Source organism: Schistocerca gregaria, chromosome 4 (genome assembly GCF_023897955.1).
Source record: "Schistocerca gregaria isolate iqSchGreg1 chromosome 4, iqSchGreg1.2, whole genome shotgun sequence".
In the NCBI taxonomy this organism is placed as follows: domain Eukaryota; kingdom Metazoa; phylum Arthropoda; class Insecta; order Orthoptera; family Acrididae; genus Schistocerca; species Schistocerca gregaria.
In genome coordinates, this window is record NC_064923.1 from 684,823,408 (window position 1) to 684,967,586 (window position 144,179).

Below are 144,179 nucleotides of genomic sequence, written 5' to 3' on the forward strand. Positions count from 1 at the left end.
AGGGCGACAGAGCTGTTTGTCCTAGTGCTGTAACAATGTATATTTGCCCTGCGTTTTACTTTAGGTAAGTTTTTTTTGTAGATTAAAACATAATAAATATATAGGTTTATTACTGTCATGACTTTTTGTTGAGTAAACAAAGGTTTACAATGAGTCTTGTATGGTGAGCCTGTAATTATCCTAATAGCTTTCTTTTGCAGCAATAGTATATCTTGCACACAAGTGGAGTTTCCCAATAAAATAATACCATAGGATATGATGCTTTGGAAAAATGAGTAGTAAGATACTCTAACTTAATTTTTAGGTACACAGTGCATTAATCGTCTTAACAAATAGATTACCCTAGACTATTTACCACTAATATACTTAATATGTGGAGTCCAGAAAAGTTTATCATCCAAATAAACCCCCAAAAATTTAACACAACTATGATCATCTGATGGAAACTTGTCTTTTAAACTAAATACCATATGCTGGGTTTTGCTTTCATTAAGCAAGAACCCATTTGCTTTAAACCAGAGTGAAACTTGCTCAGTTGTCTCTGTAACACATGTTTTAAGGATATTAAGATCATTACTGCTGTTCAGAAACGTTGTATCATCAGCATAGAGTACTGTTCTGGATTTAATAAATGATGGTAGGTCATTTATCTTTATTAGGAAAAGAAAAGGGCCCAGCACGGATCCCTGCGGAATGCCTACCTTAGCTTGTTCTATACAGGACATTTTTTTCACAACACAGATGGCTTGCTTACGGATCTGTAAATATGATCTTAATAGCTTAAGGCTGTTACCTTTAACACCATAAAAGTCCATTTTTTCGAATTGTAGTGTATATTATACACTGTCAAAGGCTTTGCTTAGGTCACAAAAAGTTACTTGAGCAAAGCATTTATCTTCAAATACTTGATGGATGTATTTAACCACATTGTCTATGGCATCAATGGTTGACAGGTTTTTCCTAAAGCCATAATGTGATCCACTTATTAATCCTATTTTATCAAAGTAAACAGGTTATTTTTGGTAAACTATGCATTCTAGAACTTTTGAAAAAACTGGGACTATGGACAGTAACTTGAGACAGAATTTTTATCTCCTTTTTTGTGTACTGGAACTACCCTAGACAGTTTAAGCTCATCAGGGAAAAAACCCTCCAGTATACACTTGTTTATACAATTTGTTAGGGGGTACACTATACAGTCTATTACTTTCTTCAGAATGTTACAAGACAGTTCATATATGTCTACACTTTCTGATGATTTTAACTGCTTCACTATTCTTAACAAAAAACCAGAAAAATTGAAGGTACTTGTGTTTGTTGATGACCTAGCAATATTTTTTCACAGTAACTGTGATGAGCTGATTTCAGGTGTAATTATAGCACTTCCTACTTCCTCAACTGATTTAATAAAAAAGTCATTAAATTCCTGGGGAGAGATATTAATTTTGTCACTTCTTTTATCTTTGGCGACACTATTTCACTATTTATTAGTGTCCATGCTGCTTTGCACTTATTTGTGGATTTCTCAATACTTCTGAAATTGTGTGCTTGCTTCGCTTCCACAACTGCTTTTTTGTACTCATTCCTAGATCTAACATAGGCTAATTGAGCATGGTTCGTTTTCAGATTTTTATAAATATTGTACAAGAACATAACTTGATTTTTCATAGTAGACAGCTCTTTTGTATACCATGTATTTTGTCTATTTGAAACTTTTGCTTTTAGGACTCTGTCAGTTACTTTGCATTTATTTACTGGTATGCAGTCATTAAAGTGTGCCAAAAATTCTTTGAGAAAACTATCAGATAGTACCTTTGCTGGCAGATAATTGCTTAGAGTATAATGTGTCTCATCATAACACAAGCCAAACCAATCTCTGTTAGAAAGGGACGTACGAAACCTGTCAATTTTCTCATCTGTGACTGGTCTAGTGACCACAAGTTCTGGGACAAGCTAATTTACATTACTCTTATCAAGAGGGAACCTACTTGTATAATTTAAAGATACTGAATCATGTTCAGAGTATGGAAATACTGTCACAAAGCATGATTCTTCTGTTGTTTTAAAATTTACAAAAAATATTGTCAAGACATGTATGTTCTCTTGTAGGCTTGTTATTGACTGAATGTAAGTTGCACTGTCTTAGTAGGTTTTGGAGTTCAGTGACAGTACGTTTTTGTGTTGTAACATCAAATTCAGCATTCACATCTCCACCTATCACAATATCATAATGTATCCATCTAGTATCTGTAAGTACATGTAACAGCAGGTCCAGTTTTTCTAAAAATACATTGGTTATACCATTAGGTGATCTATACAGGGAAATTACAACTAACTTAAAACTGTCTATTACTATACCAGCAGCTTCAAAGTTCTGTTCATCACACAGAAAATCTAGATCTAATCTATTGACTGTACCGCTAAGTGACTTGTTAACATATATTGCCACACCACCTCTTAAATGCAATGTTCTGCAGTAGCTACTGGCTAGATTATAATTTTCAAGTTCAATACATGTAAGTTCACTCTCACTAGCCCAGTGTTCACTTAAACAGAAGATATCAAACTTATTTTCTAATCCAAAGTCATTGACAATAAATTCTTTATCCCTTACTCCTTCAATGTTAAGATAACAGATCATAAAATCAAACCTGTCTTCCTTTACAGATGCACTATTTTGCTGAGAGGCTATTAAATCTCTGGCACTATTTATCTGATGGGCTTCTTCCCCTTGCTGCCTTCTACTAAAAATCATTTAGATGTAATGGAGGTACAGTTTTCCGTTTGCCCGCTACACTTGATACTGCTTCTACTCTTGGAGGTCTCTTCATTTCTTCTTGTTCATGGCATGATCTAAATGGCTGGGTCGCCACTGTAGGTAGTTCAAATGTTGCTGCATAGTGGACAGCTGGATCACCTGTTGGTACACTTGTTGCTGAATATGCTGTCACTTTTGCTGTTTCTGTTATCTTAGTTCCTGAATGAGGTATTCTACCTTTGTAACTGTAGTTAGAGCTTCTTCTCTTGCAAAGGTACATTTTTGTCCATGACGAAAATGATTTTCAGCCACTGTATGTGTAGTGATTGTTCTTGTGTTATATCTATTCCTGATAGAGAATAAAGTTCATGTAGAAGTTGACAAGGTGATCTATTGCCTAAACTGTTGTCTGCCATCAGCCCTGCAGCCTGAGTTCTGGAGAGGGGGCAAAGATTTTTTTTGAGACCCGTTTTGTTGTGGAAAAGCGAAACGTCTTTGGCGAGAATTATTTGCCATTTATTTAGGTGTGCCACAACACAATGAAACTGTATATCACTATCGATTTCGTGCTGGAAAAAATGCTTTCTGCTTGTAAGAACCAAAGCTCTGGTCTGGACGTCCAGAAAGCTTTTAATTTCATTTGTTACACTGTCCTACCTTGCGTTGTTGGCTGTAGTAGTTGTTGATGTTATTGTGTGTGTGTGTGAAGGGGGGGGGGGGGGCGGTGAGGTGGCGGCGGGGGGAGCAAGGTCAGCACTCATACTGGCGTTGAAGTCTCAGGATCATCTCTATAGGAATGCTTAGTGCAAAGGCGAGGTTGATCCACATATCCTGGATAACTCCAATAGAATCATAATTACAAGAGGTACAAGTATGAAAGATATACAACACTTCCCAGTTGCAGTCATTTGCTACATTAGATTGTTCGGTCCCCACACGCCGTTTCCGAAATTTGAGGTTACCCATCCAGACCGCAGCGAGCGCAAACTCAAGCGGCTCGCCAGAGAAAGTGACGCTAAACGTGTTCTTCTTTTGGTTTTCTCAAACCGAACAAGAGAACGATATAAAAATTGGACATGGGACAGTACTACAGAAGTGAGGGTTGAACGCGAGCCGTAGGCTGTGTAATGTCGTACGTTATAAGCTACGATAGGAGAACAACTGATACGTTGTATCTGACGCTGCGCACAACGCCCTGATTGGCTACCTTCAATGCTAATTAACTCGGAAAAGACGCAACATATCGAAAGTTTTTCTTAACATTTATTTCTCAGCACAACCTACCCTGCAGCACCTTTACAATATTTTCATACTCGTTCCGACTACTCTGTATAGACATTTTTCCAACGTCGCCATATTTCTTTCGATCGATGTGTGTGAGTATTGAGGCACAACTGGTTATGGAACAGTATGCCCTGAACTCCATGATATGAAATAAAATAATCAAGTATGATTAATCAGTTTAGTCAGACAATTTCTTGTTTAACTAACGCCGGATCTGCAATTTGCTTGTTAAATTTTCCAAGGCTGTCATTTTTTGGGAAGCTACAGGCTCAAATTGTTTTGGTCGCAAAGAAACAAGTTTTACAACGGTTCTCGATGCCCTCATAAATATACAATTCATATCTTACAAACACTATGATCTTTGAGGGTGTCGGAAATCGGAGGGAGTGATGAACGGCAAATGTTTACATTGAAGTTGATGTAATGTTTTGTACTACGATAACTCCCATTTCGGCTGGTTTGTTATGGTTCGGATTTTGTTGTTGAACAGTGATTGGGTGTTGTGTTCTACATAGTACAAGGAGCTGCTGAGATGGCCAATTCTACAAAAGCTTCCAAGGTAGTATGATGCAATGATTTTACTTATATTTCACTGTTGAAGCTACCTATGTTTTTAATAATATAATTTTGGTTAAGAACAGACTACATAAAACTATTAGAAAGCTGGTGCTGTGGAGTGCAGCCACGGTATTTAAACACTTTTGAAAGGTACACAGAAAAGGAAACAGAATTGCCTGTGCAGTTCGCTTTCCTGCAGTATTGTAAAAGCCCGAAATGTTGGAATGTAAAGTTAATTGAAACCAAGGAAATAAACACGTCTTTTATTAACACTGCTCACTCTTGGGTCAGTAATTTGCAGCACTTGTGGGACATAATATGATACAAAGTTATGGTGCTGCAATGTTGTAAATATTTTATACGCACACCATTGAATTAATATGTAGTGCAAAAGACTCTCAATGAGAGTTCAAAAGTGGTTTACTGATATATCATTCCTGTACGTAAATGAACAAGTAAATTTGATTTTATGTGTGAGAACTGGCAGTGCACATTGGTTTTAACATAAATGTTGTGTACTTAATTGAATGTGGTCAGATGTAGGCCAGTGTTAATGGTTTGATTGAAAAATGATGGAATACCAGTTTCACTTGTTATTTAGGTGTGTTTAATTTTTTTCCTGGGCGTTTTATGAGATTATGTAAGGATAAGCTACCTTTACCTGGAACATGTAAATACATAACTCAAAAAATTCAGATACAAATTTGATAATAACAATTCTTGTGATCAGTAATTACAGGTTATGCTAACGAAGTGCAAGATATGAACAGTACCTATGCTAGTTACATCATAATATACATAATCTTTATAGAGACAGATTCAGTGTATAGAGTTTTTAATAGTTGCACATGAAATGATATGGTCTATTGTGTGATAAGTAGTGTATTTTATTGGTAAGACATCAGTTGTTAACTCATCTAAATGCCTTAATCTCGTGTAAGTTGTGATTCATAGTAATATGGCTTCTTCTGCTGGGTGAGGAGTGGGTGTGTATTGGGAATGTGATTTTGTACAAACATATTTAAAAATCTGTATTATTATGCAGAGGATGTGCATTAGAACCAACAGTAATAAAATAACAGCATTAATAGTAGGCCTACATAAAACAGTTATACTCACAGTCAAAAATTGTAGTGAACAACACATGCTAAGCAGTTATTACGACAACCAAAGAACAACAATAGAATGTCTTCTATATGACTATGTTAGATTTAAATTCACAGATTATAGTACAAAAGCACAGACAAAAATGTTTTAAAAATGTTGAGGGTTGTTAAAATATTGTGTGGACAGAGGTGTTTTAATTTCAAATTTAAGTTAGAAATCAAATTTGAGGAAATTCTTTGGGATCTACTGCTAACAAGTATGGTATGTAATGAATATTTTGGTGACTTAGGAGGCTGAGATATAAATCCCCATCCTGTCACCCATGTATATCCATACATTTCAGGCTGAAGTATATTCATAGTTTCAACTGTCAACTAATTTTCTAAACAGTTTTTCATGAGGTATACGGAAATTTTTATTAAATTATTTGCCACACATGATTTTCAGCTTATCTGTTACTCTTTCATTTGTCAAAAAATACTGTGACCATTCCTGCCACCCTTGTTTGTGTTCAATTGTTTTGCCTTCTTTGTCTGACCTGAGCCTGATCCCACACATTGCTGCAATTTCCTGTAAGTGCTTAAAAACAGTGTATTTGGTAAACAAACTGCAGTTTGCCAGTATCCTATATAAACTACTGGCCATTAAAATTGCTACACCAAGAAGAAATTCAAATGATAAATGGGTATTCATTGGACAATTATATTATACTAGAACTGACATGTGATTACATTTTCATGCAATTTGTGTGCATAGATCCTGAGAAATCAGTACCCAGAACAACCACCTTTGGCCGTAATAACGGCCTTGATACGCCTGGGCATTGAGTCAAACAGAGCTTGGATGGTGTGTACGGGTACAGCTGCCCATGCAGCTTCAACATGATACCACAGTTCATCAAGAGTAGTGATTGGCGTATTGTGGTGAGCCAGATGCTCAGCCACCATTGACCAGACGTTTACAATTGGTGAGAGATCTGGAGAATGTGGTGGCCATGGCGGCAGTCGAACATTTTCTGTATCCAGAAAGGCCTGTACAGGACCTGCAACATGCGGTCGTGCATTATCCTGCTGAAATGTAGGGTTTCACAGGGATCGAATGAGGGGTAGAGCCACGGGTCATAAGACATCTGAAATGTAACGTCCACTGTTCAAAGTGCTGTTAATGCGAACAAGAGATGTCCGAGACGTGAACCAATGGCAACCCATACCATCACGCCGGATGATACGCCAGTATGGCGATGACGAATGCCCGCTTTCAATGTGCATTGACCGCTAGGTCGCCAGACACAGATGTGACCATTGTGATGCTGTAAACAGAACCTGTATTCATCCGAAAAAATGACGTCTTTGCCATTCGTGCACCCAGGTTCGTCGTTGAGTACACCATCGCAGGCACTCCTGTCTGTGATGCAGTGTCAAGGGAAACCACAGCCATGGTCTCCGAGCTGATAGTCCATGGTGCTGCAAATGTTGTCGAACTCTTTGTGCAGGTTGTTATTGTCTTGCAAACGTCCCCATCTGTTGACTCAGGGATTGAGATGTGGCTGCACGATCCATTACAGCCATGTGGATAAGATGCCTGTCATCTTGACTGCTAGTGATACGAGGCCGTTGGGATCCAGCACGGCATTCCATATTACCCTCCTGAACCCACCGATTCCATATTCTGCTAACAGTCATTGGATCTCGACCATCACGAGCAGCAATGTCGCTATATGATAAACCACAATCGCGATAGGCTACAATCCGACCTTTATCAAAGTTGGAAACGTGATGGTACGCATTTCTCCTCCTTACAAGAGGCATCACAACAACGTTTCACCAGGCAACGCCGGTCAACTGCTGTTTGTGTATGAGAAATCGGTTGGAAACTTTCCTCATGTCAGCATGTCGTAGGTGTCGCCATTGGTGCCAACCTTGTGTGAATGCTCTGAAAAGCTAATCATTTGCATATCACAGCATCATCTTCCTGTCGTTTAAATTTCGCATCTGTAGCATGTCATCTTCGTGGTGTAGCAGTTTTAATGACCAGTAGTGTATAAACAAAAACTGCTATTTCGGTTACCTACACGTGGGCTTATGTGAGGATTCCACTTCACTTATCTGTCCATTGTTACTTCAATTACAAGTCATTTTATAAATGAAACTCATTTCTTATACAGTTCAGTGATATTATGTTTCTACATCCTATAAGACGTACAGCACTGTGTTACAAAGTAGTTATGAGTCATTGCCTTTGTCTGACATTTTCTCAAGTTCTAATGGGGTAACACTATTTTTCTAAGGAGATAATATTTCCTCGTAGATAACTGTTTGATATACAAAAAACTGAGATGGCTCAAACTTCTTTCCAATGAATCATTCATATGTAATATGAACATCAATGGTCCTGTTGCATTTCTCTAACACTGCTTTCGCTTCTGCATTTATAGATGACACTCTATTGGGGATACAATGTTGAATTCTGAATGGTAAGAAATTTCCAGTCTAATTGTGATTCTGGCTAATCAGTCCATAAAAATGTCTCATATGTGATCGGTGTCATTGAATCCACCTAGTTACCCTCTGTCCATAAGCATCAAGACATTGCTCATGGGAAAACATGATTAAGGATTAACATGACAGGCATATCTGACATAAAAAATAAAAATGAAAAACACTCAGAAATATTCAGCATGTAAGCTGCTTAACAACATGTACAAATAAATTTGCAATGTGAAAGTAAAATGACTTGTTCCACATAACTACAATTTATTGTGGAAAATTATCAGTGGAACTAACTACATACTGGTGGACACAGATAACGTCATTTTGTTCCAGATAAATTGATCCCTGAAAACATTCTAGAATTCTAGTATAAAGGGAAATGAGTGACAGCATGTTTTTAGACGGGTGTGATCTGTGCTCTTTTCCAATTGGTGGTAAGTTTTCTTACTCAAGTTGTATTATGGTCAAGAGTGGATTTAATCAAATTTGTATATAACTTGACAGGCACACTGTTAGGCCCTGGGAGATTTAAACCTTTTTAACACTACTAGTGCTACTTACTATGTCACTTATACACACATTGATACAGCAGCTGAATGCTGGAAGCTATCCTTAATTTTTCTTTGATGGAACAAATAGTGAGATCCATTACATTTTTGGCATACTACCACATACATTCTGTTTTGTCTCCTTATATTTCTGCTGTATAACTTTCAACCAAAACATTAGGAGAATAAGTATAATTTAAGTGTCTGCATTCCTGAAATTTAAAGGAGCAGTCATCCCAAAATGCAATGATTGACGGATCAAGTCAGAATTCAATATTTTGGCCTTTTTTTCCGATGAACATTGGTCGCTGTCTGGTTGTGAAGTATCCACACAGAAATTTCTGTGCTCATAGGGCTTTCAGAGAAGCACCATGATAGTGTTGTATTCCAGTACTTATTGTAGTTTCACACATTGTCCTACTTGTCCTTTTGGTTAATGTTAGGCCTAATCTATATTTATATTTGTGTTAAACTTTGTAGCTGTAGTGCAGTTAACATCATTTCTTAAAGAAACTTCCTGGTATTGATTCTATGTCAAAGTGGGTCTGTATTCTGCCAGGTGTATATGTAAGTATGTGGAGTTTAACTGACTCTTCACTTGGGCCACAGTCCCACCAAATGTTCTTTGCCCAAAGTGAATGATTCTGGTAGCTGCCTGAGAAATGACGTAGCCTCTACCAAGTCCGTTTTAACGAACTTTATGACATTTTTGTTTATTTTTGTAGCCCTGTGTGCCTTGGTGCTCATTGTAGATACAGATTCGTCTTGATCAGTGAGCCAAGTCTCAATGTGAACATACTCAAAACAATATAGTATGAAACATACGTACAAATAGATATGACCAGTCACTTATTTGGTCACAGCTGTCTGTAGTTATATGTAATTTAATATACAGCCATAATGTTAAGTGATATCTATGATGGACAAGCTCAATTTGAAGTAAGCCCATAGATCACCTTGTTTGTTGCTTATGATGAACAGTGTTGTGAACGATCTGTTCTGTGCAGTTTTTTGGAAGCTTTTTTGTATTGTTAATGTGTACATTGGAGTGCTTCGATTATTCCATATATTTTAAGTATAGATTTGGCGTTTTAGCTTCTTCTGCTCCCAAAACTCTTTCAGCTTTCTGATGTGGCTGACCTTCTTTCATCAGCTATGTTACTTTGTTTTGGTTTAAGCCTTATATCTCTGTTCCAAAGAATTGTCTGTTTTGTTGCATTGTTATTTGTAACTCTTATAATCATCCTGGACTTCTTTAAACCAGTTATTCTTGGTTTTATTTTTTCAAAAGTAGTTGAATAATTTTTGGTAGTCTTGATATATGGCAGAACACTTTGTTAAGTTGATTACTGATCTGATGATTCTTTGCTCTACTTTCTCGAGTTTGTCTGTTGTTGATTTGGTGTTCAACTTAAATAGTGTTTCAGTCGCATATGTTGCTCCAGGTTTAACAATGCTGTGGTAGTACTTGATTTTGGTGTTCACTAAGAGAGGAACCAAAATGCAGAGGTCGTTCTGAGTAACGTGCCTGTCTTCATTTATGGTTTTATTGTCGATAACAAGTTGCCACTTGGAATCTCACAGCCATTAAAAATCTCCAAGTATTTAAACACAAAATGAAAGAATACCTCATTAGCCACTCCTCCTACAGTTTATCTGAATATTTGGATTCACGAATGTAAATTCTCCTGTCTAATACTTACATTGCATTGTTCCTGATTTTGCCATTATAAAGACTGCTAGTTGTGATCTGTGTAAAGTTAAAATGCTTTGTTTGAAATATTAGATAATAGTACCAGCTGAGTAGTATCAGAGGAGTAGTACTGGTTCTTTCTTTTTTTAAATTCTAACACACATGAACAATATAATCTGGGAGTAAATAATTTAATTATTAGTTTGGGTACATTAGCACTTGTCATAATTTGTTTCTAGTATACTTTACAGAAGTAGCCAGCAATGGTTGCTTCTGCCTGTATAACTTGACCCGTTACACATCCCATCATTAGAGGACTGATGGAAAATGGTGTATGAATGAATGAATGAATGCCACTTCGTGACTGTCTTGTCAGAAATTTATGATCACCCACTTCTTTGTTTCTCATAAATACAACCAGCTATAAACACTACGCCACTTGCAAACACTTTTGACATCCATACACAACTCTCTATCAATTGAAGCATAATTTTGGTTGTTTCTCAACACCTTTTGCATTCAAAACCTAAACAACTACACAAAAGTTGCACTTGGCAGGAGTGTCTATTGGGAGCTCTCTTCCCAATGGCTGCCAAGCCAACACTGAGTATACCAGCAAGGTGTGTATGTGCATGTGTTTGTTTGGAAATGTGGGAAGCACCATTTGCAACATCACATGGAAATAGCTGTGTAACAGTTTTTCTACGTCCACATAATTTTCGAAGACTTTTCATTTTGTATTACTCTTGTTATTAATTCTGCTACTTGTGTGACAGCGTCTGCCTTTGTAACTGAGCAACTAATGAGTCTGACCATCCTGTGGAGAACCTATGTCCAATTCCTGCTACTTCCAGGGATTTTTCCAAGGTGGAAGTATGGGAACAGGGTGCAGTCAGCCTCCTAATGCCAACTGAGAATTAGCAGCCCCAAGGTGTAGGTAGCTGACAATGACCAGGAGAATGGTTTGCTGACCCCATGTTCCACCACACTATATCCATATGACATCTCAAGGCAGAGGAAAGCATAGTGGCTGTTCGGTATTGAATGGTCCTCTGAACAACAAGGGACTGTACTTAACAAAAGTTACATTCCGTTGCTGGGTGTCTCAAACATTTTTTTATTTGCTTTTGATTAATAGCACACAGCAGTGACTGGCTTTCTTGGAAGCTTGTATGAATTTAGCCCATCATCATGAGTGAGGTTCTATGTTTGAAACCATGTAGCTTATGTGAAAGTAAATTTATCCAATTTCTCTCTTTCTGAGGGCGGTGTTTTTTTGTATCCAAAAAGACAATAGCTGGCTGCAATTTATTATATTTTGAGGTGTTCATTTAATGATTCTGATTGATTTTCAATGCAGTGAGAAGTCAGAGTATTGTACAAGTATGTGGTCTTATGGCAATGTAAATGAATAAAATCTTCTAGGGCGTCGGGCCATCTCGAATGATTGTATGTCCATAAGCATTTTTCCAAACTCTCCTTGGGAGTTTTGTCAGGTGATAATGTGTGCCATGTGCTTTTACTGATTTCATCCTTATACAGCTATGGTGTCGGCCGTGATACCACAAGTGTTCTGCCCATTGCTATATAAGGTAATGTTTCTGTCCCGTGTCAGCCATGCACACATTAACCTCTATGGCGGTGTTCCGTTCTATGAACAGCTTCAAATTGCCTTCTTTATTAATCACTATAGCTTCCTTTATCGTTCTTGCCCGGACACTATTAGGCCTACATTATTTTTACCTGCTGGTACTTCATAAAATTGCTTGTGATATTTGTTTGTTATTACAACCATTCTTCAGAAGACTTCTCATATGTGGTTCAGTTGTTTTGGCTAGTTTGCATCATTCAGACTGCTTCCGCTCTATGAACCTAGATTCTTAGAACCCTCCGCTTTTGGGCTGAATGGTGGTGCTAACTGAAGGAATGTAGGTACATGTTCTTATGAGTAGCCTTTCTTTATCCACTGTGGCTGAGACACTGATTGGGTTTTCAGTGAATCAAGGAGTCAAAGAAGGGTAAGGTACAATCTTTTTCAATCTCCATCCATGAAATGAAATGTTTCATCAACTGGTTAAACTACACATTAAGTTTTTAGTCTCTTCCAGTTCATGAAAATGCAACAGAAAATGAAAAAGGCAAGTGCGTAACAATCTTCATTACTAAATTTGTGAGGAGTTCTGACTAATCACTTTTTATTTGTTTGTTAAGGGGAGCCGGAACGATGAAAATGACAAAATTAATGTTTTTTTTTCATTATAAAATTATTTGGAGTTTTCTGAATAAAACAAATCAAGTTTCACCATTCTAAGTGAATGCTAAGTGTGCTTTTTTTCGCTGCAAAGTTGACGCACCGCATAAACGGTTGTAGCGACTTGGTGTGTCACCTCTGACGGCGGCGCTCGCTGGGCTGCAAGTAGGGTATCTATGCAAAATTAGACAGTGTTTTGTTTTCCAACGTTGTATGGCTTTATCTCTGTGACAACTGACTGTTCATATCGGTAAACATAAACGCTATACCATGTGTGTTGAGTTGTGGAGTTTGCTTTGTGTTGTTTAGCTGTTCAATTTTGTGTATTTGATGAATTTTGCTCGTACCTGTTTTACGTATTTGGTTTGTGGATGTCAATATGCCCTGTTTCAACAATCGAGTGTTTAAGAAAAGGCACAATGAGTGGAAGAAGAAATCTTTTGTTGTTTTGAAGGGAGATGCTGCTCAGACTGCTTCACTGACTACTCCAAATGAATGTGATAGAACTTATTCCAGCAAGAAGCTTTATCACAGCAAAGAAAAATTTGAAAACTATGAAAGTGACAGTAATGAAGTGAATGAAATAATTAACATTTCCTTGCTCTCTAATAATTTGAAACATAACATATTATGCCAAGTTTGCAAAGGAGGAGGACTGGAATTGAAAATAACTTCACACATTGGTTTGGCATGTAAAATGTTATTGAAGTGTAACAAATGTGCTGCAGAAGTTTTATTTTCTAGATCCAACAGTATTCTTCATAGTGATGTTAGTGGAAAGAAGGTGTATGATATAAATATTAGGCTAGTGTATGACTTGCATTGCTTTGGCAAGGGGAGTGCTGCAGGGACAATGTTATGTGGAATTGTGCTGAAGATATTCCTCAAGCAACAATGAAGAAAGCAGATGAAGAAGCTTGACAGATAATGGGAATTGTAGAGATTTAACTGTTGCTTTAGGTGGATAATGGCAATGTAGAGGTCATAAATCTCTAAACGGAATTGTGACAGCTACCAGTGGGGACAGTTGCAAAGTATTTGATGTTGCCATTCTCTCAAAACATTGTAGATGTAAGGGCAATACCAAGGACAAACATAGTGAAAGTTGTGAAGCAAATTTTCACGGCACAAGTGGAGCGATGGAAGTAGAGGGAGTGAAAGCATTTTTTTCCAGATCACAGGAGTGGTATAATGTACGATACACTAACTATCTAGGAGATGGTGATTCAAAGAGATAAAAAGCTGTAGAGGAACTCAAACCTTACGGCACTGAAATTCACATTAAAAAACAGGAGTGCATTGGACATGCATAGAAGCGCATGGGGGCTCGCTTGTGCAAACTAAAGCAGACATTAGGATCCCAGATGGTAAGACCCTTGGAGGAAGAGAAAGATTGACAGATGAAGCAATTGATAGATTGCAGAGGTATTATGGGTGTGCAATTAGGCGAAATACAAGAAGCATTGAGCATATGGGGAGAGCAGTATGGACATTATTTTTTCATACTGCATCAACAAATGAGCACCCACAACATGCGCTATGCCCCTCAGGTGATGACTCATGGTGTAAGTACCAATCAGGAAAGAAATATGACCAAATGATGTAATTGGTGTTATTAAGCCCATATTCAGTGAGTTGTCACAGCCAAGTTTATTGGAAAAGTGTTTACATGGGAATACACAAAATCCAAATAAAAGTGTAAATAATTTAATTTGGATTAGGATCCTCAAAAGAGTGTCTGTGCAGATAAAAACATTGCATTTTGGAGTGCATGATACAGTGGCAACATACAATGAAGGAAATTTTATCAAATGTGATGTGCTGAAAAAAAAAGGGAAGAAAAGACCAGTGAAAAGGAAACTAACACTGGAAAAAAAAGAGGATGCTGAATATCCATCATATGAGGCAGAAATGTATTAAAAAAGCCATTTCCCGGAACTTTAAAATTTTCATCTTTGAGGAACATTTTCTCAAAAACTGCTAACAGCATATCAATGAAATTTATACACAATCTTGTTTACTTCTTTTCCTTCATTTTTATAACAGATTGTAAAAAAAAATATTGTATAATTCAAGAGTTATGGAAGATGTGGTGTGCGTACTGTAAGACCTTCGGTACACACACCATCAGATTATTTGACTTGTCGCTCTAAGGAAGTAGGCGAGTGTCAGCAATATGTCTCGTGGTCTTATCGTGGCGTGTTTATTTTCTGCTGTTAGGTCAGACGATAGAAATGCCACTTGCACTCTTAGAGTAGCAGATTGACAGTGACCAAGTTTAAACAGAAGTTGATTAATTTTCACACACATTTATTAAAATAATAAAAAGTATAGACATTATGTAACTTGATTCTGGATGCTGTTTACAATTGACAATCTGAAGTTCCTTTGGTCTTGGTACGTTAATCTTATCATCACATATCTTTGATACTTGACAAAGTGTCTACTCATTTATCTTTATGGCTATGTACAGAAATATGGTAATCTTATTAGGCGCAGACTGAAACTTGACTATAGACTGGTACAGACAAATGCAGACTGGTGCAGACAAATGCAGACTAACTAATCGGAGGTCTGTACACTCGTTATGATACCTTATGCATTCAGGTATCACTGCGCGAGTGTGATCCGCGAGGAGAAAAGGTTCTATGTTAACAGCAGTCTCATTGGCTGCGTTACATATTTATACTCGGATCGGCGGAAGCAGAATTTGGTTCGTCTCTAAGGCAGCGCCATCTCGTAGGGCGGAGATGGACGAGCGCTGCGTCTACGCTGTTGTGCTTAACGGGGTGCGCTCTAGTGGGAAAGTTGTGTACGCGCTGACTACGCGGAACTATGTACACAACAGAAGAAAAAGTGCAAAATGTTAGAGAAAAAAATAAGCATTTGTTTAAAAAAATTGTAAAAAAAACAATAAATATTTCTTAACATGGCGTTACAACTTTGTAGAGAAATATTCACTGAACATAGTCCAAATTTCAGAGCAATATGTTTAATGGTTTTAGAAATTATGTTCCTTCTATTTGCTAAAATTAACATGGAGGAGATGGATCGTTCCGGCTCCCCTTAAGTACTGGTTTATGAATAATTTTGCTGTTAATCTTGTACTGCATAATACTTATCAGTTCGCTGAATTTCAAGAAAGTTTGTTTATTTTCAGGCTGATGATGATGCTAAAGAGCCCATTCCTAAGACAGTGGGAAGCTCTCCTTATAGTGATGCAGTGTATCATGAGCTGTCGAGGTTAAATGGCCAGGTTAATAGAATGAACAAGCAGACACTAATACAGAAAATGAGGGGCCTACGACTGAGCACAGAAGGATCAACAGATGTCCTAAAAAAGCGCCTGAAGAATTATTATAAGAAAAGGAAGCTGGCTACAATCAATGTGACTTCTTCTCATAAACTTTACCCATATTATGTGATTGTAGATTTTGAAGCTACGTGTGAAGAAGTAAATCCACCAGATTATCCGTAAGTTAACAAGTCATCTTCCTTGGCTGTACATTTCATTGTGAACCTTGGCCTCTTAAAACAGTTCTGTCAGTTACCATGATCCAACACTCTAGCTTTCCATCCCATGCATCCCATTTTTGCAGGCCTCCCATGACTTATCTATCTATCTGGTCTTCAATGGGGTTGATTGACCTCTGGATTTTCGTCTTAACATCCTCTTACTTTCTTCCATATCACTCATCAGTGCCAAGTACCTTGCCAATCACAATCTACATCTACATCTACATCTACATGACTACTCTGCAATTCACATTTAAGTGCTTGGCAGAGGGTTCATCGAACCACAATCATACTATTTCTCTACTATTCCACTCCCGAACAGCGAGCGGGAAAAACGAACACCTAAACCTTTCTGTTCGAGCTCTGATTTCTCTTATTTTATTTTGATGATCATTCTTACCTATGTAGGTTGGGCTCAACAAAATATTTTCGCATTCGGAAGAGAAAGTTGATGACTGAAATTTCGTAAAAAGGTCTCGCCGCGACGAAAAACGTCTATGCTGTAATGACTTCCATCCCAACTCGTGTATCATATCTGCCACACTCTCTCCCCTATAACGCGATAATATAAAACGAGCTGCCCTTTTTTGCACCCTTTCGATGTCCTCCGTCAATCCCACCTGGTAAGGATCCCACACCGCGCAGCAATATTCTAACAGAGGACGAACGAGTGTAGTGTAAGCTGTCTCTTTAGTGGACTTGTTGCATCTTCTAAGTGTCCTGCCAATGAAACGCAACCTTTGGCTCGCCTTCCCGACAATATTATCTATGTGGTCCTTCCAACTGAAGTTGTTCGTAATTTTAACACCCAAGTACCTAGTTGAATTGACAGCCTTGAGAATTGTACTATTTATCGAGTAATCGAATTCCAACGGATTTCTTTTGGAACTCATGTGGATCATCTCACACTTTTCGTTATTTAGCGTCAACTGCCACCTGACACACCATGCAGCAATCTTTTCTAAATCGCTTTGCAGCTGATACTGGTCTTCGGATGACCTTACTAGACGGTAAATTACAGCATCATCTGTGAACAGTCTAAGAGAACTGCTCAGATTGTCACCCAGGTCATTTATATAGATCAGGAACAGTAGAGGTCCCAGGACGCTTCCCTGGGGAACACCTGATATCACTTCAGTTTTACTCGATGATTTGCCGTCTATTACTACGAACTGCGACCTTCCTGACAGGAAATCACGAATCCAGTCGCACAACTGAGACGATACCCCATAGCTCCGCAGCTTGATTAGAAGTCGCTTGTGAGGAACGGTGTCAAAAGCTTTCCGGAAATCTAGAAATACGGAATCAACTTGAGATCCCCTGTCGATAGCGGCCATTACTTCGTGCGAATAAAGAGCTAGCTGCGTTGCACAAGAGCGATGTTTTCTGAAGCCATGCTGATTACGTGTCAATAGATCGTTCCCTTCGAGGTGATTCATAATGTTTGAATACAGTATATGCTCCAAAACCCTACTGCAAACCGACGTCAATGATATAGGTCTGTAGTTAAATGGATTACTCCTACTACCCTTCTTGAACACTGGTGCGACCTGCGCAATTTTCCAATCTGTAGGTACAGATATATCGGTGAGCGAGCGGTTGTATATGAGTGCTAAGTAGGGAGCTATAGTATCAGCGTAATCTGAAAGGAACCTAATCGGTATACAATCTGGACCTGAAGACTTGCCCGTATCAAGCGATTTGAGTTGCTTCGCAACCCCTAAGGTATCTACTTCTAAGAAACTCATGGTGGCAGATGTTCGTGTTTCAAATTCTGGAATATTCCATTCGTCTTCCCTGGTGAAGGAATTTCGGAAAACTGCGTTCAATAACTCCGCTTTAGCGGCACAGTCGTCGATAACAGTACCATCGGCACTGCGCAGCGAAGGTATTGACTGCGTCTTGCCGCTTGTGTACTTTACATACGACCAGAATTTCTTCGGATTTTCTACCAAATTTCGAGACAATGTTTCGTTGTGGAACCTATTAAAGGCATCTCGCATCGAAGTACGTGCCAAATTTCGCGCGTCTGTAAATTTTAGCCCATCTTCGGGATTTCGCGTTCTTCTGAACTTCGCATGCTTTTTCCGTTGCCTCTGCAACAGCGTTCGGACCTTTTTTGTGTACCACGGGGGATCCGTTCCATCTCTTACCAATTTATGAGGTATGAATATCTCAATTGCTGTTGCTACTATATCTTTGAATTTGAGCCACATGTCGTCTACATTCGCATAGTCAGTTCGGAAGGAATGGAAATTGTCTTTTAGGAAGGCTTCTAGTGGCACTTTATCCGCTTTTTTAAATAAAATTATTTTGCGTTTGTTTCTGATGGATTTGGAAGAAATGGTATTGAGCCTAGCTACAATGACCTTGTGATCACTAATCCCTGTATCAGTCATGATGCTCCCTATCAGCTTAATGATTACACTATTTGTGTGATATGTAGGTATCTAAAGTGTACAGTTCATGATTATACCCTCCTTCACAGCTTGGATCAACAATTTTTCTAAGTACTTCTCTCTCTCTCTCTCTCTCTCTCTCTCTCTCTCTCTCTCTCTCTCTCTCAAAGACATTTAGCAATCCAGTATTGTTCGATGTTAATGACCAAGTTCGAGGCATTATGTAAAATAATTTTTTTGGTACGTGGTTTTATTTGAGGTGGGTGAGTGTCAGTCCCAGATATTTAGCCCAGTGTTATTGAGGGTGGTTTGTTATTGTGGCAGCCATATATTTTGCTTCCTGTTAGTTGCTATGCAATCCCATATTCCTGCTGACTTGCTCAAGACAGAGTTCTTGTACCTATACTATGTCATCAGTATAAGTGAGTATCTACACTGATTTATAAAAGATCATTCCCCTGTTCAACAGGTTTGTGTTCCTCGTGACCTCCAAGGCACTGTGAAAAATGGAGACACGCCATCATATCTCCTTGCTTTATATCTAGTGGATGATACCCTATTTCTCCCATTTTTATTCTACTCTACACCTCAATCATTGTCATTCTCACAAGCATTAAAAATTTTCCAGGAGTTCTTAGTCCAGTCTAAGCACAGGACAATGGCAGTCTGACCAGGCTATCATATGCTGATGTGTAGTATATGAGGAATTGATGCATGTCAGCCCTGAATTCAATTGTCTTTTCTAAAATTTACCTTAGGATAAAGCTGTGGTCTGATATGATGATTTCCCTGGTAGAAATCCACATTGGAGAATGTCAAATCAAACACCTTTCAGCAGCCTGTTTTTCAAACTGTTATTGAGTTACCAGTTTCAGCGATATATTACACCATCTTCGGGCTCCTGTGTACAGACAACAGTATGAAACAGATAACAAAAGCGGGTGGTGCAAGTCTTATATACAATGGTAATGTGTAATAACATTACAATACCAAACTGTACAGGAAGTTACATCAAAGTTCCAGATAAATGATGGAGTAAAATAAGAGAACAGTTGCACACTGTATATCATAAACTAGGAGCAAAATATATATGTCACATAGTCGTAAAAGGAACCTACTAAGTGGAGGTCAATATTGCATATTATGCTTAGGTAATCACAGTGTAATGCTAATTCAATATGTGGGAAACGACTAGTGTAAAACGGTATAGTCGTATCTGATGAATCCACAATGTAGGTGAAACATTTGAGTCCATTTTGTCATATACTAATAAAACATAAACCACTTTCTGAGGTGAACCCCTCTAGCATCATGTTCCAAATACTATCAACTAATTAAACGAGAATATAAAGTTACATCAATATCATTTATCAATTACAGACTCATAAGATGCAACTTATTTAATGAAACATGTTTAATAAACCAAACTCTGAATATATAACAGCAAAAATAATTAAATATTGACAGTATAATGTAAATTGATAGAACAAATTTGTTCACTAAGTGGCAGCAGGAGAACAGACAAAAAAAGGTTTAACTTTTAGAAGCTTTCGGAGCCAATGGCTCCTTTTTCCTTCACGTTCAACTCTTCTGCCACTGCCAGAAGGAGCCACTGGTTCTGAAAGCTTGTAAAAGTGAAACTTGTGTGTGTGTGTGTGTGTGTGTGTGTGTGTGTGTGTCCTCCTGCCACCACTTGGTGAGTAGATTTTTTAATCTATCTATTTACTTTAAACTATGAATGTAATGTAATATACTGTAACAAATTCCCACTAAGCAGTAAGTTATTATGAAAGTGATAAGTCTGCTGGTAAGCAGACGTGTGGCTGGATGATATGCAAAACCATAAGCTATGAAGTAAGTCTAAGGAAAAGTGCTGCAATACATGTGCATTATAAAGAAAGACACTCATTTCAATCAGAACAACCAAAGACACGTACCTCTATATGTCGTGTAGCCTAGCGCTTAAGCTGGCGAAGACAAAGGATAGTATGCCCTTCGACAGAAAAGCCACCAGAACAGGATATACCATACAATGTATAATACGTCAGTTGGTAGCTTTATGACTAGATGGTTAATTGAGAATTTGGATGTCAAGGAATATAAACTGCGTGATCAAAAGTATCCGGACACATGGCTGTAAATGACTTACAAGTTCGTGGTGCCCTCCATCGGTAATTCTGGAATGCGGTATGGTATTGCCCCACCCTTAACGTTGTGACAGCTTCCATTCTTGCAGGCATATGTTCAGTCAGGTGCAAGAAGGTAGCTTGGGGAACGGCAGCCCATTCATCATGGAGTGCTGCACTGCGGAGAGGTATTGATGTTGGTCGGTGAGGCCTGGCATGAAGTTGGCATTCCAAAACATCTGACAGGTGTTTTATAGGATTCAGGCCAGGACTCTATGCATGCCCGTACATTACAGGGATGTTTTTGTTGTGTAACCACTCCGCCACAGACCATGCATTATGAACAGGTGCTCGATCGTGTCGAAAGATGCAGTCGCTATCCCCAAATTGCTCTTCAACATTGGGAAGCAAGAAGGTGCTTAAAACATCAATGTAGGCCTATGCTCTGATAGTGCCACACAAAACAACAAGGGGTGCAAGCCCCCTCCATGAAAAACACGACCACACCATAACACCACAGGTTCCAAATTTTGCTTTTGGCACTACATACGCTGGCAGATGACGTTCACCGGGCATTCACCATACCCACACCCTGCTAATCATATCGCCACATTGTGTATTGTGGTTTGTCACTCCACACAACATTTTTCCGCTTTTTGATCATCCAATGTTTACGCTCCTTTACCATGCAAGGTGTCGTTTGTCATTTACCGGTGTAATGTGTGGCTTATGAGCAGCCGCTTGACCATGAAATCCAAGTTTTCTCATCTCCCACCTAACTGTCATAGTACTTGCTGTGGAGCCTGATGCTGTTAGGAATTCCTGTGTGATGGTGTGGATTGTAAGGAGGTGAGGTACAAGTGGAATTAAAGCTGTGAGGGCGGGTCGTGAGTCATGCTTGGGTAGCTCAATTGGTAGAGCACTTGCCCACAAAAGAGTCCCGAGTTCAAATCTCACTTCGGCACACAGTTTTAATCTGCCACCAAGTTTCAAGTCTGGATAGATGTCTGCCTATTACACATTACGACCCTCTTCAACTGTTGGTGGTCTCTGTCAGTCAACAGAAGAGGTCAGTCTGTATACTTTTGTGGTGTATGTGTCCCTTCACGTTTCCACTTCACTATCACATCGGAAACAGTGGACCTAGGGATGTTAAGGAGTGCGGAAATCTCGCGTACAAACATATGGCACAAGTGACACCCAGTCACCTGACCATATTCGAAGTCCGTGAGTTTTGCGGAGCACCCGATTCTGCTCTCTCATGATGTCTAATGACTACTGAGGTCGCTGATATGGAGTATCTGGCAGTAGGTGGCAGCACAATGCCCTTAATATGAAAAACATACGTTTTTGGCGGTGTCCATATGCTATTGATCACATAGTGTACCAGAACACTGAATCTGAATAAACACCCATGTGAACTAATAAAAGTAGAAGTCACATGGAATAAAAACACTCATCATGTACCATAAAACAATGCAAAGAGGGAAGAAATCACAACACTAACACCATAATGCCAACAAATGGGGTGTAACAACCATCATGGTTACATGTCGAAAAATGAAAGTAAGAAATTAGGTCAAGGCAACATTAACTTATGTCTTACAGGGCTTGTGAAAAATCTAGGAAGGTACAATAAACTAACATCATCTGTAGTATTTCAAGAATATAACTGCATGATTGTAGAGCAGTCTAGAAAAATGATGTTACAGATTTTGTAAGGAATATATGTAAAGAGATATTCCTGTACACGTTGAAGACCAGTAAAACAATATCGTGTGTTGTTACATGTTTATTGTACGAAATTATTAGCAAGAAGTACAACAGTCAAACTACGGTTATGTATTCCTTGTTGAGCGGTGTCTCATATACAGTAAATATGAAACCATTGCACTATGTTAATGTATTCTAATATACAGGTAAACACAAATGTAAAGTAGAACCCCATTTTTATTATCAATGAACGAAATGATAAAAAATTTAAAACTTACAATCTTTTGTACATTAGTCTACAGCCATACTTGGGAAACCAAGCCTTTGTATTTCAAGTAGATCAATCCTGGAATGTACAAACAAGGCTGCTCGAAGGAAAAACACTGACTATTGAAAGTTGAGAAGCAAGGGCATACTCTCACCCAGAAACTAAAACTGCTAGGGACTCAACATGAACAGTTGTGTAAAAAGATAAGAAAATGAGCATATCAGTAAAACATAAGCACTCACAGTGCGCCTATCCAGATCAGCATATAAACAATTTTGTCAACAACTGGTAGGACAGCTGTGGCATAGAATAGCGGAATCTAGTCAAGAGTGTTAGATCCCACAACCCCCCCGCCCCCAGCACCACCACAACCTTAAGAGCCCGTAACAGTTGAGGACATGTCATTACTAATCACACTGGTGCATAAAGGATAGAGGGAAATATTATGTAATAACTCGTGACAGCAGTATGGTCAATACAATTCAAATATAAAAGGTTAATGGAAGTAGCACATACACCGTCCACATCAAACCCACCAACAAGCAACAGTACCTCCATTATGACAGCTGCCACCCATTCCATATCAAACGGTCCCTTCCCTACAGCCTAGGCCTTCGCGGCAAACGAATCTGCTCCAGTCCTGAATCCCTGGACCATTACACCAACAACCTGAAAACAGCTTTCGCATCCCGCAACTACCCTCCCGACCTGGTACAGAAGCAAATAACCAGAGCCACTTCCTCATCCCCTCAAACCCAGAACCTCTCACAGAAGAACCCTAAAAGTGCCCCACTTGTGACAGGATACTTCCCGGGACTGGATCAGACTCTGAATGTGGCTCTCCAGCAGGGATATGACTTCCTAAAATCCTACCCCGAAATGAGATCCATCCTTCATGAAATCCTCCCCACTCCACCAAGAGTGTCTTTCCGCCGTCCACCTAACCTTCGTAACCTCTTGGTTCATCCCTATGAAATCCCCAAACCACCTTCCCTACCCTCAGGCTCCTACCCTTGTAACTGCCCCCGGTATAAAACCTGTCCTATGCACCCTCCCACCACCACCTACTCCAGTCCTGTAACCCGGAAGGTGTACACGATCAAAGGAAGAGCCACGTGTGAAAGCACCCACGTGATTTACCAACTGACCTGCCTACACTGTGACGCTTTCTACGTGGGAATGACCAGCAACAAACTGTCCATTCACATGAGTGGACACAGGCAGACAGTGTTTGTTGGTAATGAGGATCACCCTGTGGCTAAACATGCCTTGGTGCACGGCCAGCACATCTTGGCACAGTGTTACACCGTCCGGGTTATCTGGATACTTCCCACCAACACCAACCTGTCCGAACTCCGGAGATGGGAACTCCCCCTTCAGTATATCCTCTCTTCTCGATATCCGCCCGGCCTCAACCTCCGCTAATTTCAAGTTGCCGCCGCTCATACCTCACCTGTCTTTCAACAACTTCTTTGCCTTTGTACTTCCGCCTCGACTGACATCTCTGCCCGAACTCTCTGCCTTTACAAATGTCTGCTTGTGTCCGTGTATGTGCGGATGGATATGTGTGACACCTGCCCTTTTTTCACCCTAAGGGAAGTCTTTCCGCTCCCGGGATTGGAATGACTTCTTACCCTCTCCCTTAAAACCCACATCCTTTCGTCTTTCCCTCTCCTTCCCTCTTTCCTGAAGAAGCAACCGTCGGTTGCGAAAGCTAGAACTTCTGTGTGTGTGTTTGTGTGTTTTATTTATTGTGCCTATCTACCGGCGCTATCCCGCTTGGTAAGTCTTGGAATCTTTGTTTTTAATATATTTTTCCCATGTAGAAGTTTCTTTCTATTTTAATGTTAATTAAATTACATATAGTTCAAATGAATTAGTGCTATGGCAGTGTATCAGTGGGAACACAAGAATAAGTGTGTAACTAAATGATAATTTGTATATGATAGAGGCAAATACCATGTAGTAGAAAAACCACAGAAAACGACTACACAGTGAGAGATCGCCACAAATAATTATTTATAGTCAGAACATTAAGTTATTCAAGTATGTCATGTGCATACATTGCTGCATCCCTAATTGCATGAAATGAGAATTCGAATGCAGTTACCTAAACATCTACCATCCTTACTCATACTGTACTCGTCATAATTCTACTGAAGAATGAGGAAGTAGAATCGGAAAAATCCAGACTATGAAAGTACATATTGTCAGTAAAACTGTACTCATTATACTTCTAATGAAGAAAGGAAAGAATAACAAAGAGGCATAATACAAAATCCCGGTACTTTGAAGGTGCATGTTGTCAACAAACTGAGTGATATGTGCTCAAAAGCACTGTAGTAGTTATGCACCAAAACCTTACATTAAAAACACGTGAAAAAGCAACATACAAATGAAAGCTTGCCCTGACCGACGTGTAGGAAAATGAGCGTATGGCATTGTTGGCTGTGAGGCCCCATCTGGGGAAGTTTGGCCGCCAAATGCAAATAGTATTTCAATTGACACCGCATTGGGCGACTTGCTCACTGGTGATGAAGATGAAATGATGATGAGGACAGCACAACACCCAGTCCCCGAGCGGAGAAAATCTTCAACCCGGTCGGGAATGGAACCCGGGCCCGCTTGCATGGGAGCAGAGAACGTTACCACCCAGCTAAGCAGGTGGCAGAGGTGTAGGAAGATTCCAACTGCGGTTCCAGTCAAAATAGGTGCCAGCAGACAAAGAGTAATATCTGTAGATTTCTGTCCAAAAACAAATGAGACATAGAAAGTAACAAATGAAAAGAGACATAACTCAAGTAACTACAAAAGATAGAAAATAACGCATGTACCTACAGTTTAGTATATTATCACTGTATATAAGACCTGCGCCACCCCCATTTGTTATATGTTTTGTACTGTTACCATATTTTTTTTTTTTTTGCACACTAGCCAGAAGATGACATAATATATCGCTCAAACTGGTAGCCCAATAAAATAACAGTTTGAAGATGAGATGGCTGAATGGTGTTTGATTTGACATTCTGACTGAATAGCCGAGGTTCCGCAAAAGATGGACATACAGAAATCCACATTGGTATGAGCCAGTTTCTCTTTGAGCAGTTAGGAGGAAACGATCAAGCTGGAGAATACTTATCCCAAGTTTATCAGTGTAATTCCTCATTAGTTGTCACACTTCTTCTTTCTTGTGTATAACTTCTCCTTCATTTCAGGGGCATTTCCTCCTCTTCCCATACTGAAATGGGCAGCTTTAAGAGAACCAAGGTAGCAAGTTACATGTTATTGTTGTGGTATTCTGTCCAGAGACTGGTTTGATGCAGCTCTCCATGCTACTCTATCCTGTGCAAGCCTCTTCATCTCCAAGTAACTGCTGCAACCTACATCCCTCTGAATCTGCTTACTGCATTCTTCTCTTGGTCTCCCTCTATGATTTTTAACCCCCCTCCCGCTCCCCACCTGTCACGCTTCCCTCCAGTGCTAACTAAATTGATGATTCCATGATGCCTCAGAATGTGTCCTACCAACCAATCCCTTCTTGTAGCCAAGTTATGTCACAAATTACTCTTCTCTCCAGTTCTGTTCAGTACCTTCTATTTAGTTACATGATCTATCCCTCTAATCTTCAGCATTCTTCTGTAGCACGACATTTCAAAAGCTGCGGTTCTCTTTTTGTCTGAACTGTTTATCGTTCATGTTTCACTTTCGTATATGGCCACACTCGATATGAATACTTTCTGAAAGGACTTCCTGATACTTAAATCTATACTAGACATTAACAAATTTCTCTTCATCAGAAATGCTTTTTTTTGCCATTGCACATTTTATATCCTCCCTACATTTTATATCCTCTCTACTTTGACCATCATCAGTTATTTTGCTTCCCAAATAGCAAAGCTAATTTACTCCTTCTAAGAGTCTCACTGTCTAATCCAATTCCTTCACCATCTCTTGATTTAATTCGACTACATTCCATTATCCTCGTTTTGCTTTTGCTGATGTTCGTCTTATATCCTCCTTTCAAGATACTGTCCATTCCATTCAGCTGCTCATCCAAGTCCTTTGTTGCCTCTGACGGAATTACAGTGTCATCAGCGAACTTCGTTTTTATTTCTTCTCCCTGGACTTTAATTCCTACTCCAAATTTTTATTTTCTTTATTGCTTGCTCAGTATACAGATTGAATAACGTTGGGGTAGGCTACAAACTGTCTCACACTCTTCTCAACCATTGCTTCCCTTCCCTGCCCCTAAACTCTTCTAACTGCCATCTGGTTTCTGTACAAATCGTAAATAGCCTTTCAATCCCTGTATTTTACCCCTACTACCTGTGGAATTTGAATGAGAGTATTCCAGTCAACATTGTCAAAAGTTTTCTGTAGGTCTACAAAAGTTATAAATTTAGATTTGCCTTTCCTTAACCTGTCTTGTATGAGAAGCCTTGCGTGTTCCTACATTTCTCCAGAATTCGAACTGATGTTCCCCAAAGTTGCTTCTACCAGTTTCCATTCTGCTGAAAAGGATTCATGTTAGTATTTAGGAACGATGACTTATTAAAGTGATAATTCAGTAATTTTCATACCTATCAGCACATGCTTTCTTTGAACTGGGATAGCTCCCTCCTCATCTTCCTCTATGTCCTCTTCCATTTCCATAATATTGCCCTCAAGTAGCTGTCCCTTGTGTATACCCTCTGTGTACTTCTTCCACCTTTGTGCTTTTCCTTCTTTGCTTAGGACTGGGTTTCCATCTGATCTCTTGGTATTCATACAGATGATTCTCTTTTCTCCGAAGGTCCCTTTGATTGTCCTGTAGGCAGTATGCATCTCACCCCTAGTGATATATGCTTTACATCCTTACATTTGTCTTCTAGCCATCCCTGCTTAGCCATTTTGCACTTCCTGTCGAGCTTATTTTTGAGACTTTTGTATTCCTTTTTGCCTGCTTCATTTACTGTATTTTTGTATTTTATCCTTTCATCAATTAAATTCAGTATCTCTTCTGTTATCCAAAGATTTCTACAAGCCCTCGTCTTTTTACGTACTTGATCCTCTGCTGCCTTCACTATTTCGTCTCTCATAGTTACCCATTCTTCTTCTTACGGTATTTATTTCCCCTATTCTTGTCAATCATCCCCAAATGCTCACACTGAAACCCTTTACTACCCCTGGTTCTTTCAGTTTATCCAGGTCCCATCTCCTTAAATTCCTGCTTTTTTTTGCAGTTTCCTAAGTTTTAATGTACAGTTCATAACCAATAAACTGTGGTCAGAGTCCACGTCTGCCCCTGGAAATGTCTTACAATTTAAAATCTTATTCCTAAATCTCTGTCTAACCATTATATAATCAACCTGAAACTGTCCTATGTCTCCATGTATTTTCCATGTATACACCCTTCTCTCATGATTCTTAAACCAAGTGTTACCTATGATAAAATTATGCTCTGTGCAAAATTCTGCTAGGCGGCTTCCTCTTTCATTCCTTTCCCCCAGTCCCTATTCACCCACTACTTTTCCTCCACTCCCTTTTCCTACATTTCCTCAGTCTCCTTCTCATCTGCAGTGCTAGTTCGCATATAAACTGGTACTACTGTGGTGGGTGTGGGCTTCATGTCTATCTTGGCTACAATAATGTGTTCATTATGCTGTTCATAGTGGCTTACGTTTCTATTCTTTTTACTCATTATTAAACCCACTCCTGCATTACCCCTATTTGATTTTGTATTTATAACCCCGTATTCACCTGACCTGTTCCTCCTGCCACCCAACTTCTCTAATTCGCTACATAATAAGTTTTAAAAGTTTTATTTCTCCCATGCTAAAATGTATTTTTATTTTATCTGACAAACTTCTGCAGTTCATCTCTTAATCTTTCCTGTTTTAGCACACTTTATAAAGCATCTGCTATAAATCCATCTCATAGAAGCAGAATAGTTTTATTTGTTTTAGTTGGTATTGAAATGTTAAATTGTTTGTGCCTAACTCGGCAACTTGCCCTGTGCCTGTCCAGGAACTGAAATGTTTGGCAGATGATTTATGTGCTATCTGTTATGAGTCCTACAGACATCAAGATACAGTAACTTTTTTGCATATGCACCATTCAGTCTTTTTTTTTTTGTCATGGAATTTGTATAGGGTGCATATAGGCTTCTTCATGATAGTCACTGCACACATGATAAAGTGATTATATAAGTTCTAACAGATTAAAGGAACCCTGGCTGATTAGTAGTTGTTAGTCAAAACAGTTCAACCACTTTTGCAGTGCTTTGTCTTGGCAGAGACAGAACCAGTTGAATTTCACATATGAATCAGGCAGCATTGGTGCTGTGGTGGGGTTCGGGGGGCTGAGGCGATGGTTTGAAGTAGATATTACGAGAAACAGTTGTTTCACAGAGCCAACACTGGTGCTCTCATGACATAACAAAGTGAGTAGTCTGTCTACAGCTCATTATTTGTAAAGGCAGCAAATTTCCATAATGAAGCTGACAGTGTCAATTTAAATTTTATTAAAGTACTGACAGCTAAAACATCTCTTGGAATATACAATGTTATTAAAAGATAGTTGCTGCTCACCATATAGCGGAGATGCTGTCACACACACACACACACACACACACACACACACACACACACACACACACACACACATGACTGCCGTCTAGATGGAGGCCAGGGGAGAGGTGATAGTGGGGGGGTTAGTGGAAAAGGAGAGAAGTAAAAAGGCTGGGTGCATTGGTAGAATAGAGGGCTGTGTAGTACTGGATGTTTGAGGACAATGACTAACAAAGGCTGAGGATACAGTGATTTGCGAATTGTGTTATATATATTCATAAATACTAGGGGGTATTGTCTGTTGCCAAAACCTCCTCTTTGAATCTAATAAACATTAGAAAATGCCTTTTCAATGGAAACTGTCGCACATGAAAAACGGGGTGCTTTGAAGATTATATTCATAGCACAGATATGTAAACTTATTTTTTGCATATCAGAGATTGCTTAAAAGTGATCTCTGCCTCCTGCCTGTCATGTCTATAACACTTTATTTCGTGGTGTCTGAAGCTGATATGAGGACTATCCAGGAAGGTACCTCTGTTTTCATGTTGGATGGGAAATAGAAGGGGAACAAAAGAGTCATTACACTGACTCACACCGTAAGTCAGTGTACTTACGAGAGTGATAGTGACAAAGCGATATTGCTTCTTGTTCGCCTATGATAGCCATTCTACTTGAGTGTTGCACTTGAAACTCCTCTTAAGTATGAGCTTTGTTATATGATACAGATTTTAGAATGCTGAAAATGAAGTGGTCTTGTAAGAAAAGAAATGAAGAGGTTCTCCACAGAACCACCGAGGAAAGGAAATTGTGAAAAACACTCACTAGTAGAAAATAAAGCAGGGGGAGTCAACCTTTTTTACTTGCTGCCCAGTTTTATATGTCTGTTACTAATAAAATTTCCTAACTGCCCACCAGTTCAACAATAATGGTGAATTACAAAGTAGGGAACTATCTTTACTTTATAAAATTTATGAAGCAGAGATACTGCAACTTAAAGCATATAATAATAATTACTTACAAAATACTTTATCTCCAAATTTTATGAAAACTTTATGAAAATGTTTTTATTGCTGCCTACTGTCCACAATGAAAGCATAAAAACACAACAGTGGGCAGCAGGGAGAAGGTTCACTACCACTGAGGTAATCGATGATAAGGCATGTTAATACATCTGGGTATAACTGCCGTGGTACTAGATGGGACTGTGAAGGGCAAAAACCAGAGGGGAAATCAGATGTTGGAATATATCCAACAAAAATAATTGACGGCGTTGGGTGTAAGTGCTACCCTGTGGTGAAGAGGCTGTTACAGGAAATGAAGTCATGTCAGGCCTCATCAAACCAGCCTGAATCTTAGTGACTAAATACAATAGCTGTTGATGTTTATCATTTGCATTGGGTACGGACCAGAGAATGAGAGTATTGTGCATCACTGATGTTTGTTTAAGAATGGAAGGGCAAATATGCATGGTGATGATGACAGTGGTTGCTTCTATGTAACCAGTAGAGACTGGAAAATATAACATCTATTTTGGTGAAATTTGCATATTTATTTTATTTTATTTTATTTTTTAATGATTGGATGAATGGATTTAAAAGGTTGTCACACTACATGAGTGAAGACAATGCAGTAGTGCTTTGAACTTGATAGTTAAAAAAAGTGCTGATTGGGGAGCTGTTTGACTGGAATGTTTGCTTCTGCAAGAACTTCGACAGTTTTTTCTTCAAAAATGGCCGTTGTTTTAGTCTTTTGACTGTGTTTTAAGTTTTCAAAAGAGATTGTTCTGTTGGGACAGTAACATCTCACCCATGAACTGAATGCAGCTCTTTTTCAGGTGTTCCTCGACATAATATTTCTTTTCCCATCCAGTTTGATGATTTCCCATCCAATTCGATCAACAGAATATAGCCGTGCTACCCATACTTGACAATGCTACTGGTAGGACAAGGAACTTAACATAGAAGTACGAGCAAAAATAACTCTGTTCGAATATTAGAGGAAGAATTTTGACGCAGCCGAAATATGTGACTGGTTTTGTTTTCCATTCACTATAGTGCAATGTGTGAACACTATGTACTGACAGACATATGGGAGCTTAAGCAAACTAGAATTTTGAGCACCAGAGGACCAGTGTGGGGAAACAAGCCCCACCTTCTTCTCACGGGGCAGCAGCCTACACTCATGTTTGAGAAAGCAGAACTGACTCAGGGATCACTGATCCCTCCTGGTGTTGTGAGGGCTGTAATTGAAATCTGTGATGGATTGAGAGTAGTCTTTTCCTTCATTTTGAAATAAGAAAAGAAAACAATGAGCAAAGCACAAAACAAGGTATTTGGGAACGGCTTCTGTGCATTGCTTGTTGAGATTGGCAGTGTGTTATTAACTAGGTAGTTCAGGACCAACCTGTAGCCATATTTGATGCAACCACTGTTCACAAAGCCCACCATGTAAGACTGTCTTGTTAAAAGTATCAGCATTGTACCATCTTTTTAACTTCTGCTAACAAACAAGTGAACGCGTGTCTTTGTTATAAGATGCTAAGTCCCATCACTGAGTGATACATTGCGTTGTGCAGTGTTTATTACAAACGATTCAACTGCCTACAACTTGCATGGCAGCAGAGCATCGACTGCACTGATATAATGTCGTATTCATGCACTTTTATTTTGCAAACACGTTCTTACACACTTTATAAGTGTCACAAAATTATGCATAATACCAGTAATCAAAAATATATTACAGTTTCAATATTTATATGCAGAAAGTAAACTTATTTCAAACTATTTCTGATAAAATAGTGCATCTAGATCAATTTTGGTATGGAGTAGCATCTGTTAGATAATTTTGTATTTTGAGACAGAATTTGTTTCTGTATTTGCATTTATAATAAAATAACAATTTTTCATGTCCCTAGTAATTAGCAATGTGCTGGTACAGAAAATTAGTGAAAACAATTTTGGTAACTAACATCTCTTGGTATCTCAACTGTTGTACAACTTTCTGTAGTTATGATATCATAACTAAATAAATAGGATACCACTAGTTCTGTGTACTTTGGATCCTGAACTCCTTTCTTAGAACTGGAAAACAATGGATCACTTCTTTTCTGGACTGTGTTTTTCATTACCATGCTTACTGAACAGAATTGTGACAGGTGACATGAGTATCCTAATAGAAGACAAAACAGCAGTTGGCTTACTGCTTTGCCCAGAAAACTGAGAAAAGTCACAAAGGTTATGACTACTGGTTGTTTGTTTTAATTTTGTAAAGGATGCTAAAGGAATCTTGTTTGTAGAATTTATTGAAAGTGGAATGACAATTAGATATGAAGCTTACTGTGAAACATTAAGAAAACGATAAAGCCATTTAGAAAAAAGCCACTTTGTCTCTTGGCAACATGTGTTTTAATAACAATTTGTCCATTTTATTTGGACTGTTGAGCTCCGTGGCCGTGGATAACGATATTTCACTGAAAAAATACAGCAACCAGCCACTTTTTAATGTTTTTTTTTTTTTTTTTTATTTACGCCAATATGCATTTCGGGTTTGCACCCATCTTCAGCTGGCAAATTACATGGATCTTCAGTTACTACAGTAGTACAATCTCGACAGCAGTTTGGATGTTGCAGCAGGCCTGTGCAAAAGCAACAACTCCAATCATTTACTTCAATTTCGTGAGTTTAAAGTCACACACTATCAGCTGTTCATTTTACTTACATTCTCCTCTCCTTGTTTTTTCCTGGCTTTTCTTCTTTTTTGCAACAACACAAACACTTTTTATCAAAATACGTGCTAAAAAGTGTTTGCGTTGTTGCAAAAAAGAAGAGAAGCCAGGAAAAAACAAGGAGAGGAAAATGTAAGTAAAATGAACAGCTGATAGTGTGTGACTTTAAACTCGTGAAATTGAAGTAAATGATTGGAGTTGTTGCTTTTGCACAGGCCTGCTGCAGCATCCAAACTGCTGTCGAGATTGTACTACTGTAGTAACTGAAGATCCATGTAATTTGCCAGCTGAAGATGGGTGCAAACCCGAAATGCATATTGGCGTAAATAAAAAAAAAACGCATTAAAAAGTGGCTGGTTGCCGTATTTTTTCAGTGAAATAACATGTGTTTTGTTTTTACATGTTGATGCTCTGCCCCTCTCTGTCCAGCAAACACGAATTTTTGCAGCAGTGCAAATCCAATGTTTTTAAAAATCTGCCCCACAGCTCAAACCTGTTTCTAATTGGTTTTGTCCCCTTCGTACACATGAAAAAGTAGCTCAACTGCCAGTGCTTTAACTTTGATGAAGAACTTAAAGATAGTATCACATGCTGGTTACAATCTCATCTGGCAGCATTTTATGCAAAAGGATTTGCAAACCTGTTACAAGACATGATAAATGTTTAGATCTGAATAGTGTTCATTTAGAGAAGTAATATGAAATTTTAGTTTCAAGATTTTTGTAATAAATTGGCTTTAATTATTCCAATATTTTATTTTTAGTCTAACAGAAGTTACTTACTGGATAGCCTTCATACTTGAATTTGCAAGTATGAAATAAGTGGGAATGAGTGGTCATCCAGTAGGAGCATGGCACTGGATGCATTCACGATGGTATAAGAGGAGGATATGTGGTAACGGATCAACACTTAATGCTGCGTCTGAAAAATGTGTTTTGGAACTTGAGCAGTCTGTGGAACACCACAGTGCATGAAGCAAATAACAGTTTCTTGCACCCCTTCGCATGTAAGAATTGATGGAACACCTCTAGTTCACATCATCATTGGACAAAGGGTTATTCATCAGTGTTGTGTGGTCTTTCTTCATTGATGCAGAATTATTGACATTTTTAGAAAAGATTAAAGCAGTGACAGTTATTTTATTGAGCTGAAAAATAGTACATGCACTACATTGTGTTGTTAGTGTTGCAAATGGATGAGTCATAGGATCATTGGGAAAGGGTCTCAGGGAAAAGGTTTGGAAAAGTTCTGAAAATTTGCTTTTTTTGTATTGATTACAAATTTCAACTTTGCCACCTTGAAAGTGATGAATTTTTTGGAGGAACATCATCAGTATTAAGTTAAGCTCGTCTAAATTCTGTATTGTTTTCTTCAAAATAATTTTCTTTGTACAGGATTTGGGAGCAGCTTTGCATTAAAATAATCAGTGATTGAATCCAAACATTTCTTTCACCATTACAGCAAAGTTTGTCATTGTATGATTGCAAAAGTATGGCTCCCAGAAGATGCTTCACATTTTGTAGTTTTGTACAATTTACAGTGAATATTTACATTTTTGGGTATTATCCATCACAAGTCTACTTCTGGAGGCTCACGAGCAACATTTTTCTCAATTTGTGTATAATAGTCCAGATTTTAACGCTTGGTTATTCGATGAGCAAAATGCTTTTCACGGGGTGGGAAGCATTATTTGTATCAACCCAAAAAGTGTAATTCTCTGAGATAAAAATATTCATTTGAGTAAAATATAACTTCAGTTCATTAACATGGCTGATCCACCATTCAATCTAATGTTCAATATGTTCTGGTTACCAAACAAAACTCAACTGCCACTTCCACAAAACTGAACCACCAGCTGTTTGTACCACACATCTGCTACATCAGGTTTCCATGCTAACTGCCTACTGGCCACAATTATCTGTGTGTCTCTGGCATCCTGATTTTCTTATATACCCGTCTGCCTGGCCTCTGGCATCACAAAACGGTACCAAAATGTGTCCCACAAGTACAACATACATTATTTATGTTGTATCCATGGACTCAACCAACTCGCACTTGCGCGCCCGACCATGACATCGCTGCTCACAGTTACTGTTGCTGCCGTCAGCGTGTCAGTGCGTTACCGCCGATGGAGAGGTCGCGCCATGGCTGAGCTCGGGTCCGCAGTGCCCTCTGCCTTTTGCATATAAGGAGGAGCGCTGGCCCCGAGACGGACAGTCTATTGTCGATTGTCTCTTGCTAGCCGTTCGTGGAGTTTATAGCGTAGCCATTGCAGTGGGATATTTGCTATTGTATATGACTAGGGTCAGTACATGGATTACTCTTGGATATTACTTGGACTTGTATTGCTGGTGCATGTTCTTCGGAAATAAAGATAAGTTATCTCTTCATTCTAGCTGGCGCAAATCTTGTCATTAATTATTTTTCGGCCAACAGACGTAGCAACATCCACGTCACTACCCACGCTTTATACAATTTGTGTTGGCTGCCCCAAAAGTACCGCTGAGGACCTTGTGTCAGGGAACTGTCACAAAAATTTAAATTATTCACAATCCATTAATATAATTTTGGGAGTGAATATACATTAATGAAACAAGAAAATTAAGCCTAAAGGGTTGATTCTGTGATGATTGTTACCTGAGATATGTGCTATTAAATATTGGATATATTTATAGTGCAAATGAAATTTGTGTAAATGACAAGATATTCATAAGTGTTAGATGCTGTTTCAAAAGAAAGTTGTCCCCTCTTTGTTATCACATATCTGCGTTTGTGTTATTCTTTATAATTTTTTTCCTAATATGCATTCTTAATTTATCATCATCAGTCATCTACTTATGTATGTAAATATAAGTCAATTGCATTTTCTGACCTTGAATTATACTGTTACTTTGATTTCTTAACGACATACCACTGTGTTGTGTCAATCTGTATCTTACCTCTATGTGCCTATAAACAAATTAATTCTACTATTCTGTTACCTTGTGTTATGGCACCTGTGTTGGATGGTTCACATAAATTCAATTCAGCTAAATTGCTTGCCCTTAATAAGAGCTGATAAGCAACATCTTGTTTGTCACAGTCAGATTAATATTAAAGGACGATATAAATTTTATAAATGCCAATGCACTTCATACAGCATAGCTTCTGAAGAAATTGTTCCAGAGTAAAAGCCTAGTCAGTAATTATATCCTATCACTCTCTTCATATTGGTTTTATTTGCCTATTATTTTTTGCTACATAGTCCTTCAGTGTGAATATTCTCCATCATCTGCCATTCTCCGGAGCTCAGAACAGAATTTACCATCTCTGTATGGAAACAGCTGACAGCAAAATCTGTCAACTTACAAATAAGTACTCTGCATTCATAACAACATTGAATGCAGTGGAAAGGACAGAATGAAGACTCCTAGTGGCCTGAAGGAACCATTCAGCACCATTTGTGCTGTTCACAGGACAGCAGAAGGTGTCGAGGAAGTAGACCCTGAGGTTTTCATATCTTCTAGAATAAGATCAGACAGACACTGTTTTGATTTACCTTGCTATTTGTACTCCTCCCTCAAATCAACCAACCAACCAACCATTTTGACTTATGATGTTCTCTTCTCTGGCAGATTGTAAACAATTTGGAAGTGAAAGTAACAACTTGACAAATAATGGAAATGTAAAGTTTTTGACATGCATTAAAAAAATAACTTCACTAGCTTTCAAAAAATCCTTTTTCAAGTGAAAGAAACGGGAGGGGGGTCATGTTTGGTGGCTAGAAAAGTTTGGTTTTTATTTGTGTATTGATTCCACTATTTGGGGAGTAGTTATCTTCACTCCAAAGGAGGATAACATTACAGGTGATAAATATATCATCTGTAATGTTATCCTCCTTCAAATATATGTAATTTATATCACGTTTTTCATTTTATCCCTACAGCTTCTGTGCGCGCCGTGTGTGGCATATTTGGCCAGGAGTTCCCTTTTGGGGAGTTTGGCCACCTGCTGCAAGTCTTTTTATTTGACGCCACTTTGATGACTTGCGTGTCAGTGGTGATGATGAAATGATAATGAGGATAACTTAACACTCAGTCCCTGAGTGGAGAAAATCTCCAGCCCGATCGAGAATCGAACTCAGGCCCCTCGTATGGCATTCACCCATGGTGACTACATGTCTGCAGAGACGGTCAGGTGGTCCAGCAAGAAGTGAATAAGTACTTTTTTTTTTTTTTTTTAATTGATTATGAATGAAAGAGGGGGTGCGCGCACGCAAGCGCACACACACACACACACACACACACACACACACACACACACACACACGTATGTGCGTGCGCGGCACTAGAGTAGTATTCTACAATATTTATTACGTATTTCACAAACCACATTTTGCCTTTTATGCTATCATCACGCACAAAGATTTTTTAAACACTAGAAGAAGTGATAAAAATTACAATGCATTGAACAGAGTCAAGCTACAAATCACAGTCTGTAATTTCTACAAGAACTTGCTGCAAAATGAAGCAGTGTTCAAAACATCATGAGTATCAAAATTGTAGAGCATTTGGTTTGTTTTATTTAAAATAACTAGCCAAAACAAAAGTAAATGAGCAAATTTTCAGAATGCCTCCAAAGTTTGCAGAAAAATATCACCATTTACTTGAAATGAAACAGTTGTGGAGCATACAGATATTTCTGGAAAGCTGAAAGTAAATAACACTCATATACAGAATACTGAACAAACATTGGAATAGGGAAGATATGATAAAAGACAAGTCACTGACTGGCCTTAGAACACTAACTACAAATGAAAAGTGGTTGATGATGTCAGGGACAGTGCGAATATAAACAGAAGGCAATAAAATTGTAAATGTAAGGAATAAATGAGTAAGAATGGCGGAAAATGTGGAGAAATAGGCGAGAGATGGGGAAAAGGGAAGAAAACAAAAGAATGTTTTCTGTGAAGATGTGGCAAACTGTTTTGCTGATAAAGATAATAAGAGAAAGAGCTAAATTACAGGTAGGAAGGAATTAACATAGTACTAAAGAGACTGGGGTTGGATAACCATGGAGGAGTGTGATGCGAATTGTAATTATGGACATTGAAGCTCATATTTTCTCTGTGTTTTTGATATATTTTGCATTAAGGATTCTGCAAGTTGCGCATTATTTTTCAGTGATAATTATTTTATTTTCTTTTTGTCACTCAGATATGTTTTAGCACCTGGGTTCCATTTTCTGGCAATCTCTGTATATTTCTTAATAAATATTGTCTTATGTATCCTATAATGTACAAATCATATCTATGTTACTTTGAGACAAGGGTTCAGATGAGGCATTATGTTAGCTATAGAGACAGTTTTTCATGCACTTCAATTCTCATTTGGTCTGAAGTAGGGAGCTGATGGGTTGGCTTTTCCTCATAAAGTGAAGACAGTCCTCCAACAGATTCTCAATACTGAATGTTGGGGTCAGAATCTGCTAGGCTCACTTACGAACTAGAAACTAATGGTGATGTATGGTATTTTCCCCATTATCATTAATAATTTAAGAAATCAAACCAGGAGACAGCACTTACCAGATAAGCACAGCAGTGGAAAGAAAATGACCAATGGGAATATCTGAATTGGAATTTGAAAAAAAAAAAAGAATAAATCAGTATTGAACTTCTTATCTAATTCACAGAAAGACTTCAACATTTAAACAATTTTATTAGTTACTTGGAACTCAAGAAAGTCATCTGACAGCCATACTGGGAGCAATATCATCTCTGGGGAGGAGGGGATGGGTGGGAGTAATTGAGAGTGCTACCTCCAGCAGTTAAAAGTTATTGATAATACAGATTAATAAAATTGCTTTTGTAATATAGAAAGAATGCAAGAATTCACAGTGTGTTTCCCACGTACAGATGTGTACTGCTGTTCAGATTTCTTCAGTTTCTTGTGGTTAGGTGTGAACACATGTGATTTGTCATTGGAGGACTTGAATTAAATAATGGACCTACTAGCTAGATGGAAATAGCATTCATGGAAATAGAGACTTGGCATGATAACTAAAGTGAAACTGCATTTGTTTACATGGAAACCATAAGTGTGATTTTCATGTAACTTTAATATGGTGTCACTTTGAACAGCAATACAGCTTGGAGAAACTTTTTGCAGAAGTGGCAAGGAACCAACTGGAAATGGTGCATTAAGATTGATACAGGCCATTTAACATTTGTGTAAGAGAGGTGTTTGTTTTTTTCATCCTTGTGGATCAAAATAAGTCTGTCAACACTTATTAAGATTTTTAAAAATGTGCTGATATATATTTTCTTGCTAATCAGTGGTATGTCCGCCCCCGGTAGCTGAGTGGTCACTGCGACAGACTGTCAATCCAAAGGGCCCGGGTTCGATTCCCGGCTGGGTCGGAGATTTTCTCCGTCCAGGGACTGGGTGTTGTGTTGTCCTAATCATCATCATTTCATCCCCTTCGACGCCCAAGGCGCCGAAGTGGTGTCAAATCGAAAGACTTGCACCAGGCGAACGGTCTACCCGACGGGAGGCCCTCGTCACACGACATTTCATTCCAGTGGTATAATATGTTGCATAAGATATTATTTAAAGACCTTTTTGACTTAGGTAATCATTTGTTTATTGTGTTATTGTGTATGGTTCAGTGGCAGTTTTAGCAATGACAGTTTTAGCACTTTTGAAACGATATTTAACTGATGAATGTTACTATGTTTTGAAGACAGTGAAAAAGATCAAATAGGCACCATTGCAGATCTTTTGTGTTCAAAACAGATTGGTGCCTACTGCTACAAAAGTTAAAAAAAGTACTGTTAGTACAGGAATCTTCAGTCTAAAAGTGTTCTGCGATTGATTTTATCAGGACAGATACAAGTTGCAATCAGAATGTTTTATTTTTACCGGTTGCACTCTATAATTTTACAAGAGCATCATCAGAAACTCTGGAATTTAAAACAACGAAATGTTACAAAATGGGAATCTTAAATTGAAAGCACCTGCTCTCTCTAAAAGTTCTGTGTGTGTTTGAGTAATTGTGCCACTTGTTCCTTGTGTAAAAATCCAGTCCTTAGCTGACTGTGTATGACATGCTATTGCTCAAACATGTCTGAATAACAAAAAATAAAATTAAAAAAAATTATTTTGTATCCTTCAGAAGGTAGATTTATGAGAACAAAAACATGCAAGTTATGGCAGATAAAAATGTGGAAGAGTTGTGTGTGTTGTAATATTGTTTTCCCACTAATTGAGTTATTGTGTGCCGTTACTGGTTCTATTTATGTGGTCTGAGTCTTCTGTGAAGTATCAGTAACATATCTGTTGTTCTATTACTACGTATTGTGCATTACAAATCACTATTTGATCCAGTTTAATTTGCTGACTGTTCACTGTGATAATGTTACTGTACATCAATAGCTGACATTTGATGATTTTCAAATTTAAAGGCCATATTAAGACATTTAAAACACAATGGGGATCCTGTGGATTTGTGATCTGTGAAGAATTTTTTGTGCTTTGTTATTTTGTCCTTTATTGGAGTATTTGGTAGATAATAGTAAGAAACCGTCATGAGATTATTCTGATGTTTTTGTTTTTCACAGTTTGTGATGTATTTCAAGGAGTAAATTAATTTGGGCGATATAGAACAGGAAGTTAACTCGTACTGGTCTTATATTGCTGAGTATATCTAAATGAAATATTCATCTATGGGAATAGGGTAAAATTAGTGCAAGTGTATCACTTTAAATTTATATCATTTATCAGCTTTTGATCCTGGACATTTGAATCATAATGCTTTTACCAGTTGAGCTATCTGCCACTACTTCTGCCTTGCAGTTCCTTAGTTATGTTAATGAAGTATGTGTTTTTTCCAATACAACTAAAATTTGAGGTTAGAGGTCAAAAAGTCAATGTTGACTTTAGCAATCAGTTAAGTATGTTAACTTCTGATTAAAAAGCAGTGTCTCATAGATGTACTTCAACCCTTTCTTTCCATGATTACAGTGGTTTGATTCCTTTTAAATTCACATGTTGGTGAAATTTCCAGGCATGAAATAATAGAGTTCCCAGCAGTGCTGGTAAATTCAGAAAAGCAAGAAATTGAGGATTGTTTTCAGTCATATTGTAGACCAACTGTAAAATCAACACTGTCTAAATTTTGCACTGAATTGACGGGAATCACTCAGGAGCAAGTTGACAAAGCTGAAACATTTCCAGAAGTTCTGTCACGTTTTGAAGCTTGGCTGGTAGAACATGGACTTGGAACAAAGTACAAGTATGCCATCGTGACAGATGGGCCTTGGGATATGGGGAGGTTTCTATATGGCCAATGCCAGGTGAGTAATTCCAACATTTGTGTAAATTAGTAGTCAGTATATGTGTATCTCGCAACACTGAGTTGTTTCTAATTGATTTCTGTTGCTATTTATTATTAGATTTTTTATTTCTTTTCTTGCTTGTTATGAGATCAATCAAGAGTTTTCCTGGCGTTTAATCTGAAATCCACCTATTTTTTGAATGTGATTTAAATGTTTTAACTTTTGGTATATAGTTTTCAACACTAATGAACCTATGTCAGATTATAATTAAAGGAAACTTATTACCCTAATAAATTGCAAAATGTTTAGTAATGCTTCAATAACATTATTTTATATTTTATGTGCTCAGGATGTCTTACTTTCTCTGGTTTTCTTTCGTGTCTGCTGATGGAAGAAAAACCTTAAATGAAAGCTAGCACTCTTATTGTTGTTATTGTTTATAGTATATGTTGTTTTGTGTGTTTACCAGAGCTGCTCCAATTTTTCTTATTTCGGCTGTATATGCTTCTCATCTTCTCAAAAAAATCTTCTACTATTGCTTTGAAATGAAAAATATCCTGTTTTGTTGAAAAGAATACTGGTGTTATTTGATGCACCAGTGTGATCATAAAGAAAAGAGGCTCTTAGTTCTGATAAATTTGTACACACTCTGAGATGTAATTAATGATGATTGTTGAGTGGAAATTACATGCTTGTAATTAATTAAAGAGCAGTTATAACATTGTGAAATGCAATGAAAGGATCCGCATGAATACCGATGTGGTATGTGAGAAAGTTTTAGGTAGTCTGGCAAGTTTTGCAGAGTGGGAGTAGTCAGGGAAGGACTGTGGAGAGGGTGGGAAGACAGAGAAAGGTGTTGAGATGCTCCAGGAACTACATTGTGAACATGAATTAATAATGAAATAAAGACAAATGGAAGAGAAACAGTGTGTATGAAGAAGTGAAGAAGGGAATAAGTGCCACATGTGACATGATCAATAAGAAAAGAAATCAAAATTATAAAAGTGGATCTAACTTGTTGTTATTTAGTAAGCTTTGAAAGTGAGATGATATGATTAATAAGGCACAGGAGAAGGATTAATAAGGCACAGGAGAAGGATTAAGGGCAAGGTTTAAAGTATCTTTGGTGACAGGATAACTGGGAACATAGAGAAAGATTGGATAGGGAAGGAAGTAGGTTGTGCACTTTTTGGAGGAACCATTCTGGCATTTGCCTTAAATAAGTTAAGTTCCTAAAACATTATGTGGTTAGATATTGCAATGCAATAATATTTGATGTCTTTAAAGAGACATCAGTAGATCTGGCTACATTCCCAATGTATACAAACTGTCGGATGAAATTAGCAGCTTGTAAATTATTTGTTATTATCCACCGATGGTGCTGTTGTCTAGAGGAAAACGAGGACGATATTTTTGTTTCTGTTTGTGTCTTCCATGATGTGGTGGCAGTGTGTAAGTGTCAGAATACAAACTCAAATGTTCAAGTGTCAGTACTTGATTGGTCCTAGAATTTTTGGCCACTTATCTACATCTAAGTCGATACTTTGCTAGCCACCGTATGATACCCTGTACCATTACCCCCTGTGGGCCAGGAGTTAGAATAGGCCCGAGGTATTCCTGCCTGACATAAGAGGCGAGTAAAAGGAGTCTCACACATTTCGGCTTTTATGTGATGGTCTCCTGTAGGGTTTGACCATTTTTCAAAAGTTTCCCAAAGAGCGAGCCAATTGAGGAAGGGCACCTTACGTGGTGCTTCATAAAGACCTATCCCATCCTTTGTTGACGTGGATCTGCACTTCTGCTCAATCTCCAACTGTTGGGCTAGGTCACCCTTCTTGGTGTGTGTTTTTCCATCAACTGTGCAGTATTGTTTTCTACACTGACGATGATAATGGACTTGTTAGCCTGGTTGCACCTGATATCCAGCACGGTAGCCAGTCCGTTGTGGTGGGGCCACCGTGTACCCTGTTGGTTGTAGCCCCTGACTACACAGGGATCGCTCTGCTGATGGCTGTGCCGTTAACTCCCTGCGTATGCCGAGGAGTAGATGCCCATCACCCTAGGGCATTGGGACGCCCAGCAGTGGCCATCCTGCCAGATGGCCTTTGCTATGGCTGGGTGGCACTCATGGGGAGGGGCCCCGGTCGGAGTGGGTGGCATCAGGGCGGATGAAACGCGACAAAGCATAGTGCACCATCTCTTGCTGGTGGTTAAACACCAGCAGTCTCTAAGCCCCGGCACCTTGTATGTTCGAGAGCTTATGGGGAATCTTTGATGACAATGAAGCCCCAGTTTTTTGTTGAGCATTTAGAGGACAAGTTTGGGGAGGTGGAGGGCTTGTCCAAAATGCGCTCTGGGTCAGTCTTGATCAAAACAGCATCTTCTGCCCAGTCACGGGCGTTATTCACTTGTGACAGGCTGGGGGATGTTCCTGTAAGCATCACGCCCCATAAGAGTTTAAATATGGTCCAGGGTATCATATTTCACAGGGACCATCTTTTGCAGTCTGATGATGAGCTGCACACCAATTTAGAGTGGCGAAGTGTACATTTTGTTCGGCGTGTCCACCGGGGTCCGAGACATAATCAGATTGCCACCAGTGCCTTCATATTGGTCTTCAAGGGTGATACATTTCCGGAGAAGGTCAAGGTATGGTCTACGGCTGTGATGTAAAGCCCTATATCCCTCCCCCAATGTGGTGCTTTAAATGCTGGAAGTTCGGCCATATGTCTTCCCGCTGTACTTCTAGCGTCACATGAGATTGAGGATGCCCATCACATGCCAATACTCCATGTGCCCCTCCTCCCATCTGTGTCAACTGCAGAGAGCGCCATTTGCCTTGCTCGCCTGACTGCAGGATGCTATGGAAAGAAAGGAAAATCATGGAGTACAAGACCCATGACCTACTGACCTACGCTGAGGCTAAGAGGAAATTTGAATGCCTACATCCTGTACGTATGACATCGTCTTACGCTGCCGCTGCAACAGTTCTAGACCCATCAGCTCTGCCAACCCCCGTCACATCTCAGAGCCGATGGTGAGGAGCAATTCCCTCCCTATTGCTCCTGCACTACCTACTTCGGGAGCAACATCCCCCTCCCCCAACAATTGGGGATATCAGTCCCCACTTGTGTGCCAGAGAAGCATAAAGGTTCTTCTGCTCCTCTCACTAAGAAAGGGTCCCTTGGGTCACTCCCTTCCCAGGTTTCTGCTAGAGGGAAAGATGACATCCACCAGTGACTGAAGAGCCCAGAAGCAGTGGTCGTAGGGCTTCATGCTCAACCTCAGTTCCGGAGACTGAATCAGTGAAGTCCTCCCAGCCAGGGAAACCCAAGGAGTAGTGAGAGAAATCCAAAAAGAAGATCCACAAGACCAAGGGAATTGTGATGGCACCCACACCACCACTACCCACAAGCTCTGCGTCTGCAGATGAGGTGGAGACTCTGGCGTCCATTGAGGACCTAGATCTTACCAGACCCTCAGACACAATGGATATAGATTGCTCAGGCAATAAGTCGGTGGCAGCAGGTGACCCCGAGGAGTAAACTGCCTCATTGAATGTTCCATGCCTTTCCAGTCCCACGAAGACGTCATCCTCCAGTGGAATTATGGCAGTTTTTTCCACCGCCTGGCTGAGCTACAGCAACTGTTAAGCTTTACACGTTCTTTCTGCATTGCCCTCCAGGAAATCTTCTTCCCGGCAATGCGGACCCCTGCACTCCATGTCTATAAGGGATATTACAGGAACTGTAGCGACTATAATGGAGTGTCGGGCGGAGTTTGCGTTTATGTCCTAAACTCAGTCTGTAGTGAAAGTGTGACCCTTCAAACCCCTCTTGAAGCTGTGGTCATCAGAATAAGGATGACACAGGAAATAAGTGTCTGCAACGTATATCTTCCTCCAGATGATGCAGTACCCCTGAATGCATTAGCTGCACTGATTGATCAACTCCTAAACCTTTCCTACTTTTGGGAGATTTTAACACCCATAACCCCTTTGCGGTGGCACCGTGCTTACTGGCTGAGGCAGAAATGTTGAAACTGTACTGTCTCAGTTCAAACTCTGCCTCTTAAATACTGGGGCCGCCACACATTTCAGTGTAGCTCATGGGCTTTAAACAAGGCGGACTGGGGAACTCTCACCTCTGCTGTCACTGTTGAATCTCCCCCACACAGGAACATCGATGTGATGGTTGAGCAGGTGACTACAACAATCCTTTCTGCAGCAGAAAACCCGATCCCCCATTCTCTAGCTAAAGGCAGTCCCTTGGTGGTTGCCGGAAGTCACTGAAAGAATTAAGGAGCATCGACAAGCTCTACAGCGGTATAAGTGGCGCCCTTCCCTGGAGCATCTCATAGCCTTTAAACGGCTCTGTGCCCGTGATCACCAACTTATCAAAAGGCCAGAAGCTGGAGTGTTGGGAGAGATACATCTCTGCCATTGGGTGCCATACGTCACCTTCCCAAGTCTGGGCAAGGATCAAATGTGTTTTTGGGTAGCAGACTCCAACAGGTGTTTCCAGTGTTAACATAAATGACGTGCTATCTACCGACGCAAACGTGATTGCTGAGCACTTTGCTGAGCACTATGCTCGAGCCTCTGCGTGGAAGAATTACCTCCAGCCTTTCGCACTCTCAAACGACAGCTAGAAGGGAACCTCCTCTCCTTCACTACACGCTACAGTGAATCTTATAATGCCCCATTTACAGAGTGGGAGCTCCTCAGTGCCCTTGCACATTGCCCTGACACTGCTCCTGGGCCAGATCGGATCCACAGTCAGACGATTAAACATCTCTCGTCTGACTACGAGCAACATCTCCTCGTCATCTTCAATCGGTTCTGGTGCAATGGTGTCTTTCTATTGCAATGGCAGGAGAGCACCATCATTCTGGTGCTCAAACCCAGTAAAAACCCTCTTGATGTGGATAACTATTAGCCCATCAGCCGCACCAATGTTCTTTGTAATCTGTTGGAACGTATGGTGTGTCGGCAGTTGGGATGGGTCCTGGAGTCACATGGCTTAGTGGCTCCATGTCAGGGCGGCTTCCACCAGGGTTGCTCTACCACTGACAATCTTGTGTCCCTCGAGTCTGCCATTTGAACAGATTTTTCCATACGCCAACACCTGGTTGCTGTCTTTTTTTTAATTTACAAAAAGTCTATGAGACGACCTGGCGACATCATATTCTTTCCACGTTATATGAGTGGGGTCTCCAAGGCTCGCTCCTGATTTTTATCCAAAATTTCCTGTCGCTTTGTACTTTCTGTGTCCAAGTTGGTGCCTCCCATAGTTCCCCCCCACATCCAGGAGAATGGGGTCCCGCAGGGCTCTGCATTGAGTGTAGCTCTATTTTTAGTGGCCATTAATGGCCAAGCAGCAACTGTAGGGCTATCCATATCACCTTCTCTGTATGCTGACGACTTCTGCACTTCGTACTGCTCCACCAGTACTGGTGTTGCTGAGCGGCATCTACAGGGAGCTATCCACAAGGCTGGCCCACGGTTTCCAGTTTTTAGCCACAATGTCGTGTGTTATACACTTTGTCGGTGTCATACCAATTATCTGGAACCAGACCTTTACTTTAATGATGATACACTCAGTGTAATGGAGACACATCGATTCTTAGGACTGGTTTTTGACGCCTGATTGACTTGGCTTCCTCACCTTCGTCAGATTAAGTGAAGTTCTGGCAAGCACCTCAGTGCCCTCCGCTGCCTGAGCAACACCAACTGGGGTGCAGATCGCTCTACGCTGCTGCAGCTCTACAGAGCCCTTGTTTAATCCTGCCTTGACTATGGGAGTCTGGTTTATGGTTCGGTGGTGCCCTCAGTGTTGTGTTTGCTCATCTCAGTGCATCACTGTGGCGTTTGCCTAGTGACAGGAGCTTTTTGGATGAGTCCGGTGACCAGCATCCTGATGGAGGCCGGAGTCCCTCCATTGCAGGTTAGGGGTGTGCAACTGCTGGCCAGTTATGTTGCACACATTTGTAGTTCTTCTGTGCATCCGAATAACTACCTCGTTTTCCCACCCACAACGGTTCATTTCCCGCATCAGCAGCCCAGGTCAGGGCTTCCAATTGCAGTTCATGCCCACTCCCTTCTTTCTGAACTGGAGTCCTTGCCTTATCAGCCGACCAGAAATGAATTTTAGCACAACGCAGGCCTAGTAAAACTAGGGCCTGCGTTCGCCGACAGCCTCGCCAGCAGCTAAGTCCCGTTCAAGGTCACTCGCCTAGCAAGCAACTAAGAGCGGCACAGCCACCAAAACAAAAAGTGAATAGATTTTTTTGAAAAAAAAGGAGGGAGATAAGGAATAGAGATAAGGACAGAACACACTTTATTATCTATAATAAATCATACAATCACCGTTGATCTTTATTTTACAATTGCCATTGCCGACTTTTGCCTATATAAACAGATACTCATCAGCATTTAACTTCTTCTTCCTTCTCGTAGTCAAAACAAATGGCATGCTTGGAACAAGAGTACCATAAGGCTGTTTAGCCAAGAGTCCTGTAGTCTCAGCAATACTCCATGTCCTCCAAGCCAAAATGTTTGCATCTGGAAATGCTTCAAGGCCACCATAGGTCCATTCACGTACACCTCCATGTTGTACACCTAGGCGGTGGCTTCGCCTGGACCTTTCACATGGCCCTAAGGAGTCAGTGAACCCTGGCAGCTCTCCGCTGTTACTTCCTTTTGATTCTTGACATGTACAGAGGCCATGAAGTGGTTTACACTGATGGCTTGATGGCTGATGATCATGTTGGCTTTTCGTATGTCCATGAAGGACATACTGAACAGCATTCCTTGCCCGATGGCTGCAATCCGTTCATGCTGTGGGGAGTTGTTTCTTCTGTGTGCTGACTCCTTGAGCAGCCTACAAGCTATTGACCAGTGTTACCCTCTTCATCCTTTGGTAGCGTCCAACCAGGGAATGGTCCAGTCATTCAATGGTGTTTGTCTGGAGCCCAGGTCATGTCGGAATCCCAGGCAATGAGCTTGCCGACACGCTTGCCAAACAGGCTCGCAGAAACCGCCTTTGGAGATCGGCTTCTCTGCAACTGACCTGCGTTCAGTACTACGCCACAAGGTTTTGCAGCTTTGGGAGATGTAATGGCAGAACCTCAGTTTGCACAACAAACTGCGTGCCATTAAGGAGACTACGAATGTGTGGAAGATCTCCATGCGGGCCTCTCGCAGGAACTGTAGTTACTCGACTTTTTGCCATTAATTTTAGCTGACAAAGCCTCATCGGCTAATTTAGTTTTACGTTTTATATGTGACTGTGTTGTTTGTTGTTGTCTTCAGTCCTGAGACTGGTTTGATGAAGCTCTCCATGCTACTCTATCCTGTGCAAGCTGCTTCATCTCCCAGTACCTACTGCAACCTACATCCTTCTGAATCTGCTTAGTGTACTCATCTCTCGGTCTCCCTCTACGATTTTTACCCTCCACGCTGCCCTCCAATGCTAAATTTGTGATCCCTTGATGCCTCAAAACATGTCCTACCAACCGATCCCTTCTTCTAGTCAAGTTGTGCCACAAACTTCTCTTCTCCCCAATCCTATTCAATACCTCCTCATTAGTTACGTGCTCTATCCACCTTATCTTCAGTATTCTTCTGTAGCACCACATTTTGAAAGCTTCTATTCTCTTCTTGTCCAAACTAGTTATCGTCCATGTTTCACTTCCATACATGGCTACACTCCAAACAAATACTTTCAGAAACGACTTCCTGATACATAAATCTATATTCGATGTTAACAAATTTCTCTTCTTCAGAAACGCTTTCCTTGCCATTGCCAGTCTACATTTTATATCCTCTCTACTTCGACCATCATCAGTTATTTTACTTCCTAAATAGCAAAACTCCTTTACTACTTTAAGTGTCTCATTTCCTAATCTAATTCCCTCAGCATCACCCGATTTAATTTGACTACATTCCATTATCCTCGTTTTGCTTTTGTTAATGTTCATCTTATATCCTCCTTTCAAGACACTGTCCATTCCGTTCAACTGCTCTTCCAAGTCCTTTGCCGTCTCTGACAGAATTACAATGTCATCGGCGAACCTCAAAGTTTTTACTTCCTCTCCATGAATTTTAATACCTACTCCAAATTTTTCTTTTGTTTCCTTTACTGCTTGCTCAATATACAGATTAAATAACATCGGGGAGAGGCTACAACCCTGTCTCACTCCTTTCCCAACCACTGCTTCCCTTTCATGCCCCTCGACTCTTATGACTGCCATCTGGTTTCTGTACAAATTATAAATAGCCTTTTGCTCCCTGTATTTTACCCCTGCCACCTTTAGAATTTGAAAAAGAGTATTCCAGTCAACATTGTCAAAAGCTTTCTCTAAGTCTACAAATGCTAGAAAAGTAGGTTTGCCTTTTCTTAATCTTTCTTCTAAGATAAGTCGTAAGATCAGTATTGCCTCACGTGTTCCAACATTTCGACGGAATCCAAACTGATCCTCCCCGAGGTCTGCATCTACCAGTTTTTCCATTCGTCTGTAAAGAATTCGCGTTAGTATTTTGCAGCCGTGGCTTATTAAACTGATAGTTCGGTAATTTTCACATCTGTCAGCACCTGCTTTCTTTGGGATTGGAATTATTATATTCTTCTTGAAGTCTGAGGGTATTTCGCCTGTCTCATACATCTTGCTCACCAGCTGGTAGAGTTTTGTCAGGACTGGTTGTCCCAAGGCCGTCAGTAGTTCTAATGGAATGTTGTCTACTCCGGGGGCCTTGTTTCGACTTAGGTCTTTCAGTGCTCTGTCAAACTCTTCACGCAGTATCGTATCTCCCATTTCATCTTCATCTACATCCTCTTCCATTTCCATAATATTGTCCTCAAGTACATCGCCCTTGTATAAACCTTCTATATACTCCTTCCACCTTTCTGCCTTCCCTTCTTTGCTTAGAACTGGGCTGCCATCTGAGCTCTTGATATTCATATACGTGGTTCTCTTCTCTCCAAAGGTCTCTTTAATTTTCCTGTAGGCAGTATCTATCTTACCCCTAGTGAGATAAGCTTCTACATCCTTACATTTGTCCTCTAGCCATCCCTGTTTAGCCATTTTGCACTTCCTGTCGATCTCATTTTTGAGACGTTTGTATTCCTTCTTGCCTGCTTCATTTACTGCATTTTTATATTTTCTCCTTTCATCAATTAAATTCAATATTTCTTCTGTTACCCAAGGATTTCTAGCAGCCCTCATCTTTGTACCTACTTTATCCTCTGCTGCCTTCACTACTACATCCCTCAGAGCTACCCATTCTTCTTCTACTGTATTTTTTTCCCCTATTCCTGTCAATTGTTCCCTTATGCTCTCCCTGAAACTCTGTACAACCTCTGGTTCTTTCAGTTTATCCAGGTCCCATCTCCTTAATTTCCCACATTTTTGCAGTTTCTTCAGTTTTAATCTACAGGTCATAACCAATAGATTGTGGTCAGAGTCCACATCTGCCCCTGGAAATGTCTTACAACTTAAAACCTGGTTCCTAAATCTCTCTCTTACCATTATGTAATCTATCTGATACCTTTTAGTATCTCCAGGGTTCTTCCACGTATACAACCTTCTTTCATGATTCTTAAACCAAGTGTTAGCTATGATTAAGTTGTGCTCTGTGCAAAATTCTACTAGGCGGCTTCCTCTTTCATTTCTTAGCCCCAATCCATATTCACCTACTATGTTTCCTTCTCTCCCTTTTCCTACACTCGAATTCCAGTCACCCATTACTATTAAATTTTCGTCTCCCTTCACTATCTGAATAATTTCTTTTATTTCATCGTACATTTCTTCAATTTCTTCATCATCTGCAGAGCTAGTTGGCGTATAAACTTGTACTACTGTAGTAGGTGTGGGCTTCGTATCTATCTTGGCCACAATAATGCGTTCACTATGCTGTTTGTAGTAGCTTACCCGCATTCCTATTTTCCTATTCATTATTAAACCTACTCCTGCATTACCCCTATTTGATTTTGTGTTTATAACCCTGTAGTCACCTGACCAGAAGTCTTGTTCCTCCTGCCACCGAACTTCACTAATTCCCACTATATCTAACTTTAACCTATCCATTTCCCTTTTTAAATTTTCTAACCTACCTGCCCGATTAAGGGATCTGACATTCCACGCTCCGATCCGTAGAACGCCAGTTTTCTTTCTCCTGATAACGACATCCTCCTGAGTAGTCCCCGCCCGGAGATCCGAATGGGGGACTATTTTACCTCCGGAATATTTCACCCAAGAGGATGCCATCATCATTTAATCATACAGTAAAGCTGCATGTCCTCGGGAAAAATTACGGCTGTAGTTTCCCCTTGCTTTCAGCCGTTCGCAGTACCAGCACAGCAAGGCCGTTTTGGTTAATGTTGCAAGGCCAGATCAGTCAATCATCCAGACTGTTGCCCCTGCAACTACTGAAAAGGCTGCTGCCCCTCTTCAGGAACCACACGTTTGTCTGGCCTCTCAACAGATACCCCTCCGTTGTGGTTGCACCTACGGTACGGCCATCTGTATCGCTGAGGCACGCAAGCCTCCCCACCAACGGCAAGGTCCATGGTCCATGGTTCATGGGGGGTATGTGACTGTAGGTTTTGTAATTCTATATAAGTTGTCCTTGGTCCCTTTGTGTTCTCCACTCTAATGCTTTTAGACTGGATGTTTTAATCTGTCGCAAAGTGGCTGGCTTTTCCTTTTTATTCTTGTGTTCGGCCAGCCACGGTCATAGGCTCTCTTGTTTTATCCCTTCTACCTGTTTCTTGCTTCTCTTTGTGGTTTTCTTTACCTGTTTTGCCCATAGTAGTGTTGGTTGTCTTTCTGTCGTTCTTCTTGTTCTTCTGTTCTCCTGTTATTATGCTGTAAGTCTCCTTTCTTTTCTTCCTTCCCTTGAGTAATTATTTTACTGGGAACAAGGGACCAATTACCTCACAGTTTGGTCCCTTCCCCCCTCCTTTAAACCAGCCAACCACCCTGTACCATTACTAGTAATTTCTAGATAGAGCGAGGGAAAAATGACTGACTGTATACCTCCATACGATCCCTAATTTTATTTTTGTGATCCTTATTCACTTTTTTACGTCGACAGCAGTGAAATCAGTTGGCAGTCAGCTTCAAATGCTAGTTCTCTAAATTTTCTCCTTAGTGTTACTCAAACAGAATGTCACCCTCCCCAAAGGGATTCCCATTTGAGTTCCCAAAGCATCTCTGTAACACTAAATTGTTGTTCAAACCTACTGGTAACAAATCTAGCAACCCACCTCTGAATTGCTTCGATGTCTTCCTTCAGTCTGACCTGGCATGGATCCCAAACACTTGAGTAGTACTCAAGAATAGGTCGCACCAATGTCTTATGTGGTCTCTTTACAGATGAACCACTGCTTCCTAAAATTCTCCCAGTAAACCGAGTCGACCAATCGCCTACCCTACCACAGTTCTAATATGCTCGTTCCACCTCATACCTCTTTGCAACGTTATGCCTGGATATTTAAACAACTTGCCTGCTTCAAGCAGGACACTAGTAATACTGTATCCAAACATCTCCCTACTCATCTGCATTAACGTACATTTTCCCATATGTAGAGCCAGCTGCCATTCATCACACCAACTAGAAATTTTGTCTAAGTCATCTTGTATCTTTCTGCAGTCACTCAACTTTGACACTTTACTGTACACCACAGTGTCATCAGCAAACAACTGCACATTGCTGCCCACTCCTTCTGCCAAATTATTTATGTATGTAGGGAACAACAGCGGTCCTATGACACTTCCCTGTGGCACTCCTGACAATAAACACTCACCATCGAGGACAACATATTGGGTTCTATTACTTAAGAAGTCTTCAAGCCACTCACATATCTGTGCCCCTATTCCATATGCTTGCATGTTTTTTAACAGCCTGCAATGGGGCTTCATGTCAAATGCTTCCAGGAAATATAGAAATATGGCATCTGTCTGTTGCCCTTCACCCATAGTTCTCAGTATCATCTGAGAAGAGGGCAAGCTGAGTTTTGCATGAGTGATACTTTCTAAAACCATGCTGATTCATTGATAGTAGCTTCTCAGTCTCAAGAAAGTTCGTTATATTGAATCGAGAATATGTTCAAGGATTCTGCAGCAAACTGTAATTAGGGATATTGGTCTGTAATTTTGTGGGTCCGTTCTTTTACTCTTTTTATATACAGGAGTCACCTGTGCTTTTTTCCAGTTATGTGGGACTTTGTGCTGGGCCAGAGATTCATGATAAATACAGGCTGGGTAAGGGACCAATGCCATAGAGTACTTTTTGTAAAACTGAATTGGATCTATCCAGACATGGTGACTTATTTGCTTTCAAATCCTTCAGTTGTTTCTCAATGCCAGGGATGCTTATTACTATGTCATCCATACAGGTGTCTGTCCAGTGGTCAAATGATGGTATGTTTGTACAATTCTCTTGTGTGGATGATTTCTTGATCACTTTGGCTTTTGTTTTGCTATCTTCAACTGCCACACCAGATTGGTCAACAAGTTACTGAATGGAAGCTTTAGATTCACTTAGCGATTTTACATAGGACCAGAATTTTCTTGGGTTCTCTTGATAAGGTATGATGGTAGTAGTTGCATGCTTCGTGCATCTTTTCACAGAAGCACAAATCTCTACTAACCTTTGCTTGTCGCCATTTGTGCATTCTCTTTTGAACCAAGAGTGCAGCAGCCTCTGTTTCCTCAGCATCCTCTGAATTTTGTTATTAAACCATGGTGGGTCTTTTCCATCATTTATCCACTTACTAAGCACATAACTCTCCAGACCACGATTTACAGTCTTACCCCCTGCAGTGAATCCATAAACAACCCAGTCTACACTTGGTAGGTTAAAGTCAAACTAGCATTGCATGATCTGGTTATTTATGTGCTACTGACATAGACTTTCTTTGAATGATTCCAGAACTGTCACAGCAGAATTGGGTGGCTGGAAAAAACATCCAACAATTAATTTGGCCTCTGATGTGTCTTTCCGATATACATTCCATCATTCGCTAAATATCTCAGAGCTTTCCACTTGACGATTCAGACAGCTCTCGGTCCCAAGAATAATTTGAGATAATTGTAGATTTCATGAGTGTCTGCCTGTGTTGTGTATCACTTGTTTTACCATTGGTAAATTAAAGTCGCATAATGATTCGGAGTCCACAATAAACTCTAGGCCTCACTGTAACTAGCCGATTTCGAGTGGAACTCCTTGTAAATGGTCAGACAGCATTCAGGATGTTAGATGGTGGCAGTTGCACTCACACTCACCACAACAACACTGCACACTGATGGCAGAGGTGTTGGTGTTACAATTCATGCGATCTGATATTTTGCTGGTATATTTCTAACTTGTAGATTTTTCAAGGTTGCAAGTTCTCCAGGTTATTCTGACAAGCATACTTGTTGCCATCTTCAGATGCTTTCTGATGATTGCTGCTGTGCTCAGTCAGCATCCTCTTTACATTAGCTGTTACCCATCCTCCCATTAAGTCACTCTGCACCTGTCATAGTCCGTGTAGCCCTCGTGGTGGGAATGGTGACAACTGACTGCAAACTGTGGCATCCAGTGTGTTGCGCCGTCTCTCTCGGATGCAGACTTCACTGTACAGGAATGCTTTCTTCTTTCTAGACTCATTGCAGGATTCAGCACCTGACTAAACTTGTAGGCCACTATTTTTCTTAATTAGCAATCATGGCCACTAATTTCAATAGCCTCTTTAATCACACAATCCCAGGACCTCTTTTTATGCTATGCTTGATCATGGCTGATTTAATGGTGTGGCACAATTCAGTGTGTCGTCATATGCTGATGGAAAGTATCTTCTGCTGTATGACAGTTTCTCCAATGTATGATGTGTTGCAATAGCAGGTGTTGTCTGGTAGACCCCAGAGATCTTGATCATCCTTCATTGAATAGACTTGGCAGTGTCAAGGTCTTAATGGTGGCTGAAATACACGTTTAACCTTGTCTCATCCCAAAATCACATCGTTTCTGTTTCTCAGGATGCCAAGAAATGAGAGGGCACCCTCCTTTTCCACCGCCATAGTAAACTGTATGTTTGAGTCAAACGAGTTGAGGTAATGGGGAAATGTACAGAAGCTGTTCCATCTATGTAGCCAAACAGCGAACATGTCATTAACAAAACAGTAGAAATAAGTTGATTTTAGTTGGGTGTGATATACTGTCTTCTCTTCAAAATCATCTATGAAAAAATTCTCCACCACCAGCAGCAGGTGACCCATGGTGATGCTTTCCGCCTGTTCATAATAATTTCTATCAAACAGGAAGTATGTTGCGATGAACACAAACTCGAAGTGTGTCATTAGATTGGTCTCGAGTTTTCATGCACTGTGGTGTTGTTAGATGATGTTTCCAGACATAGGTCCTTATCCTTAATTAATTCCTCAAGATACCCTCTTTAACCTCTTGAAGTTTGTTGATACCGTTCAGGTTGACCCTGTATAGTTGAGTAGTGACATGAATAATATGCTGCTTGATATATCTATATTTGAACTAACAAACTCCAATTCAAACTTTGAAAGTACCAATGAAAATCCATACAATGAAGAGGTAAAAAGAAGCTTACATACTGATTGGTGAGATGGTAACAGTTGGAACTGTAAACGAAAATATTAGGCAGTCGATCTGTAATTCAAGAAATGGGTTCCTATGTTGGAAGGTAAAGCCAACTGAGTAAGAGAAGTAAACACTTTTAAATGGCCTGAAAATGTTTTGAAAGGTACCTCATCAAAGAATACATAAATAGTAGGCTGTTGACAACATGTTTGTCAAAACCATGTAGTTCTTATAGAACAGAAGACAAAAGGGAGAAAGAAAAGTTGTAGCATTTATCTTAAAAATGAGACTAGATGAAAGAGACTCACGTACAGAATAAGATGGAGCGGAACCAGATTCTGTTCCATACCATCCGAGGCTGCAAGGGCTGAATTTCTTCTCCATTTGTTTACTATATTTTCTTCCTTCTGCTCCTTTTCTGTCCCACATAAAGTTATCCTTGAATCTCAAAGCTTAAGGCGATCAGTGTTTCTGTTTCTCTTACTGCTGCTACTATTTATCTGTAAAGATAGTACATAGATTGGAACTTAAATAGTGACAACACTGCTGTGGAGACACTATGCAGTGAATCTACTATTGTCGCTGATAGCACTCGTTGTTGACATACTTACCTTACCTCCGAACAAATAGACTTGCCCGTCCCACGGCTCTGGCTTGCGGCCCAATCGACGGAAAAACAGTCACTTGCGAGTGAGTAGTTCGAAACAGGAACAACAGAGTTGGATCAAGATTGAATGTACCAGAGGTTGTACAGTACGACAGTGTCATCTAGGTCTTAAAGAGGTGTGCAGATAATTGGCATTGCCTTACAGAACAGTGAGCTTGCTCACGAAACCGGATTAGCGAATACGACTGTGCTTCGCATCCTGAAGGAACGCCTGGGCATGCGAAAAATTGCATCACAACGGGTTCCGCATGACTTTACGGAAGTGGAGAAATGGATGCATTATGATGCTGCTCAGATGCACTTGGAGTGCTATGAGCGTGAAGCAGAGGCTTTCTTATGCCATATTGTAACACTGGATGAGACAGGGGTCACATCGTATGGGCCAAAACTGAAATGCCAATCCAACGAATGGCGTCATTATGGTTCGCCGCGAGAGTCGAAAGTGCGTCAGAGCCCCAGTATGGTGAAAGTTATGGTAATTCTTGTGTATGACAGTGATGGTGTTATCCTAATGCATTATGTTCCTCCATGGCAGACTGTCAATGCACAGTATTACTGTTTGTTTTTGGAGCATCAACTGCGACCAGCTTTGCGAAAGAAGTGGCGACACTTTCCACGCAACCCACCCATCATTTTGCACGACAATGCATGGGCGCATACAGCGCAAGCTGTGGCTGCTCTGTTCGGTCAGTGGGACTGGGAAGTATTGTACCATCCACCATGCTCCCTGGACTTAAGTCCTTGTGAATCTGATTTGATTCTGAAGATGAAGGAAGGACTTTATGGCATTCGCTTCAGAACTGTTCCAGAGATTCGACAGGCAGTAGACTGCTCCATTTGCACCATCAACAGAACAGGTTCTGCTGACAGTATACTATGCCTTCCACATCACTGGCAACAGGTTCTACACAATGCTGGTGACTACTTTGAAGGACAGTAACAAGTGCAAACATGTAACTGTTTTGTATTTGTTGTGAATGAATAGTCACCACTATTTAAGTTCCAACCCTTGTACTTGCAAACTGTCACTGTGTTTAAATTTTGTTGTAATGTTGTTGTATGAACACTTAAAAAGTATGAATGTCTATTAGCAATTTAGATTGACCTATGATTTATTCTGCTTTGTTTTTTAGCTCTCTGGCATACCGTACCCAAGTTTTGGCAAAAAATGGATAAATATTAGAAAGACATTCAGCAATTTCTACAAAAGTAAAAGGGTATGTAACTGAAGCATTATAAATAAGAAATATATGTTATGAAGGTGGTGTCTCATAGCTCATAGGTATTTAAAAATAGTCATAGTTCACTGCCAAGAGCCGATAATAAATACTTCATTATTATAAATAGTTTCAGTCTCTACATGTCTTACAGTGCTCGACAGTTGTCTGAAGACTGAAACTGGTCATATTCAAAAAGTGTTTATAACCAGCTTTTGGCAGTGGTTTACGACATTTTTCAAATAAATGAGAAAGAAAAGAAGCCAACACTTTTGGTTTCTCTTTATTTTGATAAAAGTATGAGAGAGAAAATTTATTATTTAGTATGAGCAATAGTAACATAATTGTCTTGTACCCAACTTATTAATACTATGAGCCATGCTACTGATAAAAGTATGACTTCTGTAGTGGATGTCATGAAATTAGACATCTCAAGGTCACACTTGTTGCCTACAGTCCAAAGGCCCTAAACACTGTGATTTGCCCATCCCATAGCTTTGTTGACATATACACTGTTAACAGTGCAGTAGGTCGGCACCAGCTGAGTGTTTAGTGTTTCTGTGCGACAGCGTATGTTGATGTGTGGTTTTAGTGCTCTGTGGAATAGTAGAGTGATGTGTATTTGCTACTGAGCGAAATGAAGGAGCAAGGGCGTATTCTAGTCAATGTGCAGAAGTGCGAAAAGTCATTCAAATGCGAGCTAAGATTGTCATTTCAAATATGCTTAAGATGTTTTACTGATCTGGTCAATAGTGAAGAAACCAGGAATAATATAAATTTTGCACATGTTCCTAAAATGATGACAAAACTTGTATTTTTAAATCGACTGTGTGCCATATTAACAGTGCAGTGACATTGGCAGAATCTCTAAATGTGGGCAAGTGATTTGATTCACCAAGACGGTGATATAAATCAAAACGGAAATTTACAGAATTTGATGATTTTGACAAAAAATTAGTGCATAGAACTATACATCCATACTGACAAAGGAGAGTATCTACAGCTAGATAAATACTCGGTGAAAAAATTAATTATGCCGCTCAGAGACCTCCATTCTTTGTCTTCTATCCTTATTTGGTTTTTGGATCAGAAAGTGTAATGAGAAACGAAAATTTTTAAAGAAAATCAGAGATATTGCAACAGTAAGAACAAAGTTTTGTGTACATGTACATATTGCATGCTGAGGACAAAATTCTTGTAGTATACTTCGATAAAACTTGGGTTCCACAAAACCATGCACACAAATTTGTTTTACTTTACTTCAGCGGAAATAATGGTTTGAAAATACATACAATTACTTTTCTGTAGCATATATTGGTGATTTGGGTGATGGATGCAGTGACAAAGGAGCAGTAAGAGCTGCAATTAAAAAAACAAACAAAAGAGAGAGCGGCAGGGACTACTGTCTGGGCATTCCTACAAGGTCCAACAGAATGCATATTCATCAGTGACGACATTTTTTGTTACACAGGCAGAATAGTTTCACATCTTTTACAGTATTTTATTTTTTGTCTCAGAATACATTTATGTTTTCATGATAAAATATGTATCACTTGCGTCAATAAGCTTTGAGAATGTTCATATGTTCTTTTTTTCAGTCTAGAAATGTTAGTGGCTCTCCTTTTTTCCCACAGGTTGAAGTAAAAAATTACTTTTCTTCAAAGTTCCGTGCAACATTGTCATTGTATTTATTTTGTAGTACATGTGAAGAATTTTCTTTTGGAAAGTACTACACCATATTCTAGACTAAAAATAAATATTTCTAATATTTCTTTCGAAATTGTTGTTAACACATGAAATTATCACTAACTGGCATGCTGTAAGACAGTGAGGTGACCTTGAGGTGCCCATTTTCGTGACTTCCGCCATAGTGTGTTCCTACAATTAATATATTATGAATGTTGCCCTGAATTTCTTGTTATTGAACAACTGATATCCACAGAGGAAGATTCTATTCTTTAAGGAGCTTTAATGACTGAGTGCATTATTGCTTATACTTAACTGGTAGATAAAATGACTGCTGGTACAAAAAATGTCTATGCAAGATCTCTGTTTTAAATGGAGAAAGCTATGAATAATGAGAGAGGTTAATGCTACCAATGATGTATAGATTTTATTTACAGATATGCCAGGGCACTTACTCATGAAAACCAAGAGTAAATATGGAATCTCTCACATAGTTGTATTCAATAAGATACGGAAATGTTGACAGGGAATGTATTGTAATTTAGGAGTAGCTTGTTTCATCCATATTATCCTACAAATCCACAGAGAAGAACCATTCCAATTCAGTTTCCTTGACTGCTTGTGCTCACCTGAGTCTGTAGTGATTGTAAATGTGACTGCACATTGATTATTTCATATCTAAAGTAACACAATACGGGGATCTGAAACAAATGCATGGTGAGTGCTGCTGCATATTTTGTGAGACCTGCATATCTGATTGGAAACACTGAAAATTTGTAGCTTGAACTGAGAAATATGAAGGTTGGAACTGTAATAGTGGCAACTATTTATTTACAGCTCATACAAAATAGATATGTGTTTCAAAGTTTTACTGACCTTCAGAGTAGTCACCAGCATTGTGTATAACCCGTTGCCAGTGATGTGGAAGTCGTAGGATACTCTTAGCAGTGCCAGTTGTGTTGACAGTTTGAGCGGCATGGTCCATTGCCTGACAAATTTGTAGCAGTGTTTAATCGAATGTCGTGAAGTGTTTCCTTCAATTTAGAAGTCAAGTTGAACTCATGAGGGCTTAAATCAGGGGAGTGCAGGAGGTGATATAGCACTTAACAGCCCCATCAATCAAACAAATCAGTAACAGCTTGCACTGTACATGCTTGAGCTTTGTCCTGCAAAATGATAGTCATGTCCTGCAGAAAGTGTTATCACTTCTGCCTCTAAGCTGGTCATAGGTTGTGTTCCAAAAATGACTCACTGGTCAGATTAGAATTTTTATCTAATTACTTATCACATCTGACAATGTTTATTAACTAGAAAAATGCTGACTTACACTGTGGTTCGAAGTCCAAGTTAAACTATATTGTCTGTCTGCTGGCTAAAAAGCAAAAAAGTCAAATAGCTTCAGTCAGTAGTGACACCTGTTGTGGTGTAGCCAAACTACTGTAATTAGCAGGCGACAGTGTGTCACACTATAAACAACAGCAGACATATTTTTACACATGGAGTTCGAGATCACAGAAATGTTATGCTGACTGAAGATAATCCTTTTCTACAAAATGTGTTGCTGTTACTGCACAAATGATTTTTTTTAATTAAAGGTACTTAAAAGGCATTTGCTAATACTAAAAATACCTATATTTTTACCTTACCCATTTTGTTTCACTCGTTTCAGCATTGTCAAGTGTAACCGTTTCATCTGATTCCACTTACATGTGGAAATGTTGTTACCATGCACATGTATTAGTAATTGAAAATAAGGATTTCAAATATCTTTAATGATTGTAAAGCAACTATGGGCACAGTGGTCAAATGAAATTAAAATCAAATCTAGTTTATGCAATAGCCAGAGGTAAAATTTACAAAACACTGAATATGTTACCAGTGACTTCAATATTTTTAATTTTGTTGAAAGTATCTACATTCAATCCCTAAACATTACATACGGATTTTCTCAATACTATATGTTTCACCTGCACTATCATTAACACTTTTGTCCATCATGGAGTGTTCCAATTCACCACCACTTGAGTGAATTGTATCCGTGTTTATAATTATTTCATCAATGGAACTTCCATGATGCCATCGTTTGCCTGGTACTCAGTTTGTAATTGTGCCACCTCATCGTGGTGCCCTCTCCAATCCTCTGCAGTGACTTTCTGAAGGCATGTGCCAGCAAGCTTTTGTAAGGTTTCACCAGATACGCCAACAGTCACATTGTCTTCTTTTTGCCCAGTTGAGTTCAGTTATGATGAGATCACAGTTGTATGGCAGCAATTGACTTAAAGCCATTTCATTGACAGCATACTTTTTCTCTGCTGGTTTGTGCAATTCAGTCAGGGCAAAGAGGGCTCCTTTTCTTATACTCTCATCACAGTTGATCTTCCTCTTCTGCAGCCACTCCATCATCATCACTTAATGTCACATCTTAATCATCTTGTTGGGGTGCCTGTTGTGAAACGGCGCTTTTTCAACAACAGTCGCCAAATGTAGAAGAAGGTTTGGCAGAAGTAATCCCTAAAACCACTCCTCAAAGTTCGTGGAGTTCATTTGATGATGATAGACTCTTTGTATGGATTTATTCCATATCTGTAGCTGGGCTTCACTGATCAACCTAGTTTTGGAAACTAGACTTGCAATTATTAGTTGCTTTGAGACACTTCATCATGCTATTTCTTTATATTGCTAGCATTTTTCAAATGTTGGGTTGCCGTCCAACCAACACTCGCCTAGGTAAAAAATTTCAGCTCCGCCTTCTCGAATCCATTTCATTTCCACAAGGAATTGGGAATGCCACTCCATAATGTCTTCACAGTATGTTATACTATTATTTTCTTCTGAACTTTTCTCCCTTTGAAACCTGTTGATTTTAATAGTTCCCACAGTGAGGTCGTACCCCATCTTCTATCAGTCTTTTGTTGTAGCACTTGCAACAGTGTCTTAACACTTGGTACAACTTTCTGCACAGCATAAAATTCATAGATGTTGTCTCATATCACATACTTACTGAAGTTGACGATTTCACTCTGGACTTTACGAGCTACTCTCCCAAGAAAAGAAAAGAAAGATGTACTATAGAAATTTAGACAGCATTGTTCATTAAATAAGATAAAAATAATCACATAATTCATATGTAATTTGACTTATTTACAAAGTGATTGGGCTCTAATTGAACGCATAAATTGTAGTTCTTATGGTCTAGAACTAAGATCGCTGAAGAAAAGAATTACTACCGAGTGAGGTGGCACAGTGATTAGCACACTGAACTCACATTCAGGAGGATGATGGTTCAGACCCACGTCTGGCGATCCTGATTCAGATTTTCCATGCTTTCCCTAAATTGCTTTAGGCAAATGCCGGGATGGTTCCTTAGAAAGGGCATGGCTGACTTCCTTCCCCATCCTTCCCCATCGGATGAGACTGATGACTTCACTGTTTAGTCTCTTCCCCCAAACCAACCAACCAGAAGAATTACTGAAACTGACCTCTTCTTTTTTGCTGGAGATTCACCAGGATTAATATTTGTGAACTTCAGGATTTGCTTTAGGCTGGACATGTTTTTTTCCGGTGTTAGTAGCAGTTCACTTTCTTGACTGAGCAAGCAGGTCTAACAATTTCTTCTGCTGTTTTTCTGTGTCACAGCATTAAACTGTGAGCTCGGCTTTGAGTCACTGCTCTGTTTTCATGAACGGAGTGGAAAGAGTTGAAGGTGTCACCATCAGTGATAGAGCAGACTCACTCATTTTGAAATAATAAATTGTATCACAGATTGCAAGTCACAATGTGGTGGAATTAAGTAGGAAACAATATGGCTGCGATACTATCAGAGTTATAAGATTGATAGTGGCCAGAAACAAGTGAATATTATTCCAAAGACATACACATTCTTTTTACTTATATTGAGACAGCAAATGGCAACAGTCAAGGTGCCAAGGCTCTTAAGAAAGTGGACAATATACCCCCCTTTTAACTGTGTGGATAACTCAGGTCAAAGATCATAGGAAGGCAGTGGTTTACTACATCCAGTGGAACCATCACCAGCCAAGTACTATGTAAGGTTCACATTATTTATGTGCATATAGAATTGTGAATACAAAGCAATATGAAATGGGACAAACACATGAAATCAGCAGTAGAGTAGGCAAATTAAAGCTTGACACTTGTTTTTGATGATTTTTGGAAAGAGCAGTGCTTCTGTGAAGGAAGTCGCATACAATATGCCAGTGGGACATTTCCTAGAAAACAATCCCTATGTTTTGAGAGTTTATTGAACAAATTACGGAACATGCTGCTAGATGATTACAGTTCATCATAGCCTATATAAACGTGCAGTAGAGATTTCGTAGGAAACTTAATTGGGAACCTTTGGAAGAAGGGTGACATTGTTGTAAAGACATTTTGTTGGACCAGTTTAGAGCACTGGTATTTGATGAAGGCTTTCCAATAGTTCTGATACTTCCATCGTTCATCTCTTGTAGAGGTAATGAAAATAAGACCAGAGGGATTATGGCATGCATGGAGGCACACAGACAATTAATTTTTACCTTGCTTATACCCGAATCGAATAGAAAAGGGAGTGGCTAATATTGATTTAAAGTACCCTCAACAATGCAGTGTGCAGAGGCTTGACGAATATAAAGGGTGTCCTGAAATTCACTTCCAAGCTCTTCTCTATGAGACATGTCATTGAATTCTAAAATAAAAATAGTCTTTTCCGAAAGTCACGTGATCTGTGCTTATGAGAAAATATCAAATTAAAACAAATATGGTAGCACTGCAGGATGAGGAGCAAGATTTAAAATTATATCATGACTCTCAAACAATTTTATGTTATTGTCTGTTACACTGTAGTAGTAACATGTAAAGGTATACCACAATGTAAAGTTCAAAACTATTATAACCATAACAGTAACCTTAGCTTGCTACAGTGAAAAATATTAATTTACAATGTACAAATTGCATGTAATTCACCATGACTGTTCACAATTATTTCTGTTGTTGGCATTATATCCTTTAATGCTTAGTCATATACTTTTTTGAACATTTTGCCTCATATCAGCATAAGAGATAATCATGGCTGCATGGAGGAATGCTGTCAGCTTAAACATAGTGTATGGTTTGTTTTTGGTATACCTTAGTGCTTCATGTGGCCTCATGGAGATAAATCTATGAATTTCAAATATGGAAACTTTACTGATCACTGAATGAGACCTTCACAAACACTCCCTTGATCTTGGTAATCTTTATTTAAATAAAATTGCACAGCAGATTTACAGTGTACTGCTGCCCATCCATTTGAATCCACTTGCATTGAACTGCTTGTGGAGTGATGACTTCTAACAGAACTGAGAGAACGTGTAAGATGAAAACAAAATAAATCCAATTTCTTTCAAAACAAATATGAATCTTGTAGTAGGTCATTCAAATTCCAACCTAAATTATAAATAGGCAATAGGATTTGAAATCTCCGTTCAGTTATGAAACAAGGATCTTTTGATATCCAGTGATGTGTGTTGTGCTTGTTTAAGATACCTTCCCTGTTAAATGTAACTTCATCAGTCGGAAGAACATTAATTAGAAAATATCACTGGTTAAATAGTGTTTCAATAGCTAGTTGCATAATTCAAGTCTGTTATGATGATCCTTAGTGTGCAGGTATTTTAAGCGTGTTTAGTGATGTGAATAAAAAACCTCATCTTGAAACCCTCTATGGGCAACTGTATATGGGGTTAATACAGGATCTTAATGTGTGGCTGTGAGTATGTGTCTTGTTTTCCTGTGATTTGTATACCTCAGTGACTGCCTGTGTTATTGAGCCTACCAGGAGCCAACTGGTTACTTTTGTGAAGTTGTGGATTTAGTTGTGTAAGGCTTTCTGCTATGTGTGTTACCCCCTGAGTAAAACTGTGCATAGAGTCATGAAGCACCATTTATGATGATGACAGGACAGTTTCCAAAAATTGTATACTGCACTCTTGCTGATGTACTTCGTGACGAAACAGTTCACAGATGAATGGGTGGAAGCCCGTGTCCAATGGACACCATATTTCGACAAGTGATCACATTTCCATCATGAAGTGCACTGGTGATCTGATTGCCTAGGAGCTGGTGTAGGGCTTTTGCCCCTAACCTACCCTGCCTCTTCCCTCCAACCTCGTGCTCCATATGCAGTCCACACCTAGGCATCGGTGCACATCCAGCATCACATCCTGCTGACATTTCAATCTGTCTGTGGTTTGCACCTAGGGATGTGTACTGTTGGCATCTCAGCTGTTGCTCTGCCTGTCCCCTAAATCACTTTGTTGTGGGATATTTCCTTCCATGTCTTAATCTGACTGAGTGCAAGCTCTCAAGCCCCATTAAGGATGTAACCACTGTCACGATTGATAAGCAGCTCTCTTACTCAAATCTCAATAGATTCTTTAATGACATAGTCCCAGAAGTTAGATGTCTGTGTCAGAATCTTAGTATTCTGAAAGGTAATGTTCCGTGTCTGCCAGCTTGTCAGCTTGCTGGACTCTGGTGGGTTGCTGGTGTCCTTGACAACAATCTTTGACAGTATGCACTGACTCCTGCATGTCATGCCACATTGACAGGGGTGCTGAAAGACCGTGGACTTTCACATTCCAAGGCTGTCATTGACCCTGCCAAGCAGTGCCTTTGTTTTAGATCATGGGCAGAAGACCACATTCACTTGGTGTTTCCAGAGAACTCGTCCTATCTTTTCAGATAATGTGCAACAAAACGGAATAAACACAATGGCCACATCATCATAAGATTGGTCTTCAATTTCCACTAGTTGTACAGTCAGTGTGGGATCTAGTGCTCATCGGATTGGCGTCTGTGGAGCCATTCTTCCAAAACACCATATTCAGGTGTTCACATTCTTGGTTGAGACTCTGACTGTTGTTGAGACTCTCACTGTTGTTGTTGACTCTCGCTGTTGTTGAGACTCTCACTTTTGTTGAGACTCTCACTTTTGTTGAGACTCTCACTGTTGTTGAGACTCTCACTGTTGTTGAGACTCTCACTGTTGTTGAGACTCTCACTGTTGTTGAGACTCTCACTGTTGTTGGGACTCTCACTGTTGTTGGGACTCTCACTGTTGTTGGGACTCTCACTGTTGTTGGGACTCTCACTGTTGTTGAGACTGACTTGTCGAACCCTATTATCTAATGTTTAGAATGTCCCATTTGTTTGTGCCAAGTGGTGGCATTTGTGTGCTTGTAAGTATAGGTTGGTGGCCCGGTGTCCCATCTGCTCTTCTTTTTACCAGGACATACAGAAAGGAGACACTCCAAATTTCAACTTCTTTGGAAAAATTGATATTCTGGTGTACGGAATTGAAATGTCTGAGGAAATCATTCATGTGGCCATATGACGGTGTCATTGAGATACCTGAAAAGAAAGTTAGGTCTGATCCTAGAACTTCTTTGTTGAAATGTTTCACATGCATGTTGGAAAGAACTGGTGAGAGTGGACTCCCCATGGTTACTCCTTCCATCTGCTCATAGTAACCACTGCCAGAAAGAAAGTATATCAACATAAAGAAAGTCTAGAAAGGTTAGTAGTCTCTATGTCAAATTTCTGGCCAATAAGCTACAAGGATTCTTGTAAAGCTATGCAGGTGAAAAGAGAGATAATGTTGAAACACACAAGAATCTCAGAATCACTAAGCTTTAAACTTGTTAAGATGCCCAACAAAATTCATGGAGCTACGAATAAGAAATTAACGTCTTCAGACAGGGTTCGTCATATCTTTTGGGATTGCTGAGTGAGTATGTCAGTGCATCATTACTACTAAGAGTGGGATGTAAAGATCCCCCCCCCCCCTCCTCCTCCTCCTTCTCCACCACCCCCCTCAATCTTTCTGAATGTATTTGGTAGTGTCAAGCACAACCTCAGACTATAGAAGTCTAGTGCCTATCAGATCTGCTGCCAATGTGACATGACATACTTGAGTCAGAGACTGTGTAATGCTGAAGATAGTTGCCGAGAACATCAACAACACATGAGACCGCAGCACCTTAAAACGCCAGGCCTCGTAGAACGTTGCTTATCAGAATTACAAGGACTAGAGTATGACCATACAGTTTTTCTGTCACAGGCGTATAAGTTCTGGAACTGCATCAATTAAGTCCCTCTCTCAATTTGAGTAAAAGAACAGCTTATCAATAATAATGGTGGCTACCACACTTAGTCCAATTAATAAGAGGAGGGAGACATCCCACAACAAACTAACTTGTGCAGGTGGAGCAATAGCTGAGACGCTGACAGCATGGCCCTGAAGGCGACCCACCGACAGAGAAGGATGTCGGCAGGAGAAGGGGGAAGGAGATGAGAAGATACTAGGTGCATATCTGCACCTGGGTGCTGACGAAACAACACTGCACTAGCTCTTATGCAATGAGTTTGTTAGTACATCTGATGATGGCAATGTGGTCGCATGCCAAAATATTGTGCCCACTGGAAGCTAACATCCGGGTATTTGCCCGTGAATTATTTCGTCATGAATTACACTGGGAGAAGTTGAAGAACCTCATTGTTGTACTCTGTGTTTTGCAGAATTAGTTAAAAGGAACTCAGGAATCTTATGACATTTTGACAAAAGTATCTTTGTTTTAAATCGCAGAGGCACATTGCATTTTCAAGAGCGTGGGCACAAATTTCAGGGTGCTATGTATGGATGCAAAAAATGTATGGCAACATTTGTGCAACCTCCCAGATGGTAGTGAATACACTGGACTCATATTCAAGAAGAGTTGGTTCCAAATCACTGCCCTGCTTTTCTGATTTTGATTTTCTATTGTTTCTTTTATCAGTTGAGCAGATGTCAGACTGATCAGTAAATAAGGGCTTTTGGTATCTTCTCCTTGTCCAATCTGTGCTAGAGCGTTTATGTAATGACATCTTTGAAGGAATGTTAGGGTTACTATGATAGTTTTGTATAAGTAGTACAAATTTCTCTTTTACTGATAACTTACTTTCAGTTTCTCGAGATGGTTTTCGAGAAGTTGCGTAGACCAGTGCATCCTCATCAGTATCTTGGTAAAACTCTTATGATAATCCTCTGTGGAAAGTTTAGTGAAGAACACTTTATAAATGGACCTTGGTTTTTCTTGGGGATAGAGTGTGATATTGTGTGTTTGAACTGAAAGTTTACTGCAGAAGTGTCCTGATTTGAAACTCCTCAAGAACTGTGAAGTTTTGATCTCTCTGTCAGCAACTGCCATGTTGTAGTGAGGCGGCTGGATTGCAAGTCCATCAGGTGTTGCTTTGAGTTGGTTTGGAACCTTATGTTGTTGTTGTGGTCTTCAGTCCTGAGACTGGTTTGATGCAGCTCTCCATGCTACTCTATCTTGTGCAAGCTTCTTCATCTCCCAGTACCTACTGCAACCTACATCCTTCTGAATCTCTTGGTCTCCCTCTACAATTTTTACCCTCCACGCTGCCCTCTAATACTGAATTGGTGATCCCTTGATGCCTCAGAACATGTCCTATCAACCGATCCCTTCTTTTGGTCAAGTTGTGCCACAAACTTCTCCTCTCTCCAATCCTATTCAATACTTCCTCATTAGTTATGCGATCTACCCATCTAGTCTTCAGCATTCTTCTGTAGCACCACATTTCGAAAGCTTCTATTCTCTTCTTGTCCAAACTAATTATCGTCCATGTTTCACTTCCATACATGGCTACACTCCACACAAATACTTTCAGAAATTACTTCCTGACACTTAAATCTACACTCGATATTAACAAATTTCTCTTCTTCAGAAACGCTTTCCTTCCCATTGCCAGTCTACATTTTATGTCCTCTGTACTTCGACCATCATCAGTTATTTTGCTTCCCAAATAGCTAAACTCCTTTACTACTTTAATTGTTTAATTTCGTAATGTAATTCCCTTAGCATCACCCGTCTTTATTCGATTACATTCCATTATACTCATTTTGCTTTTCTTGATGTTCATCTTATATCCTCTATTCAAGACACTATCCATTCCGTTCAACTGTTCTTCCAAGTCCTTTGCTGTCTCTGACAGAATTACGATGTCATCGGCAAACCTCAACATTTTTATTTCTTCTCCATGGATTTTAATACCTACTCTGAATTTTTCTTTTGTTTCATTCACTGCTTGCTCAATATACATATTAAGTAACATCGGGGAGAGACTGCAACCCTTTCTCACTCCCTTCCCAACCACTGCTTCCCTTTCATGTCCCTCGACTCTTATAACTGCCATCTGGTTTCTGTACAAATTGTAAATAGCCTTTCGGTCCCTGTATTTTACCCCTGCTACCTTCAGAATTTGAAAGAGAGTATTCCAATCAACATTGTCAAAAGCTTTCTCTAAGTCTACAAATGCTAGAAATGTAGGTTTGCCTTTCCTTAATCTAGCTTCTAAGATAAGTCGTAGGGACAGTATTGCCTCACGTGTTCCAACATTTCTACGGAATCCAAACTGATCTTCCCCGAGGTCATCTTCTACTAGTTTTTCCATTCGTCTGTAAAGAATTCGTGTTAGTATTTTCCAGCTGTGGCAAAATTTCACCACATACAGAGAATAGTTTATTTTAACAGACAGCGTCATAATAATAACACAATTTTGTAAATAAAATAGAAAGAAACTTTCACATGGGAAAAATATATTAAAAACAAAGATTCCAAGACTTACCAAGCAGGAAAGCGCCGATAGACAGGCACAATAAAATAACACACACACACACACACACACACACACACACACACACACACACAAAATTTCTAGCTTTCGCAACCGGCGGCTGCTTTGTCAGGAAAGAAGGAAGGAAAAGGAAAGATGAAAGGATGTGGGTTTCAAGGGAGAGGGTAAGGAGTCATTCCAATCCCGGGAGCGGAAAGACTAACCTTGGGGGGGGGGGGGGGGGGGGGAGGATAGGTATATACCCACGCGCGCGCGCACACACACATACACACACACACACACACACACACACACACACACACACACACACACGCACACACACACACACACACACACACACACACACACACACACACACACACACACACACACACATCCATCCATACATACGCAGACACAAGCAGACGTATTTAAAGGCAAAGAGTTTGGGCAGAGATGTCAGTCGAGGCGGAAGTGTGGAGGCAAAGATGATGTTGAATGACAGGAGAGGCATGAGTGGCGGCAATTTGAAATTAGGGGAGAGTGAGGCCTGGTCTATAACGAGAAGAGAGGATATATTGAAGGGGAAGTTCCCATCTCCGGAGTTGGGATAGGTTGTTGTTGGTGGGAAGTATCCAGATAACCCGGACGGTGTAACACTGTGCCAAGATGTGCTGACTGTGCACCAAGGCATATTTAGCCACAGGGTGATCCTCATTACCAACAAATACTGTCTGCCTGTGTCCATTCATGACAGCTGCCACCCATTCCATATCAAACAGTCCCTTCCCTACAGCCTAGGCCTTCGTGGCAAACGAATCTGCTCCAGTCCTGAATCCCTGGACCATTACACCAACAACCTGAAAACAGCTTTCGCATCCCGCAACTACCCTCCCGACCTGGTACAGAAGCAAATAACCAGAGCCACTTCCTCATCCCCTCAAACCCAGAACCTCTCACAGAAGAACCCTAAAAGTGCCCCACTTGTGACAGGATACTTCCCGGGACTGGGTCAGACTCTGAATGTGGCTCTCCAGCAGGGATACGACTTCCTAAAATCCTGCCCCGAAATGAGATCCATCCTTCATGAAATCCACCCCACTCCACCAAGAGTGTCTTTCCGCCGTCCACCTAACCTTCGTAACCTCTTGGTTGGTTCATCCCTATGAAATCCCCAAACCACCTTCCCTACCCTCTGGCTCCTACCCTTGTAACCGCCCCCAGTGTAAAACCTGTCCTATGCACCCTCCCAATGGGTACCATATGGATTTTTGCAATGTTCAGTTTCAACCCATTTAATCGGAACCAGTGTGCTTATGACAGAGCTTGGATTTTTTTTAAATCTTCAGTTAAAACAGAAGTACTATTTGCAAACAGAACTGATGGGGAATTTGCATTTACGGGTAAGTCATTTATGTAGAATAGGAAAAGGATTGGCCCCAAAATGGAGCCTTGAGGCACATCTTGTGATGCTGTACTCCATTTAGAATAATAGTTCACAGCATCTGAGGCGTTAATTCTCATTTGTTTTCTGTTTGTAAGTATGATGTTAGCCAGTTTAGATCATTTTCCTTAATCCCTTTTTGTCTAATTTGTAGATAAGCAAGTCATGGTTCGCGGAGTCAAATGCTTTTATGAGATTACAGAAGATACCTGCAACTTTACCCCTCTGATCCAATGATTTGCCTATCTTTTCAATCGTTATTCACTGCATCCATAGTGTTTTTTCCTGGTTGAAATCCAAATTGGTTACTTATAATAATATCATTTTTTAAATAAAGTTTTTGATCTCGTTTGCAGGTTCTTTCTCTAACACTTTTTATAGGGCTGGAAGAATAGAAATAGGCTGATAGTTTACATGTTTTCCCTTGGCCCTTTCTTGAACAGAGGTCCGACTTTGTCATACTTCAAAACATAGGGAAAGCATCCCTGTTCGAAAGACTGATTGAATATCTAAACTCAACTCTGCAGCCTCTCTCCAGTGGTGCTGTGAGATTAAATTCTCCAATGTAATAGATGTAGTGATGAATTTGGTGCATCCACACCTTCAGGGTTGATATTGAGAATGAACTCCCTCTTTATTCAATTCCTTCTGTAGGACCAAATTGAGGAGCAAATCTCCCTGTCATGGAACTAGTCAGTACATTAAATTAAAATGAGGAAATAGTAGATAAAATAAGATGTACATGAATCCTATGCAGACATCAAGCTGTGAGCATATATTATCACAATCAACAGTACAACACAGGAATCAACTTAATTTTTTCCAGGAACACACTGACAGAATAGGGGTGAGCAATGAGGAAATTCTGCCATTTGGACATCAAAGTGTGTGGGTTACTGCTAAGATTTTTCAGTTCTTGTAGTAGCTTATTGAAAATGGATGCAGTAGAATGCAGCATGCCCTTTTGCACAAGTAAGGGATTTGCAGTCCAAGTGCAGATTGAATTTCTGCATAGTATCAACTAAGTGAAAGGGGTTATGTCATGGTAATAAGCTCATATTGTTAACAACAAATGACATTAAATGAGATGTATATTAAGAGGCCGATGTCAGAAAAATCCCAGTCTCCTGAATGAGATGCGACAATAGGTTCATAAAATTATGCTACATATTTTTCGAACTGCCTGTTTCTGAGTCAAAAATACCCTTTGTGAATGGGAAGAGTTACCCCGTATGTCATAAGTGGATAAAAATAAGCAAAGTAGACTAATTTCTGTGTTTGGCTGTCAGTTATTGCAGATAATGTGTTAGTGGTGAATATAGCAACATTCAGTTTGTGAACAAGATCGTGAACATAATCTTACAATGACAGCTTACCATCTATCTGAACACCTAGGAATTTGAATTATTCAGACTCACTAATCTTATACCCATTCTGTGTAATCGAAATGTCAATTTTAGTTGAATTGTGTGTTGGAAACTAAAAACCAAGCCTCACTGTGATTTAGCACAAATTTCTTTTCCATAAGTTATAAAGTTATATCTTGAACTGCACCATTTGACACATTGCCTGTGGTGCACTCAATGTCCTGCACTACCAAGCTAGTGTCTCACCAAACACAAATATTTTAGAATCATCTGTCATATCAGAAGGCATATTAATGTATACAAGAAACAGTAGTGGTTCCAGCATGATCATCCCGAGGCACCACCCACTTAACCGTGATCCTATCAGATGCCACCTCAAACCCATTCTCATTACTGTGGAGAATGACCTTTTCCTGTCTGTTCTTAAAGTGTGGGAGGAACCAGTTGTGAGCTACTCCTCTTATTCTACAGTGATCCAATATAGCATTTTTGGTTGTTAAACCTCTTGTGAAACCAAACTTTGTGTTTCGTGTATGCAAATTTTCCACTATACTTGCCCCATCTCTCTCTCATCCTCAAACACCTTGAACTGCCTCGAAAGATTTTGCCACTTTGCTGTCTATGCTTCACTGTCTGGGGATTATATATATATAAACCATGCTGCGCATCACAGAGTACAGTTCCTACTCTAATTTGCAATTGCAATGCGTGGTGTAATTTGGCTCGGCGAATCAGCCCACTGTTCTTGGACCGCAGTATATTTGATTCGTGTTTCTTATTGAATACCTTGTGGCAATGTTATTCTGTACTCGACATATTGTAAAATTGAACTGTTGATTTGAAAAGATGGACTGGAGTGCTGGCTTAAAGACATTGCAACAAACTCTTTCATCGGAAGATCAAAGGTGGTTTGCGCAGATGATGTGGTATCACCCTCAAAGATTTCCAATCTTGACTATGATATCCAAGAAGATGATGTAATGATTTCAAGTTCCATGGTTTCAAGCAGTAAGATATCTAATGACTCTCTGAAGGTGAATAGAAGAAAGTATGACAAATCTTACATAATTCTCGGTTGTGTTGATTATAATGGCTCACCTCTGTACTTATTATGTAACAAGCTACTTTCAAGTAGTTCTATGACACCTGATAAGTTGTGCAGACATTTAGAAACTATACAGCCCAATTTCAAAGAGAAGAATGAAGAATTTTTTTATACATACAAAAGGACAGTTATTAAGAAGTCAAACACCTCTGAAGTTTGTGATCCAAACAGTGAATGAAAAATCCATAGAGGCATCGTATTTGGTCAGCTGTCACACTGCACAAACGGCTGAGTGCACATTGTCACTGAGAATTAAATAAAACCATATGTGGCAGATAACGCAGTGTGTGCTCGATGACAAATCTGCAAAGCATCTTTCTCCAATGCCACTTTCTAATGACAATTTTGCATCAAATTAAGAATTTTGCAGGCTAAATCAAAAAAGAAATAATTGGTCACCTTCAACACAACAAATTTGTTTTGCAAATGGGTGGGTCACATGATATTGTTGGACTGGCTGTCTTGATGCCAATTGTATGATATCCATTATAAATGTTCTCTCAAAGAAGAGTTGCTTTTGTGTAGATCACTGCCAACTAACACTACCATGAAAGAAAGAATTTTTTTTTTTTAAATAATCCATCTCAACTGTAGTGATGATGGGAGCAGACTTGAAACACTACTGCTCCATACCAATATTAGTTGGTTACCTCAGGGCAAGACCTTAACAGGATTATTCAAAGTGAGAGCTGAATTACAAGCTCTTAAGACTGACGTTTCTTTTAAATTATAAGACAGTTTGAGGGATGTGACTTAGTTGTTCAGACTACCATTTTTGCCAAATATATTTGTAAAGATAATGAATGAAACCCAGAACCCAGCCCTGTTTTCCTGTCTCTAATGCATTACTTTACTCAGTGTCCATTCATCATTTTCTTTTTCTTCTTTCCTATGGTTTACCCATCACTTTCAAAGGCTTTTTGGCTGAAAACTTAAATGTATAGCAGCCTTTTTGTTTTACCTTTTTACAACTCATCATGTCCTCTGCACGGTGAGAAGCAGTCTATGCTATTCGTGACATCATCATTATTCTATCCTGGACTTTCCATTGTTTGAGATAAATCTATCTTTAAAGGAAAACAGGCAATACTCTTAACAAAAGACCTGCCTTAAAAATGCATTTGTGGATTGTTTGTATTGGCAAGTGTTCATTGGTGAGATAGCAGAATTACCAAATGAAATATTTGAAGAATTGGTCCAATGTATCCACAATGTACGTGCATCTTAAGAGACATATTTTCCTGGGGAGCAGAATACAAAAGGAAAAATTAATTTGTTTATTCAGAATCCTTGGGTACTATATTTGCAGAAGCCAGAAAACATGTCAAACAAAATCTCTTTGGAAATGACACTTGATGATTTTGGGTGCAGCATTTGTGATGAATATCTACACTGTGGCATACAAGCTCTGAGTTATCTTCTCCTATACCCAACAACATACTTGTGCGAAGCAGCAGGTTTAGCATATGCAGCTGCAAAGAAAATACCCGCAGTATACTGGATGGTGAACCTAAATGCATCTTCAATCTCTTCTTTCAAATCTGACATTAAACAATTGGTAAAAAAAAAAAAAAACCAACTTCACATCTCCCATTAATTGAAAACAATGTTATCAATTTACTGCGGAATCAATACAGTATTATTTCTGTGTTTTGTATTATTATGTGTTGTTTTTGTATATTGTTGTAGAAGCCAGTGGTGTATAATGTACCTATTTTTGTATGATTTTCATTAAATGATTATAATCAAGGAATGAACCTAAAACCAGCTGTTGTTTATTCAGGTCTCTGTAAAAATTTTGTATTTCAAAAGGGTTCTATCACCAAAAAAAGTTTGAGAACTGCTGGTCTACGTTATCTATGCTATAAACATCCTACCACTCTTGTTCTTTAATGAGGTTCAAAAAGTCTCTGTTATCACTGGGATAAAATTTCTAAACAATTTGTAATTATATTTAAGATGTGCTTGTGTTCTGTGTGCACAAATCCCTTTTAGTGAAAATTTGTGTGTCATGGTCCGAAAGGCCATTTACACTTTTACTAACAGAATGCCCCCACTAGTTATAAAGAGAATAAACAAAAATGTTGTGTATTGTTTTGCTACTGTTCCCCTTCATTCTATCTGGAAAGAATTTAGGAAATCTTCCAACATACTTTTCTTGCACAATCTGTTATAAAGCTATAAAATTAATATTGAAGACATCACATACAACTAATGTTTGGTACTTTCTATCAAATAAACCAAAATCACTCTGTAGGTTGAACAGAAATGTCCTAAACTCAGAGTTAAGAGACTTACAGAACACTATAATTAAAAGTGTAGTTTCATTAAGTTCTTAAATTAAATCTGTGAAACATATATTGACTTAGATCCAGCCACTGAGGCATCTGTTCTGCATTAGATAGAGTGGCACCCACATCTTCATCTGCATGACTACTTTGCACTTCACACTTAAGTGCTTGGCAGGGGGTTCATTGAGACTATTTCTCTATGGTTTCACTCTTCAATAGCACTTGGGAAAAATTACCACCTAGATCTTCCCATGTGAGCTCTGATTTCAACTATTTTATTACAATGGTCGTTCCTCCCATGCAGGTGGAAGTCAACAAAATATTTTTTCAGGGAAAGTTGGTGATTGACATTTTGTGAAAAGTTCTTGCTGCAATGAAAAATCCTTTAGTTGTAATGGTTGCCATCCTAACTTGCGTATTGTATTTGTGGCACTGTCTCCCCTATTTTGTGATAATACAAAATGAGCTGCCCTTCTTTGGAATGTTCTGATGTCCTCCATCAGTACTATGGGATTAAGGATCCAATACAGCATTGCAATATTTCAGAAGACCACATAAAACAAAGTGTAGGCAGTCTCTCTATTAGATCTGTTGCTAAGTATTTTGCCAGTAAAACACAGTTTTTTGTTCTCCTTCCCCACAACATTTTCTGTGACATGGTTCCAATATGTTTGTAATTGTAAACCCTAGGTATTTAGTTGAATCGACAACCTTTAGATTTGTGCGATTTATCATGTAACCAAAATTTAATGAACCTCTTTTAGTTAGTATACATGTGAATGATCTCGCACTTTTTGTTTGGAGTCAATTGCCATTTTCTGCACTGTACAGATACCTTTTTTAATTCATTTTGCAATTGGTTTGGTTGGTATTTTGACGAATTTAGTATATAGTAACATAATAGCATCATCTGTAAACAGTATAAAAGAGCTGCTTGCATTGCATCCTAAACTGTCTATGTAGATCAGGAACAGCAGTTCTGCATTGTACGATGACACTCCATCACATATTATGAATTGTAACTTTTCTGGCAGGAAATCATGAATCTAGTCACACAACTGTGACAGTACGCCATGGGTGTGCAACTTGGTTAGAAGCCGTTGTGAGGAATGGTGTCAAAAGCCTTTTGAAAATCTAGAAATGCAGAATCAATTTGAGATTCCCTTTCAGTACCACTCATTATTTCATGTGAATAAAGAGCTAGTTGCATTTGACAAGACCAATTTAGTATACAGTCTGGACTGGAAGACTTGCCTTTATTAATGACCTAAATTGCTTCACTACACTGAAGGATACCTGCTTTCAAACTACTCATATTTGTAATTGTTCTTGATTTGATTTCTGAAATATTTACTGCGTTTTTGTTGGTGAAGGAATTTTGTAAAACCGTGATTAGTAACTCTGATCTAGTGGAGCTTTCATCAATAATATTACTGTTGCTATTCTGCATTGAAGATATTGTGTCTTGCTGCTGGTATACTTTACATATGACCAGAATCTCTGTGGATTTTCTGACAGATTTTGAGATAGAGTTGAAGTCTGTACTAAAGACCACCTCTACTGCAGTGGCCTGCAAGAAATCGATCCATGAAATTCACTCTGCCTACATGACAAGTTCACTGACAACTCATCAGATTTTCTCCTTCAGGTCATGGATATTTTGGGGTTTATTGGCATACAACATTGACTTAAGATGACCCCAAAGAAAAAAGTCACAAGGAGTTAAGTTACATTAACCTTGGTTGCCATTGATGATCAGCATTTTGTGAAATGAGGCAATCAGGGAACTGCTCGTGGAGCAACTGAATTGTTTCACAGGAAGTTTTGCAGGTGGCACCATCCTGTTGAAACCACAGCTCTACAATGTCCATTCCATCCAAATGAGGCCACAAAAACTCCCCTATCATTGTACAGTATGGGTAAGGACAGGAAAAAATTGGTGTTATTTTATGGCCAAAATCAATGTGTTATTTTTTGCACTTTTCGGTGTTATTTATTGGTATTATTTTCTGGAAATCCACTTTTATTATTAATTATCTATTTTATATGTAAAAAACAAAGATGCTGTAACTTACCATACGAGAAAGTGCTGGTAGATACACACAATAAAAAACACAAACAAATTTCAAGATTTCGCAACCCATAGTGGAATGTTTCCCTCTATTATATAATTATCTATTTTGTGATATTTGACCATTTTTCAATGCTATGTTGAAAATGGAAGATAGGGTGGGTCAAACATGAGACAAGTGCAGAGAAAAATTATTTTAACAAAAAATTTTGACATAAATAATTGTTTAAAAACAAATACCGAAGGTAAAAATGAAAATAACAGTATGTTGCAGATATTTTATTGATGACATGCTCCGCACTTCTTCATATCGTTCTTGAGATGTGAAGATCACAGAAACCAGTTTCTGAGGCTCAAGAATGATCTGAAGATGCGCTAGAAGCATGAAACGCATCATCAATAAAGTATTTTCAACAGAGACTATTATCTCAATTTTTAACATTTATATACTGTTGCTGCGCTTGGCCAGAATGGTGTGGAGTGATACATGTATTTTAAATACTTTTAAAAAAATATTTATCAATATTGTATCCAGCAGATTAAAAAATATACAAAACTCCCCTTTTTTAGGTCTACAATCTATTTTTGACACTCGACAATTTGTCTCACCGACTTAAATATTTATATTGCGAATATCACTCCAAAAGAAATGCACACTATTATTTTTAAAATCCATCTTTTATTCTACATGTTTGAAAATTTTACAGTGTATTGATACATCCTTTAGGAACAATATTTTCATTTCTCCTCATAATTTACATCCCTATCAACTGCCTTATGCCATATTGGAACCAGCGCCTATATACCTGCACGGTAAAATTCTGGACCTGTTGGAGCCACTGTTTGGCAGTGTGCACGAGAGAGTCATCATCTTCATACCTTGTTCCGCGAAGAGAGTCTTTCAGTTTCCCAAAGAGACGATAATCACATGAACCCAGGTCAGGACTGTAAGGCAGGTGTTTCAGTGTTGTCCATCCAAGTTTTGTTATCACTTCCATGGTTTTTTGTCTGACATGTGGCCGTGCAACAGATAAACATCCTGCTTTTGCCGATGTGGTCGATTATGACTCAAACGAGCTTGAAGTTTCTTCAGTGTCATCACATATGCGTCAGAATTTATGGTGGTTCCACTTGGAATGATGTCCACAAACAAGAATCCTTCAGAATCAAAAAACACTGTGGCCATAACTTTTCCAGCAGAAGGTGTGGTTTTGAATTTTTTTTTCGTGGGTAAATTTGCATGATGCCACTCCATTTTTCATCACCTGTCACAATTCTTCCAAGAAACTCATCTCCAACATTCTCTTACTGTTCCAAAAGTTCACTGCATATTGTTTTTCTTGTTTCTTTGTGAGCCACTGTCAACATCCTGGGAACCCACCTGGCACAAACCTTTTTTAATGCCAAACACTTACAGTATTCTGACAACACTTCCTTCCTCTATCCCATCATAGCGTGACAATTCATTCACTGTGATGTGTCTGTCAGCAGTCACCAATTCGTTAACTTTCTGCACATTGTCTGGAGTGTGTGCAGTATGAGGCCTACCGCTGCGAGGACAGTGCTCAATATTGCCATGCCCGCTTTCATCACGTAACCGGCTTGCCCACTGAGTAACTGTACTGTGATCGACAGCAGCATCTCCATACACCTTTTTCAACCTTTTGTGGATGTTTCCCACTGTCTCGTTTCACAGCACAGGACTTCTATGACAGGACGTTGCTTCTGACGTACGTCAAGTGTAGGAGCCATCTTGAAGACATGCTGTCACGGTGCCACTCACGGGAACAGGTTGAACTAAGTTTGAAAACAAGTGGGAAGGATGTATCTACACACTTTAAAACTTTCACACATGCAGAATGAAAACTGTATTTTTACAAAAATAGTGTGCATTTCTTTTGGAGTGACCCTCATAAATACTTGAAATTTCTTACGGAATAGCAATAATGAAACTTAGAAGAAAATCTTTTAATGTAAAGAAAAATATTTGCCTCTGCAGTGGTATTGGTAATACATAAAATGTTTTGGCTACATCCACAAGAGATTTTTCTGTGTGAATATCACCAAGAAAGCTTAAAGTTTATTTTTTAATTTTCATAAGTAACAAAATATTTATAAATATATTAAAAACAAAGATTCCAAGTCTTACAAACGGGAAAGCACTGGTAGACAGGCACAATAAAATAACACACACACAAAATTACAAGCTTTTGCAACCGGTGGTTGCTTTGTCAGGAAAGAGGGAAGGAAAAGGAAAGATGAAAGGATGTGGGTTTTAAGGGAGAGGGTAAGGAGTCATTCCAGTCCCGGGAGCGGAAAGTATTTCGCAACCGGCGGTTGCTTCGTCAGGAAAGGGGGAAGGAAAAGGAAAGATGAAAGGATGTGGGTTTTAAGGGAGAGGGTAAGGAGTCATTCCAGTCCCGGGAGCGGAAACATTTACAAAAGGTATTTAACTTGGGCTAAAAATAAGACTAAATTTAAGTTTCTTAATTTTTTAATGTTCACTCACATATTGCTTGGAAACAAAGTTTATAATATGTTTCAGTACAAATTTTGAGTTTTAAATTCTATTTCCCATTACTAACACAATCTTTCAATACAAAAATACTTCACCAATATCTGGACAAATAGGGTAAAGACAGACAAAACAAAAATCCATCCTCAAACAAAAGAAGCATAGTTCTTCCTCACATCAGAGAAGTAAAAACTAGTAAACATTTGAAAAAGTGAGAATATGTATATGTTTTTTTTTTTTTTTAAAAAAAAAAAAGAATAACGAAACGAATTAACAAAGATAGGTCTACAGTATCACTAAGGCATCACTCTGTAGACAATTTTTCGAATGACAACATTGTCATTGTAACATTGTTGTCTTCAGAGAGATTGTGCCACCTATCTGTCAGTACTTCATTATAGTTGGAAAACAGCCTCTTGCTGTCAACAGTGGAACATGAGGACCAAACAGCTTTCAATACTGCAAATGCAAATTGGTGATTGTCGACTGCAGTGACATTTGGTTTTGAACAAAATTCTGGAGAGATTGATACCCCTTCAGAGTATCTACAGTACTAAGAACAATCATCCCAGGTACAGATTGCAAGATACTGGCTATTTCGGAATGAATAGTATTGAGAATTATTGTCCTTGGATCAAAACAAGAATCCAAGGCTTTGAAAACTGGTTTACTTGGATCTGTGGCCATGAGAGACGACAATCTCGTTTGGAGGTGCAGTCCAGTTCACTTCAATCCCTCCTTAATTTCTGCCTGAAGCATTTCCCTCTTTATTGTTTTTAAAATCTCACTGGTTTCATTGCCAAATATTCCTTTTCCCAGAAAACTGAACCATACTTCAAGATGCTTCAACTTTGAATACAGTTCATGTGAAGTTGGCCGCTTTGAAGTCTCTAAGAAGAATGCCATGCTCAAGTCTCTGGCATGTTCTTTAATGAACATGACCTCTGCAAGAATCCTAGTTACATCATTATCTGACAGTGAAATAATATACTCAGTGCCTGCATTCGACAGCTCTCACATATAATCACTGCGGAAGAAATCAATCATTATCTCAAAATATTCTGCTACGTAAATGGCTGTGGAGAACCAAGAGTTCTATTGTGTTAAAACTGGAAGAGGAAAAACCTTTGGAATTCAGTTTTTCCCTTTAAGAAACTGCAAATATAAATGTTTCCTCTTTCTGGTGTTTAAAAGTGCTCTTCAAATAACTGATTGTAGTATTTAACTTACTAAGTTCCTTGGAATAAATGTTGGCAATTAAATTAATTTTATGTGCCCAGCATTGAACATGGATTAAATTATCACCTATTATTGTTTTCAAGGAGTCAACACATTTGTTCATATACTTAGCACTGTCACTCACTACTGTTTTAACATTATCATACTGTATATTATATGTTTGAAGAGACTCCAAAATAGCATGAGCACATTGTGTCGAGTTCGCTGCATCGATATCTACATCTACATCTACATCTACATCCATACTCTGCAAGCCACCTGACGGTGTGTGGCGGAGGGTACCCTGAGTACCTCTATCGGTTCTCCCTTCTATTCCAGTCTCGTATTGTACCTGGAAAGAAGGATTGTCGGTATGCTTCTGTGTGGGCTCTAATCTCTCTGATTTTATCCTCATGGTCTGCGCGAGATATACGTAGGAGGGAGCAATATACTGCTTGACTCTTCGGTGAAGGTATGTTCTCGAAACTTTAACAAAAGCCCGTGCCGAGCTACTGAGTGTCTCTCCTGCAGAGTCTTCCACTGGAGTTTATCTATCATCTCCGTAACGCTTTCGCGATTACTAAATGATCCTGTAACGAAGCGCGCTGCTCTCCGTTGGATCTTCTCTGTCTCTTCTATCAACCCTATCTGGTGCGGATCCCAAACTGCTGAGCAGTATTCAAGCAGTGGGCGAACAAGCGTACTGTAACCTACTTCCTTTGTTGTCACACTTACCACAAAAACTTTCTGCTCATTCCAAGCTTCCATAGTTCTCAACAAAACAGTAAAAACACAACAGCCTCTTCTGTCAGTGGTCTCGTCGGCTAATATAACAACATCTTTCGCTGCTAGTTGTTCCGTTACCTCAGTTTTTCTTTGCTGTTGTATTGAAGGCACAATAGTGCCTCTCATTGTTTTAACACCTGGGATGTTACCAGCACCTCAAAGTGGTAGAGCACTTGCCTGTGATAGGCAAAAGTCCTGAGTTGAAGTCTCGGTCCAGCGCACAGTTTTAATTTGCCAGGAAGTTTCATATCAGCGTCCACTCCACTGCAGAGTGAAAGTTTCATTCTGGTACCAAGTAGTTGTTATGGATTTATAACAATCAGCTCTTGTGCCTAAATTAATACTATTATTTAAGATTAATTAATTAGATTTTGATGAAAATTTCAGGGTATGTAGTGCTGGGGTTCGTTACGTTCCGAACAGCTGTGCAATACATTAGTTCATTATATGTGTGAAGGAGTGGGACACACTGTTCCAATACCTCCAGATGTGGTAATTAGAACTTACAGTTGCAGACTTAACATTATTTTTTAACTATTAATGGTTTGCCCCTAACATAAGATGAGAAAATTGGGAAAGTCTAAACATTAATATAAATTTTAACTCAAATATCTAACTTTCTTTGTTTGAGGTTTTGTAAGTATGTAAAAAATATATATTAATTTCTGTTCTAATTGCCCCAGTTCCCCCTATATTTTTATAAAATGAGAGAGGTACAGAGTTTAATTGTGAACTGATTGAGAGTACATGTAAAGTGAAGATTTACCAAAATAATTTTGATGCAAGCTGTAGCCACAAAATACATAAAAAAGTAATACCACTGGTCACCTTCAATGAACTTGTTCATCCAGTGCCAAAAGTCTTCGTTCTCCAGTTTGTGGAGTGAAATGTTGGCCTTCAAAAATGTTTCCACGGTCCTTTGGGCCAGATATTCATAATCACTCTTCTTTTTTGCCATTTCAATGCTGTTGCTAATTTTAGCTTGCCACTTTATTAGCAAATTGGTCTGCTTCAACTTGTTGTTCTTATGTTTTCCGGTCCGCACATGTTTCACTGTAGAAACTCTGATATTGCAGAGTTTACAAAACACTGTTAACTTATCAAAAGCATATAAACCATCGATTTCAAATTCTTGCACCCTTTTGGCAGTGGTTACTGTAGGTTTCGGCATTTTCACAGAGCACATGTGTTCGTCGCCGTGTTGAAAAATGTACCACAAACAAAACATGAGTCTAATGAAGTGTACCCCCACTCTAACTCAGACAGCTATGCACATGTGTGAATCTGGCAGCTTTCCCGGGTAGATTCTGGCTGCTTTCTCTCACTGCTTATACACCAAAGTGCCATGCTCCAAGTGGCAAGTAGCAAAAAGCGTGAGTAGGCATCACTTATACACGATTTGAGCTGTGTGCATGCGCGGAAAGCTGTATGGTAGCTGCTTAAACGAACCTTATTTGAACAAAATTTGAAATCAATCATATCGATATTAATTAAAATTTTGGTAAGTTAGTGCATGCAGAAAAATATGCACTCAGCATTGAAAACCACAATGATATTGGTATTGTGCACAATATTGTTTATTCGCAAGGCTTGGCAGCAAGCATACACAAAACAGTTGTCCTGCCAATGAATGGTCTCTGTAAACTTGACTAATGGCTTAAACACAATCATGTACAATATTAATGTAGTTTGCGTGCTATTACAGAGTACACCTTTTTCTTTTTTTGGATGATTGGAGAATGGGTTCTGATACATGAAATTGGTCATCAATTAAACAAAAGCAACTGAATTTTGAAACTTTGGCTGTTGTCTGCATTAAACTGGTTAACTCAAGTTGCTGTCCTGTTACTAACCCAGCATGTTGGAAATCCAAAAAAATGAATTTTATAGCTGCTTGATTCCATAGCAGAAATTAATGCTGCCCTGTAAGATACCTGCCACACCAACTATTCGGAACTCATCACATATTCGGAAATAAACACCCAATTAATCAGGCGGAAATGATAACATCGTTTATTGCAGAACATACTTTTATTACACTTTCGGATTTTTTCCTTTACTTTTACTGTAAAAAGTGGTAGAGTTGTAAGCTGAATGATTCATGACGGTGTTAACAGTGTTCGCGCCCACCTCCTTCCAAATATTTGCATTACATTCATAAGAAAATACCCAGACTGTGTTGACAATGCTACAATGGGAAAAAATACATACTAGCATGCATATTTGCTCAGCATTATTTGTTTCTGAGAGGTGTAATATGTTATGACAATTATTTACACTCTGACTGTGCTCCTGAACTAATTGCCAGAATAATTTTTGGTGTAAGCATTTAGTACAATTTTGAGTGACATTGTAAACCTTCCTTATTTGAAGAGTCTCTACTGTAATATATTGGAGATGTATTCTTTTGCAATACAAATGGTACACTGAATTTATTGATAGGTACAACCCAAGTCCTACTGATGATTCTCTGTATGGAAAATTGGTTCTCCTTATTTTATTACTAGCTGTAACCCGTGGCTGCACTCACTTGTCAGTAGTTTTGCTATGATGAATGATGTTGTGTAAGTAAGCTATTGTATGTGCAAGAACATCAACTTCTCTCACGTGTCTGCCTGTTTGGGTAAGTATAGCTCATGATGTGTAACCCCCCCCCACCCCCTCCCCAACCATAAATGCGTGATGATGCATCACACACTGTGCTGCATCACACACTGTTGCTGTCGAGCAGCGCATGTTGAGGGGTGTGTAGGAGCATACATCTATGCACTGTGCTACTGAATTAGCTCTACATTATGAAATATATTTAATCATTTTTTAACGTGGGATATGTTCACTGGTGTAAAAAAAGATGCTCCACCCCCTCAGGGAGCGTTTTTTTTTTTTTTTTTTTTTTTTTTTTTTTTTTTTTTTTTTTTCCCCCCCTGAAGTACCCTCAGTTCTTCCTCAGCATTCAGGCAATCCCCATACCAAATTTTATCAAAGTTGGTTCAGTGGTTTAGTCATGAGAAAATTACGTGCACACTCATGTGTGCAGCACACACACACACACACACACACACACACACACACACACACACACACAGAGAGAGAGAGAGAGAGAGAGAGAGAGAGAGAGAGAGAGTTCATCAATTATAATATTAATATGGATTCAGTTTTTCCTTCATTTCAGTATCTTGTAAGATACGAGCACAAACTGTTTATCAGTGAGTTCTGCAGAATAGTGTTATAGTTTGAATCCTTGAATCCACAAATAGCTAACTGATATATTGGTGAACAATGGTTACACCGAAGTAGTGGTATCATTCGAGGCTGATTCACACCCAGATGTCTTACAAACTACTTGTTATGGGATGTTACATACTGAACTATATGTAGGCAAGTTTGTTATGAGTGAAGTGATGGAGTCCAAATTAAAACCTGTAAAAAGGGCAAAGTGGTCACCACAACATTAATATTAAACATAACTGTGATATTCTTAGGTGGATGCAAACTGCTTTTGGTCTGTGGCACTTATGAAATTATTGATACTCATCCACCAAAGAGTGCCCAATCTAGCTGTTTATTCAAATTACCTCTTCTAGCTTAAGCCTTATATTTAGAATGCTTTAATAGCGTTTGTAATGTATGTTTCCATGTTCCTATTGGATGGACATTTGGATGAGTTTGTGTTTGAATCTTTGCTCAGTGAGAGCACAAAAAATATGTGTGGAATTGTAAAAGCGATTACTGTATATTCAGACAAATGGAAATTTTTTTTACTGTTTCAACCAATACTAATATATTATTAATATCTTGATTGATGCTATTCAGTTTGAGGACACTCAGTGATCAGCAAATGCCTTTGCACTGAAAAATGTTTGCTTGATTACTGTTCCTATTATCATGTGCCAACATCTTGATGCAGTGACATCCTGAAAACTTTTTTAAAAAAATAAATCAAGGACACCACTGCATTCATAAAGCTTTTGTAAAGAAAACTGAAAAGAAATTTACTTACATATCCAGTATGTCAGTCAGTTCTCGTAAATTGTAACGTGAAGCATAAAAATCAGTTAATACATAAACTGCAAATCATTACATTTGTTACAGTATTGCTTGAAGATGATGATTGATCACCTAGAAATTGGATTTGAAGGAAGGCCTCACTGTGGTATTGATGATGCTAGAAACATAGCTAGAGTGCTGATACACCTAATTGCAGATGGTGCGAATGTGCACATTAATGAACGTATACATTTAACAGCAGGTCATAATAAAATGAAAGTTGTCGCTGAGGATGGGAACCAGGTAAGAAATAACTGTTTTCCTCTGTATCTGTAGATTATTTGTTTTATTAAAGGGAATTTAAAATTCATTTCAGAGCTTGATAAGGACATTTATATGTGCCATGAAGACAGAGCTTTGTTTATTGAATCTACATAAAAAATAATTCCTGCAACACTAAACAAGATAAAACATGGGCCAAAAATAACATTCGTTGGAAAATTGTTGGCTTCTCATTCAAATACCTTAACAAATAAATTTCATTGTTTGACAATTTCAAATAATACAATGGAATATTTCTAATAATAATATTTATGCGAGACAAATTGCTGGCCAGGACTTAACTCCAGGAGGGAAAATGTTAACCACTGCCAATAGACACATACATGAAAGTAACAGTGGTGTCATTATCCTAGCTTTTGGAACTATTTATCCCTACTTCAGCAAAGACAGAGGTGTAGAATGGGGAAAGTTAAAATGAAAGTCAGGTCATGCCGACCCCAGGATGATAGGGAGTCACCTGTAGTGAGGACAAGGATAGACAAAGATGAATGGGAAGACATTGGAGTGTAAGCTGTCGGATGTGCTACCAAAGTTCACTCAATGTTAGTAGCAAAGTAACTCATGTTACTAGTATTGTTATTTAATTTACTTAATTAGACTTCAGGTCAAAAGCACGAACAGACACCACACATTCCTATAAAAGCAGTATCATTAACGAACTGTTCAATAATCACCATCTTTACGCCCAAGTTATCATTGACGAATCTGTCTGCCTCAAGTAAGTAATTGTCCTTGATGTTTCTAATTTGTTATAATTTCACCATTTGTAACAAAAAATAAGCACCAAACCTGTCACCAAATGGTAAACAATTAATCTATGGTGCACCATTACTATTTTCTTAAATCAATATTTATATCTCGCACTTACTGAGTATTATTTTCTGTATTAGTCAGAAAGAAGAGTACTCTCAGTGAAGGAAACTGAAGCAGCCAAGGACACAATGAAGTGGCAGGTAACTGCAAAGTTCCTGGAGAAAACCAAAGATTTAAACTCAGTAGAATGTGAGGACACAACTGGAGAAGAAATTGCTGATCTTAGTACAGACTTTTCCACGTGTCACATAAGTCAATCGTCAGATGACTGCAGTTCATGATGCGTATGTGATCGGCTTTTACTTTTTTTGTAGTTATCAGTATGATTGACCTAGAACTTTTTACAATATTAATTATGTGTCTCAACAAAATTATTAATCCTTAGCACTGTTCTACAGTTTAATTGCAAAAAAATAACAGACAAGGTATTGGACAAAAAAAATTCATCTGCTACCACTGTTCAAAATAATTTTATTGCTAATGCTTTCATTATCAACTCTCTTAATAGCATATCCAATTTGCCTGTCAAACTGTGTAAGTAATCTTGTTACTTGCATCTGTAGATCAACACACAGAGAAAGAGAAACAAGAAATCAGGCCAGACTAAATTTGTGATTATTGTAATCACATTCCGTGTCACTTTATTATAGATTTGTACACCAGGAGACCTTATACACACAGTTTAATTAGTTGTTGTTGTTGTTTTCATTTTCATTCCTGAGACTGGTTTGATGCAGCTCTCCATGCTACTCTATACTGTGCAAGCTTCTTCATCTCCGAGTAACTACTGCAACCTACATCCTTCTGAATCTGTTTAGTGTATTCATCTCTTGGTCTCCCTCTACGATTTTTACCCTCCACACTGCCCTCCAATACTAAACTGGTGATCCCTTGATGCCTCAGAACATGTCCTACCAACCGATCCCTTCTTCTAGTCAAGTTGTGTCACAAACTTCTCTTCTCCCCAATCCTATTCAATACTTCCTCATTAGTTATGTGATCTACCCATCTAATCTTCAGCATTCTTCTGTAGCACCACATTTCGAAAGCTTCCATTCTCTTCTTGTCCAAACTATTTATCGTCCATGTTTCACTTCCATACATGGCTACACTCCATACGAATACTTTCAGAAACGACTTCCTGACACTTAAACCTATACTCGATGTTAACAAATTTCTCTTCTTCAGAAATGCTTTCCTTGCCATTGCCAGTCTACATTTTATATCCTCTCCACATCGACCATCATCAGTTAATTTGCTCCCCAAATAGCAAAACTCCTTTACTACTTTAAGTGTCTCATTTCCTAATCTAATTCCCTCAGCATCACCCGATTTAATTCGACTACATTCCATTATCCTTGTTTTGCTTTTGTTGATGTTCATCTTATATCCTCCTTTCAAGACACTATCCATTCCGTTCAATTGCTTCTAAGTCCTTTGCTGTCTCTGACAGAATTACAATGTCATCGGCGAATCTCAAAGTTTTTATTTCTTCCCCATGGATTTTAATACCTACTCCGAATTTTTCTTTTGTTTCCTTTACTGCTTGCTCAGTATAAAAGATTGAACAACATCGGGGAGAGGCTACAACCCTGTCTTACTCCCTTCCCAACCACTGGTTCCCTTTCATGTCCTTCAACTCTTATAACTGCCATCTGGTTTCTGTACAAATTGTAAATAGCTTTTCGCTCCTTGTATTTTAACCCTGCTACCTTCAGAATTTGAAAGATGGTAGTCCAGTCAATATTGCCAAAAGCTTTCTCTAAGTCTACAATTGCTAGAAACGTAGGTTTGCCTTTCCTTAATCTTTCTTCTAAGATAAGTCGTAGGGTCAGTATTGCCTCATGTATTCCAACATTTCTACCGAATCCAAACTGATCTTCCCTGAGATCGGCTTCTACTAGTTTTTCCATTCGTCTGTAAAGAATTCGCGTTAGTATTTTGCAGCTGTGACTTATTAAACTGATAGTTCGGTAATTTTCACATCTGTCAGCACCTGCTTTCTTTGGGATTGGAATTATTATATTCTTCTTGAAGTCTGAGGGAATTTCGCCTGTCTCTCCCAAGGCTGTCAGTAGTTCTAATGGAATGTTGTCTACTCCCGGGGCCTTGTTTCGACTTATGTCTTTCAGTGCTCTGTCAAACTCTTTGTGGAGTATCATTTCACCCATTTCATCTTCATCTACCTCCTCTTCCATTTCCATATATTGTCCTGAAGTACATCGCCCTTGTATAGACCCTCTATATACTCCTTCCACCTTTCTGCTTTCCCTTCTTTTTTTAGGATTGGTTTTCTGTCTGAGCTCTTGGTATTCATACAGTTTGTGCTCTTTTCTCCAAAGGTCTCTTTAATTTTCCTGTGGGCAGTATCTGTTTTACCCCTAGTGGCATATGTCTCTACACACTTACATTTGTTCTCTAGCCATCCTTGCTTAGCCATTTGCACCTCCTGTTGATCTCATTTTTGAGACGTTTCTATTCCTTTTCCCCTGCTTCCTTTACTGCATTTTTATATATTCTCCTTTCATCAATTTAATTCAATATCTCTTCTGTTACCCAAGGATTTCTAATAGCTCTCATCTTTTTACTTACTTGATCCTCTGCTACCTTCCCTATTTCATCTCTCAAAGCTACCCATTCTTTTTCTACTGTATTTCTTTCCCCTGTTCTTGTCAATCATTCCCCAGTTTGTAAATCTCTGTTTCACCATTACATAATCTATGTGAAACCTTTCAGTGTCTCCAGGCCTCTTCCACATATACAAACTTCTTTCATGATTCTTAAACCAAGTGTAATCTATGATTAGGTTATGCCCTGCACAAAATTCTACCAGGCGGCTTCCTGTTTCATTCCTTACTCCTGGTCCATATTCACCTGCTACTTTTCCTTCTCTTCTTTTTCCTGCTACCGAATTCCAGTCCCTTCTGACTACTAAATTTTGGTCTTCATTAACTATCTGAATAGTTTCTTTTGTCACATCATACATTTCTTCAATTCTTTCATCATCCGCAGAGTTAGTTGGCTCATAAACTTGTACTACGGTGGTAGACATGGGCTTCGTGTTTATCTTGGCTACAATAAAGTGTTTACTATGCTGATCATAGTAGCTTATTTGTGCTCCTATTTCTTTCTTTTTTATGTTATTAAACCAACTCCTATATTTCCCCTCTTTGATTTTGTATTTATAATCCTGTATTCCTCTGACCAGAGGTCTTGTTCCTCCTGCCACTGACCTTCACTACTTCCCATTACATCTAATTTTAACGTATTCATTTTCCTTTTTAAGTTTTCTAACGAGTTTGAGAATGCTCAGCATGCAACTGGTGATGATGGATAATGGCTAAGCACTCAGCAGCAACACACAACGTGAAGTGCAAGGCAAGTTCCACAGTAGTTGAATGCCTGCTAAGCACTAGCCTGCCCAGCCTACTGCCGCAGGTAAACACCTCCACCAGTGTGTTTGCCCATACTGTGTCCTGTGCACCCTGTCCACCATTGCAGCTTTCTGCACTACCCACACTAGATCACATCTACCTCCTTCATGATGTCCACTGACAGGGATACTAAATCTTTCCTCCCTGAAAAGGCCATGTAGGATCAAAAATAAGCAGACTTGGGCCATGACCTCCAGCGCAGAGAGGCCCCTGGAGAACACAAAAGCATGCAACATGATGACACTGGCTCTGCCTGAAGGACCCAGAGGGGTCCACCAGCAGCAGTGGCAGTGAGATCACCTCCATTGGTGAGGGTTGGGAGGAGGTGAGTAGGAGTAGGAGGAGGAGGAGGATGGAGGAGGGTGGAGCGGATCCATGGGCTCCACATCGGCAGGCACAGGTGGGAACCTTACCGGGAGTTCTGGCTGCAGGTGACAGGAGGACAGTGGAGTGCATGGAGGGTGTGACAATGAGTAAGCACACTGCTGCAGGTGTGAGCCCTTATTCATAACAGTGTTGTGAACAACCTTACCATCTGACTTACCAAAGTATAGTGGTAGCCCAATAGGGCATGGGCACAGCTAAATTGCATGGCAGGTCAGCTGCTCCCTATCTGACGACATAACCACAAACAACTGCCAACCTTTGTGGTGCACAACACCACCTGGCAGCCACTCCTGCTGCTGGCCGAAGGACCAGGCCCAAATGGCAGTCCTGGGTCTATGGTGGTCTGTGGCATGCATCTCTGGGTGTAGCAAATCTAGGATACCCTACAACTGGCACTTGTGCAAAAGTTACACAAGACTGCACCCATTGACAAGAAGCAAACAGTATTTAGCCAGAAAACTTGACATAGCTTTGTCTTAGAAAGGGGCATACGTGCATTAGAGCGAGTGAAACAGGGTGGTAACCAGATGCTGGATACTATTGCAGACACACAAGTCCTCAAATTACCATGACTTAGATTGCCTACCACTATTGGACACTAGGATTCTGAGGGATCCCTCAATGGCAAAAACAACTGACAACACAGGAACAGTGGCAGCCAAGTACATGGAGGACAGCTTGCTACCTATGGGAAATTGGACTACACATCGAGCATCAACAACCATAAGCTGCCCAAAAATGGTTTGGCAGAATCAATGTGCACCCTGCCCCAAGGGTACTCCAAGACTGGCCATGGAGAAAACTCACATGGTGGTGCAGTCAGGTTCATGCACAGATCCCGCAAGCCGCGTGAGATGTCTCATGTCACAATCGGTCTCTGGCAAGTAGATATGACTTCATGCCAATGCCTTCATTTGAGACATACTTCAGTGCAACGCATGCAGCAACTAGAGGATGCGAGGACACAACCGAGACTGGGAATGTTCTCTCAGCAGCATTTCTCCTATGTGTCAAGCATGCGGAACCCTGGACAATGCTGAGCCGATCACGTAGGCAAAAAAACATATGCACCTGAAGAGACGTGCTACGGCTGACCAATCAGGATAACTGAAACGATTTTCTTGAAAAGCAGATATGTGGCCATGTTGGTTGTGACTTCATGTGCCATCAGTGGAAAATCTGCTAAGGTTTGCTGTTAGATGTCATCCAACGTGAACATGAGAGTCCTGTGCTGCTCAGACTCCACTTGGGTCCACTGGTAGCTGCAATAGTGAATCAGCATTGCTATCCTGTGCAGTGGAGTGGTAATAAATGTCATTGCAACAGTTACTGAGAATGAGGGCCCTCCTCTGCATTTGGTGGGCCGCATGGAATGAGAGCCTAATAAAGACACCAGTGGCTTGTGGTCAGTGGTGAGGAGGAACATTGCCCCGTACAGGAAAATGTGAAACTTTTAAACTCCGAAAATAATAGCTAGTGCCTCCTTTTCTGCTTGTGAATAATTATAATAATTATGTTGTGCAGTGGAAAGTGTCTTTGAGGCACAAGCAATGGGCTGTTTGGTGCCATCTGGGTTCTGTTGAGATTTGACAGCACGAATGCCATACTGGAATGCATCACATTTACCCATTGTAAAGGAATCCAGACTGGGAGCTGAGCACTACTACTGCTTGAGAGACTGAAAAGCCTGTTGTCAATCTGCAGACCTGACAAACTTAATGCCATTCCAGTGAAGCAGGTTAAGAGCCTGGCAGATGTGCATAGTCTGGGAATGAATTGAGCATAACACAAAATCTTACCCAAAAAGAGTGGAGCTCCTTCATGTTTTTGGACACTGGTAGTTTGACAATGGTCTTGATGAAGTTGTCTGTAGGAATGAGACCATCTTTACTAAGCACTTGTCCCAAAAAAAAAAAAAAGAAAAAAAAATTACAATCTTTGAGGAGAAAATAACTGCACTTCCCCAGTTTACAACAAAGGCCAGTCTCCAAGAGGTGTTGGAAAACCAACTACTGGTTTTATAGATGTGGGAAGCTCGGCACGGGTGAGGACGGGCTGCACTCGAATTGCCAACACACAGCAACCTGTTCAGAGGCAAGGTTGCTTGGTATATCCTGCAGGTCACACAGGCTTTTTACTGTGCACACCTAATTGTGATGCCAAAAAAGGTATGGCTAGGCACCGCCATAATCTCACACCATTCAGTAGTTTGGACAACATCAGCTAAAGAAGGGTCAGTCAAGGGCAATGCACTACTCAGAAGCTTGAGATCGAGAGCTAACCAGTAGTCAGCCCACATCAGCGAGTCAGCATAAGAAGTAGCACATTTGGGACACTAAAAACTACAGTTGCGTGAGAGGCCTTGCATTTTGGCTATCCAATCTGTATACAACTGCCAGCACCACCACCAGAAGCCCGGGCTCAGTGAAGAGCTTCAAATTTCACACAACTTGATATAAATTCATGGTGAGGGACAACAACAAGGCCACCTTATCAAATGGATTGATGATGTGCAGTAAGAACTGTTGCAGGTAATTCTCCCACCTTTTTTTCAATTCACTGAAACTGACAAACAATTTCAGAGATGGTGGAAGAAACTGCACGGTGGGTGGCAAGGGTGTGAAGCAGGTCCACGTTCTGGTTTATCAGTGCTTGCATCTGCTTATGCTGTTGTTGCATCAGCAGCAGCTGCTGCTGCTCCTTTTGTAGATGCAACTGTTCCTGCCCGCATTGCAGAAATGCCGGGTCTTTGGTGACCCAAGTTAACAGTAGGAAAATGGAAAGCAGTAAAAAGAGCATCATGTGCATAATAACATCCACATCCTTCATCACCACTTTGGTATCTGCACAGGTGTGAGAAAACCACTACACTACACAGTCAATGCTGATACTTCACAGGCCAATGGTGGCTCGATAATAACCGGAGAACAGAACCCTTGAGAGGAAAATGAATTTGCTGTGCAAGTCAGTCTATGGGAAAGCAGAGATGGGCGTGGGACTGACTCAAGATCCAACTGGTGCCAATGGCTAATAGCTAAGTACTCTACAAAAACATACGGAAAGATGCACAAGGCAAGGTCCACGGTATTGAAAGATGAGTAAGAACTGGCGTGCCTGGCCTGCTGCTGCCTGCAGGTAAACACATCCACGAAGCAGGTGTGCCCATACTACACATTACAAGCACCCTCCATGGCAGGATTTTGCACTATCCCACTGCACTACTCACGCCAGATTGTTTGTCTCCATCCATTGTTATGTCTGCAGGTGGGAATGCTAAAAAGACTTAGCAATCTTTCATATGAATCCTTTAATGAGCTAGAATTAGAGGGCATGCATGCAAACCTCCCCCCCCCCTCCCCTTTCCACACACACACACACACACACACACACACAGTGAGCTGAACACAAAGTGCCAGGGCTGCAGTTGAACTTGTAGATGAATTAGGGTGGGAATCATTAAAACAAAGGCAGCGGGATCTGCTTGTGACATTTCAGTCACCAACTTTCTCATCTGATTGCGAAAATATTCATTTGATGCCCACCCACACAAGGTGAATTGATCATCGTGATAAAATAAGAGTAATCAGAGGTCACACAGAAAGATTAAAGTGCTTGTTTCCTCGCACACTGTTTGAGAGTGGAAGAGCTTGAAGGTGGTTCGATGAACACACTGCCAGGCACTTAATTGATAATTGCAGAGTAATCATGTAGATGTAGATTGGTTTGAGGGATTCTGTGCATGTACATCCACTATCTAACAGTCTCTCCTTCCTACGTCCTGTCGTCCCCCCCTCCCAGCTCACCCCTCCACGTCATTGTCATCAGCACACTGCATGAACTAACTGGCTTTGGTGCTGTGTGCCCACTGTCTCTTCCTTCTGCATTCGTGTACCATTCTCCTGTGATTTCCCACCTGCTACCCCTTTCTCCCTCTTCCTACACAACGCCTCAAGTGCAACCGTCAATGACTCCATGCTTCTACTATCCAGTGAATGGTTTTATTTTCTCCTAAATTATTAGAACTTTCCTTACCATATCAAAATTAATACCTGAATCATTTGCTGTCTGTTTGTAACATGTCCACCAATTTTCATTTATGTATCAGATATGGTTCACACCAGGCCATTGATCAGTATACCTATGTCACAACAAAATTTGCAATTGTAGTGAATCTATTTAATATGTTGTATGTCAAAAACAGAAACAATCTGAGTTTATTTTTATTCCTGTTGATTTGTGTGTGAAAATGAATTGGGTTTTGCTTATGTTGATAAGATTTCAACCATTGGTGGGAATACCATGTGTCACATACAGTAGTTTACCTGCCAAAGTATAATGATCTAAACAACAAATTTTATTGTGTAGCTCAGCCAAAACTTCATTGCTGCATTCAAATATTAATCTCCATCGAAGAAAAAAGTCTGCTAAGTGTGGTAACTTCATCTTAATCCAATACCTGCCTGCATTGCACTTTGTTGTGAGATCTCCAATCTTTGTTGATAAAGTTTCATTTAAGAAGTGAAAACATTTCAAGAATAATTTGATGGTGATGTGTTTCCTGCATAGTTCTAATGGCATTTCATGTAATTCCACCAGGAAAGCATTAGGTGGAGTCGATCTGAATGCTTCAATACAAACTCTGATAGCCTTATACTGACAGTTATCTAGTTTCTCTAGTCTATTTTGTGTTGCAAAACCATAACAAATGCATCCATAATCCATGTAAGGTCTTATTAGTGCACAATTAACCTAGCTTTGCTTGAATCATGGTACTAACTTGTTTTATTAGTAGCATCGTTATTGGTGATAACTTGACAGTAATTTTTCATTCATTGACAATGTGGATCTAGGCTCCTGCCATTTGTATAGTGTCAGTACATAGGTGTTAAATTGACATGTAAATATGTGTCTAATAGATACTAACTTGTGTTTCAGGATGCAAGAGGATATATTTTTATAGCTGCCATAGCTCCTCTGGCAACTGCAGTTGTGTTTTACCTTTATTCGCAGTGGGTGTTGTGAAGAAGGCAAAGACTGGTGTGATGTGCTGTTTGAGTTGTACAGTACAATTGACTTTGTTTGTACAGAGAAAAATGTTTTTTCAATTCTTGTTACTTTATCCGTCTTGTAATACAATTTTATTGAAATATGTTTATCATAAAATGGATGCTTCTGTTCAATTGGCGAGTATTTAACCTCAACCTTTCTTCCTTTATTTTGTAGACCACCAACTGTACAGTTTATTGCTGAAAACACAATTCATCTCAAACACTTTTATATACACTCGGTATAGCAGGATTCCACTTGCCACCATACATCACTGATCATTGCACACTGAAACCTAAAACAAACAAAACGTGGCATGAATAATCATATCAGAAGCAAATTACCAGGTGTATCCGAGCAATGCCGACATATACATTGTCTCAGCCCAACTTGACTTGGTCAGAAACTGCTGACTGACTGCATAGCTAAGTGCTCATGCCCATATATCCATGGATATAAAAAAATAAATTTTGCATTGAAATTTATGGTGACATAAACTTTCAGTGTAAAATTAATCAACCAAGAAGGGCCCCAGTGTATAGGAAAGACAGAATAGACAATGTTAAATTTACAAGGATTGGAACTGTTTACACTTAACAGCTATCACCACATGAAAATATATTTCTAAATCATAGGTATGTATAACATTACTGAAAAAAAATTCTCATACAATGTTTTTGAAAATGTTGCCACAAAAAGACAAAAACACAGCTATTTGCAGCCACTGTGCATGAAAAAGAACAGCTGTACTTAACATGAAGGTAACAATTCTCTAACTGTAACTGCACAATAAACAAATGTATACTTTGATTTTTATGAAAGATAATTAACAAAATAATAAAAACAAAGATTCCAAGACTTACCAAGCGGGAAAGCGCCGGCAGACAGGCACATGAACAAAACACACAAACACACACACAGAATTACGAGCTTTCGCAACTGGCAGTTGCTTCGTCAGGAAGGAAGGAAGGAAGGAGAGGGAAAAATGAAAGGATGTGGGTTTTAAGGGAGAGGGTAAGGAGTCATTCCAATCCCGGGAGCGGAAAGACTTCCCTTAGGGGAAAAAAAGGACAGGTGTACACTCGCACACACACACACACACACACACATATCCATCTGCACATGCAGATGGATATGTGTGTGTGTGTGTGTGTGTGTGTGTGTGTGTGTGCGCGAGTGTACACCTGTCCTTTTTTTCCCCTAAGGGAAGTCTTTCCGCTCCCGGGATTGGAATGACTCCTTACCCTCTCCCTTAAAACCCACATCCTTTCATTTTTCCCTCTCCTTCCTTCCTTCCTGACGAAGCAACTGCCAGTTGCGAAAGCTCGTAATTCTGTGTGTGTGTTTGTGTGTTTTGTTCATGTGCCTGTCTGCCGGCGCTTTCCCGCTTGGTAAGTCTTGGAATCTTTGTTTTTAATATATTTTTCCCATGTGGAAGTTTCTTTCTGTTTTATTTACATCATCATTAATTTGAACCTAACAAAATAATAAAATGTATATATTAACTAATGAATTATTAACTACTCACAATTAAATGAGTTTTTACAGAAGAATATAAATCAGCACATCTTACTTTATTTTGTCCATCTTTCTTTATGCAAGCTGACTTAGGATTAACAAACTTTATATCAAGGACAGTCATGTCTCATTTGTTTTATCATGATAAATAAATACTAAATTTTTGTGTAAAAAGAAACTTAATAAAATGTATATGCAAGATGTATTAAGGTTCTAATTTAGAAATACAAATATTAATAATTAATAGACTCAAAAGGGGGGGGGGGAAGAAAGTAGAAGGGGGCAGAGCTATGTTTGTGGCATGCAGTTCACAGACTTAATTACATAAATACATTAAAATTTGAAGTATCCAGATTTACACAAGTTGTATTGCACTACAATTCATTGCACTTGTGGGCACTCTGCTTCAAAAGAATCCGACAGACACTGTAAATACGTCAAACAAAATGGAGAGTCACATCTTTGGTATGTTATACATGACATTGTTGATAAAAAGACTGCTCTCATGCTGTCTGCCATGTTGAGACAATTCACACTGTGGAGTCTGGTACATTGCAGGTTCATGCACCATACACTAGTCCTGTTCAGTGCGAAGTTTGTCAGCTGTTGGTCTTACGGGTAGTGACATAGTACTGCTTCCATGAATCAGTTGTCTGCACTCATGATGTCACAGTGATGTATCTTTGCATGCTGGGACCTCGTGAACATACAGAGAGAACAGGCTGCAGTATCACTGCATATTAAGACACACACACACACACACACACACACACACACACACACACACACAGTTTAAAACAGTGCAACAATGTTAAATACACATTCATTCTTGAAAAAACAAACAAAATTTTTGAAAGTCACGACTAGTTGTTATCACGCAAATGTAACCATGTAATTTCTTCTTCTTCTTCTTCTTCTTCTTCTTCAGGAAATCAGCGTCCAAGTCTCTTCCATTTTTTTCTACATGCACTGTTTTTCGATCTATTATTCCACCTTAAATTTTTCTTCCTACCTCTAGTAAGTTCCTATTGCAGTTCTTGTCATGGCTTAATAAATTATGTATACTGTTCTGCCAATCCTTGGACAAATATTTACTTAAATGTTGTTTCAAATTCTGTAGATGTCGTAACATTTTACATGCTGAACTTTCCCTCTACGTAGTCCCAAACATACATTTGTTGTGCACAACTGCTCATCCTTTCTGTTCGATTCGGATTTCATGAATGTAAAAGTTTAAACTATCCACTGATAGCAAAATCATAGTTCATTACATTGAAATAACAGTTCTAATTGTAGCTTCCTTGCATCATTAAATCAAGAACCTCTCATGTTGAACTTTAAGCACATAAGCATTGCAGTTGCATTTGATTTTGACAAATTTATGCAGTTCATTAAAGCTAATTTCAAAATCAGAACAACTTTTTCATACATCAAAAATCAACTTGGTGGCTGCTTTACTTTTGTCCCAATGACCTATGCATGTCAACAGTGGTATCATAAATTGCTACACTCTATTCAGTAGTTTGCTGAATTTCTTGTTGCTTTAGTATTAATTGAGCTGACCTTCAAGCACTAGTTCTTCTTTCTCTTTGTTGTGTTGCTTACTGTGCCCTGAATGCAGTCAGAATATTTGAAGTTCTTTGGCCCTATGATGATGTTTTTCAAATCATGTGAACTATTCCTGCAAGTCATTGTGAATATCTAATACCTTTGATCCAAAATTTTGCCCAAGATTTATTTTAAGTTTTTGGCTATGCTCATAGATTTATGGTTCAAATTTTGCCCATGATCAGGAATTTTTTTTGTTAGTGTTGTCAAGTCTTTTGTTCAACTCCCACTGTTATCTAGTTTTCTATCCAATTTTTTTTTTTAAAAAAGGCGTTAACACATCCTCCTTTCCTATTGCATCAATGTGATTGTTGTCTATCACTGACTCATGTGTTTGTCCAAATCTGAATTTTTATTTTCCACTGCATCTACACTTTGAATTCTGCTAATGAGTTACAATTCATTAATGAGATCTGTAGCAACACTGACCTCATCATTCTCAGTTTGAGTAGCTGTTGTTGTTCAAATATATATTTATAATCAAAGTTACAGTCTATATCATATTTCCTGTCCAAGATTAATCGAAGAATTGAGGTTCATGAACTATATGATTTATTACTGAAAATGTTACTCATCTCAAAATTTTTTACACACATTCATTTTATCAATATTTTGTTTGCTGCCATACAACAATGTTCATTTTACAATGAAACCATAAAACAAACAAAACATACTGTGAATCATATCGAAAACAAATCAGCCAGGTACACCTGAGCAATCCCGACACCAAGATTAAGATTGTCTTGACATGATCCGACTTGACTCGACTCGACTGCAGACTGTAACAGCAGAACAACAGTCACACACTGCCACAAGCATCGTCAGCAGACAACGATTACTCTGGAATTCTGGCTTCTCCTAAACCAGTTGTAGCTACATTAATGCAATATACACTTTGTGATGAAGCAGATCTACAAATTTATGATTTAATGTTACAAAGAATGACAAATATATTCACATGGGAGGATACAGGCTCCTCACAACATTCTTAAATAATAAACATTTATGACAGTCACCATATCTTAGACAGCTTTTAGATGGTACTATTGTGATGTGACATTACAACTGCATTAGAAGTTAAAGTAATGGCATTACACGAATTGATCGAGTATTTTATTTACAATGAGCATTTAAAGAAAGGTTATTTTGAAAAAAGAAATGAAATTTCACACCAATATTTTGTTTGATGATTTTTGTAAAAGACTAACTCAACATCAGTTCTTCTAATTCATTTGTTTCACTCTTGATACTTGATCACCTGCAGAAAAGATTGTTTACAATTTGTTTGTGAATTTCGTAGTGATTATGCTTTGGTCAGTGACAAATTTTGTGAAGGTCAGAAAAAATCTTTTATTGTTCGAAAACATTGTTGCTGTGCACAGTATGAGTGAAGATCGGCATGTGGTAACCATGAGTAGAAGCAGCATTTGGCATATTAAGGATGGCAGTACTTCATTTTGCATGAACATTTAGCTACAAAAAAGGTCTAGTCCCAATGGATTCTGCACAATTTGACAAAAACTCAGAACAAGCTCTTTTGAACTGGTGCGAGGAAAAGCTCAAAATTTGACTTAAGGAAATGCAAAATCTGTATACAACAATGTAACAGGAGACCAATCTGGGATATTTATACAAGATGAAAACTAAGCATCCCTCAACTGTTTGTTCCAAGATGAACATAAACTAACAAAAGGGTTTCACGTTCAGGAAAATAGTTCCTTGTTTCTTTGGTTACAAGGGCTTGCCATGACTATTCCTTTGTGGATGGAGAAACAGTTGGTGCTGAGTATTTATTTGCACATGGTTCTGAAATAGGGGAAAACTATTTGTTTGCACATGGTTCTGAAATATGGGAAAACAATTTGAAATGATCATGTCATTCTTCATCACATCAATACAATCCATTATACAGCATATAAAACAACTCATTATTTGTCAGAGAAAAACATCTAATTAGTGTGTCATTTCCTGCATGCGTCAATTTATTTATCCCCTGGTAACTTCTTTTTGTTGTTATACGTCAAACAAAAATTGCTTGAATAGTGATATACAGCACCTGAAAAATTGTTCCAGAGCCATGTTTTTGAGGTGCCAACATCAGAGAGGAAAAATTATTTCCAGCATTTGTTTGTGTGCATCCAAATGTGTGTAAATTTTTACGACAAATATTTTGAGAAGCAATAAAATAAGTTGTAGCAAACATGTTTTGTCTGGACTGTGTAAAATCTTAAAAAGTGGCCATCATATGTTACTTTACTGATCTCACAAATCTATCAGCAATGTCAAATTTGAAACCACATGTCATTGACAATTCATGACACTTGTCTCCGTTTCCTATTGGTTAGGATGTTTTTGCAACTGCTGTTTTGTGCCTTGTTACATAGCTGTGAGTGGTATATAGACATGTTGACAATATCGTGGAAAGGATAGTTCACACAAACACACACACAAAATTTCTAGCTTTCTCAACCGACGGCTGCTTCTTCAGGAAAGAGGGAAGGAGAGGGAAAGACGAAAGGATGTGGGTTTTAAGGGGGAGGGTAAGAAGTCATTCCAATCCCGGGAGCGGAAAGACTTACCGTAGGGGGAAAAAAGGACAGGTGTACACTCGCGCGCACACACACACACACACACACACACACACACATCCATCCGCACATATACAGACACAAGCAGACATTTGTAAAGGCAAAGAGTTCGGGCAGAGATGTCAGTCGAGGCGGAAGTACAGAGGCAAAGAAGTTGTTGAAAGACAGGTGAGGTATGAACGGCGGCAACTTGAAATTAGCGGAGGTTGAGTACTGGCGGATATTGAGAAGAGAGGATATACTGAAGGGCAAGTTCCCATCTCCGGAGTTCGGATAGGTTGGTGTTGGTGGGAAGTATCCAGATAACCTGGACAGTGTAACACTGTGCCAAGATGTGCTGGCCGTGCACCAAGGCATGTTTAGCCACAGGGTGATCCTCATTGCCAACAAGCACTGTCTGCCTGTGCCCATTCATGCGAATGGACAGAAATCTTTAAGTTGCTTCTCTACAACAGGTAACCTTATTTCTATGTCGTCCATACGGCAATCTGTCTGATGGTTTGCATGGTTCTCCTCTGTGAACGATTTCTTGAACATGAAATTTTCAACTTCAGCTTTCATTTTGCTATCTTAAACTGCCACACCAGACTGGTCAACAAGGGATTGAATGGAAGCTTTAGCCTCGCTTAGTGATTTGACACTTACATGCCATTGCATTCCCATGACAGTGAAGAGTCCAGTGACCTGGTACCGTTTCCACACCATTTACAGTGTTACGAAGTGACCATTGTGCTCTCTGAAGCGAGTGACAGTGAGGTTACACAGATAATTACATTCTGCATCTCATTTACCTTATTTTCAGTTTAAAATTTTTTAAATTGATTCCCTACCTGCTATTTGTCACAATTTTGCAAACAATGGGTTCATACATTCTTTATGCTATTTTTTATTAGCTCAGGTTGGGGATTTAGTTAATTAATATTACTACCAGAGCAAGTTTACATTACTTCTGTTAACATGCCGTGACAAGGATGAACATCTACTTTGATCTGTTTGTTACAGGTGTTTCCAATTTCATTTTCATTGTTTATATTTTCAGTGCTGATTAATCTTATTTCAGATTTTAAATTTTTATACATATTTCTCATTCATTTTCTACCCAGTTTTAGTGAATATATATAAACTACTTTTGACATCACAATTAAACATGTGTAAGGTGTCCCACTCGAAAAAGGCCCCACAAACATTTGCTTGAATTACATTTAAAGGCTTTGCCTAAAAATCAGGAAATGAAATGAAAATGTTATACCTTGTTCATTGGAAAGCAAAGGTAAATCACAAAAGGTGCTGGAAGTTACCGCCCTTGACTTGTAAACACAGTTGAATACAACACTGTAGATTCTCGACTGTTGCTGCCAGAACTACTAGTGTCACTGCCTGGATTTCATGGATGATGTTCTCTTGTAAATCTTCCAGTCTATGTGGTTTGGTCCTGTAGACCTTGCCTTTTAGGCCACCCCAGAGGAAAAAGTCAGGTGGAGTTAAATCAGGTAACCTTGGGGACCACAGTCCTTTTGAATCACTCTGCCAGGGAGAAATGATTCAATATCACCCATGGTCACTTGAGATGTGTGGCTTGTGGCTCCATCCTTTTGGTACCAGCCAAGGGCAAGTTCTTCATCATCCAAGTGTTTCACAAATACCTGAAACATTCTGGCACTTTGCATAGTACCCGAAAAAAATTGGTCCGATGATTCGTCTCTGATACTGTACAGAACACGCCAATCTTTTGTGAATGCAGGCATTGCTCGACCAGTGTATGTCAATTTTCGTTACTCCACAAACATGTATTCTGAGAGTATACATAGCCAGAGAGGTGGAACCACTCATCACTGAACCATGAGTACTTCAGTATTCCTGGCCTCTGAGCAATAAATTGCTGAATCCAACAGCAAAATGTAATGCATTTGTATTTGTCATTGACATTCAGTTGCTGACCAACTGTAAACTTACTAAGATACATGCTGACTTTCTTCTCACTTCTGTGATATGGTCCATGACATTACACATTCCTGAGATTAATGTCAAACTCTGTGGGACAGGCCAACAATTGTTCTTTCACGTCAGTCACTTCTTCTACCAATATTGGTGACTGTCCCCCGCCTTGAAGATCCAACACCATTCCACTGCTCTCCATTTTGGTCACTAACTTTTGTATGCAGCATTTAGATGGCATATGCTGGTCACCAAATTGTTCAGTGATCATTCACTGACATGTCTTAATGGAATCAGTAATCCAATATTGTTTCACAAGAAACATGCTCTCTGTGACAGAACAGCAAAACATTGTCACTAAATACTGAACACCCCTCAGCCGCTCGGCAACATTCGTGCTCCTGTCATTTGTCACGCCAGGGTATCCCACAATCGTGACCTTTCTGCCAGACCAACGCTTGAAGTGATTGATTTATTTATTAATCTAACTTGATCAGATTAGGGTCATCAGGCCTCTCTTACATTGGACCAGTGTTCCACACATGCAGTATTTCACACATCAGAGTTACATCATGACAATAGTTAGATTACTCTAGTGACAATATGAATAAAGAGTAGTGACTAAGACCTAATACAGTAAATGCTGGCAGTATTTTTACAACAGGTGCTATACATACAGATTATGATAAAAGCAATAATAATAACAGTAAAAAATCAAATAATAATGATAACCATGAGAAAAATTGGCAATAGCAATGAAGATATGTGCAGATGTACATTAATATCTTGGTGTGTAAAGTAGATGTTTACTAGTATTGCGAGTTTTGGGGAAGGGAGATTTAAAGAGGCGGAAAGAGGGAATAATGTGAAGTGCATTCATGTGCAGAGGAGGGCATTAATGTTGCTTAAGTAGATATGTCATTAACTGTTTTTGCAGCTGGACATGTTTTTAAGTTTTCTAACATAACGAGGTAGGTTATCCTAGAGTAGGGTTCCCGCTACTGTAAAGAAATTGGAGAAGGTGACTGAGCGGTGCAGTGGAACATAGAGGATTTTATTATGATGGGAACGTGTGTTTCTGTCATGTTGTTCAGACATAACCGTTAAGGACGAGGAGAGAACACTGTACATTTATAGGGCAGTAGATGAGACAGAGTGTATGGAAACCTCTGCGTTTGTCTGCACGCAGACAGGACAATTTGGCATGTGCTGGTGAAATGTGATCTAAAAGTCGAACGTCACAGATATATCGGACGCAGGCATTCATGACCAGTTCTAGACGTCGCGAATTTTCCTGAGAGGGGCCTTGTTGGATAATATTGCTGTAATCAATGATTGGGAGTATAAGCGTTTGTACTAATTTCTTTTTCAGATCGAAAGGGAAGAGTTTTTTGTATTTTTGTAGGACATGAAGGGATGCTGATGCTTTTTTTTGCACACTGCATTTACGTGCTCTGTCCAATTTAGATTTTCATCTATTATTACTCCCAAACTCTTTGCTGAGGGAGATAAGTTAATATTTGTTCCATTTAGGATAAGAGATGGTACGGATTCCCGATGTTTTGGGCTAATGAGCTTAGAGTGACCAACAAGTACCGCTTGGGTTTTAGATGGGTTTAGTTTTGGTCCTATGTCCTGTGCCCATTTTGACAGTGCATCGAGGTAAGTATCGAAATTTTCAATAGCTTTCTTGAGATTGTTTGCTTTCGCACTTAGATACAACTGAAGGTCGTCAGCATACATGTGATATTTGCAATAGGTCAGAACCGATGACACATCATTGACATACAGAGAGAAGAGTATAGGACCTAATACTGAGCCTTGCGGAACGCCTGACACTATCTACCGCCATTATGGTTTTATATTCCCTGACAGGACACGTAGCTGACGAGACGTCATGTATGAGTGAAACCATTGCACTGCACTTGGTGAGAGATTAAGACCGCTAAGTTTGGCTAGTAAGATGTCGAAGTCTACAGTATCAAATGCTTTACTGAAATCTAAGAAGCAAATGATAGTCGCTGCTTGTCTGTCCATGGCAAGTTTCAGGCCATCTGTCACCTTTATCGGTGCGGATGTTGTGCTTCGATGTTTACGGAAACAAAGTATGTAATCTACATACTTTGCAATTATAGAAGAAAATAGTTCGTTTGCCTATCATGCTTCTCTATTCAATAGAAATCCTCCATCTACTGTGCCTTTTCTCTATCAATTGGGCCTTTAAAAGCATGAAACAATTTGTAAAACACAGCTTTTAGAGTTTTCCAAATACCTACGTAGGCAGAGAATGAGTGTACCAAAAGAAAACAAACAACAGTGAACATTGCAAGAAACCATGTAATGGAAAGTAGGAAATCGATGTTGCCAACGGCCTTGCCGCAGTGATAACACCGGTTCCCGTCAGATCACCGAGGTTAACCGCTGTCGGGCTGGGCTAGTACTTGGATAGGTGACCATCCGGTCTGCCGAGCGCTGTTGGCAAGCGGGGTGCACTCAGCCCTTGTGAGGCAAAACTGAGGAGCTACTTGATTGAGAAGTAGCGGCTCCGGTCACGGAAACTGTGTGACCACATGCCCACCCCTCCATATCCACATCCAGTGACGTCTGTGGGCTAAGGATGACATGGTGGTCTATCGGTTCCGTTGGGGCTTCATGCCTGTTCGGGAGGGGGAGGGGAGAGAGAGAGAGAGAGAGAAAGAGAGAGAGAGAGAGAGAGAGAGAGAGAGAGAGAGAGGAAATCGATGTTGGTCGTTAACATCTACATCTACATGACTACTCTGCAATTCACATTTAAGTGCTTGGCAGAGGGTTCATCGAACCACAATCATACTATCTCTCTACTATTCCACTCCCGAACAGCGAGCGGGAAAAACGAACACCTAAACCTTTCTGTTCGAGCTCTGAGTTCTCTTATTTTATTTTGATGATCATTCCTACCTATGTAGGTTGGGCTCAACAAAATATTTTCACATTCGGAAGAGAAAGTTGGTGACTGAAATTTCGTAAAAAGGTCTCGCCGCGACGAAAAACTTCTATGCTGTAATGACTTCCATCCCAACTCGTGTATCATATCTGCCACACTCTCTCCCCTATAACGTGATAATACAAAACGAGCTGCCCTTTTTTGCACCCTTTCGATGTCCTCCGTCAATCCTACCTGGTAAGGATCCCACACCGCGCAGCAATATTCTAACAGAGGACGAACGAGTGTAGTGTAAGCTGTCTCTTTAGTGGACTTGTTGCATCTTCTAAGTGTCCTGCCAATGAAACGCAACCTTTGGCTCGCCTTCCCGACAATATTATCTATGTGGTCCTTCCAACTGAAGTTGTTCGTAATTTTAACATCCAGGTACTTAGTTGAATTGACAGCCTTGAGAATTGTACTATTTATCGAGTAATCGAGTTCCAACGGATTTATTTTGGAACTCATGTGGATCATCTCACACTTTTCGTTATTTAGCGTCAACTGCCACCTGACACACCATACAGCAATCTTTTCTAAATCGCTTTGCAACTGATACTGGTCTTCGGATGACCTTACTAGACGGTAAATTACAGCATCATCTGCAAACAGTCTAAGAGAACTGCTCAGATTGTCACCCAGGTCATTTATATAGATCAGGAACAGTAGAGGTCCCAGGACGCTTCCCTGGGGAACACCTGATATCACTTCAGTTTTAATCGATGATTTGCCGTCTATTACTACGAACTGCGACCTTCCTGACAGGAAATCACGAATCAAGTCGCACAACTGAGACGATACCCCATAGCTCCGCAGCTTGATTAGAAGTCGCTTGTGAGGAACGGTGTCAAAAGCTTTCCGGAAATCTAGAAATACGGAATCAACTTGAGATCCCCTGTCGATAGCGGCCATTACTTCGTGCGTTGCACAAGAGCGATGTTTTCTGAAGCCATGCTGATTACGTGTCAATAGATCGTTCCCTTCGAGGTGATTCATAATGTTTGAATACAGTATATGCTCCGAAACCCTACTGCAAACCGACATCAATGATATAGGTCTGTAGTTAAATGGATTACTCCTACTACCCTTCTTGAACACTGGTGCGACCTGCGCAATTTTCCAATCTGTAGGTACAGATCTATCGGTGAGCGAGCGGTTGTATATGAGTGCTTGAGTTGCTTCGCAACCCCTAAGGTAGCTACTTCTAAGAGACTCATGCTAGCAGATGTTCGTGTTTCAAATTCTGGAATATTCCATTCGTCTTACCTGGTGAAGGAATTTCGGAAAACTGCGTTCAATAACTCCGCTTTAGCGGCACAGTCGTCGATAACAGTACCATCGGCACTGCGCAGCGAAGGTATTGACTGCGTCTTGCCGCTTGTGTACTTTACATACGATCAGAATTTCTTCGGATTTTCTACCAAATTTCGAGACAATGTTTCGTTGTGGAACCTATTAAAGGCATCTCGCATCGAAGTACGTGCCAAATTTCGCGCGTCTGTAAATTTTAGCCCATCTTCGGGATTTCGCGTTCTTCTGAACTTCGCATGCTTTTTCCGTTGCCTCTGCAACAGCGTTCGGACCTTTTTTGTGTACCACGGGGGATCCGTTCCATCTCTTACCAATTTATGAGGTATGAATATCTCAATTGCTGTTGCTACCATATCTTTGAATTTGAGCCACATCTCGTCTACATTCGCATAGTCAGTTCGGAAGGAATGGAAATTGTCTTTTAGGAAGGCGTCTAGTGGCACTTTATCCGCTTTTTCAAATAAAATTATTTTGCGTTTGTTTCTGATGGATTAGGAAGAAATGGTATTGAGCCTAGCTACAATGACCTTGTGATCACTAATCCCTGTATCAGTCATGATGCTCTCTATCAGCTCTGGATTGTTTGTGGCTAAGAGGTCAAGTGTGTTTTCGCAACCACTTACAATTCGCGTGGGTTCGTGGACTAACTGCTCGAAATAATTTTCGGAGAAAGCATTTAGGACAATCTCGGAAGACGTTTTCGTCCTACCACCGGTTTTGAACAAGTATTTTTGCCAACATACCGAGGGTAGGTTGAAGTCCCCACCAACTATAACCGTATGAGTGGGGTATTTATTTGTTACGACACTCAAACTTTCTCTGAACTGTTCCGCAACTGTATCATCGGAGTCTGGGGGTCGGTAGAAGGAGCCAATTAATAACTTAATTCGGCTGTTAAGTATAACCTCCACCCACACCAATTCGCACGGAGTATCTACTTCGACTTCACTACAAGATAAACCACTACTGACAGACACAAACACTCCACCACCAATTCTGCCTAATCTATCTTTCCTGAACACCGTCTGAGACTTCGTAAAAATTTCTGCAGAACTTATTTCAGGCTTTAGCCAGCTTTCTGTACCTATAACGATATCAGCTTCTGTGCTTTCTATTAGCGCTTGAAGCTCAAGGACTTTTCCAGCGCAACTACAACAATTTACAACTATAATTCCGACTGTTCCTTGATCCAAGCACGTCCTGTAATTGCCAAGCTCCCTTTGACATTGCAGCCCATCCCGCACTTTCCCGAGGCCTTCTAACCTAAAAAACCGCCCAGTCCACGCCACACAGCCTCCGCTACCCGTGTAGCCGCCAGCTGAGTGTAGTGAACTCCTGACCTATTCAGCGGAACCCGAAACGCCACCACCCTATGGCGCAAGTCAAGGAATCTGCAGCCAATACGGTCGCAAAACCGTCTGAGCCTCTGATTCAGACCCTCCACCCGGCTCTGCACCAAAGGTCCGCAGTCGGTTCTGTCAACGATGCTGCAGATGGTGAGCTCTGCCTTCATCTCGTAAGCAAGACCGGCGTTGAAGAATGGTGATATTTACGCCCTACTTACCATCTAAGTTTTTTGTCACTTTGACTTTTTGAAAAATCAATTTGATGTTCTTCAGCTTCTCTCCTACAAAATTTTGTAGCAAGTTGTCCAATTCTTGGATGCTGCACATTTTGTAGCAAGAAACGAGTGTTTTTCGAAAGGTGTGAAAAATTTGCCGTTTTCTGAAGTAGCGTTTCTGTTGGAAAAATCTAATGTAATAGTAAAATTTTGACACTCAGTCGAAGCAAAATTAATTGCTCTACATTTCTAGCAACTTTGGATTTTTCTATTAAACTCTTAGTATCGGAGTAATTTTTAAAACGGCTAGAAAATGTCCGAAATTTTGGTGATTTTCTTTTAATCACGGTAGAAGCTCCACTCAGAAATCAGGGCGAACTCAGATTATTAATATCAATGGTCCACTTGAGTGTTTATAAAATGTTCAAATGTGTGTGAAATCTTATGGGACTTAACTGTTAAGGTCATCAGTCCCTAAGCTTACACACTACTTAACCTAAATTATCCTAAGGATAAACACACACACCCATGCCCGAGGGAGGACTCGAACCTCCGCCGGGACCAGCCGCACAGTCCATGACTGTAGTGCCTAAGACCGCACGGGCTAACCCCGCGCGGCGAGTGGTTATAACAGTTTGCAGAATCCCACTAATTTCTGGAAGGCATTTGCATTCTGTGGAGCTAATTTTACTGCCTTATAAGGCCTACGTTCCTTTGGCGGTGTAAAATATTTAAGCTTGTAAGTCAACGCAATCAAAAGATGCAACCATTTATGTGACATGTTTTGATAGTCGCAAACTCACTTTTCCAAACATGCACATGAACTACATAAAGACAAAATTAAGTTTCTACGGAACTCTCAGAGTGCGAGTCCTACTCGCACTTGTCTGGATTTTTATTTATTTTTTTATTTTCACATCTACCCTCAAACTGCTAATATCACTGTTGATGTCAGTCTTAATTCCTTGATCAGATTCCTTCAAACTGTTAATGTCGGTCCCTATTACGCTGACGGAAAAAAAGCGAAAGTTTGCAGGTGTGTTGCTACATTCGAAAGATGGTCTGTTCCATTTTCGAGCCAGTAATGTATGTAAATCAGGATTGCTTTAAATAAATGCTGTAGCGGTAGCGGGCGTTCTTTGTCTTTGAGACTGGACGTTATTCAAGAATGCCGTTGAGGCGACAGAGATACCATTATCAACACCTCCTTGAATTTGAACGAGATCGTGGAACAAGGCGGTGAGAAGCTGGATGTTCCCTCTGCGATGTCGCATAAATACGAGACAGGAATGTAGCCACTGTATCTGACTGCTGACAGCGGTGGTGAAGAGAGAGCACCGTCGCCCGAAGACCGAGCTCCGAACGGCCACGTGGCACTATCGAGAGGGAAGACCATCGTGTTCGGCGCATCTCTTGTGGGGCAGCGACTCTGCCTTTTACGAGAAACTGAAAACTATTTCTGTGGTCAGCCAGAAAGCGATGGAGAACATACTGGCCCTAGTTTCCAATCTGCAGGTCCACATTCTTGTCCAGCACACTGAGTAAATGCTTCTATTCTGTGTTCACTCAGCGGTATCAGGAACTATGATTACAAATGAAGATTTTGAGTTCTAATTCATCAACTTTCACACGTGCAACATAGTGATATTCCTAATGGTAAGACTAATAATAAATGTCTCTATCCCAAACAGTGCTATGAGGAGTTTAGAGGTAACCCCGACAGTAAGTTCCCATTAAATGGTCTTCCACCCTGTCTTCTGATTATCAAAATAATTGCTCGCCACAAAAGTGGAAAATAATTATCATCATTTGCCACACAGATTTGTTAACATTACGGGCGGCACAAGAACAGTTACTTCAGCGAAACCTACGCTATTCAGAACGGTGTACAGTCCTCGCGTGTTCACTTCCTATTTGTACCGAAAACTTGAGTTTTGCAAGTCTGTCTGTGACGTCGTCCGAGGCAGCGTGTAAGCCGGCGTTTGATTGACACGGACCGTACGTTAGCTGGGTGCGAAGTGAAGTCAAGTCTTCCCTCTCAGGCCGTATTTATAGAGGGGCGCAGCGGACGGCCAAGGGAACACCAGCGGTCATCCGCTCTATGCCTACGACGGTAGCCTCTAAATGGCCGCTTTCTGGGACACGTAATTTTTTTAAATGTCATGAATCAATTTAGAATCTTGGTAATTTTGTATGAATGTAGTTAAGTAGGTTTTAATCACCAAAAAAGTTTTAGCTCGCCTGTATTTAAACTTAGCAGACTAGAATTTTCCGAATCTATTAAAACTGAGGTAAAAATTGAGACAAATAACTATAAAATTTGAATTTTTCTAAACATGAATTTTAAAATGTAACAGCTCATTAATTTTTTCATAAATTAAATAAATTCTCCGTACCGTAGGTGCAACCACAACGGAGGGGTATCTGTTGAGAAGCCAGACAAACGTGTGTTTCCTGAAGATGGGCAGCAGCCTTTTCAGTAGTTGCAGGGGCAACAGTCTGGATGGTTGACTGATATGGCCTTGTAACACTAACCAAAACGGCCTTGCTGTGCTGGTACTGCGAACGGCTGAAATCAAAGGGAAACTACAGCCGTAATTTTTCCCGAGGGCATGCAGCTTTACTGTATGGTTAAATGATGATGGCGTCCTCTTGGATAAAATATTCCGGAGGTAAAATAGTCCCCAATTCGGATCTCCGGTCGGGGACTACTCAGGAGAACGTCGTTATCAGGAGAAAGAAAACTGGCGTTCTACGGATCGGAGCGTGTAATGTCAGATCCTTAATCGAGCAGGTAGGTTAGAATATTTGAAAAGGGAAATGGATAGAATAAAGTTAGATATAGTGGGAATTAGTGAAGTTCGGTGGCAGGAGGAATAAGATTTATGGACAGGTGAATACAGGGTTATAAACACAGAATCAAATAGGGGTATTGCAGGACTAGGTTTAATAATGAATAGGAAAATAGGAATGCGGGTAAGCTACTACAAACGGCATAGTGAACGCATTATTGTGGCCAAGATAGATACGAAGGCCACGCCTACTACAGTAGTACAAGTTTGCATGCCAACTAGCTCTGCAGATGACAAAGAAATTGAAGAAATGTATGATGAAATAAAAGAAATTATTCAGATAATGAAGGGAGACGAAAATTTAATAGTCATGGGTGACTGGAATTCGGTAGTAGGAAAAGGGAGAGAAGGAAACGTAGTTGATGAATATGGAATGGGGCTAAGAAATGAAAGAGGAAGCCGCCTGGTAGAATTTTGCACAGAGCACAACTTAATCACAGCTAACACTTGGTTCAAGAAACATAAAAGAAGGTTGTATACATGGAAGAAGCTAGGAGATACTGACAGGTTTCAGATAGACTATATAATGGTAAGACAGAGATTTAGGAACCAGGTTTTAAACTGTAAGACATTTCCAGGGGCACATGTGGACCACAATCTAATGGTTATGAAATGTAGATTAAAGCTGAAGAAACTGCAAAAAAGATGGGAATTTAAGGAGATGGGACCTGGATAAACTGAAAGAACCAGAGGTTGAACAGAGTTTCAGGGAGAGCATAAGGGAACAATTGACAGGAATTGAGGAAAGAAATACAGTAGAAGAAAAATGGGTAGCTTTGAGGAATGAAATAGTGAAGGCAGCAGAGGATCAAGTAGGTAAAGAGACGAGGGCTAGTAGAAATCCTTGGGTAACAGAAGAGATACTGAATTTAATTGATGAAAGGAGAAAATACAAAAATGCAGAAAGTGAAGCAGGTAAAAAGGAATACAAACGTCTCAAAAATGAGATCGACAGGAAGTGCAAAGTGGCTAAGCAGGGATGGCTAGAGGACAAATGTAAGGATGTAGAGGCTTATCTCAGTAGGGGTAAAATAGATACTGCCTACAGGAAAATGAAAGAGACCTTTGGAGAAAAGAGAACCACTTGTATGAATATCAAGAGCTCAGATGGAAACCCAGTTCTAAGCAAAGAAGGGAAAGCAGAAAGGTGGAAGGAGTATATAGAGTGTCTATATAAGGGCAATGTACTTGAGGACAATATTATGGAAATGGAAGAGAATGCAGATGAAGATGAAATGGGAGATACGATACTGAGTGAAGAGTTTGATAGAGCACTGAAAGACCTGAGTCGAAACAAGGTCCCAGGAGTAGACAACATTCCATTAGAACAACTGACAGCCTTGGGAGAGCCAGTCCTAGCAAAACTCTACCATCTGGTGAGCAAGATGTATGACACAGGCGGAAAACCCTCAGACTTCAAGAATAATATAATAATTCCAATCCCAAAGAAAGCAGGTGTTGACAGATGTGAAAATTACCGAACTATCAGTTTAATAAGTCACAGATGCAAATTACTAACGCGAATTCCCCCCCCCCCCCTCACCCCCCCCCCCCCCCACGAACCATGGACCTTGCCGTTGGTGGGGAGGCTTGCGTGCCTCAGCGACACAGATGGCCGTACCGTAGGTGCAACCACAACGGAGGGGTATCTGTTGAGAGGCCAGACAAACGTGTGGTTCCTGAAGAGGGGCAGCAGCCTTTTCAGTAGTTGCAGGGGCAACAGTCTGGATGATTGACTGATCTGGCCTTGCAACATTAACCAAAACGGCCTTGCTGTGCTGGTACTGCGAACGGCTGAAAGCAAGGGGAAACTACAGCCATAATTTTTCCCGAGGACATGCAGCTTTACTGTATGATTAAATGATGATGGCATCCTCTTGGATAAAATATTCCGGAGGTAAAATAGTCCCCCATTCGGATCTCCGGGCGGGGACTACTCAGGAGGATGTCTTTATCAGGAGAAAGAAAACTGGCGTTCTACGGATCGGAGCGTGGAATGTCAGATTCCTTAATCGGGCAGGTAGGTTAGAAAATTTAAAAAGGGAAATGGATAGGTTAAAGTTAGATATAGTGGGAAATAGTGAAGTTCGGTGGCAGGAGGAACAAGACTTCTGGTCAGGTGGCTACAGGGTTATAAACACAAAATCAAATAGGGGTAACGCAGGAGTAGGTTTAATAATGAATAGTAAAATAGGAATGCGGGTAAGCTACTACAAACAGCATAGTGCACGCATTATTGTGGCCAAGATAGATACGAAGCCCACACCTACTACAGTAGTACAAGTTTATACGCCAACTAGCTCTGCAGATGATGAAGAAATTGAAGAAATGTACGATGAAATAAAAGAAATTATTCAGATAGTGAAGGGAGACGAAAATTTAATAGTAATGGGTGACTGGAATTCGAGTGTAGGAAAAGGGAGAGAAGGAAACATAGTAGGTGAATATGGATTGGGGCTAAGAAATGAAAGAGGAAGCCGCCTAGTAGAATTTTGCACAGAGCACAACTTAATCATAGCTAACACTTGGTTTAAGAATCATGAAAGAAGGTTGTATACGTGGAAGAACCCTGGAGATACTAAAAGGTATCAGATAGATTATATAATGATAAGACAGAGATTTAGGAACCAGGTTTTAAGTTGTAAGACATTTCCAGGGGCAGATGTGGACTCTGACCACAATCTATTGGTTATGACCTGTAGATTAAAACTGAAGAAACTGCAAAAATGTGGGAAATTAAGGAGATGGGACCTGGATAAACTGAAAGAACCAGAGGTTGTACAGAGTTTCAGGGAGAGCATAAGGGAACAATTGACAGGAATAGGGGAAAGAAATACAGTAGAAGAAGAATGGGTAGCTCTGAGGGATGTAGTAGTGAAGGCAGCAGAGGATAAAGTAGGTACAAAGAAGATGGCTGCTAGAAATCCTTGGGTAACAGAAGAAATATTGAATTTAATTGATGAAAGGAGAAAATATAAAAACGCAGTAAATGAAGCAGGCAAAAAGGAATACAAACGTCTCAAAAATGAGATCGACAAGAAGTGCAAAATGGCTAAACAGGGATGGCTAGAGGACAAATGTAAGGATGTAGAAGCTTATCTCACTAGGGGTAAGATAGATACTGCCTACAGGAAAATTAAAGAGACCTTTGGAGAGAAGAGAACCACGTGTATGAATATCAAGAGCTCAGATGGCAGCCCAGTTCTAAGCAAAGAAGGGAAGGCAGAAAGGTGGAAGGAGTATATAGAAGGTTTATACAAGGGCGATGTACTTGAGGACAATATTATGGAAATGGAAGAGGATGTAGATGAAGACGAAATGGGAGATACGATACTGCGTGAAGAGTTTGACAGAGCACTGAAAGACCTGAGTCGAAACAAGGCCCCCGGAGTAGACAACATTCCATTAGAACTACTGACGGCCTTGGGACAACCAGTCCTGACAAAACTCTCCCATCTGGTGAGCAAGATGTATGAGACAGGCGAAATACCCTCAGACTTCAAGAAGAATATAATAATTCCAATCCCAAAGAAAGCAGGTGCTGACAGATGTGAAAATTACCGAACTATCAGTTTAATAAGCCACGGCTGCAAAATACTAACGCGAATTCTTTACAGAGGAATGGAAAAACTGGTAGATGCAGACCTCGGGGAGGATCAGTTTGGATTCCGTCGAAATGTTGGAACACGTGAGGCAATACAGACCTTACGACTTATCTTAGAAGAAAGATTAAGAAAAGGCAAACCTACGTTTCTAGCATTTGTAGACTTAGAGAAAGCTTTTGACAATGTTGACTGGAATACTCTTTTTCAAATTCTAAAGGTGGCAGGGGTAAAATACAGGGAGCGAATGGCTATTTATAATTTGTACAGAAACCAGATGGCAGTCATAAGAGTCGAGGGGCATGAAAGGGAAGCAGTGGTTGGGAAAGGATTGAGACAGGGTTGTAGCCTCTCCCCGATGTTATTCAATCTGTATATTGAGGAAGCAGTAAAGGAAACAAAAGAAAAATTTGGAGTAGGTATTAAAATTCATGGAGACGAAGTAAAAACTTTGAGGTTCGCCGATGACCTTGTAATTCTGTCAGAGACGGCAAAGGACTTGGAAGAGCAGTTGAACGGAATGGACAGTGTCTTGAAAGGAGGATATAAGATGAACATTAACAAAAGCAAAACGAGGATAATGGAATGTAGTCAAATTAAATCGGGTGATGCTGAGGGAATTAGATTAGGAAATGAGACACTTAAAGTAGTAAAGGAGTTTTGCTATTTAGGAAGTAAAATAACTGATGATGGTCGAAGTAGAGAGGATATAAAATGTAGACTGGCAATGGCAAGGAAAGCGTTTCTGAAGAAGAGAAATTTGTTAACATCGAATATAGATTTATGCATCAGGAAGTCGTTTCTGTAAGTATTTATTTGGAGTGTAGCCATGTATGGAAGTGAAACATGGACGATAACTAGTTTGGACAAGAAGAGAATAGAAGCTTTCGAAATGTGGTGCTACAGAAGAATACTGAAGATAAGGTGGATAGATCACGTAACTAATGAGGAGGTATTGAATAGGATTGGGGAGAAGAGAAGTTTGTGGCACAACTTGACTAGAAGAAGGGATCGGTTGGTAGGACATGTTTTGAGGCATCAAGGGATCACAAATTTAGCATTGGAGGGCAGCGTGGAGGGTAAAAATCGTAGAGGGAGACCGAGAGATGAGTACACTAAGCAGATTCAGAAGGATGTAGGTTGCAGTTGGTACTGGGAGATGAAGCAGCTTGCACAGGATAGAGTAGCATGGAGAGCTGCATCAAACCAGTCTCAGGACTGAAGACAACAACAACAACATTCTTTACAGACGAATGGAAAAACTTGTAGAAGCCGACCTCGGGGGAGATCAGTTTGGATTCCGTATAAATATTGGAACACGTGAGGCAATACTGACCCTACGACATATCTCAGAAGCTAGATTAAGGAAAGGCAAACCTACGTTTCTAGCATTTGAAGACTTAGAGACAGCTTTTAACAATGTTGACTGGTATACTCTCTTTCAAATTCTGTAGGTGGCAGGGGTAAAATACAGGGAGCGAAAGGCTATTTACAATTTGTACAGAAACGAGATGGCAGTTTTAAGAGTCGAGGGACATGAAAGGGAAGCAGTGGTTGGGAAGGGAGTGAGACAGGATTGTAGCCTATCCCCGATGTTATTCAATCTGTATATTGAGCAAACAGTAAAGAAAACAAAAGAAAAATTCGGAGTAGGTATTAAAATTCATGGAGAAGAAAAAAACTTTGAGGTTCGCCGATGACCTTGTAACTCTGTTAGAGACAGCAAAGGACTTGGAAGATAAGTTGAACGGAATGGATAGTGTCTTGAAAGGAGGGTATCAGATGAACATTAACAAAAGCAAAACGAGGATAATGGAATGTAGTCGAATTAAGTCGGGTGATGCTGAGGGAATAAGATTAGGAAATGAGAGACTTAAAGTAGTAAAGGAGTTTTGCTATTTGGGGAGCAAAATAACTGATGATGGTCGAAGTAGAGAGGATATAAGGTGTAGACTGGTAATGGCAAGGAAAGCGTTTCGAAGAAGAGAAATTTGTTAACATCGAGTATAGATTTAAGTGTCAGGAAATCGTTTCTGAAAGTATTTGTATGGAGTGTAGCCATTGTAAGGTGTCAGGCAAATCCAACACCTTCCATGAAAACCTTGACATGACAAGCAAATCCAGTAGTATGTCACATAGCTTCTAATAAATCGTGACATTAAATTAACCAAAGTAATACGAGTAACGAGTGAGCAAATCGAATAGCACAGACTGACACAAGAATGTCTAAATGCATATTATACCTTCCCACCGTGAGACAGACGCAGTTACAAGGGGAGAAACGAGAACAGAAGCCGACAGTTGAACCGTGTTAAGCTAGAAGGTCGTACGATAAGGGACGGACTGGACACCCACGTCGCCAGCCTACCGCTAAGACCACACCAACCGCACGTTTTAGCGTGAGACTTTTTCGCATCTCTGTTACGTCAAGGGCCACCCCCCCAGCCCATGTTAAAAGCTAGAGCCATCCAGAAGAACAGCATAGATCTTACGATAACACAAAAAGGGCCACTACCACCCGCACGTTTTAGCGTGAGACTTTTTCGCGTCTCTGTTACATCAAGGACCACCCCCCAGCCCATGTTAAAAGCTAGAGCCCTCCAGAAGAACAGTATAGATCTTACGATAACGTTAAAAGGACCACACCAGCTGCATGTTTTGGCGTGGGACTTTTTCGCGTCTCTGTTACGTTGCAAAATTTAAAAACATTGCCCCACCACGAAAAGTATAACGTTTCTCATTGGATAGACAGAATTTTTGTAGGCGGAGCTTAAGGTTAACATTGAGACCCTGATTGGTCAGATGAAAACACAGCCAGATAATTTTTTTTAAAACCAATCTCCGTAAATTGTAGTAAGCAGAAGTTAGGAAAGAGTTCCTTCCGAGAGGGCGAGCTGCGCCGGCCGTCGCCCCCTGACGAACACCGACAAGGTAATGAACGCACGCAATGCCACATAACAGCGCATAAAGCTTCACTCAGAACTGCAGAAGTCTCATCTGTTACACCCCCTTTTTGCGTAATACTAGTGTCGATCGTCAATTACAGCTCATGGTGTTCACATTTGCCACTTGAAGTAAAAATCTGAAACGCGATGATTTGTCTGTTATATGGTTATTGAGAAGCCACATCAGCCACTGTAATTTACAACAAGTTAGATAAGTAATTAAAGATAATTGAGGGTCACTGTAGACCATTTTGATAGTTTGCTCTTTTGTGAGACTTAATTTAAACCTAGATTATAGATGTGATATGGCATAGGTCATCCTTCGATCCATTGTAGAACTTGGAAACCCACTCAGGGAATATTCGTTCACATTTTTGTTGAACGCAGTTGGTTTTTACTATCCTGTATTGAATCATTTCCTTTTATCAATAGCGCAATTTATAAACAATGTTTTGTGAGTAGAATAAAATTTCCAATGGTCAACTTAACTGCTTTTTCGACGTTATTTTACCAGCTACCTAAAAATAGGAAAGCCTTGAACTCCTTCCACTAAATTTAGCTAGTATTAAGATTCTTTTACAGGGAGTGCAGTGGAGCTGACGCTGAAATCATTAAGTATTTGGTTATATCATCGCTAGTCTCACTGAACTCTTCTGAATTCTACATGTCATGTGTGGTCTGGCGTCTCCTTACCAACATGTCCCAGGTTCAAACTAGTCAATTCCCTAAAAAAACGCTCAGAGCGTCGTTGCGCGAAAGTGATAGGGAGACACGAGATAGAACAAACAGACACCACCATGAATGCTTAGACCATGTATGGAAGTGAAACATGGACGATAACTAGTTTGGACAAGAAGAGAATAGAAGCTTTCGAAATGTGGTGCTACAGAAGAATGCTGAATATTAGATGGGTAGATCATATAACTAATGAGGAGGTATTGAATAGGATTGGGGAGAAGAGAAGTTTGTGGCACAACTTGACAAGAAGAAGGGACCGGTTGGTAGGACATGTTCTGAGGCATCACGAGATCACCAATTTAGTATTGGAGGGCAGCGTGGAGGGTAAAAATCGTAGAGGGAGACCAAGAGATGAATACACTAAACAGATTCAGAAGGATGTAGGTTGCGGTAGGTACTGGGAGATGAAGAAGCTTGCACAGGATAGAGTAGCATGGAGACCTACATCAAACCAGTCTCAGGACTGAAGACCACCACAACAACAACAACAAATAAATTCTAGAGTTTCATACATCTGTAAGTATAGTTTGTATGCAGTGCAAAACTCATCGAAGAATCTGTGTTACTTATTAAGAGAAGTGTACCTATAGGAACAAATGAAGTGAGGAGTAAGTGAAAAAATGATGAAATTTCAGATGTTAAAAACTTATTTTGTTATATTTTTGCACTTCTACTTACATGAGTGTGAGTTCTGAAATCTTCCTGGTCATGTTGACAAAGTTTTATTAATTTATTTGTAAAAGTATAGACAGTGGAAATTAAAATCTCCTGTGGTGCCTCTCCTACTCCAAGTCGGCCTGTTTGACGTCCTACCCCCCTTAAAAGTTAATAAGCGGCTGATTCGCGTTTCAAAACTATTTGATAACTTTGATTTGCGTAGCACAGCACATGTACACCAAATTAATTTTTTCAAAAGACTTAGGGCTCATTGAACACAGTACGGTGTTTTGTCCGTTGAAAATTATTCCGTTTGATATTAATGTGGAATAAACTATTATTATTATTATTGCGCAGAGAGAATCCAATAGACGGTCCAACTCTCGGGAAAATCTGTTATAAATCGTAGGATACTATAGTTCTTCCTTAACTCAGTTTTTATTAAGACAGTTTCTTTGATATTATTCACTACTATGAATGGTCACTCTTAAGCCCGATGATAAATATCCAAACAGGGTTTGTAATCGAAAGTCAAGTTGCGACATCATGTTTAAATAGTAGCTTTGACAACAATTGAACTTTGAAACTGGAATCAATGATGTAAGTCTTTTATCGATTGAAATGTTAGCTGGATGTTAGCATTATCTCAATTCTGTCCGTTTTCGTATTGTTGACAGTAAATTAAGAGAACCCAAATTTACTTTTTATTAGCCCAGCTTCCAATGAAGTTAACTACTTTACGCTATAGCGCATGAACTAAAGAGACGCGAATATTCAGGACTCAAACGTTAAAAGCACGGACACTAAAATCTCAAACGCTAAAAACTCCCCGACGCTAAAGACGTTAACAGTACGTGCATTGGGTTTATACGGTAGTTATGAAACAAAAGGGACGTTCTTTAGAAACTCTTTGAATAAAGCTCCTTGTTTCTTCGCATCTAATACTCTGTTCCATTGGTTCTTATTACTCTTTAATTTTTTCTCTGCTTTAAAACGGAATTCGTGATTCTGCAAGAAATATGGGAATTGTTCACGGCCAGGTCGAATAAATTTTAGTTTCAAAAAATATCAGATATGTAACGAGGGGTTAAACAATTAAGGTCGCTTCGGATAGATACGCGAGAAATTTTACGGTAGTTACTGCTTCCAGCTATTTGTCATCAATCGTGCACTTGTACAGTAGTGGGTTTATTTTCCTATGATGCCCAATGCTGCATTTATTTACGTTCGGGGTCAACTGCCAGAGCCTCCACCATTCATCAGTTCCCTGTAGGTACTTCTGCAAATCGTTACTGACTTCTGGAATTGCTACCTTCTTGTAGACAACTGCATTACCTGCAAACAACCTCAAACAACTTCGACACATTCTATTAGATCTTTTATAAACATTATAAACGGTAATGGTCTAGTCACAGTCCATTGGGGTCCTGAAATTACCTTTACATCTGTCATTTGGCTCCGTTAAGAGCAACGTGTTGAGTTATATCTGCAAGGAACTCTTGAGTCCAGTCGCAAATCTGGTCCGATGCTCGTTAATCTAGTATTATTTTCACTGTACCACAGTGTGGGAAAATGCCTCCCTGAAGTCGAAGAACTCGGTATCAACTTGAGCGCCGATGTCTACAGTGCTGTGGATCTCATGAAGGAAAAGTAGGAGCCGAGTTTCGCCAGATCCCTGTTAGTGGAATTCACGTTGGAGCCTTTATATTTTATGAAGTAACAGCTTTTTCATGAGATGAGAAAACATTTTATTTTCCAAGCACAGATCAAAAACTAACAAGAATAAACAACCCGTGACCAAGCCGACTACGGCAAAGATAAATATCTATCAGCTGCGGCTTTCACCCGCTGTTTTTGGTGCAGTGGATAAATGACGTCGTCACATCAGCCCTCCTCCTTTTGAAACCGGTGCACCAGGTATGTGGGGAAACTTGCACTTGATTTTTCTACCAGCTCTCGTGAAAACATCTGGGGCAGGCAATGTTCCGCACTTGCTGCTTCGTTGTCCTCTTCTGAAACCGAGGGCTCGGCGAGACTATCTGCTGTTTCTTTGGCCTCCACGTTTGAGGGTGATTTCGCAGGCCGAGGAAGGAGTGTACCCTCTTCAGTGTAAGCAGGTTTAAGCCGCTCAATTGAGACTGTCTCTTCTTTACCATCCTTATCGATTTTGAAGCTGTGGCTTCCTCTTGTGATTACCCTCTATGGTCCAGAGTATGGCGAAACAAGCGGCGGGCGCACCGTATCATCCCTAAGCCACACGTGGGACGTTGCTTGCAGGTCTTTATGTACAAACACTCTCCGGTCTCCATGTCTGACAGGGTTAGTGGGTTTGATGTTTTCATTCTAACGCTGAGTTGTCTCGCGAATTGCGTGCATAGCTCAGGGGCGAACGGCTGTGTAGATGCTGGAACGATAAATTCTCCAGGAACCCTCAATTGCTCGCCATAAACCAATTCTGCGGAAGAGCATTGTAAGTCCTCCTTCACGGCCGTTCTCAATCCGAGTAGGATCAGCGGCAGTGCTTCAGGCCATGAAGTGGAACTACACATTAATGCAGCTTTGAGCGTGCGGTGTAGTCGTTCCACCATTCCATTACTAGATGGATGATAGCTTGTGGTGCGTAGGTGGTTGCACCCGCACAGTAGCAAAAGTTCATTGAAAAGTTGGCTTTCAAACTGCCTTCCGCGATCTGTTGTTATGTTTTGCGGAACGCCAAACCTGGAGAACCATGAATGCAACAGTGCTTTTGCAACCGACTCCGCAGAAATGTCTTGTCTTACAACTACTTCTGGCCACCTGGTAAAACGATCAGTGATTGTGAGCAAATAGCTTTGTTCTGAAGAGCATGATAGCGGGCCCACAATGTCCACATGTATATGTGAAAATCTTGCAGATTGCGTCGGGAAGTCGGCAATAGGTGCAAAGACATGTCTGCTGATTTTATTACGCTGGCATGTTACGCATGCACACGCCCATGCACGACAATCTTTTTGTATACCAGGCCACACTACTTTGGAGGAAACTAACTTGGCTGTAGCTCGTACTCCTGGATGTGATAGGTTATGTAGTGCATTATAAATTTCGGGACGATATTGTTCTGGTATGTAAGGTCGCTCCTTTCCTTTTGCTACATCACACCAAATTCCGTCTGGAACATGGGACAGACACACGTCTGAGGTGCAGCGCAGTTCTCTGTTCCTCTATTAGACGGCGCAAGAAAGGATCTTCTCGTTGTTTAGACGCTAACTCGGTCCAACGAACTGAATTTAAACTGGCACAATTCCTAGACAGGCAAACTGCGACCAGGTTGTCTTTTCCTGAAATGTGACGCACGTCAGTTGTGAACTGTGCAATGTACTCGACTTGCCTGCACTGACGTGGTGAATTGAGCTCTGTGTCTCGTTGAAATATAGCTACTAACGGCTTATGATCGGTAAAAATTGCAAAGTGCCTCCCTTCGACAGACTTGCGAAAATGCTTTATGGCTAAGTAAATAGCAAGCAACTCACGGTCAATAGCACTCCATTTTTGCTGCTGTCGAGTCAGGTTTTTAGAGAAAAATGCGAGCGGCTGCCATCTGCCGTCAAATTCTTGCTGTAGCGCTGCACCCACTGCTGTTTGGCTCGCATCAACCATGAGCGATAAAGGAGCGCTCAATCTTGGATGTCCCAGTAGTGTTACCCGAGAAAGACATTTCTTTAAGCCATGGAAAGCTGCTTCAGCATCTGGACTCCATGGAATTTTACGATTTCCTGTTGTATTTTTACCTGAAAGTAACGTTGTGAGTGGCTCTTGGGCGGCAGCTAATTTAGGTAAGTGACGTCTTTAATAGTTGAGCATGCCTAAAAATCTGCGAAGTCCTTTGTAAGTTGTGGGAAGGGGCATCTGTTGTAATGCTTCAACCCGCTCAGGCAAAGGTGACAGGGCTGCTGCTGAAACCAAATATCACAGGACTTAACCTCGCGTTTTCCAAACGTGCACTTTGTTTCATTAATAATTATGCCATACTCTGTCAGACGACGGAAAAGCTGCCGCAGATGTTCGACATGCTGATATACAGAACCAGAGAATACTAAAATGTCGTCCATATACCAAAATACGAATGGTAATTCTCGAAGCACCTCATGCGTGAATCTTTGCCATGTTTGGGCAGCGTTTCTGAGGCCAAATGGCGTAAAATTGTACTGAAACAAACCGAATGGTGTGATAACTGCTGTTTTTTTAATGTCATATGGAGCCATGGGAATCTGGGAAAATGCTTTGGCGCAATCAGTCACACTAAATATTTTGGCATTGCTAATCGTACTGTTAAAATCAGTCACATTGGGTACTGGGTAGCGGTCGGGAATTGTGCGGACATTGAGCGCCCTGTAGTCTCGACATACTCACCATGAATTGTCTTTTTTACAGACCATGTGAATTGGAGATGTCCATGAACTATCAGACCTACTTACGATATCTGTTTTTAGAAGTCTGTCGAACTCAGCTCGCGCCGCGAGCAGCTTCTCTGTAGGCAGACGCCGCGGGCGGAAGGCAACGGGTTGACCTTGTGTCGAGCTGATGGGGTGTTGAGTATTGTGTCTGCATTTCCTGGTTGCGTTGACGGGTTCGGTAAGTGCTGGAAAGTCTTGAAGCAGTTTACGAAAAAGTGATTCCTCCGACAGTGCTCTGATATTGCCTACAGTATATGAATCGTTACGACTGTCGGGTGTCTCCTTGCGTGACGCACACGTGTGCGCCCCGCTTAGTTGCGGGTACGAAATCGTATCACAATATCCCGACGCGGTAGAGGAGCCGAAAATCTTCGTGCGGAAAGACACGGGCACATCGCACTGCACTTGAACCGACGCGGAAGACACAGTAGCCAATATCCCTTCTGTGGGAACTGTCACCAAACGACGGTTAACCAGGTCGGGCGTAAGTCGCTAGTTCCGTAAAAAGTCCGCTCCAATTATAGGACTCGGCACATCAGCAACCACAAAAGTCCATTTTGGATGGAAGTTGGAATTCAGATGTAATGCCAACTGTTTCTCACCATAGGTAGGTATTATGGAATTGTTTGCCGCAGTCAGCACATGTTGCGTTGTTGTCGTGAGTATATCACCCCTCTTTCTTGGATAAACACTGACTTCTGAACCTGTGTCAATCAGAAACTTCTCACCTGAAGAGAGGTCCAACACGAACAATCAGTGTGATTGGTTGACTGCAGATACCGTGGCGTTTTCACCTCTTTGAATCACGCTATGACTCGGGCGCCTATGTTGTTGTTGACGAACGTTAGCGCCCTTTAACGCCCGCCTTTTAAGTTTGGGTAGCTGCAGTGTTGAATACATTGATGGGCAGTGTTACCGAAGCGTCTGTGGTACCAGCACCATTGATCTGTCAAATCCTGTTGGATAGCATTTCTTCGTCTTTTGCAACTGCGTCTTGGTAGCTGCTGATGGTGTGAAGTTACTTGCACGTTGAGCTTTGCCACTTGTGCTGCCAGTTGCTGTATGGTGGGTTCGGTCGATGAGCACTGCTGTTGGGAAGTATTATTGCATATTCCTGGCTCATTGACGTCAGATTCCATCACACTACACGTTCTTGGGCCCCTGTCCTGGCTGTAGTTGAATTCGGAACACGCAGAAACTTCGGATAACGTGTTTGCGATGGTGTCTGCCTTTTTTGCTAAGACTTGCAATGGTAAGTCTGTTTCTGCTGCAATGACGGCACTGATGTTGGCAGGACGTTTACGAAGCCATATTAGACGTAAAGACTCTTCAGGTAGGAGTTCCGGGCTGGCTAATGTACGTAAGGCTTTGAGCACTTATGACGGAGTCTTGTCACCCAAATATTCGTATGCGAAAATTTTTTGTAGTCGCAAATCTAGTGACAACGTATAATGCTGTATGAGAGCTTCCTTTAGCACAAAGTAATTTTGTTGCGACAAGGTTTCTTCTACTTGCTCTATCACTTCTAAATTTAGATGTGAAACCACTATATTAAATTTGTCAATGTTGTTAGACATCCCACGGTGCCGAAATATGCATAAAGCCTGTGTAAACCAAAGCTGGGTGCGTGTTGGCCAGAACGCGGAAAGCTTAACATTTCCGTGTCGCGTGTAGGTACTCCCATCTTTGGCGTTAACATCTGTCGTTCCATTTTGTGGCGAATCAAAGGGCGTGGACCGCGATCCTTGGTCGAACAGACTGTAGCCTTCAATCTTGATTCCACTGCCCCATGCTTTTGTCTCTGAATTCATTGTTCTTGTCGGTGTATATATTTTCTTTATGCTTCTGCTACGATTTTTCGGGGTCACCGCTATGGAAGCCTTTATATTTTATGAAGTAACAGCTTTTTCATGAGATGAGAAAACATTTTATTTTCCAAGCACAGATCAAAAACTAACAAGAATAAACAACTCGTAACCAAGCCGACTACAGCAAAGATAAATATCTATCAGCTGCAGCTTTCACCCGCTGTTTTTGCCGCAGTGGATAAATGACGTCGCCACAAGCTTGTACATTTTTTTCAGTAGATAGGTACCCTTCGTTACGATAAATTGCCTCCAGAAGGGGTACAAGTTCTTTCGCATACTCCCTATGGAGTCTCACAGATATATCGTCTGATTCTGATGCCGTTCAACTGGTTGTAGTTGTTTTTCTGTCCCGCAATCAGTTATTTCAAAGTCTGCCGTTTAGAAGTACGTAGGGTGGTTGAAAGGAGGGGTGTAGTACGATTTTTGACGGTGAAACAATTTCGGAAGACGGAACTGAATATTTTTGGCCTTATCTCTGTTATTTTCTGTTTCGGTGCCATTATGGTCACTGAGTGACTGAATAGATGATTTCGAATCACTTTCTGATTTTGTGTAATACCAAATGCTCTTAGGGTTTATAGTCAGATCAGCTGACAAAATTTTACTTTCAGAGTCACTGAACACTTCTTTCTTTGCTCTCCTTGCACTAATTTTTGCTTCGTTCAGCCTTTATTTGCCAGCCAGGCTTTAACTTCTCTTGAATCTGTGATGAAGCTCTCTTTGTTTACATAGAAGATTTCTAGAACAGTTTTTCAATCACGATGGGGCCTTCCACCCCTTAAGACCTTGCTCGGAACATTATTGTCTAAGTCTTACAGAATGATACTCTTGAATGTTATCCTTTTGTTCTCCAAATCTCAGTCTTCAGCCATTAATATTTCATATGTTGGCTACTCAGATAGTCTGCAATTTGTATCTTGTCACTTCTGCTAAACAAAACTATTTCCCTACCTTTCTTAACATCCGTTGTAATATCCATAGTCATAGATACTATCACAGCCTTATGATCACCGATCTCTTCCTCGACGTTATTTGATTCGAGAAGTTCTGGTCTGTTTGTTGCTAGGAGGTCTAAGACGTTACCTTCCCCAGTTGGTCCTCTAATTGTCTCCTCGAAGTAATTTTCTGACGAGACATTCAGGATAATGTCACACGAATCCCTGGCTTTGGCACCATTTCTGGTGCTATCTCTCTCCCAATGTATACGTGGCAAGCTGACGTTGTCCGTTGTTATAAAAGCATTGTCAGGAAAATTACTCACGAAATTCCGCAAGTTCTCTCTTCAGCACTCTACCACTACAGCTTCCGACCTACGAGGTTTGTAAAAGCATCCAATTACAATTTTTACCCATCTTTGAATTAAATTTGACCAGGATAATTTACATTTGGAATCCGTGGTACCCTCGCTAGATAAAATCAAATCATTTACTGCAATAAATACGCCGCCACCACTGGCAACTGACCTATCCTCACGATACACATTCCTATATGAATTTAGGATTTCGTTGTTATTCATTTCTGGTTTCGACTAAATTTCTGTTCCCAATTCTGTCTGGACATTATAAACTGCAAAAAGCGATACCAATTAAGGCGCCTTACCATGGATCCCCAGCAGTTTACTAATATCCTATTAACTTTTCCTATTTCCGATCTGTGGGGACGACAATTCTTTGAGAATAGTGTGACTGATCTATCTTCGATTTCGGCAGCAATTCCTCTCCAATCCCAAGCACCTAAAAAAACAAAAAACAAAAAAAAACGAACTTTTTCTTCATCAGACCAATTGATCCCTAAAACTCTTCTGGAGTTCAAATCACGGACGACTAGAGAATCATGTTCAAACTCTTCACAAATTTCGAATTCCGCTAAGATTTGACTGTTAGTTGGCTTACTGGTTTTACCTGTGCCCCTATGACTTCGACAATATTTACTGAAATCATTTCTAATCACGTTTTGTCCAAAATTTAATAAAAAATGAATATGAGATATCACTGGTTTGTGATCCAGTATCCAAAAACTTGTTCTTTGATATTGTAAATATCAACAGGAATGATGGTTTGTTTGATTGTTCTAGTTTTGGAGTTATCTTGGCCCTCCCACAGCAAATCTTGGTCGATCAGATCATTCCCAGACTTGTTGTTTACCTGCAATTACTAATGTCTTGAGGTTTCTTTGATTTTCGGATTTCTAAGTCTTTTATGGCTTGAATTCGTTGTTGACTATGTATTATATAATTCGGAGGTTCTTTCCTTTTTTGGTTCAGTGTTCACTTTAAGTTGTTTTGACATTATTTCATATTGTGGTGCACAACAATCTTCCATCGACAATTCATCTATTCCAGATGCCTCAACATATTCTTCATCAGGACTATCTTCTGCATCTGACCACTGAGCGCCACTATTCGATTTTAACAGTAATTACAAGACATGTTGTTTAATGCAGATCACATATGTCTGTAGGATTTTTCGGTTTTTCTGATTTTAAACCCTTTTACGAATTGAATTCGCTGTTGACTGTGTACCGTATAATCCAAAGGTTCCTTTATTTTTGGTTTAGTGTTCAAATCAGATTGTTCTGTCATTATTTCGTGTTGTGTTGCACTACAATGTAATAATTTCATTTTACTCCATTCTGCTCCTCATTATGACTTGTGTTTTCTCCCTACTATTAATCTCAATTTTATTGGCAGCTTGCGTAATTTGCGAGACACCCTTTCCATCACTACCTACCACCTCTTCAGTATTTGCTGCTTGTGAACGCTGTGCGGCGCTGATTACTTCGACTATCATCCCTTCATGACCATCTAACCTTCTGGTCGCATAATTCCTTTTGAAATCCTCCCATTCGCATTGCTTTCACCCTTTGTACAGATCATCGATATGTTCACACCAGTTTACAATCCCTGTCAGCTCAACATATGTAAACTATTGTTGGCGCTTTCTTCTTGGCCTATAAAGGTATTCATATTCTCTCTTGCTACGCTGTCGTTAGCTGCCGATGCGAGTTCATTGCTCTCTACTTTGACGTCGCTATTCTATTTCGCTGCCGTAACTATAGCTTCCGCACAGACAGCCGATCTATCGGATTTATTCGTTGCTAGCCGGTGCTCTGCCTGCAAGCTGATATTCGTTTCATTGCCTGCCAGTAGTGACTCATCCCTGAGCACATTTGTTGCTTTGCCTGCGTCATCCTGCAACACTTGGCGGCCTATTATTTTCTTGTGCACGAAATTCATAATGTTTATTCTGGTACTGTTTCCTTTGTCTGGGCTGTGAGAATCTTTCCACGTTAGTTTCGCCCGCCTACAACATACGCAGTTCTTGTCTTCCGCACTGTTGCTGTCACGAAAATATCGCGGTGCAAAACCCTACTGCCAATGGTGAAGTAAATCGACCTCTGCTCATTCCCTGCTGATCCATGTTAACGCGATATCTTACGCCATCATTTTATTCATTGTAACTGTGATTGCCTAGGTCCTTGTTATTACTCAGGCGGTAACCACATTTTATTCCAAGTGATTTTCATCCTCTGCTCTTTCCATAAATGCTGAAAAACATTTGCGGTTACTTCTTATTACATCTTACACACCGCTCCGAATGTTTCGGTAGCTTTTCCTATATAATCTCGGATTCAGAGTACTTATTTGTTAAGTGAGTCAGTTTCTGTACCAGGATTTGCAGAACCCATTCGCGGAGTTCCTGCTCCGATTGTTATACATTCGGGCCATAAAGGATTCACCCAATAATAAGTCTTGTTTCTGCTTTGACCAGTATTCTTCGGTACATTTTCGTTTAAAATCATTGAAAGGCATTTGCTGTGTATTCAATTTCAGACCCCATTTTTTGGCATCACCTGCTAAAGCTTTAACTACTACATTAATCCTATCCTAATGTGTTAATAAGTCGAGTGGATTCCAACCAATTACGTCTTTTGGCTGGATCATATTGTTCCTCTGCATCTAAAAGCTTGTTATTAGCTAGTCTATCGGTCACTTAATTGCGTTTGTCTCTAATTTTCTTTTGGAGGTCGCAAATTTTTCCTTGAATGTGAGAAGCGATCACAAGATCACACTTCTGTTCGCAGTTTGTTACTTGTGAGCCTAGTTCCTTTTCAGAATCAAATAACGTTTTCCTCAAACGCGAATTGAACTGATATTCATCAACAGTTTCGGTTTTCATTTTCGTCTACTTTTAGCTTTATTACATGTTCCACACTTTCCTGGGTCGTTTCGATTTATGAATTGAATCTTGTATTAATGTCATTAATCTGACTTTTCTTACTGGCGACATGTTTACAGTGTCTTTTTACTTCCACGTCCTTAATTGCATTACTCAAATTCCTACTTTTTCATCTACCTTGCCAATCTGTTGACTGATTTGTGTACCCTGTTTTTTCATTTGATTTTGAAGACTACTCATGTAGCTTGCTTCTTGCTTGAATTGATTACCAAGACCACTCATGTCATTAAAAATACTAACCAGCTAGTTATTTTGTACCATGCTCTGTTCTTTCATCTGTGTGGTCAAAAGCTTAAATAAGTAATTCATGCACAGCCGTTTTTCACTATAAAAAAATGGTTCAAATGGTTCTGAGCACTATGGGACTTAACTTCTAAGGTCATCAGTCCCCTAGAACTTAGAACTACTTAAACGTAACTAACCTAAGGACATCACACACATCCATGCCCGTGGCAGGATTCGAACCGGCGACCGTAGCGGTCGCGAGGTTCCAGACTGTAGAGTCTAGAACCGCTCGGCCACTCCGGCCGGCTTTTCACTATCCTGCTCTATCATGTCCTCATGATCCGATTCTGTCTCATATGTTACTGTCAGATATTTTCGATTTGTGATGGTATCAACATTTGAACAGATTATTCACATATTTATTATCTTCCACGTAATCTGCCTCATTTGTTCCGTCCATTGGTTCTTGTTTTGTTTGTGATGGCCTCAACTGAATTTAATCGTTTACATTCCATGTGGTATATTCTTCATTTTCCTATTGCTGTACTGTGGCGCCATCTATATGGTCATTTTGATACCTTATAGGGACAGCCATGTTGCTTCTGTTTATTTCTTTTCCGTTTTGCTCGCTGCGATCTGTTTCCGTTCTCAAATCTATTTTAATGTTGAATATGAGTTGCAGCTTACTTTGTAAATCTCCACTATGAACACTTACTTTCCCTACTAAAATTTCTGCAAGTTACCGCCACTGGACATTCAGTACTTGTAATATCTTTGTTTCGCACGTACTACTTACGCTGCAATCTGCTTTAACATGAGTATGGCTTCATATCCCGCGTTGACCGCATCCTCTCCACCTATGTGTAGCTGCTGCCCTTCGGCGGTGGCATCAGTTCCTTCCCAAGATCCAAGATGATCTTGTTCCTCTTCCCCAGCACACTCATCCCGAAAGCAACTCCACCCCCGATATTGTCATTGCCTCTGCCAACCTCCTTGCCGGTCGGAGTGGCCGAGCGGTTCTAGGCGCTACAGTCTGGAACCGCGCGAACGCTACGGCCGCAGGTTCGAATCCTGCCTCGGGTATGGATGTGTGTGGTGTCCTTAGGTTAGTTAGGTTTAAGTAGTTCTAAGTTCTAGGGGACTGATGACCTCAGAAGTTGAGCCATTTGAACCATTTGAACCAACCTCCTATGGCGTATCGCCGTCGACATCCTAGACCCCACAGGTAGTGACCACCTCCCCATTCTTCTCACCATAACGTCTGCTCACCACCCCCTCCCAAGGTAGTCCATGACTACCATCGCTCCAACTGGGATGCCTACCACGAATCTATCGCCACCCAGGTCGTAAGCTACCCTCTTACCTGTCATTATGCCGATGACATCATCCACGCCTCGTCCTTCCTTCAGAAGGCCATTACTGACGCCGTGGAGGCCCATGTTCCTACTAAAAGCATCCACCCCCACCGTCCTACTCTCCCTCCATGGGCTGTCCTCCTCCTCCGTGAATCCCGCCGCCTCTATTGCTTCTTCCTGTGCACTCGTGAGAGGAATGCACTCCACTGGCAAATACAGCGACACGTTCGGAACCTCATTACACAAAGAAACGCCGGGACTGGCGCCAGACCTATAAATGACTCAACGCCACCCTTCCTATAAACTTCTCCAAGTACTGGTCTGCCTTCCATCGCCTTACTGCTTCCCATTCTGCACCCCATTGCCCCCTTCTCCATAACGACCGCCCCCTTCCCGACTACCTCAGTAAGGCCAACCACTTCGCTTCCAACCATTCCGACTTTTTCTCCATCCCTGATGATCCCCACTTTGATTATTCCCTTTTCCGCACCATCATGGAAAGCGCCAATACCTCGGTCGCTCCCCTCGCTCCCAGTCGCCAGTACTTGGGGCGGTTAACCCTCTCTGACATCAACACTCCAATCACAGCACAAGACATTAAACTTATCCTCAGGTGAAAACGCAATGCGGCCCCTGATAACCACTGTGTCACCTACTGCCACCCCAGAGAATGCCTCTTCTCCTTCCTGACTGTCCTTGCCGATTTATACAATGTCATACTCTCCATCGGCTTCTATACTGACCTGGAAGACATTCTCTTGTTCCTCAAACCCAACAAACCCCCTTCCATCGCCTCTTCCTATCGTCCCATCTGTCCCATCTCTGTCTTCAGTAAGGTATTCGAATCCATCCTCTCCCATCGTATCCATCTCCATCTTAATCAGCACCACCTCCTCCCCCTTACCCAGAGTAGCTTCCGACCCCCCTTCTCTACTGAAGACCAACTCCTTAACCTCACCCACCTTCTCTCTCTCTGGCTTAACTTCTGTCACTCCGCCATTTTTGTTTTCCTCGACCTCCAAAATGCTTACGACCATGTATGGCAAGATGGTCTACTCTTTAAACTCCAAAACTACGCCCTGCCTGTCAGTTTTGTCCGTCTGGTCGCTTCCTTCCTGTATCACCCTCCATGATACCAACTTCTATATCTTCTATCCCACCGCTGATGCCCCCCAAGGCTCCGTCTTCTCCCCTCTCCTCTATCTCCTGTACACTGCCGACATGCACAAGCCATCTCCACCTGTACACCTGCCGGCCGCGGTGGTCTCGCGGTTCTAGGCGCGCAGTCCGGAACCGTGTGACTGCTACGGTCGCAGGTTCGAATCCTGCCTCGGGCATGGATGTGTGTGACGTCCTTAGGTTAGTTAGGTTTAAGTAGTTCTAAGTTCTAGGGGACTAATGACCACAGCAGTTGAGCCCCATAGTGCTCAGAGCCATTTGAACCATTTGAACCTGTACACCTCCTCCAATATGCTGATGACACTGCCTTCCTGACACTCTATCCTATGCTTCAACAGTCCCAACGCACCCTCCAAACCCAACTTGACCAGTTCACCACTTGGTGCAACTAGTGGTTCCTTTGTATCAGCCCCTCCAAGATCTAGGCAATCATCACAGGCCACACCACCTGCTCCTTCTGTGTCCATAATTTCTACCTAACCATTTATGGCCATTCCATCCAGCTCACCCCCACCCTGAGATACCTTGGTCTCACCCTCGACCATCACCTCGCCTGGACCCCTCATCTCCTGACCATCCAACAGAAAGGCTGTATCTGCCTCTGCCTCCTGAAAGTCTTGTCCAGCTGGATATGGGGATTTCATCCTTCTACCATCCTCCACACCTACAAATCCCTCATCTGTCCTATCCTCTGTTATGCCAGTGTTGCCTGGATGTCCGCCCCCCCCCCCCCCCCGCCTGCTTTCATAAGGCCCTCCAAATCCTAGAGCGCCACATGCTGCTCCACTTTGCTGTCTGTATATGCCTTCCATCCCCCACTAGGCTCCTGATATCTGCATCCTTTACACTGTCCACAGGCTTGAGCTCCCAACCCACTGGTGTCCCTCACCTGCCTCTGCCTGTTGCCGTGCCTCTATCTCTGTATCCCTCCCTCTCTCCATCTCCACACCCTCCATATCCTTCATCAGAGCCATTTCCAGCACCTCCCCCTCCCAGATGATGAACTTCGCCATGATATTTACACTTCCTACCAACTGTAGCTTGGCCTTGTTCGCCCCCCTCCCCATGGCCCCCCTTTTCCTCTCCTCCTTCCCCCCTGAGTCTCTGCACCCCCTCCTCACTCAGCTGTTTCCTCTCCTGTCCTTCTCTCCCAAGCCCCCTTCAGCACACTCCCCACCGAGCCTCCCCTTCTCTCCCCCCCTCTAACACCGCCCCTTGCTGCAAACAGTGGTTCCTTTGTACCAACCCCTGCCCTCCCTTTCTTCCCTTCTCCCTCATATCCATATCCCTCGCAGATTCTCCCAGTTTGTTCTTCGTCATCAGTGTGCTGTGTCAGTGTTGTGCTTGGTGCTGTTCTCTGGTGACATCAAGTGCTGTGACTTTAATCGTGTGCTGGACTTGTACATAGTGTTGCTGTGATTGTTCTGTGATATACCACCCATCACAACTTTTATGCTCCTGCTGTACTTCGCCCTGTGTTCTTTTAATCGTCACAGTATGTGTTTTTTTGTGTACACTACTTTTTTAGATTTTTATCTCCATTTTTACAGTCACCCTCTTTTGTATGATATCTTCCGTTATGTTCCCCCTTTTTTATATCTCTGTTTTGCCATATTTTCACCTTTATGTTTTTTTCAAATGTCTCCCTGTTATGTACTTACTGTATCACGGAAGAAGAGTGGCGCCTATACTGCTACCAGCCTGACCCAGATGGGGAATTGAAATTCAATAAAGAAAAAAAAATTACACGAGATGTGACGCAGCGGTATTTAGAATCAATCATCGAAAAAATGTGCGCATGAGAGAAATTATGTTTTGACCATGATCACGCAGTTATGCGAAATGTGTCAGATTAAGTTTCATTACCTGAACAATCTTGTGATAGGGAACAGTAGTTGAGCTAGTCGGTATTAAACCAACTATATGGATAACGTTCTTCGAGTCGGGGCGTGGAATGTTAGAAGCTTAAACGTGTAGGGGAACTATAAAATCTGAAAATGGAAATGCAAACGCTCAATCTAGATATAGTAGAGGTCAGTGAAGTGAAGTGGAAAGAAGACAAGGATAACTGGTCTGATGAGTATATGGTAATATCAAGCAGTGAATGATATAATGGGAGTAGGATTCGTTATGGATAGGAAGGTAGGGCAGAGAGTGCGTTACTGTGAACAGTTTAGTGATAGGTTTATTCTTATGAGAATCGACAGCAAGCCAAAACCGAAAACTATAGTTCAGGAATACATGGCCACGTCACAAGCTAAGGATGAAGAGACAGAGAAGGTGTATGAGGATACTGAAAGGGTGATACAGTATGTAACGGGATATGAAAATCTAATAGTCATGGGAGACTGGAGTGCAGTTGTAGGGGAACGAATAAAAGAAAAGGTTACAGGAGAATATGGGCTTGGGAGAAGGAATGAGAGAGGAGATAGATTAAATGAGTTCTGTAACAAGTCATCTGGTAATAGCGAATACTCTGCTCAAGAATCACAAGAGGAGGAGTTCTACTTGGAAAAGGCCGGGTGATACGGGAAGATTTCAGTTAGATTACATAATTGTCAGACAGAGATTCCGAAATCAGACACTGGATTGTAAGGCGTAACCAGGAGCAGATACAGACTCGGATCACAAAATAGTATTGATGAAGAGTAAGCTGAAGTTTAAGAGATTAGTCAGGAAGAATCAATATGCAAAGAAATGGGATACCGAAGCACTATAGAATGACGAGATATGGTTGAAGTTCTCTAAGGCTTTAGATACAGCAGTAAGGAATACCTCAGCAGGCAGTGCATTTGAAGAGGAATGGACGTATTTAAAAAGGGTCATAACAGAAGTTGGGAAAGAAAACATAGGTACAAAGAAGGTAACTGCGAAGAAGCCGTGGGTAACAGAAGAAATACTTCAATTGATCGATGAAAGGAGGAAGTCCAAAAATGTTCTGGGAAACTCAGGAATAGAAAAATACAAATCGCTGAGGAATAAAATAAATAGGAAGCGCACGAAAGCTAAGACGAAATGGCTGAAGGAAAAATGTGAAGAAATCGAAAAAGAAATGATTATCGGAATGATGGATGCAGCATACAGCAAAGTCAACACAGCTTTCGGCGATATTAAAAGCACGGGTGATAACATTAGGAGAGCATCGGGAATTCCACTGTTAAATGGAGAGGAGAGAGCGGGTAGATGGAAAGAATACACTGAAAGCCTGTAAGAGGGGGGAAGAATTGTCTGATGTGATAGAAGAAGAAACAGGAATCGATTTAGCAGAGATAGGGGATCCAGTATTTAAAAGAGCTTTGGAGGACTTAAGATCAAATAAGGCAGAAGGGATATATAACATTCCATCAGAATTTCTAAAATCACTGAGGAAAGTGGCAGCAAAACGACTGTGCACATTGGTGTGTAGAATGTATGAGTCTGGCGATATACCATCTGACTTTCGGAAAAGCATCATCCTCACAATTCCGAAGACGGCAAGAGCTGACAAGTGTGAGAATTACCGCACCATCAACTTAACAGCTCGTGCGTCCAAGTTGCTTACGAGAATAATATACAGAAGAATGGAAAACAAAATTGAGGGTGCGCTAGGCGCTAGATGACGTAAAGGCACGATAGAGGCAATTCTGACGTTGCGGTTAATAATGGAAGCAAGACTAAAGAAAAATCACGACACGTTTATAGGATTTGTCGACCTGGAAAAAGCGTCCGACAATGTAAAATGGTGTAAGATCTTCGAAATTTTGAGAAAAGTAGGGGTAAACTATAAGGAAAGACGGGTCGTATACAATATGTACAACAGCCAATTGCAATTAATAATAAGAGTGGACGACCAAAAACTAAATGCTCGTGTTAAAAAGGGCGTAAGGCAGGGTTGTAGCCTTTCGCCCCTACTGTTCAATCTGTAAGTCGAGGAAGCAATGACGGAAATAAAAAAAAGGTTCAGGAGTGGAATTAAAATTGAAGGTGAAAGGATATCAATGATACGATTCGCTGATGACACTGCTATCCTGAGTGAAAGTGAAGAAGAATTACATGATCTGTTGAACGGAATGAATAGTCTAATGAGAACAAAGTATGGATTGAGAGTAAATCGAAGAAAGACGAAGGTAATGAGAAGTCGTAGAAATGAAAACAGCGAGAAACTTAACATCAGGATTGATGGTCACGAAGTAGATGAAGTTGCGGAATTCTGCTGCCTAGGCCGTAAAATGAGCAATGACGGATGGAGCAAGGAGGACATCAAAGCAGACTGTTGTTGTTGTTGTTGTCTTCAGTCCTGAGACTGGTTTGAAGCAGCTCTCCATGCTACTCTATCCTGTGCAAGTTTCTTCATCTCCCAGTACCTACTGCAACCTACATCATACTGAATCTGCTTAGTGTATTCATCTCTTGGTCTCCCTCTACGATTTTTACCCTCCACGCTGCCCTCCAATGCTAAATTTGTGATCCCTTGATGCCTCAAACCATGTCCTACTAACCGATCCCTTCTTCTAGTCAAGTTGTGCCACAAACTTCTCTTCTCCCCAATCCTATTCAATACCTCCTAGCTATAGCAAAAAGGGCATTCCTGGCCAAGAGAAGTCTACTAATATAAAAAATCGGCCTTAATTTTGGGAAGAAATTTCTGAGAATGTGCGTCTGGAGTGCAGCATTGTGAGAAAACGGGAACAGAAGAGAATCGAAGCATTTGAGATGTGGTTCTACAGACGAATGTTGAAAATTAGGTGGACTGGTAAGTTAAGGAATGAGGAGGTTCTGTGCAGAATCGGAGAGGAAAGGAATATGTGGAGAACTCGGAGCTGTAGAGAGCAAAAACTGTAGACAGCGATTGGAATACATCCAGCAAATAATTGAGGACATAGGTTGCAAGTGCTACTCTGAGATGAAGAAGTTGGCACAGGAGAGGAATTCGTGGCGGGCCGCAACAAACCAGTCAGAAGACTAATGGGAAAAAGAGAGAGTCAGAGAGACAGACAGAGAGAGAGAGAGAGAGAGAGAGAAGAGAGAGAGAGAGAGAGAGAGAGAGAAAAGAGTAGCTGTAAAGTGTAGTGAAAGAACAATGGTTGCCAGGCTAATTAGGCAAAGTGATAGAAAGTAATTACAGTGTTATTAAGAGAATTAACTACTGTAGGTGACTTTACTTGTTACTGAAATTTGATCTACAAGCAGGACACGAAGTAGTAGCACAATCTAGCCAATATAAACTTAAACCTTTCTGGAAACAAACCGTCTCTCACTAACATATACTGTCTGTATTTGAAGCAAGACAGTTAAGGTTCATTACACAAAATCATTTAACAAGGAAGGAGCACAGGTATTTTGGACATGAGGAGAGTTTACCGTAGGAGAGCTTCTGTGAAATTTGGAAGGTAGGAGACGAGGTACTGGCGGAATTAAAGCTGTGGAGACGGGTCGTGAGTCGTGCTTTGGTAGCCCAGTTGCTAGAGCACTTACCCACGAAATGCAAAGGTCCCGAGTTCGAGTCTCAGTCCGGCAAACAGTTTTAATCTGCCAGGAAGCTTCAACGCTAATTTTATTTCTTCTGATGACCGCATCCTCCTGAGTAGTCCCCGCCCAGAGATCCGAATGGGGGACTATTTTACCTCCGGAATATTTTACCTAAGAGAACGCCATTATCATTTAACTACACAGTAGAGCTGCATGTCCACAGGAAAAATTACGGCTGTAGTTTTCCCTTGCTTTCAGCCGTTCGCAATACCAGCACAGAAACGGCGTTTTGGTTGATGTTACAAGCCCAGATCTGTCGATCATCCAGGTGTTGCCCCTGCAACTACTGAAAAGGTTGCTGCCCCTCTTCTGGAACCAACGTTTGTCTGGCCTGTCAACACTATGTGATCAAAAGTATCCGGACACCTGGGTGAAATTGATTTACAAGTTCGTGGTGCCCTCCATCGGTAATGCTGGAAGTCAATAAGGTGTTGGCCCACCCTCTTAGCCTTGATGACAGCTTCCACTCTCGCAGGCATACGTTCAGTCAGGTGCTGGAAGGTTGCTTGGGGAAAGGCAGCCGATTCTTCACGGAGTGCTGCAGTGAGGAGAGGTATCGATGTCGGTACATGAGGCCTGGCGCAAAGTCGGAGTTCCAGGACATCCCAAAGGTGTTCTGTAGGCTTCAGGTCAGGACTCTGTACAGGACAGTCCATTACAGGGCCACAGTCTGTGCTTTATGATCAGGTGCTCGATCGTGTTGAAAGATGCAATCGCCATCCCTGAATTGCTCTTCAACAGTGGGAAGAAAGAAGGTGCTTAACACATCAGTATAGGCATGTGCTGTAATAGTGCCACGCTAAAACAACATCGGGTGAGAGCCCCCTCCATGAAAAACACGACCACCTCTTAACACCACCGCCTCCGAATTTTACTGTTGGCACTACATAAGCTGGCAGACGGCGTTCACTGGGAATTCGCCATACTCACATCCTGCTATCGGATCGCTACATTGTGTGCCGTGATTCGTCACTCCAAGCAACGTTTTACGCTGTACAAACGTTCGATGCTTACGCTCCTTACATCAAGCGAGGCGTCGTTTGGCATTTACCGGCGTGATGTGTGGCTTTGAGCAGCTGCTTGACCATGAAACCCAAGTTTTCTCAGCTCCCACCTGACTGTCATAGTACTTGCAGTGGACACTGATGCAGTTTGGAATTTCTGTGTGATGGTCTGGATAGATGTCTGCCTATTAGACATTACGACCCTCTTCAACAGTCGTCAGTCTCTGTCAATCAACAGGCGAGGTCGGCATGTACGCTTTTGTGCTGCACATGTGGCTTCACGTTTCCACTTCACTATCACATCGGAAACAATGGACCTAGGGAAGTTTAGGAGCGTGGAAATCTCGTGTACAAACGTATGACACAAGTGACTCCCAATCACCTGACCACGTTCGAAGTCCGTGAGTTCCGTGTTAGCCCACCATTCTCATGATGTCTAATGAATACTGAGGTCGCTGATATGGGGTACTTGGTAGCAGGTGGCAGCACAATGCACTTAATATGAAAAACGTATGTTTTTGGGGGTGTCCAGATACTTTTGATCACATAGTGTGCCATTGTGGTTGCACCTACAGTACAGCTATTTGTATCGCTGAGCACCCAAGCTTCGTCACCAAAGGTCTATGGTTCATGGATAACGGTGACAAATGAAGCAAGAGTAGGAAATTGTTAAACTTGCCAATTAAATTATCATTCGTCCGAGCTAGGAAGGTCTATTACAGTTATGCGGCGAGATTCCGATGCTGGCAGAACCGTATTAAGTTTCGTGAAGTTAAAACACACTTGTTTCTAGGCAGCTATACAAGATACGATGCGTATTCGGAAAGTACGTTCCGATTAGGCGCGAAATGGAAACCACTGTTAAAATCCGATGAAACTTTGCACAGATGTGTTGGGCAATGTCTTTAGTGTGCCTGTCGATCGCTTCACGTCTCTCTTTTCAGTTCAGAGCTCAATGTGATCGCGTAGAAACGCTTATAACAACAGTCTCTCCCTCCAAGTATGTGAAGCTGGTGAGAGATTTCGCCTGAAGCTATGCAGCCCACATAACATAAATGCCACGCGTTTCTTTGTTCATGACAATTTTAAGCCACATTCTGCAGGGACAATGAAGACACTTCTGCAGCGTTTTCGACGGGAAGTGTTTGATCACCCACAATTGGCTGCCTCTGTTGTTCATCTCTGCTCACGTGAACCGTTGGCTGCGAAGACAACATTCTGGCACAAACAACAAAAGGCAGACCAGCGTAGAGAATTGGCGGAAAGCCCAGGAGGCTGCTTTCTGTGAAGAGCGTACTGGAAAGTTCGTACAACGCCACGACCAATGTCTAAGCCGGAGCGGCGACTATATAGAGAGGTAGATGGAAGATGTGGCTAACTGTCGCGAATAAATTTTTTTTTATGATTCACTGTGGGTTTCATTTTGCGACCGTTCGGACCTTACTCTCCGAACAGCCCTCGTACTTGCTCCAGATTGTTCCGGAGAGCTGTAGAGAGAAATGTCTCCAACTTAACGGCAGACTGCAGAGGCCAAACGACCTTAGAATTTTCAACTACTACTGGAGCCGTCTTCTGCCTTCAAGCAGCTTCTCCTGCGAACCTTCTGTAAAGTTTGGAAGGTAGGAGACGGATACTGGCAGAAGTAAAGCTGTGAGTACCGGGCGTGAGTCGTGCTTCGGTAGCTCAGATGGTAGAGCACTTGCCCGCGAAAGGCACAGGTCCCGAGTTCGAGTCTCGGTCGGGCACACAGTTTTAATCTGCCAGGAAGTTTCATATCAGCGCACACTCCGCTGCAGAGAGAAAATCTCATTCTGGAAACATCCCCCAGGCTGTGGCTAAGCCGTGTCTCCGCAATATCCTTTCTTTCAGGAGTGCTAGTTCTGCAATGTTCGCAGGAGAGCTTCTGTAAAGTTTGGAAGGTAGGAGACGGATACTGGCAGAAGTAAAGCTGTGAGTACCGGGCGTGAGTCGTGCTTCGGTAGCTCAGATGGTAGAGCACTTGCCCGCGAAAGGCAAAGGTCCCGAGTTCGAGTCTCGGTCGGGCACACAGTTTTAATCTACCAGGAAGTTTCTTTCTCGGTATAGTTTACACCTGTCTTCAAGAGACTGCTTGTTCAGTTCTTTCATTTCTGAGGAACTCTCCGCCAGGTCAAACAAACCTGTGACAGTTCATGCCGCCCTTCTGTGTATACATTCAATATCGCGTGCCAGTACCAATTGGTACGGAACGTTCACACTTAAGCAATAGTCTAGGATGGGTGATTTGTAATCAATCTCCTACGTAGACTGACTGCATTTCCCTAGTATTCTAACAGTCAACCGAAGTCTGCTACCTACCTGCTTTACCCACCACTGAACCAATATGATTTTTCAATTTCATGTCCCTGCAGAGTGATACACCTAGCTATTTCTGTGAGCTTATAGATTCCAGTTGTTATTCACTGATAATGGCAATAGGATACACAATTTTCCGTTTTGTGAAGTGCACAGTTTCACTGTCTCTGAACACTTAAAGCAAGTTGCCTACCTTTACACTGAAACTGCCCCTTTGAGTGTAAAGAATGACTGTGCTACGTTACTTGATTTTCAAACTCCAGAGTGAAACTGAATGCTGAGATTGTTTTCTCTTTACTTATTATGATCCTTTCTAAACTGACACACAATATTTTAGCGCAACGCTATCTGACTTTCAATAATTCCTGCAAAAGAATAGCCCTGACTAACAATAACCTATGGCCTTCATGAATAACTTACCTCACAAAAATCTTCGTTACTCGAACTACTGCAATACAGCGAGCGCCAATACTGCCAGCTAAATAAAAGATTCTAACTACTGAAGGCACTAACTACTGATAGGCCTATAGTTAGCAAATGAAAGATTTTGATAGACAACAAACAATGTATTTACCTTAATATTGTCAAAAAGTCATAATATACATATAAATTCGAGACATCCAGTTTAACAAATTTCCTTTTTCTGACGGACACACGTCCAGGTCGTCCGCTCATATTAACATCTGAGGACTCTGCCATCTCGCTCCCCACATCCACCACTGCTGGCCTTTCACCTCCAACTACCCAACGCTACAGTGGCGAATAACCTCCAACAACGAGTCCAACCAGCCACAGACAGCACACAGCGCAGTCAGCGATTTTAATAGAGAG

The 144,179-nt window shown here is 40.4% G+C and overlaps 1 protein-coding gene and 1 pseudogene across 1 annotated transcript; both read left to right on the forward strand.

Annotated features, from left to right (window-relative positions):
• The first annotated feature begins 4,108 nt into the window (after positions 1 to 4,108).
• LOC126268209 (3'-5' exoribonuclease 1-like) lies at positions 4,109 to 97,061 on the forward strand. The gene is made up of 6 exons (XM_049973838.1): positions 4,109 to 4,601; positions 15,849 to 16,162; positions 41,029 to 41,317; positions 57,696 to 57,779; positions 87,011 to 87,208; positions 96,817 to 97,061. Exons 1-6 carry the CDS (start codon positions 4,575 to 4,577, stop codon positions 96,901 to 96,903), a joined length of 999 nt encoding a protein of 332 aa, XP_049829795.1. The 5' UTR covers positions 4,109 to 4,574; the 3' UTR covers positions 96,904 to 97,061.
• Positions 97,062 to 106,939: 9,878 nt separating this feature from the next.
• LOC126268336 (5S ribosomal RNA) lies at positions 106,940 to 107,057 on the forward strand (annotated as a pseudogene).
• Positions 107,058 to 144,179: the final 37,122 nt, after the last annotated feature.

Excerpts from the sequence above, each read along its gene's own strand:
- LOC126268209 (XM_049973838.1), top strand. The coding sequence starts at position 4,575 with ATGGCCAATTCTACAAAAGCTTCCAAG. Across the intron at positions 4,602-15,848 it reads ATTCTACAAAAGCTTCCAAG|GCTGATGATGATGCTAAAGA; the intron begins GTAGTATGATGC and ends GTTTATTTTCAG. Across the intron at positions 16,163-41,028 it reads GTAAATCCACCAGATTATCC|GCATGAAATAATAGAGTTCC; the intron begins GTAAGTTAACAA and ends TGAAATTTCCAG.